Consider the following 141,283-nt stretch of genomic DNA (forward strand, 5'->3'; position numbering starts at 1 on the left):
TACTTGATTGATTTACCAAAAATGGAACTTTCGTAGTTGGAGTAATTTATTACTATCTTCTTTCTCAATACAAAAGTACTCATTTCATTTGACCATCTCTTTTCACAATTTCACACAACAAACTGAACAAAGTTAGCACAGTTTTAAGATTTCATAAGAAAAATAAAAAATAAAATAAAGAAATTAAAAAAGAAATGAAGAGAAATGACAAAAAGTTACGATCACAGTGGGATTCGAACCCACGACCTTTAGATTCGGAGTCTAACGCGATATCCACTCCGCTATGTGATCATCTTGCCAGAAATATAGGTTAAAAATAAACAAAAACAGGAACGGCGACTTCTGGCATTTTCCAGATGAAATAGACAATCAACAAATATCCCAAAAAGAAGACAAAACAAACAAGGGGAAACAAGAATAAAAACACGAGCAATAGTTTTTCCACCAAAATTAAAGCAAAAAAAATGCAGGTCCGATAGAAAAAATTTAAACAAAAAATACCTTCTTTTCTGCCAAGTGCGATCAGACGGGAAATGTACAATAAAAGAAAATTGTAAGAATTTCGATATCCACAAAGTTACGTTGGTTGCAAAGGGGAGATCCCGCTCCAGAGAAAAAGAATAGAACTGGATCGCCATCGAATTAGGGTTTCGTGTATCCCCAATTTAAAAGTCAGAACGGCTTCAACTAATAGCAGGAGCGTTCAATTCATTAGTCATTACGACACACTAATCTTTTTATTCCAATTTAACCCTTGGCCATTTTTTTATTTTATGTATCGACGAGAAAGCCCATGTTCACTACCTTTGGTTTGGGCCTTCTGTGGTTGGGCTGGCTAGCTCCATTATTTCAGATAATCACTACTTTTTTTAACTAGATTTCTGGGTATGACTCTCACCTAGGCAAGTTGACATTTTTTTAATCTATCATATGCAGTAGGAGTACATAGATTTTTCAGCAAAATTTTCAGAAAATAACATACGTATAATTAGTTCATAGTTTTATACATTAGAATCTAAATTTAAATATTACTCTACTAACTTAATAATTATAAAGTAAGGAGTTCTATTTCTCAGACAAAACATATTTAGAGGTTCTTATAGTAGGAGTACATTTTATATATTGGGTCCTCCTATAAATTTTCGTTTCATTAGTAGCTTACTAATGCATTTTGTTTAATTAGATTCTTATACTCATGCATTTTGATTTAAAATGTTTTTTGATTAGATCTTTAATTAATCGACTTAAGAATTGAATTAAATTTTTTGGGGTATTTTAATTTATTTATTTTTCTTTTTCTCCTCTTAGTTATTTAGAAAATAATTCATTTGTACTATCGACTTAAGAATCATTAGAAAAAATGAATTTTTTTTAAGTTAATAGCTAACAATATCAATAAATTTTTTTATTTTCTAATGATTCTTGAGTAGATATCGTGATTGAATTAGTTTCAAAATAAATAAGCAAAAAGAAAAAAAATAAATAAATTTAAGTAATACAAAAAAATTAATGAAATTGTGAAATCCGTTAAGTATTGAATCAAAATGCATAAATATAAAGAATTAATGAAATAAAAAATTATAAAATGGCCTAATAAAATAAAAAATTATTTTAGTATAAAGACCTCTAGACGTATTTCACCTTTTGTTTTTGTAGAGTATATTGGTATATATCATGATAGTAGTATCAACGTCAATCCTCTCTCGTATAGTATCTCAGATGTGAGTAATTTGTAACTAACTAAATTCATTTACAAATTTCAATTTTTGGTGCCATCCCATCCAAACATTATTTAACATCCCTATTCTTTCTTTTTTCACATTCATATAATTGGTTTTATAGGATGCATTTTATTATTTTGCATGACGATATAACAAAATTAACCATTTAGATTGAAGTGTGGAGAATCTCCACTGGAGATCTTCGAAATAAACCGAAGGATTTCGGTGGCCCAAAAACCTGTGGCGTTCATTTGGTACTCATGATCGCACAATTTTATGCAGAAGCAACACTACAGTCGACATTTAATTATTTCTTCTACATGAATTTAATTTTTCATTTATTAAAGAGTAAATGTCAAAACTGATCCTGAATATATGTTCATTTTATGATTTTTGGTCATATGCTTTATCTTTTGAATTTTTGCATCCTGAACATTTCAACTCGGATCACAATTGGTCCTACACTAACAATTCCCTCAATTTTTAAACGATTTTGACCGATTTTTAAACGGTTTTAACACGAATGGGACTGTTAAAATCATCAAAATCGGTCAAAATCGGGTTTAAACCGTTTAAAATTGACGGAATTGTTAGTGTAGGGCCAACTGTGATCCGAGTTGAAATGTTCAGGATGCAAAAATTCAAAAGATAAAGTATATGACCAAAATCATAAAATGAGCATATGTTCAGAATCAGTTTTGGCATTTACTCTTTATTAAAATGAATGTTTTTGCATGTGTTTGTTCAATGCATCTTCCTGGAAACTTCCTCAATGCAAATTGACAGTTGCATTGAGTTGGATGATAGGGAAACATCCATGCTCTCGTCTCGATCCATGTATATAATATTTTTTAGTTTACTATTCAATACAGTTCTGGTTTTAAGAAATAAGAAAAGGAATTTGTATCTAAAATCACTAATTGGATTAAATTTGATTTTCTTATAAATATTAAAATTGATCTATAGATTCATACATTTTTATGTTATAGTGATTCTATAACATATCGTGTGCTGCTGATAATATATAATATGGGGAGTATGTATCTACATTGATTCTATGATCATCAGCAAAGATAATTTATACTACTACAAATTAATCATGGGATGGACTGCACTATCTATTCTACACTATTTTTATAAATTTGTTTACATGAACAACAGTTCAACTCTACCACTCAGAGTTCCTGATAGACCTCTTACCATATACACGTAACAATGCATCTATATTATAGATATTCCTAGTAGGATGTTGCACACCAAATCAAAGGGAATGAAACACTTTTTTGGAGAAATACGACACTGATGTTGTATGCAAACAGTATCATGATCAGTGCTAGAAGACTATAAGACCATTTTAGAAAAAAATTTATCAGATTTAGCATAGACAACAGCTTCCTAGCACATAGTATGCCATGCAGACATATAGATGGGTCCAGGAGGTAAATTCAATTTTCACCTAGTTGGACAGTGGGAAATTAAGGTCAAAATGAGAAAAAAATAAATAAATAAATTCTGGGCTTCAAAATGAGAAATCATGCAATGGTTCTCAGCCCAAAAAACGAAAAGAGAAAAGAATGAAAAGCATAACAAAGAAATGTTACTAAGAAACATAAAGTTAGCAAAAATTTATAATGTTCCATGACAGAATTGAAAACCTGCACATTGGAAAATGCGCAGTAAGCTATAATTTTAAGACATATCATTCATAATGAAAGCTATTCAGTGTGAAAAAATCCAGAATACACAGGTGGAAAGGGAGCAAGAACATACCATCGCTAATATTGTCAGTACCTATATCCATTCTGCTGCCTTCGTACATCGTTTCCTTCATTCTCCACAATGTGGGAGTCGTCATTTCCAGCTCTTCGATCCTCACCGCCAACACTTGCCTTGCTGTTAGCATGCTCTGCTTCTTCCTTCTCCCTATTCCACTCTGCAATTTTAGCACGCCTCTCTTCACTTCCTTCCCTTACAGGACTACGATTCCTCCTGCCACCTGGACTTCGGCTTCTACCCCTCCTACTTCTTGGACTTGTGCTCTTGCGCCTCCTGCTTCGACTTCCATGGTGATCACGGTCATCATGCGTTCTGCTGTGACTCCGACTCCCATGTGAGCGGTCATCATAACTACGGTGCCGATAGGGACTCCTGCTCCTGCTACGGCTGCGTCTGCTCCTACGCTTCCCAAATAATTGGTGCCTCAACTCCCTGTAACAAGATGTACTAATTATAATAATGCTCAAACATTCATAAGTTGGCAAGAAAATGTTCAAACCTACATAAGTTTGCTTTAGTAAAAACAATTAAATCAGCACCTGCTAATTCTTTTCAGACGCATGAAGTTACAGTAGCCACCTCGGTTGCATGCATCCTCCTCATACTGCCTACAGGTAGCTTCCCGAAAATCAGTCACTGGGGAGAAATCAACAATAATTGAAGAATCCCACAATTAAGTCGGAGGAATCATATCATTCATAATAGTCCTACAACACCAAATTAAAAAGAATAGTAAATACAGTTACATGTCCAATGTTATCAATCTCATATGGCGGCTTATGGCGCTTCGCCTAAAAACCGCCACAGGGATATGGCGTGTTAGTATGACGGTCAATAATTAAATAAATAAATATATATAATTCAAAAATTAGAAAATAATAAAAATATAATATCTAAAACTCTTAAAACAATTAATAAAGCATAAAATACAACTCTAACCTCCGTGTTTCTTGCAAAATGCCCCATTCCTAAATGCAGTACACACGCAATGTTCTCAAATGGCAGATATGGCGGAGCTATGGCGTTTCCACCACCAAACGCCATGCCATAGCACCATGGCGCCGCCATATCCGCTATTTGATAACATTGTACATGTCCATGTATCACAACAAAAAGTGCTACACATAGAACTGTCGGCATAACAGCGAAGACATGCATAATTGAGCTTAATAAACCAAAATGTTGTTCTTGAACCACACAACCCTACAACAGTAAGAAACAATATCATAGAGCATACATCTGTTTGTTGATAACATAAGACAATGACAAACATGATTCACTATCACTATGGCCTCATTTCTTTTTGTTTTACAGGCAAATGAATATAAATTTATCCATCTGCCATGGCAGATATTTGACTACATTGATAGGTAAACTGCCATGCCACATTGTGGTGTAGCGCTTGGCTGGAAAACCGCCATAGCCATTAGATATTGGACAACATTGATTTGATCATATCAACATTTTATTCGTTAGAATATATACACACCAACTCAACCATCCTCTATACAAGCCATGACAATGGTACATATTGGAAAGCAGAAGCGTTGGGCTGTGCTGGGCTTTGTGTGGAGGCGGGAACAACGGTCGCCGTGCCTGCAGGCGCCAATTTTGAAGTAGAAGGGGCAGTTAACCCTGTCCTTCTCTGTACCAAAAATTGACGCCAAGTGCTCCGCCATTTGAAGGTGAACCAGAAAGCTTGCTTATTAATTTGGGTTTCAAAAGAAGCAATGGGGAAGCTATTTATTATGAACGACTACTATTATCTGGAGACTTCTAATCAGGATTCAGAACAAAGGATTTATTTAGATAATTATACAGATTAATGATTTTCTAACTTCGTTTCATTTGATTGCTATGGACTATGCCGTCAAGTGATAATGTGGCATACTTTAATTAATCAAGTAGGAGTATTTGTGCAATTAAGTACTAATAGAGATATTTTTCTGAGAAATTAATTCGAGATATCTTTTGACAAATTTACTAGAGATATTTTATTATATTAATACTCAGTAGCTTAACTTACTTACTAGTAGATTAATTTATCAAGCAGATTACAGAAAAAAGTAGCCAGTCGATTAAACAAGCAGATTGGGCCTTTTCATAGGCAGCCCATTATTACGGGCTCATGTATAGTGGCCCATACTGTCCTACGCTACATTCCAATGGCACTATTGCGATTATTAAAGAAAGGCTCAGCTACATGTGTTGATGTACGGGCTATTGCGATTATTTCTAATTGGCATTATCTATTTATTTAATTTTTAATCTAATTTAGATGCGGCGAAAATATAATTACAGTGATCTTTTTCAGCCTGATATACTCCTTTAAACATGACATTTTTAGTATGCAAGTTAGTTAAAGTCACTTAATTTCTTGTACATTCTGGTAGAGTACATGAAAATATAAATCCCTCTGTATTGTCAAATGGTAAATTACATATTTAAGTAGACCTCGTTTTACATGTTTTTGTCTACTTTCTGGCGATTTAAGGTATTCTATTATTTTTTTTGCTAATGTTTCAACCTTTATAAATAGGGTATTGACTATTTATTTTAAATCTCAAGAATTAAAATCAATTAATCTAAAATTTCTTGAAATGAACAAACACGCACACGCTCAACTACATAAAAAATAAATATATCGTATTGTGTTGATTAGATCAAGAATTGCTCCACTAACTCCGTTAAATAATAATCCATTGAAATCATGAATGCATTTAGAGAAGTGCTAAATGGTCATAATATGGTCAGCCATAAAAATAAAAAATTAATAAAAGATAGTGTTTTTAATGTCATTTCGCTGAAATCAATGCTTCTAAAAAGTATCAATTTTATTTGTACAATTGTACCCTTAGTTATGAAATATAAATATGAAAAGACTAGAATTTATTCAATTGAATCATTCAATATTTATTAAGGTTACATGATAATTAATTTAATTCTTTCTTATATTTATAATACCAACGCATCGTGGTAATACTTTTATTTTTCATATTTACTTAAAATACTCTAAATGTTTGTATATTTAAAAATAAGTAAAATTGAGTTTTGATCAATATACTTATTTATATTAATAATCATGGGTTAATATTATAAACGACCACTAAACTACATAGCATGTATCAAATTAGTTCCTAAATCAATTTATTTCTTAAGGAGTACTAAACTTTATATTTCATTCCATTTAATGTTTTTATTTAAATTTCTTAATTACTTTATTTTAAATGGAAGTAAAATTCCGCATAACCTCTTCTATTTAAATTAAATTACTGAACTTTTTTATCAATTGAATCTAGTATAATATTCAGTTGCCACAAATTGAAGATTAAGAGGGCCGACTACAATTGCAATTTATTGAAAACTATACAATTACAACAACTTCATGATAAAAAAAAATATGCACTATAGGCAAAGTAACTACTACCCTCATCCATGTATGCCCAAGAACAAAGTAGTAATTCAAAATAAGGTAAAAAGTTTCTTAAATTTTTTTCCATGTTGATATTATGCGTTTTACATTATTTTTAATAAAGAATGGTGTGGTAGTTAAATATTTTATCAATTTCATTTAAACTGAAAAAATTCTAACATATTCTAATCTATATTAACAATAATAATATTAATTGCTATTATTATTAATTATATCTATGGGTGGGTAGATACAGTATACCTTACCGAAACCACCATACCGTATACCTTACCGTAAATTCGGTATGCGAAAAAATCATACCTTTATCTTACCAAAATTTTCGGTATACCTTATTTTCGGTATGGAGAATTTTCATACTGATATCGTACCTTATTTTTGGTATGCCGTACCAAAGTTCGGTATACCATACTTTTGCGGTATACCTTACTTTCAATATCAATGAAAATTGAATATTTGAGTTTTTAGAATACTATTTATATTTTATAGTAATTTAAATAATATACGGGGTATTAAATACTAGTTTTTTTATTCATATTATATTATATTTCACAATAAATTTTATAATTTAAAAATATATAAAATACTTATATATTATTATATTCATATTTTACGGTATATACCTTAAATTACGGTATATACCGAATTTCGGTATGCCGCGGTATACCGCGGTATATAAAAATTCATACATTTACCTTACCGAAATATTTCAGTAAGGTATCATACCGTACCGAAAATCACGGTATACCAAAAATTTGATATTTTCGATATTTTTCGGTACGATAAGGCCGGTATTTCGGCATTTTGGTATTTTTTCCCAGCCCTAATTATATCACAACTTATAATTGGAAAGTATATTAATATAATAAACTATTATGTATACTACATGCCTTATGTTATGTGAGCATTTTATGTATACATTATTCTCGTTCGATGCATATTTAATATTATTTATATGTATTTATATTTTTAGTTTGATTTTAATATATTAAAAAATATTATTAAAAAATTTAACAGTATAAAGTATGTTAACATAAAAACATATACTATATGTCAACTAAATTTGTGTTGAAATATTAATGTTATTATATTGATATTTTAATATGCAGAATTGATATGTTATCAGAGTTAACAATTTGGAATCTAGATCCAATATTTAATTAACAATTTGATAGTTCAATTAAATTTAGACTTTAGACCATGTTGAATTGAATAGCTGAATACTGTAGTGATCTAAGATTAAATTAGGATTTCTATTTTCAGTTAATCCCCTATTCAATAAGTTTTTGATCCAATTGAAAATATGATTGATCTTCGATTAATTAGATTCAATTGAAAAATTAAGAATCTTAATATATTTTTAATTCAGTTGTATAGTTGAGATTATAATTTATCTTCAATCCCGTTAAATAAAATTGATTTGATTGGAAGTAGTACTTGATTCGATTTATTTGATTCAACTGAATAATCAAATAATTTTCAGTTTATTTCGATTCATTTAAGGATCTTAATTTATAATACTTAATTCCATTGGAGATTAATTTTGATTTTGGATTTAAAGATATTTTTTTTTATTAATCTTAGTTTTATTTAAATAAATGAGAATCTCACCATATAAAAATATGAGTAACTAAAACTAGAATGTAATATCACAGTACAAATATTGTATGATATATAATTTATTCTAACGTATTGAAGATTGTGCCAAGTTTAAAGATTTATTACTATTAATATTCTTAGAAAAGATAATACTAGTAATTATTATGGAGAGAGAATGGTGTATATATAAATTGGAAAGTAAAAAACATTCATTATCTTTGAAATGGTGAGAAAAGGGCTGTTACGTAAAAACAAATTAGCACTAACTATTACTATTAATTTATTGCATTAATTTTTATAATTATTTACGAAAATGCCATTGTGTGGCTGGCCACATTATGGCTGCACAGCATTACCCATGCATTTATATGCATTTATTTTGTAGTACTCCCTCCTCTGTTTATCTATAATTGAGTCATTTTTCCATTTTAAAAAGTTTCCTCATAGTTTAGTCATTTCCCTATATAGTAACTATTTTCCATTTCTTACTTTACCCTTTCTTACTTTATTTTCTCTACTTTATTCACTTTCTACTTTATTCCCTCTACTTTTTTCTCTCTGTTACTTTTTATCTATTTATTTAACACATTCAATATCTCTTTCTTAAATTCCGTGCCAAAAAATTTTGCCTCAACTATGAAGAAACGGAGGGAGTAATAACTGTTTATATGCACTATATCTAACTAATACAGTATTTAAAAAATCTTACTCCGACTCCTTTATATTATTAGAGCATCTCCAAGCGAAGAATAAAATGGAGAGGTAAAGTTGGATATCTACCATATTTATCTTTTTTGCATGAAAAATCATTCTCCAATGGGAAAGGTATTTGAGAAGTTATTATACTTTTTCTCATTTTGAAGAGGTATCTTTACCTCTCCATCAATGAAGAGGTAAAATTTTATAATTACCATATTTGCCTTCTTTTTATGAAAAATCATATTCCAAGGGAGAAAGTATTTGAGAAGATATTATACTTTATAATTTTTAATACATTTTGTAGTATTATTTTATTTTTAAAAAATCATTTACCTGTACCTTTTTCCTTTGGAATGTGTTACTTTTTGAAAGGGTATATTTCACTTTTTGAGAAGGTAAATAGATGATATACCTCTTTCATTTACCTTTCTTTGTTGGAGATGCTCTTAGAGCACCTGCATCGGTGATTGATGCATCGAGCACCGCCGTGCCGATGAACATGTTGACGTGACAGCTTCTGATTGGCCAACGGAAATACTGTTGGCTATTTTCTTTTTTCTTTTTTTAAATTAAAAAAAATTTCAGATTCCCAAAGATATAACCGTTTTATTACCGTTTTTTTTGAAATTTTTTAATCTCAAAATCATCTATAAATACACACATTCATCATCCATTTTTCACATCAAATTATCTCCCACTCATATTTTTTCATACAACTCACCTACATTTTCCTCTCTCACTCAAACACTCTCTAAATTCAAAAATAGATATGAACGATATCATTGCGGAAGCGAAGCGCGAAGAACAAGAATACTATCAACAATATTGTGCCGCCTATGTCGCCGCCGCTGCCCCCGCCCCTCCTCCTCGACCAACGAGATCAAAACGCCGCTACATCCCTCGTGACCTGGATGGAGCCCACGAAGGCTCATTGCCGACTATTTTTCCGACGTGTCGCGGTTTTCGGAAGATTACTTTCGGTGCTGTTTTCGCATGTCAAAACAGTTGTTTATGCGTATTGTCAACACATTGTCCGCTCGTGTTGAATACTTCCAATCACGTAGAGACGCAACCGGTCGACAAAGTCTCTCAGCGTTGTAGAAGTGTACTTGTGCCATCCGACAACTTGCTACCGGGCAAACGGCTTACCTCTTAGACGAGTATTTGCATGTGAGTGAGTCAACTGGAATCCTATGCCTCAAAAATTTTTGCATCGGCGTTCGATCTAATTTCGGTGAGGAATTCCTTTGGGCACCCACCACCGAAGATTGTCAATGGTTGCTTCATCTTCACGAAATAGTCCACGGATTTCCTGATATGCTTGGCAGCATTGACTGCATGCATTGGAGGTGGAAGAATTGTCCGAATGCTTGGAGGGGGCAACACTTAAGCGGCCACAAAGGCAGCAGCCCAACGCTTATCCTTGAAGCGGTCGTCGACTACCGCCTATGGATTTGGCATGCATATTTTGGTGTTGTCGGATCTAACAACGACTTGAACGTGCTCTATTCTTCACCCTTCTTCAATGATGTTTTGAATGGTATAACACCGGTGATCGACTTCACCGTCAACGGAAATTCATACCACATGGGGTACTATCTCGCCGATGGTATCTACCCAAGGTGGCCGACTTTCGTGAAGACGCTCAACAATTCGCAAGACCCGAAACAGGTTCTTTATGCGCAGCGTCAAGAGGCTGCTCGGAAAGACGTCGAAAGAGCTTTTGGGGTCCTTCAAGCCCGATTCAACATTTTGAAGACCCTGGCTTGGCTGTGGTACTCAAAGAATATTGCCGATATCATGTACACTTGTATTATCTTTCACAACATGATTATAGCTAACGAAGGACCGAAGACGGCTAACTTTTGCGACGATAATGAAGCCGCAAGCTCCGCAAGGTCTCCCCACGCCGAGGTGTGCATACGGCGGTGCGCGATAGGATCGAAACAAGACATACAATGCGCGATACCAAAACCCACATTGAGCTACAAGAAGACCTAATCCAACACATTTGAGTGAAATTCAGCTACGAGTAGTGGGTTTTTTAAATTTTATGAATTTAATTATGTAATTTTTTAGTTTTAGGATTTTAATTTTGTAGTACTTTATAGTTTTTAGATTTTAATTATGTAATTTTTAATTTTTTAGTAATTTGTAATAGAATTTAAGGTATTTTTAATGCATTTTAATATTGTGAAAATGTTTTTATTTAAATTGAGTAATAGAATGGTGGGACCCTTGAGCATGCTCTTGCGGAAGAGCATTGATGTGGGTGTTGTGCTCTTGCGGAAGAGCAGGGAATAAAAGCGGGTCTGGGCCCACATCTATGCTCTTGCCAAAGAGCATGTATGCGGATGTTCTTATATACTTTCTTCGTTCCATAATAGTGGAGTCATTTTGTCATTTTGGTATGTTTCATAGTAATACATTTCAACAATTTAAAACTACATCAACGACGACCCCTCGGCTGCCATACTTCTTCAACAATATCGTTTTGGAATCGAACATGGGCTTGTTTTTTGTGCATGTAGGCAAATGCACGGACTCGATCGACTTCGTCATGGGGTATCCCCATGCGTACATTGCTAGTGGCCACGCCTGGCTTGGACCCGCAGCATCAGCATCATCATTGGCACAATCAGTCAGTGCTGGACCTTCATCTTCGACATATCCCGTGTTGATTCTCGTGTATATCCAGCAGAGCCTGACAATCTTCGGGGGTAGGCTTCCGAAGATACCTATCCCCGAATATCTCCCTAACGCCCTGACAAAAATACTTTAGACACTCTTGGGCAGTCGTCTTGCCGATGTGGAGGTACTCGTGTACCAGCCGCATCCTCCCGCACCCTGAAATACCTGTATCGACGCTCCAAAGCGCCCACGATACGCAGAAAGAGCGGACGATGCATCCTAAACCGTCGCCGAAATAGGTTCTCCCCAAACCGTGGCTCCAGTGCAAAGTAATCCGCGTACAGCCTATGGTGGGCAGCGAGGTGGTCTCCGGGTACTATAGTGCGACGATGGATGGGTCGAGGCACCGCCGGCGCCGAGGCCGCTTGCTCCTCCCTCTCCGCGGCCTCCCGCACACGTGCATGAATCGGTCGCATCATGTGTTCATAATGCCCATCACCACCACTACCACTACCACTACCACTACCGGCCATTACAGATATATAAAAAAATTAGAGAGAGAGAGAAACTTGTTAATACAAGTGGTGCGAATGAAATGAAGTTCAACGAGATGTATTTATAGAAATTAAAAAAAACATTTAATTCAATAAACGGGAATTACGCGCGGACGTCCGTGGGAGTCAACGCAATGGCGGACGTCCGCACGAAATTTCCCGCGGAACTACGAATTCCTCAACGGAATTCCGTATCCGTGCATGCCACGCACAATGACGGACGTCCGCCACAGAATTCCCGCACGCCGATGAGAATTCTACGACGACGTCTGCCACTGCTGATGCTCTAATGCAATATATGAGGACCCCGAGCTAATTTACAATCAATGAAGGCATTAATATTTGATTGATGCATAAGGTACTTAATTTTATCGTTTTGTCATGTTGTCACTTAATTATCTCTTGTTGCAATAGTGGAATAAAAATGACATATAAAACCGAGTGATATGTTTGTTGTGCTAATTATATAGCACAGTTGAGGGAGACATTTCATCAACTATTATTATTTGAAGGGAAGGGGTACGTATTGCCCCCCACCATGATAGATATAATTGAATACACGAAAATAACCATGGAAAAATACAATAACCTAGTTTCGTAGTAACATTTGTTCTTTCAAATATAAACTAATCATATCCGTCACCCGATTAACGGAATTTTGTCTTTCAACTAAGATAGGTATATTTTCCATAGTTGACGCAAATTACCAATTTATTGTGTATATATTTGTAACTAGCTATTAATTAGATAAGATTTAAAAACTCGGGCCATTGGTCTAAAAATCATATTCTAAGACATGGTTATATGGCGAGAAATATAAGTATAGCATAATTATCAATTACCATAGTATAATATTGTTATGATCACGTACTTAACTTAATATACTAAAAATATCGACATCTCACATAATATAAATAAGTTTTGGTAACGACGTAGAGTTATGGAAAAAAAGTGGAACTGATCAGCTGAATATTAACAAGCAAACATATTATTCAACTATTCATGAAAATAAATTATAACGTTCCATTTTTCAAGATCATTATTTAAATTATAACGTTCCATTTTTCAAGATCAATTGTTTTTTTAAATTATTAACTTTCAGAAAAGCTATTAGTAGTTTCATTTTTTTATATAAATTTTAGTGTATACTTCATAAATTAAAGCCATATTCACATTCATAATTTTTCCTGCTAAAGTTATAAAAAGTTATGAATAATCTGTGTGAAAGAAATAATTGAGTTACACCTTTTTTTATGGATAAATGAATTTAAATTTAAAGGTCGCACCAAGGATCATTTGGCCAACTCACACACGTATAATTGAGTTACATCTTATACTGGATTAAGGTAATTGAGTTACATCTTATACTGGATTAAGGTATTAAGTTAATTCATCTTCCCAATTATTAGGATTTGATTGTTGTTCTTAATTGATCGATGTATCTCTATCCCAAAATATTCATTAATAAAAAAATATACAATTTAAAATTATAGAAAATAAAATTGGGTAGTATGGCTTAAAAACTTTACGTCAAAAATCAGTTTCCCAAAATTGAATAGAAAAGCAAACAGGAGACCCCATATTACGAGCAAAGTTGTGGTCATATACTCATACATGATCAAAAAACAAAAGCATATTTCTGCTAAAAATCCAAAATGCCGACAGATTAGTAGGTGAGCTGTTCTATTCATATATATATATGGATTGCTCAACGAATACAATTTGGGTAGTCATGTGACTGATTCATAATATTTGTCATTATTGCCTACATACAACAGATTACCAAAAATCAAAAGACAAATTAGTTCTTAAACAAGTACTACTACTACTATGATGAGAATAAAAAAACTACAGTTAAGTAGAGATGAAGACAATGAAATACAGTTGAGAACCTCAGTGAAATCTATACTAATCTAAAGTGACAGTTTAATGAAAAGACTATTTTGCCCTTTTTGGCGGGAAAATACAAAGCTAATTAGTTTACCCTTTTGGTCATTTGTGCAGATCATTTGTGCAGAACTAAAGAGGCCTTCCAAGAAAAAGTGGTCTTCCCAAAGAATTTGGCTTAGGAGAGAAGCTCTGTAGCATTATCTATAAAAAAAGCACCATTGATACAAAATCTTAAGCTGTAGAGGTGGAGATCCAACTGCCAGAAACGGCAGCCTTTGAAATAAGCGACAACAATCTCGGAATCGAGCAGAGGAGCAGCAGCAGCTGAAGATTCAGATGAAGAAGCTCTCAGCCTTTGGGTGTCAGCAGAGTCGGTGCGGCCTGATACCATACGGCGGACGACGGAGGTAAGGAGAGGAATGCGGCGGCGATGGAGGTGAGCAGCCGGCGGCGCGGTGGGCCTTGAGGAGGACATTGTCGGAGGGGGATTCGAGCTCCATTTTAATTCAAGATCGAATTTTTTAGTGGCCCTTTTCCGAAATTAAGGGAAAATGTTACTGAAGGTTGAGATTGATAGATGAGCTAAAAAGAGGTGCTACAACAATGGCGTCGAGCGTGAGATAGGAGAAAGAGAGAAGGGGCGCCACTTCAGGATGAGGGTGTATTAATTCATGTATTTCATTATATTTGGGCTTTATTTTGGGTATTAATGTACTACTTGGGATTTTATTGAGATTTAAATATATATTTAATATTTTAAAGTTTAATAAATAGCATAGTAATAGATACTAATTTGATATTCTTTTTAATCAAGTAGAGTTCAATTTGGGTGTTTTGCTCGATTATGTCTTAAGTAGGTTATAATTTTAAAAATTAAATTCTTTTTAATGAAATAAATAAATTTAACATTAATTTATTAAATATTTTTTATAACCCTTCAGTATATTAAAATTATCATATGCAATATAAATTAAATTTATTATTTATTTTCAATATTTATATATATATATATATATACAGTTAAATTTAGTATACATAATTCTAATTGAGTTGATTTTATTTTATCTATTATAAATCTCATTATATACTACTCCTATATATTTAGTCTTTGGCCCAACATGCATGCACGATATAGTACATTTGGTACTTACTATTATAATATTTGTTACAATTTAAGTATTTTTTTATTGAGACATTTGTTTTTTTATAGGTTATTATTAAGATAGTACTGTATTATATAATTTTATAAAATTTTATTATAATTTTATTTTGGAGGAAAGAAAAACAAATTCTCTAAACTTGCATAGTACATATATTCAAGAAATGTTAAAATTTTAATTAAGTAAAATTGATAGTGTTTGGGTGATGATATTCATAGGATGAGATTGTGACAAAATAATTTGCGTGAGATAAGATATTGTTGTTTATAACTTTGATTTCAATTTATCTTTTATGCTTTTTAAAATATTATGTTTTTGTATATTACTCTCTTCGTTGAATAAAAATATGGGCATATGATATGCCGCGGAAATTAAGATAAAATTTGTAAGTAAGAGAGGAGGGGAAGAATAGTTGAAGTAATGTTTTAATGGGATTATTAGTTGTAAAGAACTTGGTGTATACTGGTAATAAATTGGGATAACTTTTCATAAATGAAAATGCCTATATTTTTATGGGATGAACGAAAATAAAAAGTGAACATATTTTTTGGGACGAAGGGAGTATTAAAGTTTGATAAAAAAATATCTTAAACTTGTCATTGTTGCTCACTATTCTCATCGTTGCAATATGGGAAAATTATTTTTAAAAAGTTTGAAAAACTACTACTATCTCATACTATCAACCAAGCAATTCGGTTTAAACTAAAAAAACTACTTCCTCCGTTCCGGCTAAGATGACACATTCCTTGGCCGGCACGAGATTTTAGTAGTTATTGGTTAATATGTTTAATTGGACAGAGAAAATGTGAGTGTAAATATTAAAATAGAGAGAGAAAGAGATGAATATTTTAATAGAAATGAAAAAAAGTGGTTGGGTGTATTAATTAGAGAGAGAAAGTTTCCAAAAAAAGAAATATGTCATCTTAATTGGAACAAACTAAAAAAGAAAATGTGTCATCTTAAGTGGGACGGAGGGAGTACTACTATGTCCATTTCGTCAATTTAGATACTTTATACTACTCCTGATTCTAAATTCTTTTAAAGATCAAACTCTACAACCATTCAATAAGAAGCAATACCTTCTCTAATTTGTTTTCATTTTTTTGATTTCTAATTAGCTCTACAAGTTTATTGGTAGTAAGGCTATTCCATGTAAAAAAGTTGCATTGGCCCACAGGATATTTAATTAAAGAAAGAAATAGGTAAAAAAAATAAGAGAGAAATAAAATTAGAGTACTACGTAGAGTACTATGTGTTTAAAATTCTAACATCCTACTGCTTTTTATATGATAGTGGTTGCGTTTAACCACAACAACCCCGTTATGTTATAGTATAACACAACATAGGATCCTCCCTCATCTTATACATGTGTTTTTATTGAATGTGTCTTTGTTAGTATCTCATAAAATGTCTATTAAATTTAGATGTTTAGGTAGTGTTTTTTTGTCATTTTCTCACTTATAATTTGAAACTCTTATGTCCCGTGCCTAGCACGGGTGTTAACACTAGTTCCTTTAAAATGATCCCTTCTTAAAAGTTTTTTACAAAACTGATTGAAGAATGTACGTACAAGAAGATGATTTTACGCTTTTGTACGATCATATATAGTATTAAAATACTTTTATGTATTCAATTTTTTGTATATTGTAGAAATATTTTTATGAACTACTGTAATAAGTTTTTTATGTATTGTTCAATCAATTAAGTTTTCCACGTAATAGGAAATATAAAAAGAAAAAGATAATTCCCAGATATTCACACTACTTGAGATGGCCAAACAAAAACTATATACTATGACTCGAGAGTGAACCAACTTTCAAACTGCAATGACAATAAAACCACTGTAATTCTAACAAAAAACACAAAGAAAAAGAAGGAATATCTAATCTAATCGACTTGGTGGGATATATCTTGGTATAACTAAATGAATATAGTTTCCTTTTCCGCAGCCTGCAAATCAAATAAACCAAAGACTGCAATCTTGTGTACATTTCACCCTTCTTTGTAAAGCAGTGAGTAGTAGAGCTAAGAAGTGGGAACGATGGTGCCAACGTAGCCAAATCCAACGATGGTGAAAGTGATGACTTGAAGAAACAGGTATATGAAGTAGTTGTTCTTCCCGTAGAGGAAATCGTAGCAACCACACACGAACAGAAACACTGCGAATCCCAGCTCGTGCACTTGTACTCTGTCTCCCAACAGCTTCCTCAGAGATATCTTGCTCAAACCACTCTTCTTACCTTTGTTGTTGAGCTTATCTCCGAGTTTCTCTGTCACCACCCACTCGTTCACTCTCTTCGCCTCAAAAAGCCCGATCAATGCTGCCTTGGTCCTGTGGAAGGACATCACATTCTCAAACAGCACCCAATAGAACAGCAGATGGAACGACCTTGGAGTTCCCACCGAGTTGAGGGCAGTAATGATGCAAGGAAGGTAAATGGCTCCCCATTTCGGGACGTATACTTCAGGCACCAAAATGGAGAGAGGCAGAACCACACAGTAGAAGAAGAATGTGAAGAAGTGCGCGATGATCTTCCTCACGAAGAAGAAGCTGTAGATCACGTAGAATTTCTTGTACAACGTTACTTTCTGCCATCCAAGAGTATATTCACAAATAAAATTCACATTACAATTAAGCATTAGCAAAGCACTCCTAATTAAGAAGAAAAGAACCTTGTTTGTAGCAATTCCCATCATCATTTTCCTAAACAGATTAGCTGGTCCACAAGACCATCTATGCTGCTGGAACCTGAAGGCCTTAAAAGTACTCGGAAGTTCGCTATATACCTACAACAACAACAGACATGAGTTTCCTTTCTCTTCATGTTGTGTTACATAAATTTTCAAAACAGAGTTTTAATAAAATTAGGACATGATAATTAGACCTGGAGATCACCAAGGTAAAGAAATTTCCAGCCTTTGAGACCAGCACGGACAGCAAGATCCATGTCTTCCACTGTCGTTCTGTCATTCCATCCTCCGGCCTCGTTGATTGCTGCAATCCTCCATATTCCACCAGTTCCTATAACATATTTCAATTTCATCATAGAGATTAATATTTGATGAAATGATAATTTTGATAAAAAGAAAAGCTTGCGTGGGTTATTACCATTGAAGCCAAAAAATGCATGAGTGGCTGAACCTACTTCTTGCTCAACTGAGAAATGATAATCTAATGACATTTCTTGCATTCTTGTCAGCAAGCACTCATTTGAATTCACTGCATGTAACCAAATATACATAAACCTTTACTTATTCCATCAACAAACTGTAACACTATTTGTTAGTATATCATTTGATAAAGAAGTACTACCTCCGTCCCACATCAAGTGCCTCATTTAGTGTGGGGATGAGTTTTAAGAAATAGTAAAAAAATGGATTGAATAAGTTAATGAATTATGAGTTCCATATATATATATATATATTAAATTTATAATAAAATGTGAGTAGAATTGATCATTGGAGTGTGAGGGTCTACTTGCTATTGACGGACTTAGTATTTAAATCAAGAACAAAAAAATCATCTTGTTACTTTTCTGGCAACACGTGATAAGAAACTTGCTATTACGTCACAATGTCAGAACCTAGAATTACCACCTGGAGTTTTTTTACTTAAAAACTTTTTTACCTTAATTTATAATTATAACCGTCGGTCGGAGGTTGAGATTAAATGGTTATACTACTACACAGATAGAAAATGACATCTCTACCCTTGATGGTGTTGATAATCGGCTGTCAGCTGTTCCATAAAAAGACAAACTTACCCCCCATATCTAGCGCTTTCATGCCGTTTAATCCGGGATTTACGATTAGTTCTCGTCATTCAGTTATTTGAGTGACGAAAGATTATCAAAATTTTGCATCACACATATTTTTTAATTAATAAAACTTAGTCGATTTAAGAAATTACCAACTTAATATGGTGGTTGTTTTGCTACAAAGTAAAAAAAAAGATAATTAGGAGGATGGCAAATTAATAGGAGTAGTCCATAATCTAGATTTAATGGGCCCCTAAATGCCCCCCAAACCATGCAGCAAATTCTCCAATAAGTCAATGCAAACGACCTGCGTATTTACGCTTATACCCCCACCTTCAAAATTAGGTACGTATAGAGAAATATGAAAACAACAACCGACACTTTCGTATGTAGAGAAATTATGAATTGTGTTAACTAAATTTAGTCCAACTCAAACATTTTTAAAAGTTTATTAATAAGGTAAGAAAAAACAATTGAGGCTTACCGAATCTCCAGCGGGCTTGTACAAGTGCAATATCGGGATTGTGAATGAGAAAGGGGACCGATCGTCTGAGAAAATCGGGTTCGGGTCGGAAATCGGCGTCGAAGATGACGACATAATCGCATTGCTTGACATAGTCGTGTTTCAATCCTTCCTTGAGCGCCCCAGCCTTGTAGCCTCCTCTTGACTCTCTAATTTGGTATCTTATGTTAACGCCTTTGCTTGCCCACCTTAAGCATTCCTTTTCAATCATGTCCTAACCAGTAACCACCAATATAAATCAAATTAAAGGCAATCATAATGTAATTACGAGCGAAATTAAAGAATGAAATAACTAAATTTGAGTAATTTGGAATCGGACAATTTATTAGTACTATTAAAAGAAAGGGGGAAGGAATATATAGAAATTAGTGTGCAGTGAAGTATGAATACCGAAAAGACAGGTTAAATTTACAAGATGAAGGCACGTTATATTGGTGCATTGGGATGGAAACAAACGACAAGGAGACTAAAATTTCAACTCACTTGCAATAATAAAAACATTTGTGATGAGTCCGCGAATTTTTGATGGTGATGAATGCAGGAAAATGCAGATCACGACACAGAGAATTTACGTGGTTCGATTTACTGAGGTAAATCTACGTCCACGGGAAGAAAAGAGGGCAGAGTTGTATTGCTTGATCTGTTTTTTACAGCTTACAATACAGACTTGCTATTTGATCTTTTATCTCTAGAGAGCTTAACAGAACTTTTTTTTATCTATCTGATCTAGGTTCTATTTATACATTGAACCAAGATTGTGGCATGCAGCACCATTTACTAGGCAGTGGATGTCGTGGAGATCGTGGCGATCTTGCATGGGTCCACTATCCTGCATGAGTTAAAGACTGCTTGACACCACTAAATAGATCGTGGGTGTAGTGGAGATGGAAATCCTGCATGAGTCCACTATCTCCTAGTTCGGTCGAATACTGAGACCGAACTGCTGAATTATTGCCGAGCAGCTTTTGCCGATCTGAGAGTAGAGCTTGATGCCGACCTGAGAGCAGAGTTTGATTGGTTGGCTTTTACTGAGCTGTAGGCTGGGGCCGAACTCTTTGGTTGTGCCGAACTGAACTCTGATACTCTTTAGTCATGCCGAACTGATACTCTTTCTTGGGCTTTAGGCTGATGGGCTTTACTGCTGTTGGGCTTGTTTAGTACGTACTCCATCACTACCCCCCCCGAAAAGCGAAGTGAATCACTTCGGCATTCTGGATAAAGGTACGGGTAAGTTGATGTTTGTCTTCGGTCTGATGAAGTGAACTCTTCTTTGACCGGACTTGGTTTGTGTCCTAATTTGGCGAGTTTTATCGCTCGGATCGGACTTTCCGTTGTCCTAATTTGGGGATCGGACTTTCCCTTGTCCTAATTCGGCGAGTTTTATCGCGTGGATCGGACTTTCCCTTGTCCTAATTCAGGCAAGTTTTATCGCGTGAATCGGACTTTTGTTGCAGTTCGTTTCAGACGAAGTGCTTTGATTTTTAAGCCGAATTGTGGTCTTGTATCCTCTTTAGAAGCTTGGACTTCACAATCGTTGGCTTATTGCAGTTCGTTTCAGACGAAGTGCTTGTTTAAGCTGAATTGTGGTCTTGTATCCTCTTTAGAAGCTTTGACTCACAATCGTTGGCTTGTTGCAGCTCGTTTTAGACGAACTGCTTGTTTAAGCTGAATTGTGGTCTTGTATCCTCTTTAGAAGCTTTGACTCACAATCGTTGGCTTGTATATGTTCTAAGAAGGGGATCAGCCTTCGAAGAACAAGATACCTCAGTAACATTTGTAAGAGACGACACGCACAGAGACAGACAAAACACACAGACAAAACGCACAGAGACAAACAAAGACCAAGCAAACCAAATAAAGCACATTGACCGAACAGGACTCAAGACTGACTGACCGGACTGTCTCTTACAAATGGAACTTCTTGAGGTTGGAAATGTGCCATGTTCGGGGTACCTGTTCTCCTGATATGTGAGCCAATTTGTAAGACCCTTTGCCGAGGACTTCTGACACCCGATACGGACCTTCCCATGTGGGTTCGAGCTTGCCCAGCTTTTCTGCTCGGCTTACTTCGTTGTTTCTCAAGACGAGATCTCCCACTTGAAATTGCAGCTTCTTCACCCTTTGGTTGTAATACCGGGCTACTTGCTCCTTGTACTTGGCTGCTTTTATGCATGCCAATTCTCTTCTTTCTTCGGCAAGATCTAGCTCGGCTCTCAGTCCGTCGTCATTCATTTCTGCTGAGAAGTTTAGAGTTCGGGGACTGGGTATGCCGATCTCTACCGGAATCACGGCTTCAGTGCCGTACACAAGACTGTACGGAGTTTCACCGTTGGAGGTTGTGGGTGTAGTTCGGTAGGACCATAGGACTTGAGGGAGATTTTCTACCCATTGTCCTTTGGCTTGTTCTAACCGAGCTTTTAACCCTTTCACCAGGATACGATTTGTTACCTCCGTTTGTCCGTTTGCTTGTGAATGAGAGACTGAAGTGAACCGCTGTTGAATATTCAGCTCTTGGCACCAATTCTTGAACGTCTTGTCGGTGAACTGAGTCTCGTTATCCGAGATGAGGATGTGGGGTATGCCAAATCGGCACACTATGTTCTTCCAGACGAAGTCCAATGCCTTTGAGCTCGTTATCGTAGCTAATGGTTCAGCCTCCACCCACTTCGTGAAGTAGTCCACGGCAACGATAAGGAATTTCATTTGCCGAGGAGCTTGAGGAAGTGGTCCCACTATGTCTATGCCCCATTGCATGAAAGGCCAAGGGCTTTGCATAGGAGGTCTTTCTTCTTTTGTGCTAAGAGAGTAATGGAATTCCAATTTAATGAAGGAGAATAGATTCATTCTAATTGAGGGAGTGACGCATAATGATTGTGCGTCGTTCTTAATGAAACGCATAACCATTATGCGTCGTTAAGTAATGACGCATAAGGATTATGCGTCGCTTAACGACGCATAAGGGTTGTGCGTCGCTCATGAACGACGCACATTGGTTATGCGTCGTTAAGGCGGCTTTTATCTGCCTCCAGTCACACGCAGATCACAGAACGCACCTTCATACACTTTCAATTCCTCTATCTCGGCGATTTCCGGCGTTTTCTGGCAATTTCCGGCGATTTCTCCATAAGATCCGGTAATTTGTTCATCAATTTAGCTACATTCATCATTATTCATGTTTATTGTGCTTTCATTTGTTAGTTTTACCCAATTTATACAAATTAGGGCTTGTAGGAAAATGTCCATAATTGTCGTTGGTTTATATGTTTTTTATGCAGAAATCATGCAAGTATTTGTGAGTTTGTATTGGGGTGGTAGAGTAGTTCAACTACCACATATGGGTATTGGTTATGACCCACCTCGTGCGAGGAGCTCCATTATATTAAATTCATGTGTTTCCTATTATGAGTTGGTAGCAATGATTTGTGATGCGATGGGAATAGATATGAACCAACACACAATTGAATTATTATGGAGACAATGTATAGTCTATGGTTCCGGTATGAGTTATACATGTTCTGTGATTCGCAATGATGATAGTGTAATGTTTATGTTCAACAATGCTCAAAATTCAAGTGGGTGTATTGAATTATTTGTTGAGTATTCACCTGTGAGGAGTGAAGAAATCCCACCAGTTGTTGATTATGGTATTGGAGCATCTGCGAGGTTTGAACAAATGAGTTTTGAGTGTGGTATTGGATCATCTGCGAGGGTGGACCAAATGAATGAGCAGAGAGATGTTGTAGATGTTGTAGATGTTGTAGATGTTGCTGATGTTGGTGTTGGATTGAATGATGAGGTAGATGATGCAGATGATCTTGATGAGCCAAGGCCACTATCCGAGACAGAGCCAGACCCCGATCTCAGTGATGGTGATGGTGCTGATGATGTCGGTGCTAGTTCTGATGATGAGATAGTACCATGTAAACCTGTTATGCAAGGTGAACAACCACTTCCGGAATACAATCCTAATGGGTTTAGATTCTTTCGTGAATTACCAAGTCGTCCTTCTGGAGTATCGGATGATGTGGGAGGTAATGAACACAGCCTTTTGTATTGGAATGAGAATGAGCCGCATCGGATTGTGTTGGGAACAAAATTTGATTCCAAGCTACACGTGAAAACTGCTATAACTATGTGGAGTTTATGGAATGAAAAACAGTTTAAGGTTGTCGAGAGCAAATTAAGAAGGTGGCATGCTGTATGCAAATTTCCAGCAGGAACGACAGTCACAGGGGCAGGCATCATCAGCACCACCGATGCTGAAAAGGCGAGGGAATGTAAGTGGGAGGTTTCAGTTACACAAAGGTCGCATGACGATATGTGGGAAGTTAGGAAGTGGAAGAATCGACATACCTGTATAGGCCATCGTGCTAATAGAGATCATGCTAACTTTTCAGCCCCAATGATAGCTCTGTTGATTCGACATCATGTGCGACAATGTGCCGATTTCAAGGTCTTCTCAATAATAGCTGATATTCAAGACAGATTTGGTGTGTTAATCAGTTATAAGAAGGCGTGGTATGCAAAGAGAAAGGCTATAGAGTTTGTATACGGTGGATGGGAGGAGTCGTTTAGGCAGTTGCCAAGCTACATGTTTGAACTCCAGTCACAGAATATGGGCACAATTGTTGAGTGGAAGCATAACGATCTGTTGAGTCAGAGGCGTACAATGGTGTTCAACTATGTTTTCTGGGCATTTGGGCCTGCAATACATGCGTTCCAGAAGGCCGCACCGGTGTTAACAGTGGACGGGACTCACCTTCGAGGAAGATTTAAAGGTAAGTTGCTTGTTGCTTGTGGTTTTGATGCTAACAAGACATGCTTGCCTATTGCATATGCTGTGGTGGATGAAGAAACCAATGACAGTTGGTCGTGGTTTTTGGATCATGTCAGAACTCATGTAGTGAAATACGAGAGGGAGGTGTGCATTATATCAGATAGGCATAAAGGACTCTTGAATGCAATGGATTCTGAAATCATGACTAGGGCCCCGCAGATACACCACAAATTTTGTTTGCTTCATGTGAGGGCAAATGTGTTGAAGAAGCACAAGGGCCCCAATGTGAAGGCCATTATATGGAAGTTGGGGGTCAGTTCTCAGGAACGTAAATTTGCCAGAAGACGTCGAGCACTATATGATGTCAACAGTGGTGCGGTTCGAATGCTGAATAGGATTACAAAAGAATGTTGGTCACTGTGCTACGATGGTGGACTTAGGTGGGGGGTGGCCACCACAAACATGTCGGAGTGCTACAATAACGTCTTGAGGGGTGTGAGAGAGTTGCCGATTAGAGCGTTGGTTGATTTGACATTTTGGAGGACGGTAAAATGGTGGGCGGAGAAGAAGACAACAATAGAACACACCGAAGGTGAATTAACCCCATGGGCGAGGGACAGACTTGCTAAGAATGACTCAAAGGGGCGAAAACATTACATCACTGTCATTGACCGAGATCTAGGGAAGTACCATGTCCGAACTCGAGGAAGAATCGTACAAGGAGTGTCAAAGGGCAACAATGTTCAAATAGTCAGGTATTTGGAATCGAGTTGCAGTTGTGGTAAGTGGCAGATGTGGAGAATCCCTTGTTCGCATGCTTGTGCGGTTGCTAGAGACAGAGGTCATGTTATGATTGACCTGATAGATGAGAAGTACTACCTAGGTACATGGAGATCACAGTACTATAGTGAAGTTTCATTTGATGCACCAAGACATGAAGAGTATTGGGTTGCACCTTCATGGAAATTGTGCATCACCCCTCAGCAGTTGATTCCTAGAACGCGTGGCCGAGTTAGAAGAAGGAGGATACTTAATCAAATGGATGTCCAGGAGGAGGATGAACCGAGAGCTCCCCGCCGCTGCAGAAATTGCGGGATAGAGGGGCATGACCGAAGAAATTGCTCGGCCGGTGCCGTTCAGTAAAGTCGTGGTATGTTATGTTTATGTATAAACTACTATGTTTATGTATCTGTGTTTGAGGCTGATGTAATAGGTACTATGTGTATGTGTCAACATATGTGAGATGTTAGTCGACAATTTTTCAAAAATGTTAAAAATCACAAGTTTGTGGACTCAGTGTGCTACGAAAATCGCCCGGTGACGCATAATCGTTATGCGTCACTAAGTTTCTGGACTCAAAAATCACAATCCGACTTCAAAATCGTCATTCGATTGCTCAAAATCGCCCGCCCGGGCGTTTTATAAACGCAAAATCGCCCGCTCGGGCGAAGTTTCTGGAATCTACAGTGTGTTTCTTCATTCACTCGGTGACGCATAACTGTTATGCGTCACTAACAAACGACGCATAATTATTATGCGTCACTAACAAACGACGCATAACAATTATGCGTCACCCAGAAACGACGCATAACTGTTATGCGTCACCGATTGAATGAAGAAACACACTGTAGATTCCAGAAAATTGTTCATACCTGTTATGCGTCAAAAATCATAATACTTGTTCATTCCACCATATCTAAAATGTTCATAACAACCGGTTTCAATAGACACAAAGAACGAATTACCGAAATTGTTCAAAAATTGCAGGATAGAAAATATGTGAGATGACAACCTGTTTCATCACATCAAAAATTGTTCAAAACAAATTACTTTCATACATTCCGAAAGAACGAATCACATTCGAAATCTATCTAGTTGAAGGCGTGAACTTTGTCGGAGCTTTCCCTTTGTTCTTCCTTGTTGACAATCCCCTTAATACATTGTGCATAGCCCTCCCAATCGCACTTGATGAACTCTTCATAGCTGGTCGTGAGGATCCCTCGGACGTTCGTCGGAATATTACTTCGTCTTCTTCTTCCCCGCCGACTTCTTCTTCTTCCCCGCCCTCTTCTTCTTCTTCTTCTTCTTCCCCGCCCTCTTCTTCCCCCACAGGATCAACAAATTGATAATTTTGAAAGTATGAATCACGCCCTGGTTGAGTTGCACCCCAATCAGACCCACCGCCAAAGAACGAATCACATGATGCCCGTGCTCCCCATTGCGAGGGCTCGTGGCTTGCACCACTCAACTGAGACCATCCTGGGGGATCGTGCTCCGGACTCAAGGGCTCTGGTACCGCATAATCAGGTTGCGGCGGTTGCTGCTGCGACAACCTATGCTGTCGTGTAATCCCGTGTCCTCCCGTCCGGACACCCGGCAGTCCATGACGAAGAGAAGTTGGTGGGCGTGGCGGCATGACCACATTTCGCCGTTGCGATGTTGGATACTCCATCACATCAGTATGGTCCGTCGTACGAAGCGCCTCAGCAGCCATTGCACGAATCTGCCGTAATCGAGGGTCTGTGTCGTGTTCAGAGGTCAAATGCCATATCCCCTGAATGGTCTCGACCTAGATAGCACAAATACAAAATCATTACAATCAATCTATACAAACTTCAAACTAAATACATTATAATATAAAAAAACATAACATACCAATTTCATCATAGAAGATGCTGACTCGTTCATCCCAACCGTTGACTGTGTCGCAGGTTGAACTAGGTACGACACTGTGATCCTATTGAACCACGCCATATAGCCCGGATGAATGCTACCATCCATGGTCATCGTGGCATGATCAAAATTTGCTTGGAACCTGTGGTGTCTCAAATCCCATTCTTCAATGTAGAATTTATGTACCTTAGCCCAATCGGCGCCCTTCCTCCCACGGCGGTGACTTTTAGACAGATGTCCGGCATTATGTAGCATCCTATCACAATACTGAGGAATACGCTGGTAGCGGTTGATTTGTCGGCAAACGCGTCCAGCCTCGTGTGCCTCGACAAATGACCAGCACACCAAATATGTGTCGCACAAGTAGGATGTGGTCGAATCAATGCAGTAATCGGGCAGGATACAATCTGTATATGGTGTCCACAGAAACTACAAAAACATAATATCATTCACACAATTAATTTCATACTAGATTAATTCATTAGCTAAGCTAAGAAAAATAAATTTCACCTGGCCCGGACGAATCAATGATAACTGATCACGATAATGAGCTACTGAATGTTGGGGCGCATTTCCAATTTCAGTAACTCCGTGCCACCTACACGGAATATTAATATCAAAAGTTACCCAAAAAAATACATAATTAAGTACGTTACTTAAAAAAAATATTACTTGGCTCCACACGGGGTATACGGCGTGTGCGTAGGCGATATCAAGAAGGCTGGCCTCAATGTAGGCATTCTTTCCCACGCCCACAGCTGCAAGAGAACCATAGGGCCACCCACATCTCTTCTCTGTCTGCCTACAGAAGCTTCGCACAAATAATGATACAGGTATGCTAAAGCAGCACTACCCCAACTGATATTAGCCACGTCTTCCGGATCGTCAAAGGCATTTATCCACATAAAGGGGACCTTGCACCCGGTAGTGTCCGGTAAAATAAGCCCCCCTAACAAGATTAGAGCATGTATACGTGCTCTTTGGACGTATGCATACTCATGCAGCCCATCACCCAACGGCATAGTCGCTTGGTTGATCAGAGACGTCATCAACAACCCATCGTGCTTCGTTTCTGTTTCTGCGTCAGGTATCCATCCCAACACATCTCTACACTTGCTGGGCCAATCTTCATATCCAATAGGGTAGTCACAGCCAGTGAAAACACGACCGGCTGCTCTCAAACCCCACAGGTTTTGCACATCCTGTAAGGTTACGGTTACCTCACCAACTGGAAGGTGGAAACAGTGGGTCTCAGGCCTCCATCGCTCGATCAATGCAGTTATTAGGTCATTGTCCATCCTTCTTGGCCTTCCACATTCAATCACACCTCTGAACCCCCAAACATCAAGCCAATGCATCACATCTTCATGTATTGGCAGTGCCCAAACCTTACTCTCCGTCCTACGAACTCTCAACACATTTGTTGTGCCATTCGCCAACAATGAGGCTGAAATATGTTCGTTTTGATGAAACAGTACGGATGGATCCTCAGGTCCATAACATAACTGTTGTTCAGAACTTGCAGATGCCATCTACTTCAAAACATTCACCCAACATATAATAGCATAAGATAACTAAAATTTTCACATTTTTGCACAAGAATATATCTATTTTCTGCACTTTGTGTATATAATTTCAATTGAACCACTTACTTCTACAATTGACCCTAAATTCATGTGAAACACACAAATACGCAACAAAACAACACAAATAAACAACACACTAACAGAAATCGTCCGTAAATTGAGCAATTTCATATAAACCCTAACTTTACTAAATTAGGGAAAACCTCCATAACTTCAGCAATTATTGATTTATGTAGCCAAATGGATGAATAATTACCGAAATATGTTTGGTATTTGGTTGAAATCTGTCGGAAAACGCCTCAAATCGCCGGAAATCGTCGCTGAAATCGCCCCTCCTTCGCTGCACGCTGCGTCGTCTGTCAATTACGAGCATTCTGCCCTCTTAATCCCGATTTAACGACGCACAAATAATATACGTCTTTACTGAAAGACGCACATATATTGTGCGTCTTTTAGCAACGACGCATAACAGTTATGCGTCGTTTATCGACGCATAATCTATATGCGTCGTTTTTTATAGACGCATATTATTTGTGCGTCTTTCAGTAAAGACGCATAACATTTGTGCGTTTCATTAATAACGACGCACAAATGTTATGCGTCACTCACTGTGCGGGAATTCATCTATTGCTCTTCATTAAATTGGAATTAAGTTAACATGCATTCACAAAAATAGAATTTTGCCTTTGCATAGTGTATAGATCGGTCTGCGGCATCCTTGGGACATTTGCATGAATTTGGCACTTCGTACACTTCTTGACGAGCTGCACTGCCTCTTGTACCATGGTTGGCCAATAATATCCCCATCTCAGAACTTTTTTAGCTAAAGCTCTGGCTTCGATGTGGCTACCGCACGATCCTTCATGAACTTCTCTGAGGATGTAGTCCGTCTCTTCTGGCCCTACGCACCGCAATAACGGCTGGAGGTAAGACTTTCTAAAGAGGACTCCTTCATGAAGTTCGTACCGAAGTGCTCGGCACGTGATCTTCCGAGCTTCTCTCTTATCCTCGGGCAATTGTCCTTGATCCAGATACTGCAAGATCGGCGTCATCCAGTTCGGCGAGCTGGATACTGAATGTACCTCGGCTTCATCAATGCTTCGATGCATTAATTCTTCCGCCTTTGAGCTCGGATCTGAGGCCAACTTACTTAAGGTATCTGCTCGGCTATTTTCCGCTCTGGGAATGCGGATTATCCGAAAATAGGAGAAACTTCGGCTGATGCTTTGCGCTTTGTCCAAATACTTCTTCATTCTCTCGTCACGAGCTTCACTTGTACCCAACATGTGATTTACTATGACTTGTGAATCACAATGGACTTTGAGAGATTTGACGAGCAGACTTTGCGCTAACTGGAGTCCGGCCAGGAGGGCTTCGTACTCGGCTTCATTATTAGTAGTGGGGAATAGGAACCGAAGTGAGTAGGTTACCTCGTGTCCGTCGGGAGCGACAAGTAAAATACCAGCTCCACTTCCCATCTTGTTTGAAGCTCCATCTACGAATCCGCTGGCGGCTCTACTTCGGATTCCAAGGGCTGTGCTAGTTCGGCATTGGCAGAATTTTTCTGTTCGGCAATGACAGGGATTGCTTGATCGAACTTGGCCTCTGCAAGAAAATCTGCCAAGGCTTGTCCCTTGATGGCTTTTCGAGGTAGGTACTCGATTGAGTGTTCTCCCAGCTCTATGGCCCATTTGGCGATTCTGCCTGATGCTTCTGGCTTGGTCAAAACTTGCCGAAGAGGCAGATCGGTTAAGACGCATACCTTGTGAGCATAGAAGTATGGCCGCAGTCTCCTTGCTGCATTTACTAACGCCAGAGCAATTTTTTCCAGAGGTTGATACCTTGTTTCTGGACCTCTTAATGCTCGGCTTGTAAAGTAGATGGGAAACTGCTTTAGGCCTTCTTCTCGTACAAGCACCGCGCTAATGGTTTGATCGGATGCCGCTAAGTATAAGAAAATCACTTCGGCATCTGTTGGAGCAGAGAGAATTGGAAGCTCGGCTAAATAACTTTTGAGCTCGTCAAAAGCCTTTTTCTGCTCTATGACTTCAGAGACGATTTAGTCTTCCCGGCAGGGAGAGCGTCAATAGTTAGGATTACTCCATCATATTGCGGCTCGTTGTCGTCTTCGGGATCCTGTTGCCTTTTCGGATCCTGAGGAGCGCAGTTCGCACCTCCCTGCTTTTTGTTCTTTTTCGGCTGCTTGCTTTGGTATTTTTTTAACGTCCCTGCTTTCACAAGGGCATCAATACCTGCAGCCAAATGTCGGCACTCCTCGGTATCGTGACCGTAGTCTTGATGGAAGGAGCAATATTGATCCTGAGGTCGGCGCGCGGCCGATTTCGTCGTCCGCCTTGGCTTTTCGAACATATCCGAATGCAGTTCGAAAATTTCCGCTCTTGACTTGTTCAATGGTACGAACTGAGCGGGCGGCTTCTCAGGATTGAGACGTGGCCCCAATCGGTCTTGCACCGGAGTCCTTTGAATCCTTTCGAAAGGAGTTCGGCGAGGATGTCCCTGATCGCCAAAAGGAGTTCGGCGAGGATGTCCCTGATCGCTATGATCGGGCTTCCTCCTGTCTCCTCGGGATGAGCTGTCTAAAGACCGTTTGCGACGGTCTGCCTCATCGGCACGGGAGAACTGGTCCGCAATGTCCCACATCTCTTGAGCTGTTTGCGGACTGCATTCCACGAGCTTTCTGTAGAGAGCTCCGGGCAGGATTCCATTTTGGAATGCCGAAATGACAAGTAGATCGTTGAGATCATCTACTTGTAGGCATTCCTTGTGGAATCTCGTCATGAAGTCGCTGATCTTTTCGTCGCAACCTTGACGTATAGAAAGCAGCTGAGCCGAAGTACTTCGGGCTTCCGCTTTCTGAAAGAACCTCCTGTGGAAAGCATCCATTAGATCTCGGTAGGATCTAATGCTGCCTTGAGGAAGGCTGTCGAACCACCTTCTGGCGTTCCCGATAAGCAGCTCGGGGAACAGCTTGCACATATGGACCTCATTGAGACCCTGGTTCGCCATGTTATACTGATAGCGTCCCAGGAAGTCATGAGGATCCACTAGCCCGTCATAAGTCATTGACGGTGTCCGGTAGTTCCGCGGCAAAGGAGTTCGGGTGATATCGTCCGAGAACGGAGTCTTTAATGCTCCGTACATGGCGAACCCGATATTTCTTCGGTACGGAGGAGATGGAGTTCTCCTGTGGTTCCGGTACCGAGGAGGAACAGGAACATGTCGGGGTAGAGGATTCTTTCTCCTGGAAGACACGTCACTACTGCGGTAGTGACTTTCATGTCTGGATGAGGAGGGAGAATCCGCCGTTGTCTTCTCCGGCTGTTGGCTCTTCTGCAGGAAGGTTAAGAACTCATCCTGCTTCTCAGCCAAGAACAGCTTGACAGCTTCATTTAAATCGGGCTGTTGGGAAGACTCGGTGCGATCTCTCCTGGAGTGGCTTGTTCCTTCTTCGTGAGAACCGGAGGTAGATGTCTCCCGAGGCCGTTTTTCAGACCTGCGAGCTGGACTAGCTTCCTCACGGTTGTCACGAACGGTATTACGGGTAGTATGTGATCTGGTATGCATTTTTTTGGGGTGGAAAAAAGGGTCAAAAATTCGCTTTATCACAAATTTGGTTCTCTGTTTCCCACAGACGGCGCCAGTGATGAGTCCGCAAATTTTTGATGGTGATGAATGCAGGAAAATGCAGATCACGACACAGAGAATTTACGTGGTTCGATTTACTGAGGTAAATCTACGTCCACGGGAAGAAAAGAGGGCAGAGTTGTATTGCTTGATCTGTTTTTTACAGCTTACAATACAGACTTGCTATTTGATCTTTTATCTCTAGAGAGCTTAACAGAACTTTTTTTTATCTATCTGATCTAGGTTCTATTTATACATTGAACCAAGATTGTGGCATGCAGCACCATTTACTAGGCAGTGGATGTCGTGGAGATCGTGGCGATCTTGCATGGGTCCACTATCCTGCATGAGTTAAAGACTGCTTGACACCACTAAATAGATCGTGGGTGTAGTGGAGATGGAAATCCTGCATGAGTCCACTATCTCCTAGTTCGGTCGAATACTGAGACCGAACTGCTGAATTATTGCCGAGCAGCTTTTGCCGATCTGAGAGTAGAGCTTGATGCCGACCTGAGAGCAGAGTTTGATTGGTTGGCTTTTACTGAGCTGTAGGCTGGGGCCGAACTCTTTGGTTGTGCCGAACTGAACTCTGATACTCTTTAGTCATGCCGAACTGATACTCTTTCTTGGGCTTTAGGCTGATGGGCTTTACTGCTGTTGGGCTTGTTTAGTACGTACTCCATCAATTTACAATAACAAATACTGTAGTAATACTACCTTGATAAGAAAGTCGGTGGAGTCGTCGAGAACTTGAATGACGAGCCTATCAGCAGGCCACGATAAATTAGAGGCAGCACCAATCGAAATCTTGTAGACCTGCGATGGATTTCATTTCATCATTTACCGTGAAAAAGGAGCTTAATTACTGATGATGAGAAAAGGGAGATACCTCTTTTTCGTTGAACATGGGGATCTGAACGAGGACCAGAGGGAAAGCGGCACTCCCCTCTTCCAAGTCGTCTTTCATGGGCTCCCATTTGTATCTCTTTTCAGGCTTCTTCCAGAAGAGCTTCACCAAAACGATGACCACACCCATGTAAAGCCTCTCCATGAAAACCATGATGGACATCGCCAGACAAATGTACACACATATCGTCAGCAACGGCACTATCAATGGCGCCTTTATCAACTCCCACAGCATCCCAATTTGCCCTCCAATGTCCGAAGAGTACCCCGGCAATGATTCCGCTATGAAGCTCTTTCCAGATATTTCACCCATTTTTAAAGCTGTGTTGTGTTTCTCACAGATCTCCTCTGTTTTTCGAGATCTTTGAGAAGGGACTGTTACTTCTCTCTCTCTCTCTCTCTCTCTCTCGTTGCAGGATGAGGCCAGCTAGTTTGTTGTGTTGCCTGAAAATAGACGAGAGAGAAACAAGCATGGCGGCATTGCGGCACTGTAGAGAGAGAGGGGGCAGAGTTGAGAAGAGTGGAGCAAGTTATGAGAGTCGGTGCGACTGAAAAATGAAGATAATTTTATAAGTAGTCTATATTTGGACTATTAATGTTGCTAATAAATTTTGGCCTTTTTTTATTACTCCATTTCCCTTTATTATTAGTTAGTTGATTGTAAAATTTAATTTTCCAATGACTTTTCTTAATTCTTGTATAGTAGTAGTATATTCCAATCAATCTGTATTCTTGGTATAGACTGAATATTAATAATTAATGAAAGCCTACTAAATTACTAGCATGTAAGGCTTGGTGGCAAAATATTTTTTTTCCCATTTTTTAATAAAATTTCCAAACTCAAAATAATGTTGTATTGAATATGATATTACAAATGTATTTTTACAGATATATTTACATGCTAAATCACATCAAATTCACGCACAGTTTATAAATAGCACAAAATTTTATTGATATTGTTTCATGTATGTACATATTGTTTGATAAACTAGTGATAGTTCAGAGTAAATTTGAGTATTGAGTTTATTTTATAATGGCTCTCTAATAGTATTAAGTTATTAATCACCATCCTTGTTTGAAAATTACTAAATTAAAGGTGAAGATGTAGAGAAGATAGAATAAAAGTAGTAGATATAAACAGAAAGAAAATTATTTTTGACAGCATACTATCCACGATATCTCACATGAGCCTCCTGTGTCTGAAATGATATTGAATTCTTTCCTTTTTCTAGTACTCCTACTTTCTTATTTTAAATTTTGCCCTTGAATTCTAGAGGAATATTCAAGTACTATTAAACAGTAAACACCTCAATAAAAATAGTTGGGGTTGACCCACCAACCGGAAAAGAGAAATTAATAAAATTGTCCCCAATAATTTTTGTGATGATAGTAAGGACCCATTTAATTAAGAGACCAAACCGGAGTAAAACTTCCGGTGGTCGGATCAAGATTCCGACGTCGGAGTTCCCCTACTCAAATAATTAACTTGATGCCAAATATGGGGTGTTCCCATGACTGTAGATTAATGATTTTAATATCAATAATTACTTGAAGTTATAGACTTATAGTGCTTTTTAGGGTGTTCTGAGGATGTTTATTTGTATAGTATTGTATCTTTGATGAAAATTTGTCAAGTTATGATTTGAGAATGTAGATATTAATGGGCAAGTATGTGTGTTGAAAATTTTAAGGTAAATGTTTAAATACTCCCACTGTTCCTCGTAGTTGAGTCATTTTTCTATTTCGAGAATTACCTCATGATTGATTCATTTCCATATATAATAATTTTTTTCTCTTTCTTACTTTACTCTCTCTACTTTATTCACATTTTACTTTATTCTCTCTACTTTTTTCTCTTTCTTAGTACTTTTTTATCTATTTATTACACTCAATATTCCTTTCTTAAACTCCGTGTCAAAAAGTTTCGCCTCAACTATGAGGGAACGGAGGGAGTAGTATTAATGTTACTAATGCTTTAAATGATATTTCAATATAATAGAATCAGATCAGAATCAGTCCAATTAAGTATTTCCTCCATCCTGCTAATAGTAGTTCCATTTTTTTCATTTTGGTCCGTCTGCGAATAGGAGTCCCGGTTCAAAATTACTATAAATGGTAAAGATGCTCACATTTCACTAACTCATTTCACTAACATGTCATTTAATAATAATATATATAAGTGAAACTCATATTCCACTAACTTTCTTTCACCTACTTTTTTTTAACATTTCTTAAAATTCGTGCTAGAATGAAATGAGACTCTTATTCGCGGACGGAGGGAATACTGTGTATTTAATTCTGGCTAGTTATTAGTTGCCATCCATTTATAGAAAGTTTTTGGTAAACAAGAAATATTCCAAAAAGGACAACCATACATTTTGAATCAATTGAATAAGGAGTCGTTTGGTTACTTAGATGGTTTCAATCAGATTAAATAAATCATGTCATGGCAGATGGGTTTTGGGCCTAGATGGGTTATGAAACCCACCGTTTGGTTAATAGAAGTCAGTGTAGGAAAATAAACTCATGTGACGTTTGGTTGCCATTTTTTAATTGAGTTAAGCAGGCTAAATGACACGTATGCTCCTCACTTATTAGACCTAATCAAATATATTTCCAAATCGTAGTAGTTCCAAAATTTATCGCGGGAGAAGGCTCTCACTTTGGCGCCTTCAGGAGAAAGCTCAACTTCGTCATCGCACGGAGTTCACTTCTCATCGCAGGTAGCTACTATCTCACTTCATACAGAGAAGAGGTATGTGGAAATTTAGGGGTGAGCAAAAAAACCGGAAACCGAATATCCGAACCGAACCAAACCGAAATTTTGAAATTCGGTTCGGTTATTTCGGTTTTTCGGTTCGGTTCGGTTCGGTTTTGAAAATACAAAAATTTCGGTTTTTCGGTTCGGTTCGGGCGAAGAAAAAACCGAAAAACCGAATAACCGAATTATATATATATATATTCTATTAATTTAATATATTATATTATATATAATATATAGTATATTATTTTAATAAATTCTACTATATTATATATATTATATGTATTATTAATTTTATATTATATATAAATATTCTATTAGTATATATAAAATAAAATAAAATACACATATATATATTAATATTATATTTATTTTTTCAGGTTTTTCGGTTTTTTCGGTTTTGTTCGGGTTTTCGGTTTTTTAAGTTCGGTTTTCAGTTTTTCGGTTTCAGTTTTTCGGTTTTTCGGGTTCGGTTCGGTTTGGATTTTGAACTAAATTCGGTTTTTCGGTTTTGGTTCGGTTTTGACAAAAAACCGAACCGAAACCCGAATGCACACCCCTATGTGGAATATTTTCAAATTTACAATGGTGCAGAGATGGTGTATTTTTTTTTTGTGCCCTGATATTTTTGTGGCTTGGTAGGAAAGTTTTCATCGAGATATCCTTGTTATTGTCTGTTGGTGGCCTTCTGTTGTATATTAATTTCTTGTCACCCAATGTATAGAAACAATCTGTATTATGCACACAAGTTCATGTCCCAACTGGTGTTTCTTCTATGGAGTATTTTACTGATTCTATTTGATAAATTATTTGTCATTTAATTTTCCAGAAACTATGGCAGACTATCGACAATTTTCACCTTCAGTTCCTTCGGCTAATTTAAGCCAAGGCACTTAAGGTCAGTCTGTTGTCATCCATCCCCGCTCACCTCCACATTCCCCACTAATTTTTGTGACAGTCCGGTTAACAAATTTACTCGAACAAGTGTTATATATTTATTCTCCTATTATAGGAAGCAACCAATATCGAAGAACCAGCTACCGCAAGTGTAACAGAGCAAGGCGGAGTTGGTCAGACCGTGAAGATGTTGCTCTTATTGGTGCACTGAAGGAGTTGGTGGCTCAAAGATGGAAATCTGATAATGGATTCCGTTCAGGGTATCAGAAGAAGCTCGACCATTGGTTGAAGACGGACTTCCCCAACACTGATCTAAAGGTTAGCCCGGAAATCACTTCTAAGATATCGGCATGGAAGAAGAACTACTACTCATTTGCCCAGATCCTCGAGAGGAGCGGTGTTGGTTTTAACGAACATGGTGATTTCAAAATTCATTGTGATGACGACCAATGGGATCAGATCATTAGAGTAAGGACATCCTCTACCTATCTTTGTTAATCTAATTTTTCGATGCAATCCACTTATGGCTCTAATTATACCATATTGTACTAATACATGCTCACTGAAACTTTGATGTAGCAAGATAAGAATGCAAGGTGCATGCGATGGAAGTCTTGGCCATATTGGTATGATTGGAAATACATCTTTGTGAAGGACAGGGCTTCAGGTGGAGATTCTGAGGGTGTGTCTGAGGCCGACAAGAACTTTGTGCAAGAAGAACTCACTGGTAATGCAGAGGGGTACGGTGATTATCATGTGTTTTTGGATAAGATACTATCTGATGAACCATTACACCCGACAGTAGCAACTGAGCCTGGAGAAGGAAGTACTTCCCGAAGCCAAAAGGAAAATCCTCCACCAAAAAAATGCAGCCGTAAGCGCAAGGGAAGTGATGAGGGTGATGGCTTGCTAAAACTTCTAAGTAAGCTCCATGCCGAGACCAATTCTCAGGATACACTATCCTCACGCATTGGATATGACATGGACCTCGGCAAAGCAAAACAAGAGATCTTTCGTCACCTTGACAACATGCCGGAGCTATAAGATGCACAAAAATATGATGTATGTGACATCATCGGGAAGGAAAACTCACGCTTGGAGATCTTTATGGATTTGCCCGATGCCAAAAAACCAGGCTATGTGATACGAGTCATGGAGAACGAACACCTCATCTGATGTCTAGTCTGATCTTTTTTAGCGATGCATTGCGTTATTTGGATATCGTTTTGGCTTCATCTCGACAGTCATGGAGACATTTTGGCTATGACTTTTTTGACAGCATTGCTTCTATATATATGAACTTAAAACTCTATGTAGCTACAATATTTGATATGTTTATTAAGATGGTTGATGTCTGACTATGTGCTTATACATACGCACAACTATTATGTGATAAATGAATTGCTTGTTAATATAATAGATGTTGCATTTTGAATTGCTGGCAACAAAGATTTCTAATAGATATTAGTTCATTAGCTATTTTACATCACCTTACAAAATATAGTGATAATATTCACTTCATCACCAAACTTTGACATAATAGACACTACAACAGCGACAGAAATGATGCACCAATGCTCACACATTTGTGAAGGTTAAGCATACAATAACAGAGTCTTTCATGAAAGTCTTAAGAAAAATCCAAGTAAACCCCAAAACGTAATGGTTTCATGAAGCAACATCAGTCAAAAGAGGAACCAGGCATAACATTAGACCACCAAATCAAAGTTCAAAGGTAACATAGAATTGCACCTCATCAACGTCGATTAACTGAAAGGTGCAACGCATCCCTGCTCGAACACGGTTATTGGTCATGAATCGCTTCCACCCACGTTTAGTGCGAATCTTGCCATTCTTGTTGCGGAGCACCATCTGCCAAGTCTGATCCTCCACTGTAAAATATGCCCCAATGCATGCCGATGATATCATAGAAAGATGTTTCTTACAGAAACCCGATGGAAATTTCTGCAACTGAAAATATTATGGAATGACAATTTGAGGTTAGAAATCAGTGAATTGGGTTTCTAACGAATATATTGATCTTGCAAATGATAATAACAATTGATAGAATAAAACTAAAATGTATATTAACAGAGAACTGTGATAAAAATGAAGTAGTTGATTTGTATTATGACTTGAAAATGAAGAAATCAATTGATTTGATTTCTAAGAAGTAGTAAAGAATACTAATATCAGTACTGGGAGATTATTACATTATTAAGTGTAATTTTAGTCTATTTTGGAGTTAAATTTTTCCATTCTAATCAAGCTTTATAGTTAATAGTTGGCATTAGATGTAGATATTTGTTATATGATGTGATTGAGTATAAAAGGAAATATGAAGTCTCTTACTAATGAGTGCTCATACTTGGTCTTCTTGAGCATCACACTAAACTGTGGAATCACTCCCATCCCCAATACCTCATGCGTTGGGTTATGTACCGCTCCAGAGTCGTCCGACAACTCATCTTCGAAGGACTCGTAGTCGTCTGAGGTGTCCAAATCAGGCTCTACCTTGGCTGGTCCTTCCCATGAGGGATCCCACACTACATGGAGATTATAAGAAGATTTCGACATAACTTTATATAATTAATTACAAGAAATCTTCTAATGCGTAGTAAACGTTAGAAACCCACCATTACAATCGTCTCGGTGAGGGCAACCATTCTTAGAGTCGTAGCGCATCACGTGGAATTCTCCGGCTCCAATATGAGTAAACGTTAGGGCGTCCCCGTGTGATATATAATTATCTTTCACAAATTCCTCCCATCCAGACATGAAGTAACAACCATTGGCAAATTCTATCATCGTCACTACCCACCGTTTTCCATTTTCCATGGAGAGTGTGCAATGGAGTGGGAGGTCATTCCCATACTCTCTCACCCACTGTGCTGGAAGGCGATGCAGTTGCAAAAATGAAGTTTGATATTTGAGCATATATCTACACTTGCAGAGAAGAGAAAATTGCATTCTTACAATGCTTTCGCAGTTTCAAAATCTTGAGAACCGCTTCAAGAAACTGGGCAATCGACAGTAATCCGCACACCGAACACTATTCCCAAAAGTGCAACGTAAGGAAAATTTATACTATAAGCTTAGCCTAAGGAAACAAATCAACGTCGAATCATGAAGTGTTTGAAACTTACTTAGGAAGAGAAGTAGCGCTTGTTGTTGCCATCGTCAGAGTGCTCATTTGTCTCCCTGTTTGATATTTTGCAGTCCGCACGGAAATGGGAAAAACATATGTGACTGAGGGTATATTTTAGTATTTGTTAGATTATGAACCTACTCAATTTTGTTAGGTAGAGTGTGATAAATGCTCATAACATTACCATTTATGATCAATTCTGATAATCCACTTTCAAATAACACATCCATTTATGATAGACGTACAGAGTCTGATGCTTTTAATGGAGGTTGTGATGTGCGGTGCCGATCGGGTTAGCGGTAGGAAAAAGTCATTCACATATTAACTGCCTTTAATGAAGTTAAAAATAAATATGGTGGTTGTTCCACCCGCATCAACCAATTTAAGCTCTTTTAAAATACCCCTAAACCAACAACAATTGAAAATAACTTCGCTTCACTCTCTAAATTATCAGGTCCCTCTTCTTGTTTAAAAAAAACTTACGTTTCAAAAGATGGGTGTGTCAATCCCCCTCCAAGACAAGTTCTTTTTCAAGGGGTTATGGACCCCGAGTGTGGACGATGTTATCCTCTCAACTACCTGATGCACTATTTATTAGCACTAAAAATACCTACAAGCATACAGGGTAGATCTAGTATAGCTAAAGGTCAGTACCGGATATCGAACACAGGGAATAAGATTGCAACTGACTACCATATACTAAGCGTCATATACTATCCAGAGACACGTGATTTTTTGGTTGATTAATTAAACTAGATTGAAAGAAATAAATAAAAAAATGGAAAACATAAAAAGAAATAATACAAAGCAGGCTTAAGAATGTAGAATTTTAGGATCCAAAAACACAATCGACTTCCTTGAATTACGGTCTCCAGAGCTATTAAGTCGATCACAATTATAGATTAAACCCCCTCCCGAGGTGAGAAACCTGTAGATTAGGTGATAGGATTGAAGTCCCCTTCTAACCCTTAAACCCCTAACTCCTAAAAGCATATAAGATCAAAGACCTCACTCAAAACCTCAACTCTCCCGAGTTCTATTGAATTAAGGTGTGAATTATCCCTTTTTCCAAGTCAATTATTTTGTCTTCCGAGTACTCTAATCAACTCTAACATGTATTCAAGAGGTAGCTAATCAATTGAACATAGAAAGCACCAGATAAATCAAATAACTGCAAGAGCTTACAAGGAAAAACAATTGAATATCTTCACCAAAAATTCCACAATTAATGTTCTACTCATAGACAAGTAAAAACTACAATTAAAGAACGAGACATGAAAGAAATTGATAAAACCCAAGGTTGAATCTTCAATCTTCAGTCTTCTCTTGCCTGGATCTGCAGAGCTCCGCTCCAATGGAAGATGGATGAATATAAGGGTGGAATATGAAATGGAAGAAGTGTAGAGATGGAGAAGGATTGGAGGCTCTGAGATGAAGATTATGAATTAGGTTTAGAGGTATTTATAGGCTGGAAAAGGTTTATTTTTGATAATTTTCGTGCCCTACAAGAAATAGGAGAGATTTGGCTTCATAATATAATAATTTCTTTTATTCCGTAAATTTCCGCCTAATTTCCGCCAGATTTTGACTGCACTGCGCGATGTTTGTAAAATGACCATAACTTTCTCCACGGAACTCCGATTTAGATGTTTAAGGTATCCACGCGAAGGTCTTTCGAAGACGAAGAGACTGGTATCTAGTAGGCACTAATTGGACTTCAAAATCGCTTCCAGAATGGGCTCGAACAGAGGCTGCTGCACTTTGCCCTTTTTTTCACCTTTTTCTATCTTTTTCTATCATTTATCAACAAACACGTCAAAAATACCAAATGTATAACATATGCAATTTAATAACATAATTTTCATGATTGACATTTAAAACAAGTTAAATCTAGTCCTTAAAAACATGCAAAATATGTGTTTGTCACTACCGTCAGGATGAAATCTGTCCACGGATGGAATGGGAAGCAAGTACCGGCGGAGGTTTTCTTCGAAGCAAGCCACGCCGTTCAAACGAAATTGGGTTGTCAGCTCACTCCTGATGATATCAAAGAGCGAATGCAGTTCTTCGAGTTGCGATATCGCACATTCAAGGCTATGGTGGCGACTTACAGGGTAACATGGGAAGTGAAAGACCACTTCATTCAGGCTGATGAAGCTGTGTGGAAAAAAATCTTTAAGGTGAGTCCTACTTTGACTCTTTGCCATCCTTTTAGCAACATTTTGCATGCTTACATACTATATATTTACTTTTATAGCATCATCCGTTCGCCGCTGCTTACTTCCACTGTGACGAACTTGATTTCTCTCGTCTCGCTATTGTATTTGGCATGGAGGACGTCAAGGTTGAAGAAGTGACAAATGTGATCGTTATCTCTGACTCCACTGAAATTCTGCCTCTACTGTTTGTGCCTACCATCACCACGCCCACTGATCCTGACGAAGTGAACTCACCTCTTATCACTGTGATCGGTTCGGTGCGTCGCAAGCTATTCGACGAAGAAGGCGATTCTCGCGACCGTGAGTCCAACAATGGCCATCTCCCACCTTATTATTCTCACCCGACCAGTGTGAAACTTGATTCGAAGTTGGGAAACCCAAAGCTTGGTAACCTCGTCAAACAGCTAACTCCTCCAGCATGCTCGCCAAATGCGTACTCATCGGCTTCTTGGAGCCCATTTGGTGGGTATAGGAAGCACTGACTTGGAGCTATGCAGCCCATGCATAGCCCTCCTTTTGCACTTCTAGGTATATATTTCCCGAAATGTACGCCACCCTTTTTGTGTTACTATATCTACGAGGTTGGCAATGTAAGGAAGTTATGTTAATCTTAGGAATATATGGGAGATTATGAATTGTAATGTGCTATTATGCTTATGTTAATGTGAATTATTAAAAAATTCCATGGTGAAGCACTTAGTAATTAAATATTGCCCAACTGAACACCAACCCTTCAAAAACTAATGTTTCCTTGTTAGATTTTTATCTATTCATAATTTTTGTATCCTATTCACTTATCCACTGTACAAACATTACATGAAAATTTTCATGAAAAACATACAAATACAACCAACCAAAATGGGTCTATAACATCAAATCCTACACATAACTACAAAAGTGTTTACAAAAGAGACCTATTTGACAACAAATACATTGATAGATAGGTTTTTCGGTAATGCTCTAGCTGAGCCAACAACCTATCGAGACAATAACCTAAAGCAAGTTCCCAATAATAGAATAAACAACATTACTCCAAAGAAAGCTAAAATGATGTTCATCTTCGCCTCGGCCCGGCAACGACCGCATGATCTACAACCTACTTCACTTGGAGTCACACTTGTATTTTTGGATGTCATCATGTTGCTAACAGTTTTCTTTGGACGATATTCCTGATTCAAGACAAAATCTGGTATACGGCCCCCATCTTTTTGGCTATGGAAGTCATCACACCACAAAAAGGATCCAGAATGTTTCATGTCTGCCGGAGATTTGTAAAAAAATCAGCCACTGTGTTTTACCTTTTTCCCTGCACATAATAAGTCATTTTCCCACGCCCACAAGTGCATTCTGGTATTAGTTCACCATTTTCAGATGATGTCGACATTGCCTCGCTGCATAACAAAATCAAATGGTCAGAAACACGCACAATCAAATACCAAAAAACAGTACCAAGTGAAACAAGAAAAATATCACATGATTAATTATCTCTATGTAACTAGATTTATAACTATCTAATGTCAAAATGCACACATTCAACCACATGGACTGTGCCATGTCTTCCTGCATTTGAGTCCAATCAGTGATTGGTTCAACTTGTTCGACAAATTCCATGTGATCGTAGTCATTGTTATCTGCCTCCCCATTTGTCTCAATATCAAGTGCATCTTCAACTGGATCATGTGTCATTTCACCTCGTATAAAATTATGCAAGAGAAAACATGCCATGATCATCCTAATCTGAGTTTTTATCGGGTAAAAACTAGCACTCCGTAGCACACCCCATCGCATTTTGAGAACAACGAAAGCACGTTCGATAATGTTACGTGCTTTACTGTGCCTTAGGTTGAACAACTCGCGTGCGTTCTGTGGTTTTTGTGTGCCTTCTCCCCATTCGTTTAAATGGTAACGAATGCCTTTAAATGGAGTCAGAAAACCTTCCGCGTTTGCATATCCATTGTCATATAGAAAGTAATTTCCTAGATCAAGACGTACAACCGTATTCTCATTAGTGTACAACAACATAATATTATTAAAAGGCATAACCTATATACATAATTTCTAAGAATTTATATGTATAACAACCTTTTGGCACCTTTAAACCATCTTCCCTAGTCACTGCATCTCAAAGCACCCTAGCATCACCGGCTGAGCCCTCCCAACCAGGTAAAAAAAATACATAAACCTCATTTTGCGGTCATAAGCTGCAAGGGTATTAGTTGCGATTTGACCTTTTCTATTGCGATAACGTGGCTTATCAGGGTTACTGACAAGAATGTTGATATACGTTCCGTCTAAAGCTCCAATACATCCATATGAATCATTATAAGACAGGAAACCAAGGTTTTGGAATGAGAGAAATAATTAAGTCTAACCCGGAAGCAATCTGATATAAACAAAGTATTCTTAAAATGAACAAAGTACCTTAAAATGTTTCCACCTTGTGTCGCCATTGTCATCCGTGACAGGTTCCGGTTTAGGTAAGAGAATTTTGTGTAGCCTTATAACAACTCTTAAAACTATGTGCACATAGTGTGATATAGTTTCACCAGACCGCTTGAAGTTGAAACATATTATACGATTTTTTTTGTGATGTGCAAGTATCCCTAGGAATATGGCAACCTGCTCCTCCACATATACATATCTACCATTTCGCAACCCCCCAACTTCCTTTAGAAGAAGACACAATCTCCCGAAGATATTCCTATCCATTCGAAGGTTGACTAAGCAGTCAATGTCGCTAACAGATACAAGTCTATTCATATGCCGGACTTGTGGTGGAATCCGATCTATAAGAGAGTAATGCCTAATCAAGTGCCGCCTATGACGTCTACGCATACGTCTACCGTGCCTCAAACAAAAATACAAGATTATGGTAGTTTGCATATGGAAAAGATTCATTATGTCTTCTACCATAAGGTAAATGGCTATAGAGGTAGATAACGGAGGTGCCATGAATGATAAACATACACAATCGATGCGTGATATTTTCTGCACAGAAAAAATGAAATAAAATTCATTGTTCTAAACACATTTGAGCTGAATCTTAACATCACAATCAGAGAAGCATGTCTACCATATATCTGACTGAACGAATTTTCTACATTTATCTATTCAAAGACCAAAGACTCATATAGCAAGGCAAACTAATCAACTCGGAGGACTAAGTTTGAGTTCATTATCACCCCAACACCTCAATACTTCATTTGACTTGAGAATAATCAGACAATTCATCCAATAAAAGTATAGAAAAAGGGAAATGATACAGAAATCATAGCAATATTCAAACCTATGGTAAGTTATTTATTGTAGGTGTATTGGAATGAAACCCAATGAACCCAATCAGCCGTGAAAATATGTCTGAGTGAAAAAAAAAGAAATCTCAATCAACCACACAACTGTTGTTTTATGCTCTGTATCAAAAGAGTATTTTTAGTTTGTTATTACCCGTCCTAACTAATCCCCACATCATAAAAGCGAATTTGTTGGGGAAAACATTGAATTCCTTCTCATTTAACAATCTATCAATTGGTATAAGGTAAGCAGCATATTAAAATTGGGTACAAAATATTCAAATTTGAAATGTCGGAGAGCGGCACTCCAATCAACCGGCGACCGGTTGAAAAGTATAACAAATTACCCAATTGAAAAAAAAAGCTTACCGTCAATTATGCCCAGCAGAGTGAGCCACTGCTCGCGCCAATGCTGTAGCTTCGTCCTTGCACCGCTGAATTTTTAGGCCGTGAGTTCTAGATCTTTGAAAGCTATTGCACTATGGTTCCTGAGCTGAAATTTGGGAGAAAAGGCAGAAGAGATAAGATGTGCAAGAGGGAAAAGGAATTAATTGTATAAGCTGACACACAAATCGAGGCCATCTAACTCAATCTGAGGGTGTTGAGGTAGATTCGAAACTGGGTAAAATTTGATGAATAGTGCGGGCCTTAGTTCTGAAACACGGGCTTTACAAAGCTATAATTTGACAACCAAACACCTAGTTTCACTAAGGTACCAACCTTACCTTGATGAAACAAAGCAACCAAGATTCAAGATTCAAGATTCAAGATTCAAGATTCATATTTAAACAATTGTAAGATACTAAGATCCTTAACTAGAACATGCTATGAAATTCATACGGCAAATGGGTTTAAACTTTAATATGGCCAATTAATATTAATATATAAAATTCATATCATGCTATGGTAAATTCCCTCCACAAATATGTCATGCAAGAAATGAATTTTCATAGACGTTGAGCTCCTCATTTTTTTTTTCTCTTTCTTAGCTTAGATATTATCTGTACTTTCGTGTAAATATATTCCAAGTAAAATATGCAATATGCATCATAAAATGAATGATCACAATATTAGTATAATTCAATTTTATTTACTGTCAATAGGAAGGGTGACACTTTATTTTCTCTGGAAAAGTCCTTAATTTCTTTTTTCTTTGGTCAAAAGTAGTTGTGAAGGTAGTGCAGAAAAATGTGAAATTTGTTTTATTGATTCTATTTTGTCTTGTATTACTGAAATACTAGCATATGATTTAAAAAAATAATACTCCCCCCATCCGTTAATATTTGTCACTAATTTCCTTTTTAGTCCGTCCATTAATATTTGTCACGCTTATTTTTTACTATTTTTTATAATAAACCCCACATTCCATTAACTCGTTACACTCACATTTTGAAGACTTTCATGACAATTAGCACATATTAAAATTCTAATACACTTATATTATACTCCATCCATCTAAAAATAAGCAAATTTGAGTTCTTTAACAAAATAATTAATTAAACCCATTGATGGCATTATAATTACATGACATTAATTTGATGGAAATTACAGTTATAAGCCAAACGTCTTTATATTTACTCTTTAAATTAAAATTGAATTTAGAAAAACGTCTACCCAAACGTCACATATGAAGGTTAAAAATAACATTATTTAATTAGTGTAAGTGATTTTTGGTGAGAATACTTGAAAAATAATTACTATAGTTGCAGCACTTGCAGGCTCGGGCCAAGAGTTAGAAAGACCTCGGTCAATATACGATAATAGTAAAAACGAATTATGTTCTATTGATCATACATATGAAGGTTACAAATTTTATGTTTTCATACATAAATAATTTAAAAGGTGACAAATGACAATTGAGACAGATCAATAAAGGGCGGGTGTAGGTGATGTGTTGTATTGATCATACATAAGAGGTTTAAAACAAAATGAATCTGTTACTTTATTGATGAAAAGAAAGCAACGAATAGTAGTAATTAGCTAGGGAGTGGAGTGGGAAGGAAGGTGCCAATGTAGCCAAATCCGACGATTGTAAAAGTGATGACTTGAAGAAATAGGTAAACGAAATAGTTGTCTTTCCCATAGAGGAAATCGTAGCATCCACACACGAATAGAAACATGGCAATTCCAAGCTCCTGCATTTGTATTCTGTCTCCCACCACCAGCTTCCCCAGACTTAGAAGAGATCTCTTGCTCTGGCTCTTGCTCCCTTTGTTGTTCAGCTTATCGCCGAGCTTCTCCGTCACCACCCACTCGTTCGCTGTCTTCGCCTCCACCAGCCCGATCACCACCGCCTTGGTGCGGTGGAACGACATCACGTTCTCGAACAGCACCCAATAGAACAGGAGATGGAACGACCTCGGAGTTCCAACGGAGTGGAGAATGGTAATGATGGAAGGAAGGTAAATGGCTCCCCATTTGGGGACGTATACTTGAGGCACCAAAACAGAGAGAGGCAGAATCACACAGTAGAAGAAGAATGTGAAGAAGTGGACTATCACCTTTCGCACGAAGAAGAAGCTGTACATCACATGCAACTTCTTGTACAAGCTTATTTTCTGCCATCCAAATATATTTTTAGTATTCAGTTTTTTTAACATGGGGTATATTATAATCAACCACCATTAATAAATGAATAGCAAATCAACCTTGTTTGTTGCAATTCCCATAACCGTTTTCCTAAAGAGATTAGCCGGCCCACTCGACCACCGATGCTGCTGCAACCTGAAGGCTTTAAAAGTACTCGGAAGCTCGCTATATACCTACAACCACAACACACATCATTCATCACTCACTCTCCTCATTTAACTTAAGTTATTATTGAAAATTAATTACACCTGTAGATCACCAAGGTAGAGAAATTTCCAGCCTTTGAGACTCGCACGAACAGCATGATCCATGTCCTCCACCGTCGTTCTCTCGTTCCATCCTCCCGCGTCGTTGATTGCTGCAATCCTCCATATTCCACCGGTTCCTGTTTCATAACATAAGATTAATAAGTTAGATGAAACCACAATTAAAAGCTTGAATTTGTTACCGTTGAAGCCAAAAAATGCATGAGTAGCTGAGCCTGCTTCTTGCTCCACCACGAAATGATAATCAAATGACATTTCTTGCATTCTTGTCAGCAAGCACTCATCTGCATTAACTGCATGCATACCATGATACCACTAAAGTTCTGTTAATTAAGTGTTCATTAATAAGGAAAGAAGTAATAATATATACCGAATCTCCAACGGGCTTGTACAAGTGCAAGCTCGGGATTGTGAATCAGAAAAGGGACAGATCGTCGGAGAAAATCTGGCTCAGGTCGGAAATCAGAGTCGAAGATGGCCACGTATTCGCATTCCTTGACGTAGTCGTGTTCCAATCCTTGCTTTAGCAATCCAGCCTTGTACCCACCTTGCCTCTCTCTAATTTGGTATCTGATGTTAACCCCTTTGCTTCCCCACCGTAGACATTCCTTCTCAATCATGTCCTATCCGCCCATCAAAATGAATCATTTCTACACTAATATTTATGATTTACATCTTTGATCATCAAGTAATACCTAAAAGGCCATGAAAGCTTAAGTCCAAAAATTGTTCAATCCTTTTATTGTTAACATTAGTACTTATAACAGAATCGAAAAAGGCCATGAAAGATATATACCTTGATTACTAAATCAGTGGAGTCGTCGAGAACTTGAATGAGTAGCCTGTGAGAAGGCCATGAGAGATTAGACGCTGCACCAATTGAAATCTTGTAAACCTGTACATACCGTAAAACAAACTCGATTAAACATATTTCATCAGGTGTAGCATCTAACGAAAACGGACCTCTTTTTCATTGCACATGGGAATCTGAACAAGAACCATGGGGAAAGTGGCGTTGGTGTCTTCGGAATCATCTTTGATGGCCTCCCATTTGTATCTGTTTTGAGGCTTCATACCAAAAAGCTTGACCACAAGGATGACAGCGCCCATGTAAACCCGCTCGATGAAAACCATCGCAGACATGGACAAGCAAATGTATACACAGATTGTTAGCAGCGGCACTAGCATTAGCTCCCACATCACCCCTATGTCTGAAGAATAAGATTCTGGTAACAAAATCTTTCCATAAGTTTCACCCATTTTTTATACAGGGGAATGCTCTGTTTTCTGGTATCAAAACTTGTGGATGCTTTGTTGGTATGGTAAGCCCAGGGTGGAGAGATGGTGAGGAGAAATTGAGCACAGTGCTACTCACAAATGAAGTTTGTTTATATAGTCATACATAAAAGCATCCACAATAAGAATAGCCCAGCCATAGCCTAGCCACAAACTCCTCCTGTCACATCATTAGCACTAAAAATCCTCTTGTCACATCATCAAAACAAGCAAATAGCCCAGCAATAGCCTAGCCACATCACTCAAAATTATATAAAACAAATAATTAACAATCACACAAAATACGGAATTAAATTTACGACACAGATACAGGAAAATTCAATTATATTATTAAAATTAAAAAAGTACATTAATTAAAAAAATTACATTAATTTAAAAAAAAAGAAGGTACATTAAAAAAATTACAAAAAAAAGAAGGTACATTAAAAAAATTACATAATTAAAAAAAAAACTAACGTCGTGCAGTCCTCTGCGCCCACAACTCTTCAATTAAATCCTTTTGTAGTCGAATATGAGCATTCACTTGGCTCATGTCGGCATGTGCTTGGAGGCGGCCGGCTTCATCATGAGGTAACCCGCTTCGTACGTTGGGGGCGACCACGCCGTGGCTTGGACCTGCTTCACTATCGTCGTTCGCCCAACTAGTCAGTTGTACACCTTCATCTTCGACAATCATGTTGTGCATGATAATACAGGCGTACATTATATCGTCAATGCAGTCGACATGCCACAAACGCGTTGGACCCCTAATTGCCGCCCATCGAGACTGGAGCACACCAAATGCGCGTTCCGCAAAGTAGGCCTTCCTCTCATCGGATGCGCATCTGATCGTCTTCACAAAGACGGGCCACCTAGGGTATATCCCATCCGCCAAGTAGTAGCCCATATCATGCCGGTTGTCGTTAGCGACAAAACTAATGGTCGGACCGACGCCCTGGCACTGCTCGTTGAAAAGGGGCGACGAGTTGAGGACGTTGAGGTCGTTGTTCGACCCGGCTACCCCAAAATACGCATGCCAAATCCACAGCCGATAATCAGCTACGGCCTCGAGGATCATCGTGGGATTCTTTCCCTTGTAGCCGGTCGTGTAGAACCCTTTCCAGGCAGCAGGACAGTTCTTCCACTCCCAATGCATACAATCTATGCTGCCTAACATACCCGGGAACCCATGCTTCTCCCCGTGCATCTGCATCAACTCCTGGCAGTCTTCGGTGGTAGGGCTTCGAAGGTACTGATCACGAAATATTTCAATCACGCCTTGACAGAAATACTTCATACATTCAATGGCAGTCGTCTCACCGATGTGGAGGTACTCGTCCCACATGTCTGCCGCGCCTCTGTAGGCCAACTGCCTGATTGCCGCAGTGCACTTTTGAATAGGTGTGTGGCCGGGTCTGCCAGCCGCATCGTGCCTGAAGCGGAAATACAGATATCGACGCTCCAAAGCCTCAACAATACGCATAAACATGGCCCTGCTCATCCTAAAACGCCGCTTGAAAAGGTTGTCGTTAAACCGCGGCTCCGGTGCGAAGTAGTCTTCATATAGCCGATGATGTGCAGCTACGTGATCCCGCTCAATCACTGCTCGGCGGTGGACAACGGGTCGAGGTCGAGGTACCGCCGGCTGCAAGGCCCTCTGTAACAGTCGGTCTATCTCACGGGACGTATAGGCCTCCAACGCTTCGTTCATTCGCCGTTCGTACTCCTCAGCATCCCCACCACTACCACCCGCGCTACTCATTTCGCGTTGTTGCTCTTGTACAGAAACTAAGATAGAGAGAATACTCGTTAAAATAAGCGGTGCAAATGAAAATGACGTGCAAATCGAGTATATATAGTGTTTCGAAAATTAAATAAAAAAAACAATCCGCTCGCCGATCCGGAGCCTGCAATGGCGGCCAGCGGATCGGCGAGCACATCGGCCAGCGCTCGGAAATCGCCGTGCGCTCGCCGATTTTTTTGCCGAAATTCGGCTAGCCGGTTACAATGGTTCGGCGAGCGGACCGGCTAGCGCCGGTGATCTGCTAGCCGGTCCGCTCGCCGCCACTGTGGATGCTCTAATAAGGTATAGTAATTAATATCCCACCGACCCATAAAATTTGGCATATTTTGACTTAACAACAATTTTAAGAAATACTACTGCTATTATGGAAGATAGGATGAAAAAATTAGTGTAACGTGGATCTCCTACTTTATATAATATATGTAAGTAATAGTTTTATAACAATGCTTAGCTGGGTATTTAAAAACGTTGACCGTTAAAATTTGACAGATCTGTCAATTTTGTACTGATTGTAGTCCAAGTTGAAATGCTTGAGATGCAAAAATTCAAAACATAATGTCTGAGACTAGAATCGTAAAATAGTCATATGTTCAGGACCAATTTTGACATTTATGTAAGAAGTACATATTTTATACTCCTCCCTCCATTCCCGAATAAGAGACCATAATTGAGTGAGCATGGATTCTTAAAAATGTAAAGAAAAATGACAAAAAAAAGAGAAGTTAATTAATATAAGTCACAATTTTATAATAAAATGTGAATGTAATGAATTAATAAAATATAAAGCATTCTTTAGGATTTAGAGGGTAAAAAGAAAAGGATTTTTCTGATAGGACGATCCAAATAATAAAAAATAGATTCTTATTGAGTATCAAATTATTTTATTAAATATTAACAGTACAGTAAATATAATTGAATCAAAACACACAAAAGTTAATTCTATATAGTACATGATTGTTTTATAAACGATAGTAACCTCTTATAATTCATTTGGCATTAACAAATTCTAAGGACATGTTTGGTTGTTAGGATTCTGTCTGGGAAAGTAATCTGATTCCCTAAATTTTAAATTCATGTGTTTGTTTCGATTTTTAATTAAACTGTGAAAGTAATCAGAATCCCAAGAACAAGGAAAGTTAGTACAACTTTCTAAGATTCTGAATCCTAACTTTTTTTAGGTATTCTTTTTCCAGTTGTAGGATTCTTACATATTTAATTATTATTATTATTATTATTATTATTATTATTATTATTATTATTATTATTATTATTATTATTACAATGTTTTAAAAGTAATTTTAAATTACAAATCATACTTCATTTCAGAATAATAAATAACTATAATTAAAATGATCATAATTATAACTTTGTATTATAATATTTATATATAATTTTTAATATCATAATAATAATTAATAAATTATTAAATAATTAAAATATAATTATATAATATAAATTATATTGTAATAAATACTAATTATTAATTTATAAATTAATAATTAATAAAATCGTAGTGAAATTCTAAATTATAAAATTTATTTAAATTATAATATCCTTAAATATTATAATAGTAATAATTATTATTATTATTATTATTATTATTATTATTATAATCATTTATGATTATAATACTCCATGTAACTATAATTATACTTGTATTATTATATATTGTGATGGATGATTCATATTTAAACTATCCATCATAATAATAAATATATAATAATATAATTGTCATCATTTGTAATTAATAATTTATTAAAAAAATTTATTATTCTTTTTATAAATAAAATAATAATAAGTCTATCTTTAGTTTGGTGTTTAAATGAAATATAAAATTTAAAATCTTTGTATTCTCCAAACATAGGAAAGTAAAGTTATTATGAATCATATTCTAGAGATTCATTTTCCTAAGAATCATATTCCTTGCCAACTTTACTTTCCTGCCAACCAAACATGACCTAAATGATATCAACAATTCTAGCTTATAATTCTGTTTAACTAGTACTAGTATTTAATTAATGATTAATCAGTGTGTGACGGCCTCGCCAAAGTTTTTATGAATTTATCAAATGCCAAATTAAAAGGCTTTCACCGTATCAATAAATGATAGCACATTAATTCATAGGTGAGAAATTTTTGTTAGTGTACATTATCAAAATAAAGAATACAGTTAGTCGTAATTAATTAAGAATTGATCTCAAGTTATGAGGACTCAGTTTTCTGCACGTTTTGTTATTTTGAGAAACAGTCCTAATTAGAATTAGCTAAAAGGATCAAATCAAGGGTTAGTAATTGTAGCCTGGTTTAATTTCCTACATTACTTCGGAAAGGTACATGCTGCAGTTTTATACGGAATTGATAATTTTAGAGGTAAAAATGCCACTAGGTTCGAATTTTGCAGATAAGTATTTTATTGATTCGAGCATGTCATATTTAATTTTGCAAATGTATGCTCCAACTCTATGTCTACGAAGAGATCTTCAACTATTTAGGGGTGATAAATTGAGGGTTTAATTGTTATCCGGACAAACTGACTGATGGAAAAGATGGTGCCGACGCAGGACGAGGAAAGTGCAAGAGACGATGACTGGAGAAGATGAAGGATGCCGAAGATAGATGGAGGCAGACAGAAGAGGTTGAGGGAAAGGATAAGATGGTGTCGTATTGGAGGAGAAGAGAAGAGGAAGCAGACGTTTTAACCTAAATGATTCTAAATTATACCTAATGAATTTTTATTAGTAATGGACTTTTTAATTAGTTTGTCCAATTAATTAATTTAAACGAGTATTCGCTAATGAGAATATAACAAACATTTATCGATTTATATGATGGATTGGATTAATGTGATGAATTTACTTATTTAATAAATTAGATTTTTGATTAATCAAAAGTGTGTTATTCTGATTGTGCATTGTATGTGTGTGGCGACTACAAAGAGAGCAGAGAATAAGATAAGGAGGAGATTGGTGACGACGAACAGAGACTTTTTTTCCGATGAATAAGAAAAGGCGTGAGAAGTGATTTGTTCGATTATTGTAATATCGATATATCTTTTTTATTTAATTAAATTATTATTAATACCAAATATACAAACTGCAACTTGCAGAAATATATACAAATTACATTCGTTAAGTAATACTTCATTCATCTTTTAAAAATAGCAACTATTTTCATTTTTATCTTCCCTTCAAATTATGCACTTTATATTCTAGTAATTTTTTTCTCTATAATAAGTTATACATATTCTCTACTAATAATACTTTAATTACTTTTTTTATTTCTCTCTTATTTTAGTAATTATACTTTAAAACCATTTTCGTGTCAAAAATTATTATTTCAAAGGAAAAATGAGTGAAAGGGATCGGAAGTCCAATAATTAATTTAATTCAAGCTAAATACTTAATTAATCTCAGCATAAGATTAATTAAATCTAGCCTAGCCAACTTAAAAACCAGCCCACAAGGATGTAATTTTAGTTCAAAATGAATTAAACCTGACCCTAATAATTTAAATAAAGCAAGCCCATCAATGAGGGGCCCAACTATAACCTTAGCCCACCTCTTGGTCCGATTCGGTCCGTCCAATTAACCCAAACCAAACCAGAAAAAATATAAGAAAATCAGACAATAAAATTGAACCAAACAAAAAAACAGAAATTGTGTAGCAATATCACAAAACTGAAAATTTCAAAAATCAAATACTTACATGTGTTACATATTACTCCACCGGTCCTAACTAAGATGACACACTTTCCTTTTTAGTTTCTATTACCAAATAAGATGAAACATTTTTATTTTAAAAAACTCTATTTTCAATTAATACATCCAACGACGTTTTCTCTCTTCAATTAAAATATTCAACTCTCTTTCTTCATTTAATGCTTACACCTATATTTTATCTCTCCATTTAAACACATTAACCAATAATTTCTAAGATCACGTGCCGACTAAAAAATGTGTCAGGAAACAAATAAGATACTTGTTGCAACATGTGTCGAACTATGTGTAAAATATGTGTCCAACTACGATACTTCCTCACAATAAAGAAAAATGATACTCCCTCACAACAAGCGAGACATTAGGTAGGGCAAATACTCTAAGAAAAAATGTTTAATGAACTAAGTGAAAAGTGAATAAAATATGAATATAACATAGATAATTAAAGAGACAAAATAAAGTAAGATAGTGTAATCTTTGACCATTAATGTAATAAATTAGTATAATAAATTGTGATTAATAGAATTGAGTAAAAGCAAAAAATGATCATAAACTGCTTCTTGACAGTTGACACTTGACACAATGCTTAGTGGTAGACTACCATATTTATATTTTAAATATTTTTCTTTTTATAGTGATGTCAAAGTTATACAAATCTTTTAATTATCTAAAAATATATAGTCCCGCTTATCTTTATTTATGTGTTTGATATTATTATTTTCTTTTTTTCTTTTTTTATTAAAGAATGAACTATATAGATAGTTCTTGAACTTTACATGTTGTATATTTACGGACCCTAGAAAAAAATAATTTGTGAAGCCATTGAACTTTGATGTGTTTAGAATTTTTAATGTTTTTACTTTTTTGTTACCAAAATGCCCTTCAACGCACAAAAGTTATTTTTATACATTAATAGATATTCGTAGTACAAAACAGAGATTTTCGGATGGATTTGGGCACATAATTCCACCCGGCTGGGTGATTTTTGGCTGCATGTTAATTGCTCACCAAATTACACTATATACATAGGGAACATATCCAATGTAAGTTTATTTTAAATAAACTTTCATAATTGTGAGAATAGTAAGACTTTTTGTGAGTATCTATCCTCTCTTATGTGAAAATTCTATTTTGGTTACATTTATTGATTGATCAATTAATATGAAAGTACGGAGTATATTTTTTTTAATTGAGTGTTGTTATATATGTAGAGCCAATTTAGATAGATCATCTAATGTAAATAGTTATTAGCTAGAATGTCTTCAAATTTATTGAAGAGGATCCAAAGGTTGGGATTCCAAACTCAATAGACCTTCCTTTATTTTCCTTTTCTCAACTTATTTTTTCATTATTACTCATTTCTTTATGATTGAGCTTGGAACATGGATAAAAGATTCACATCACTATATATTATTATGTGAACAAATTAAAAGTAGTTAACCAAACTCCAAATCAGAGCATAGCAAAAGCATCCCATTTCCATGGGAGGTGCTCAACCAACTTCCGAAGAGGTTCATGACGGCAAACCTCCTCCTCTAGCCGCCGCTGCAGAAACGGAACTAGACGCCGGTGCACAATTTGTCCTCAAATCCAGAGGTGATCGATCACACAAATTTGGTAATTTCTGCAATATTTTGATCTTATCTTCATCCCTTTGCATCGATCACTGTGCATAACTCCAATATGTATGGCTTATAAATTATCCATATTTTCTTTTTAAATAAGGGTAAATTTGAGAGTTAAGATTGTGGGTTGAGATTGATTAGTTTTTTTTTTAATTTACAAATAATAATTGTAGGATCGTGGATTCACTGCGGGTACCATTTGTCGACGTCGATCGTAGCTCCGGCGTTGTTAAGCCTTCCATTTGCGTTTGGTTCATTGAGATGGACGGCTGGGATTTTATGTCTGCTGATCGGAGCGCTGGTGACATTCTACTCCTATAACTTGCTGTCTCTGGTGCTGGAACACAATGCTCAATTGGGCCACCGCCACCTCCGGTTTCGGGATATGGCCAATCACACATTAGGTATCTCTCTCTTTCTCTATCTGCAATCTTAATATATCTATTTAATTAATGCATGTATAGGTATGATTATAAAACTATATAATTCATGTGTTAGGTGTATACAATATTTAATCTGTGACATTAACCAATTTAGATGAGTTGATTGCAATAGTTTTACCGTGAACAACATGAGTATTTCTTACTTCAATTTGTCTCCCACATCCTTTATACTTTAGTCAATTTTAGTAGCTTACTTTCCACATTGAATGAATTCATCATTATACTCCTGCTCCCAATAGTTGAATCATTTTTTTTATTTTGAGAAGTTCCCTCGTAGTTAAGTCATTTCTATATATAGTAATGCTTTTTCTCATTATTACTTTATTCACTTTCTATTCTATCCTCTCTTACTTTTTTATCTATTTATTTAACATACTAAATATTTATTTCTTAAATTTCGTGCCGAAAAGTTTAGCATATTATGAGAGAACAGAGAAAATAGAAGGTTTACCGTTCCAGTCTGTATGGAGTAGGATGCCAACCAAATTTTAAAATTAAATTGGTTAATTGGTGATGACGAGTTATGGTGCTGATTCCCACTGATTTTTTCATAAATTAATATCTAAATTAAAATGTTATTATAGAATTTTATTCTCAGTCATAAATCAGGTATCTGCTGCCAAGTTTTTGTTTTATACACTATTATTACCATCAATATACATGGAGTCGCTTAAATATAAAATACTCTATCCGTCCCTGAAATTTTGTCACATTTTTTCATTTTCGCCCATCCCACAAAATTTGTCACATTTCACCTTTTACCATTTTTTGTAATAGGCCCCACATTCCACTAACTTATTCTCACTCACATTTTATTATAAAACCAATACTTCATCCGTCCCACTCAAGATGACCACATTCTTGAGTGGCATGAGATTTTAGGAAGTGTTATAAGATAGAATAAAGTAGAAAGGAAAAAAAAGTGGTTGAATATTTTAATGGGGAGAGAGGAGTGGGGAGGTTATTTTTAAAATGAAAAAGTGGTCATCTTTATTGGGACAAACAAAAAAGGAAATGTGGTCATCTTGAATTGGACATAGGGAGTACTTTAAAAGTAGGACCCACACCCTACCAACTTTTTTAACCTATTTTTCATTACATTTCTTAAAACTCGTACGCAGTCAAACTATGACAAAATTTGGGGATGGAGGGAGTATAAAATATAAATACAAATACAAATCCAATCAAATATATAGCCGACACTTAATTTTAGCTATTTCATTTTTGTTAGCAATTTAATAAGGCATATAATATTTGTGATGGAAAATAATGAGGAGAAACGTGGAGCAAGGATCTGTAACCGGAACCGAACCGTGAGGCTATTTCACGGTTCCGGTTCCGGTTCCGGTTCGGAACCGCCGGTTTTCCGGCGGTTTTGGAGGTTCCGGTTTTCGAACAGGAGGTTTTGCCGGTTCAATTATTATTATTATTTTTTTTAAATTTGAAATTTGGCTTTATACAATAAATCGAACAAGACAATGCATAATTCAAGCACAAATAAGACGAATAAGGAGAAAATGAAATAAATTTTATTGATTTTGAGTTGTAACGGACAACGATACATTACTATTTACAATACATAAGTATACAATACAACAATATACAACAATATAATATAATTTACAAGTGTCGTCGCCTCGTGGGACTCGGAAGGTAAATAAAAAAAACATGAAATGGGGGGGGGGGGGAAAGGAAAAATTGAAAAGGGCTTGGGATCAACTTAAACTTTTAAAGTTAAACTTTTCAAATTTAAGTTGAGTTGCCTACGTATCCACAATTTTATTAAGGAATCAAAGCCCACGTAGTTCTCTTACCTTAGGATCAACCCTTTTTTCTTGCAAAATGTTGCCCATTTTCTAAGCAAACACATATCAGCACGCCATATACACATTGCTGCATTTCTAATAGGGGCAATTTGATCTTCCAAAGCAATCAATGCATCTCGAACACACATAGTCAGAATATTATTCAAGCATGGAAAAAATTAGCACTAATAGATAGTTTGTTCTGATTTTTTCCATGCTAGATGCTTGAATAATGTTCTGACTATGTGTGTTCGAGATGCATTGATTGCTTTGGAAGATCAAATTGCCCCTATTAGAAATGCAGCAATGTGTATATGGCGTGCTGATATGTGTTTGCTTAGAAAATGAGCAACATTTTGCAAGAAAAAATGGTTGATTCCGAGAAGAATTGTACTTGAAGATCATTAAAATATATTCCCCATTTGATAAATATCTTATTGGTGAAAAAGTGGGTATCTTTGAGGCAGATGGTACTGGAACACAAATTTATATATGGAATTTGGATGAATGAGGATCAGATTATAGTTTAAAATGGGAAGCTGGGTTCATTGGCAGCCAGTTAACCGGCGGTTTGAAACATGGAAGAATTCGAATTTGAAATTTGAAAAAAAAAAATTTTGAATTTTCGGCAAAACCGGCGGTTTTTGGCCGAAAACCGCCGGAACCGCCGGTTTCCGGGCAAAACCTCCGGTTTCCGGGACAAAACCGCCGGTTCGGTCAACGAAACCGTCTGCAAAAGCTGCGTCATGTCGCCTCGTTTCTCGCGCCGCAACCGGAACCCCCTGAACCGGCGGTTAACCGCCGGTTTTCACGGTTAACCGCCGGTTCATGACCCAAAAACCGCCGGAACCGGCCGGTTTTCAGCTGAAAAGCTGCCGCCGGTCTGCCCCATCCACACGCCTTGAAATACGCGCCCGAACCGGCGGTTCCGCCGGTTAACTGCCGGTTCGGTGACGGTTCCGGTTCGAAATATCTTGAACCGGAACCGGAACCGGACCGCGACCCGAATTCCGACGGTTCCGGTTCGGAAAAATGGCCACGGTTCCGGTTCGGCGGTTAACTGCCGGAACCGGAACCGGTGGGCATGTCTATCTGTAGTCAGAGCCGTATATGATTGATTTTCAAAAATTTATTGCTGGTCTAAACTTACTTTTCCCCATAAGAGCATCTCCAATGGTGGAGGACATCCAATAGCCCTCGCATAGTCTTTCCACTGCCACATCATCAGTACTAAAATCCTCCTGCCACATCATCTGGACATGCAACTGGACATCCAATAACCCTCACATAGCCTTCTCATAGCCTATCCATATCACTAATAACAATTATATAATTTAATTTACAATCGTAGCAACATACGGAATTTAATTTACGAGACAAATACGGGAAAATTGAATAATACTATTAAAATTTTAAAAAGTACAATAATTTAAAAAAAAGTACATTAATTTTTTAAAAAGTACAAAAATTAAAAAGTACAATAAAAAAATTACATAAAAAATTAAAAAGTACAATAAAAAAATTACATAAAAAATTAAAAAGTACAATAAAAAAATTACATAAAAAATCACTGCATGCGAAGGGCGTTGGCGTACAAACTCGAAAATCGAGAGACGCAGACCTGATGCGGTCCCAGCACTTCCTGCACTCCTCCCCGGTGCGCGGTCTCCCTTTAGGGCAAAATGCCCTATAGGCTGCGGCTATCTTGGCCCACAAGTTGACGATCCTCTGGTTGTTCGAAACGAGAGGATCATCGCATACACTCACCCACGCCTTGGCCAGCGCAACGTTCTCCGCGTCCGTCCACTTCCTCCGGACCCGGCTATCCTCATCCGGCTGCGACGACTCGCCGACCTTCTTGGCCTTGCCCTTCTTCTTAGGGGAACTCCGACCCCGCCCTACTCCCCGGCTTTGAATGGGAGTTTCTGGATCCTCGTTAATATCAAAACCCAACTCCTCTAAGGAGAAGGTCTCATACTGCGTGTACTGTGCATCCGTTGGGGTCGATGTGTGCGAAGAACCGGTGGAAAAATCAAAAGACGGCCGATAGACGTTTTCCAAACCGGGCGTCCCCTGCGGCGGTTGCATCATCTGCTGCGCCGGTGACTGCATCCCGGGTGCCCACCCCGGCATCATCTGCATAGGGGGTTGCATCGGCGGTACCCCCTGCCAAGCCGGCACACTTCCCCCGGCGGCCATCGGTGGCATCATCTGCTGCCACGGGTACATGTTGTAGTACCCGGTCATCGGAGGCCAACCACCTACCACGGGATCCGGGGGAGTCTGAGACACTCTCCCGGGAGTCGGGGGAGTCTGAGACCAAGTCGTCACTGGAGTACCTTCGTAGTTGTTCTCCATTTCTCGTTGTTGATCTTGTACAGAAATTAAGATAGAGAGAGTACTCGTTAAAACAAGCGGTGCAAATGAAAATGACGTCCAAAGCGCATATATATAGTGTTTCAAAAAATTTAAAAAAAAAATTAAAAATCTGACGCCGATCCGGGGCCTACAATGGCGCCGTGAGGATCGGCGTCAACCCAAGAATAGGCGTGGGCACACCGATTTTGACGCCGATCGCAATGGTTCGGCGTCAGCACCGGCGTCCGCGAAAAATCGGCGTGCCGGTGCCTACGCCGCCATTGGAGATGCTCTAAAATGTTTTATCTTATGAGTCTCTATTTTAATTCTATGTCTATGTATTATATGGAAAGATCGTATACTAAATTGTTTTATTTGGAAGTTTTAACCTTAAATATTTGGGGCTGTTCTAAATTGTTTATATTTGGAAATTTGAAAATTTGGAAGTTTTAAGTTTTAACCTTAAATATTTGGGCCCGTTCCAAATGATTTATAGACTAAAGTTCATTTTTAGTCTTAAATATATGGTCATTTTATAATTTTGATTCAAAATATTATCTTTTGGATCTTTGAATCTCGAACAAATTAAACGGCCCGAAAATAGTCCTTTTTTATATTTAGAAGTTTTCTTGTGAGTTTAATTTTGGCATTATAGAGAGGGGTTCAAATACATTGTCACATGTTGAGTTTTTGAAAAAGATAGACAAACTCGACATGTAACAAATATTATCTCTTGTTTGTATGTCTTTTCAAAAACTCGACATGTAAAATGTATATGGGCCTATCCCTACAATGCCAAAATTAAATTATATTACATGATTAACCATCTCATCCTAGATTCCCATGACTAACCTAATCCTAGACAACCCTAATTTTGGTTATTCCCTATTATATCTAACTTATAGGAGTATCACTTTGTCATCAAATCGAAAGTCAGCTTGAGGTTTATATTTGTCATAAGACTATACTAACTCAATTATACTATTCCTATAAGATAGGGATTTGCAGTTGAAATGGCGATAGAGGCGATCATCTGAATGAAAAAAATAAAATAAAAAAGTAGTCCATATCTTTTTGAAGATGAAAAAGAGATGTGAATTGATTATGATTGGGTCGAGTGCTAACAGGAGCAAGGTGGGGCAAATATTACGTTGGACCAAATCAATTTCTGGTGTGCTATGGTGCTGTGGTTGGGTGTACGCTTTTGGTGCATCAAGGTAATTTCCCACTCTTCCACATTAATCTACTTTTCATATATTATCGCATTAATTTAGAAAAGTTAAATGAACTATACCCATCATGATACTTATTTTTGCAGTCTATATTAATAAAATATTCACTTTATGTTTTGAGTTAGAGGATGTTATCATATTGGAATATTCTTTTTCAACAGGTTTATATAAGAGACAATTTGATATGAGCATATTCCTAGGATTATCTCTATATTTATTTTATTTAGTTAGTTATTGATTTATCATATCTTTTCATATTTATTAGGATTATTTTCTTGTTCTTTAAGTTAGGGTATCCACTATTATAAATAGTGGACATTGTTATTAATTTGGATCATTCAAGAAATATCAAATTATCTTATTATCCTTCTATTTTATTTTCACGCTTTTATTTCAATTCCGTATTGTTCTTGGTTTGATCGACGGGCAAAGCTCCCGCGACTACCTTTTATCCCTCCGACGATTGCAATCGCAACACCGGAATCTTGTTAAGAGAAATCATCTCTTAACAATTGGTGCTTTCATTTCGTGTTCATTCTCCATCTTCATCCATGAATCCCAATGAGGAAATCATTTTATCTTCACTATGTGACCGGCTAATGGCTTTCTGCAACTGATTAAACAAGAGATTGGACAAGCTTGATGAACAACAACACGCCCATCATCAATACGACCTCCCTCAGCCTGTGCAGCCATTCCATCCCTACCCGCAACCACCACTGCCCTACACGTTGCCGCAGGCAAACCCAAATTCTTGTTGGGACCCAACATGGGCGCACCTGCCCACTGCGCCGCTGCAATATCCGGCACTGTGGCAAACAACGGTTGAACCCTACTTCGATAACCAGCCACAACCCTATTTCCACAACACTGGCCCATACAGGCAGCCGACGTCCCAGACCTACATCGATCCATGGCAGCAGGAGCAGCTCGTCTACAGACCGCCTCCGCCTCCGCAACACTACTTCCACACTCAGCCGCCGCCGTCACACGACTACCACCAGCCACCACAACTTTCCTCCCAGCAGCCCTACCCCACCAAAATTACCCGAAGGTGCCTCCTCCAAAAACCTACCGGCCGCCGCCACCGTCGCCGTTGATTCCTGATTGTGATCGAGTTGAGGAAGGCTTTGTTGATTCTACCAAGAAGATCCCCTATTCTTCTGTTGGTTTTGGTGGAGTTGAAAAGGTTGAGAAGATAGAGAAGTCCAGTCCGGATTCCGCACACAAAGAGAAACCGGTTCAAGGTTGCATCGAGATTCAGTGCTCGCGACAATTGAATGCTTCTCGAATCAAGATTCTCCAAGTCCAGATTGGTTTGGGTAGTTCCATTGTGGACAACGCATCGCTGAAATTATTGAGTGATTCATCTCATGTCAGGGTTGTCGCAAGTATGAATTATCGATCAACATCACTCGACGCCGATGCACGATTGATCCCTCCGCAAAACAACACGCCGTGTTTGGGCCTTCATGGACGCCTTGACAAGCTCCAAATTGATCGATTACTTAATCGAGTTCAAATTGAGGAGGAAGAGGCATGTTGGATGGCGAAAGAGATGATGGATCGAAGCTCCTATGCGTCATGGACTTTGATAATTCTCCACTTGGTTATATTTCAACTATATGGAAAAACAGGGAATAGAGAGGGTGCATAGGGGACTTGCCTGAGTCAAATGGATATTTATATGTTGAGTCCAATGGTGGAATGAATCAACATAGCACATCGATTGGGATTGTTGTGGCTATGACTGCCTACACCAATGCAATTCTAGTCCATTTTGTGAAGCCGGTGGAGCACGGTTCTTGCTAAGCTGCTTGACGAGAGGATCATAGACGTTCGCCATGCTTCGTGGTTTCCACCTTGAGGACAAGGTGACTTTTAACCGTGAGGGAGTTGATACGAGCATATTCCTAGGATTATCCCCATATCTATATTATTTTGTTAGTTATTGATTTACCATATCTTTTCATATTTATTAAGATTATTTTCTTGTTCCTTAAGTTAGGGTATCCACTATTATAAATAGTGAACATTGTTATTAATTTGGATCATTCAAGAAATATCAAATTATCTTATTATCCTTCTATTTTATTTTCACGTTTTTATTTCAATTCCGTATTGTTCTTGGTTTGATCACAGGCAAAGCTCCCGCGACTACCTTTTATCCCTCCGACGATTGCAATCGCGACGCCCGGAATCTTGTTAAGAGAAATCATCTCTTAACACAATTACTTTTCTAGATTATGTGAAGATTGATTTTTTAACTGAGCTGGCCTAGAATTGCATTGTAGTAAAACGAATCTATATATATTTATTACCATAAAACCAAAATGCAAGAAGAGACATTCTGTATAGTGTACATAGGATTTTTTGCACCTAGTAATTGGGATTAATCTTGATTTTTTCAGGCTATATACTTGCTGTCAAAACCCGAAGGAAACATGAAACTCTACAAATTTGTGATAATATTTGGTGGGCTAATGCTAATTTTAGCTCAAATCCCATCTTTTCATTCGTTGAGACATGTCAACTTGGTTTCTTTGGTACTATCCCTCACCTACAGTGCATGTGCTACTGCTGGTTCTGTATATATTGGTGAGTGTTACTATTTCACTTCCATTTCAATCATCACATTATTTTTTATTTGGAATTCTTACTGTGATTAGCTGATCAATTATCCAAGGGACCTCATCTAAGGGACCAAGAAAAGATTACTCTTTAAACATCGACCACGAAACTCGAATTTTTGGTATCTTCAATGCAATGGCCATTATCGCAACCACTTATGGCAATGGGATCATCCCATAGATACAGGTCATATATATATAATCAAGGATTGTGTTTCAAAAATGAAATACTGGGCCTAACAACGCGCAACACTTGTAGGCGACACTAGCGCCTCCGGTGAAGGGGAAGATGTTCAAGGGGCTATGCATTTGCTACGCAGTCGTATTGACAACTTTTTTAAGTGTTTCGATTTCTGGATATTGGGCATTTGGCAACCTAGCTCAAGGCCTAGTTCTCACCAACTTCATAGAAGACGGCAAACCGCAGTTGCCCAAATGGTTCATTTTGATGACCAATGCCTTCACAATTCTGCAGTGGTGAGATCACACACTCCTGTACTTAATTTGCGCACACACATTACATAAGAAATTCTAAAGCTGCATGTGTGCAGGTGTACTTGCAACCAACAAACGAGATTCTTGAACGCACATTCGCAGATGCCAAGAAGGGGGAGTTCTCTGCAAGCAACATGGTTCCGAGGCTGATCTCGAGGTCGCTCTATGTGGCTGTGGCAACCACCATCGCTGCAATGCTCCCATTTTTTGGGGACATCAACGCACTCATTGGCGCGTTTGGCTTCATGCCTCTTGACTTTGTGCTTCCTTTCGTGTTGTTCAACGCAACGTTCAAACCATCGAAAAGGGGGCTTACCTTTTGGGTGAATACTTCCATTGCTGTGGTGTTCTCAGAATAGGGGTTGTAGCGGCAGTGGCAGCGGTGAGGCAGATCATTCTCGATGCCAAAACCTACCGATTGTTTGCCAATGTCTGATCACATGTTTTCTAACTTGGGTGTTATATATAGCGCGTTAATATCAATTATTGCTACTCGATCGTGATCTTGATTCAATTCAACAAAATGCATGGTTAATAACAAGATTTTATCGAGAACGATTATCCATCTAACCAAGTCAAATATAGAAGCTGACTTTTCCACAACATTTGGAGAAGCTTAGAGCTTCTGTCTTATCAATCATGATCATTTTCCGTAAATTGATTTACACCCACAAACCTCTCAACTTGGATAAGAATACAAATCTAGTTAGTTTCAATAATACAGTAGTACAATAAAACCCCAAGACATATGGTATGCATCAAGATAAACAAAATTTGAACTGCAAATCTCAATCAAAATCATTTGGTGTTAAAAGCTAGGCACTAGGCAACTTCCTTGGGAAAAATGAGTGCTCACAAAAGCCAATTCCCAGTGTTACAATGGTGGATTTCCCTTGTGTTCAAATTGCCATCAATTTCCACAATCCAGAAATTCAACAAGGCGCACTTTGGCACCTATTTCTTCAGATCGTTATACTGTTTCATTAATCAACTTACATGAACTACTCCATTTCACCATCTACCATATTCAAGATAAATACAACATGCAACGTTACTCCATCATATAACTATTGTAGAACAGTAAAATATAGATATAAGCGGAAAAGTAAATAGACATAGTAGAGAAAGTAGTAGTGTATTTGGTGTATTTTATTACTCAACACATGCCACATATATAGAGTACAAAACACTAAGCTAGGCTATGTCACATCACCGATGTGTGACGGAATACTAATATTCTTAACACACCCCCTCAAGCGGGAACATCTATATTGTGTCCAGCTTGGTACAAAGTTCTCAAAAATGTTTTTCCTCAAACATCGGCAGCAATAGTAGTAGCCGAAACTATAGGGCAGTAGTAGTTGCAGCTGTTGCATAAGTTGTAGCAGCAGCTATAGAGCAGTTGTAGCAGCAGTAGTAGCAGATGCAGAGCAGTAGCAGCAGATGCAGAGCAGTAGCAGCAGATGCAGAGCAGATGCATGGTAGTTAGTGTCAGTTGTAGCAGAGTAGCAGCTGGACAGTAGTTGCAACTGTAGCAGATGCAGGGTAGTAGTATCAGCTGTAGCAGAGTAGCAGCTGTAGGGCAGTTATTGCAACTGTTGCAGAAGCTGTAGGGCAGTTGTTGCAACTATAGATGAAGTAGCAGATGCAGGGCAGTGACAGTTGTAGCAGAGTAGCAACTGTAGAGCAGAAGTAGTAGATGCAGCGTAGTAGTGACAGTTGTAGCAGAGTAGCAACTGTAGAGTAGAAGTAGTAGATGCAGGGTAGTAGTGACAGTTGTAGCAGAGTAGCTGTAGAGGTGTAGAGGAGTAGAATAATAGAACACTCATAATTTCGGGTAGAGTAAATCAGAGTAGGAACGGAAGCGCAGGCAGTGGAAGAAACCCTAATTTCATTTTTTTTTGTGGAAACCTTAATTTTCTAGAGACGGATTCGAATCCGCTCTGATACCATGTAGAACAGTAAAATATAGAGACAAGCGGAAAAGTAAATAGACATAGTAGAGAAAGTAGTAGTGTATTTGGTGTATTTTATTACTCAACACAGGCCACATATATATAGTACAAAACACTAAGCTAGGCTATGTCACATCACCGATGTGGGACATAATACTAATATTCTTAACAACTATCAATGAAAGAAGGTTATAAGTAAATACTTCACAACATAACTTTATTTCTCCTGTTCCATTGAATAATTGAATATTCACCTGTTTTATGATGACAAATCTTCACCTTTGGAGCTCCTCACTGAAAGCAGTGATTGTTTGATTGTTCTTCAGAGAGCATAAGCCATTTTGTAACAACTCCACCAAAGATTGGAACAATTATTCCACATGCTTCAATTTCTCACTAGCTTCCAATGAATCCCAAAGGTCTTCGAGGGAACATGATATTGCTCGTAATATTATTCCTCAGCGAACCAGAATCCAGTCATATAATGGGGAATCCGCAGGAGAGGTTCCTTGGGAAATTGACACTGTTAGATGCATCATTCAAAAGCTAGTCTTAAGTGAAGAGCATTTTCAGTTCCTCTATTCGTGCAGTTCGCACTTCTTGGTCAGTTAGAGCACCAGATATCATTCTCTGCTTCCTAGCCTGCACTGCTTCCATTCTCTCCTCAACGGTATCCTGCCACATGATGATATTCACATTAGCATAACTTGCCCCACAACCAACACCAGCTTCAAGACACTCAGATATCAAGATTCAGTCTGAAACACATACTAGAGATCCCCATCAACAGCAAATTGTGCAGTAAAATACCTTCACAATAAATCGTTTGATTACGACTTTATTACTTTGTCCAATGCGATGAATCCGCATTACTGCTTGTTCTTCAACTGCTGGATTCCACCATGGATCCTATACAAAGTAAATTATATGCAAGCAAATATAAAAATGTCCTTATATGGATAGTAGCTACTAGCTTTAGAGGCAAATTAATGCAATAATGCATTAGATCTTACAGCTTATACCATAGATATAGAACATAGGGAAAACATTTTTACATATTTGTCAAAAACTGAATAGGAATCCTAATATGCCTGAACCCTTACCATGACAAATGCATTAGATGCTGCAGTGAGATTAATTCCGACTCCACCAGCCTTCAGTGACATGAGTAACACCTGTGAGAAAACAAACGTAAACATGATGATGGTGAGGATCTCAGCCCTTTAACTTGAGGGTAAAAGAAAATACCACAAAAAATTAAACAAAATCAAAGAATAGACGGCACACCTTAATGTTATCATCCTCAGAAAACTGTTTTATTACTTTTTCTCTCTGTTGTTGGTTCAGGGTTCCATCTAGTCGAAGGAATGTAATATTACTCCTATGGATAACATAAACAAATCAATCTATAATCAAACCAAGAGAATAACATGGATGAATGTAACTGATAAAAAGGATAAAGGACATTACAGTAAAATGAAATCCTAGTAAGAGGCTCCAGTCATAAAAGTTGCTTTCAAAATGCAGGGCCATTAAGTCAGTTATGCACTGCCTTGGTATCTTATATTCATTTCGTGTCCATTTTACAGATAATTTGATTCTTAGATTCCCCTGCCAAGGCGAGGGGAAGAAGAGATTATACAATTAGCTGAACATGTTCAGAAGTAATTGTGGATGTTGGGACTGCTTTGAGAGAGCAAGGCGATAAAGAAAAATGAATAAATCTAACTCATTTGAGGTTATCTGATATTAGAAGGCTCAGTCATAGGTCTGCATAAAGGTATTGATTTACCAACACACCTCTTTTTGAGACATTGTGGCTTTTGGTGACCCTGGTAACAATAACGAAAAAGGAATCCATAAAAACTTAGGATCCGAAACCATGATAAAATACTACCCTCATGACCGCTTTCATCCTCTAAGACTAAGCTAACATTCACTTAAGAGTTAAGATGCTACTTGCTAGCATGCCAAGCAACCTTCTTTTGAAAAGACTAATCACCCTTTTGCTCATCCCCTAGGAAAGAGAAGTTCCATTTCCCAGTAAATAAAGAGTACTACTGACTTGGCAGCATATGAAATAGCTGCGCTTACGACTCCAACACCAATGGCAGAGGAATTCTATCAATGTGAATCAATAAATCACAGGAAAATTTGGTCTTCGGATGAAAGGGGAAAATCATAATACGAGATGGGACATTAACAGGCTGAGCGCTGAGCAAAAATCATTATTTAGATATAAAAAGTGGAATGTGAGAAAGGGGGTTGAAGCAATACCGAGAAAGAGGAATTTGCAATAGATCCAAAAAGGCAGTCCATTGACTGAAGACAATGCTTTTTGAGCCTGCAGATTCCAGATTTCCTAATTCACCAATAAGAGCAGAAACTTTGGAAGATTCCACCCAGTTTTTTTCAACATCAACCTGGAACCGACTATCAGTTGGGGCAGTAATCAGCTCCTGCTTGCTAACTGTCTTCCTGTAAAAAGTCAAAGATACACATCAGTTTTTATAAGATGTTGACTACGTAGCTCTCCTATATTCACTGCTTTGTATTTTTACGTTCTCACTACATAGGATTAGTTAAGCAAGACAATGTATTGCTACCTACACACTGGACAAAGGCCAGACATAGAGCCTCTCCAGCTTGACAATAGACACTCTCGGCACAGTCGATGAGCACAAGGTGTCAATACTGCATCTTCAAAAGCTTCCAAACATATAGGACATTCTCCTTCATCCCCTTTGCGTAACTCCTCCACAACTTCCTGAATATAGGCACGTGAAGGTATATCTTTAGTTTGTCCATTCACGTTGTCCTGCCCATCCTTCAAGAACCGCCTTGCCAGTTTATTCAAATCAGAGTACTCTTGAGTGTCGCCTCGGCTGACAGATGATCAATAAAATCACAGCGTAAGTTAACTGAAACTGACCAGTTTATGCATGTGAGGGTGTATCAAAATGTATCAGGAAATAGGTACCAATATTAATTATGCAAGTAATAGCATGGACTTGTGCATGTGTACATGCATGAATACTGCCCACAAAAGTAAATGTAAGTCCATTATAAATGACTACATTGATGATATGCATCTCAAATACACCAGATACTATAATACAAAGAACCTCCAGAAGCAAGTGGCATAAGCCTAAGCCATATGCAGTATTAATATTAAGAAAGTTTGAATAGCTTATTTTCCAGCCAGTTCATTGCCAAGTACCAAAAAAATTTGGTCAGACCGTCAAACCAACAAAGTGTTTCCCAAAATAAGGTTAGTTTTCTAAAAAAACGGATTGAGGACTATATCAAGATTTAAAAGATTTAAAACTTTAAAATGCGGAGCTTTCCAATTTTATTTCTCAGAGGCTTGTAGGTGACACGGTTTTTGTATACTAAGTACATACTCCTCCGCCACCTATTTGCCACCTTTTGACCGGAACGGGTTTAATAATCTGGTTGACTTAGTTGCTGAAAAGTGTCGTGAGTGAAATAAGGGTCCCACTTAGTTGGTAGGTGTGTTGTGAGTGGGTTTTGTGATGGGTCCAACCAACAAAGCCATTCTTTTGCATATAATAAGATATAGAAGAATAGGTGTATATCACTACAAATGGACATGAAAAATCATTTTTGTACGCATTGAAAAGGAAACTGTTGCAAATAAGTGGTGGACAGAGGGAGTATGAAGAATCTAGGGATGACTGACATGAAAAAAAGTGGCCAGCTTGACTGTAAAATCCCAGGATAGCCATAAAATATCTTCACCTCATGACAAGGAATGGATGATCACAGCATTGACGAAGACGTAAAAGCAATTCCAGTATAGAAGCATAGTTGTGAAGAACCCGGCCTTGCTCCACAAATTGGTTAAACTTTACCTATTGATGCATAAAAAAAGTATAAGTCAAGCAGCAATACCAAATGTGACTTTGAGTTTGAGACATAAGAGACTTGTACCTTTGATTTTTTAAACAATGCTTCATAAAAATCTTTTTCGGCTTCAGTCAGATTGCAATATACTACTTGAATATCCGCAGGTGGCAAAACTAAAATTGGCCTGCAGACCAATCAAATTTTTAAAAAATCCCAAGCTGTACAAGAAAAGAAGAAACAACTAAAATACAATAACTTCAGGAAACCCACCTGCCTTCTCTATCTGTGCTAGACTTGGTTCTTCTTAACATAATTGACTTTAGGATAGATTGAACCAACTTTAATCCCCTCCCATCACCCTCCTCAAAAGGTTTCTGCACAAGCTTATTCCACCTAGAATTGAACGGGGAGTGTGATTATCACCATGGTACGTTATCGAGAATTCACCAGTAACTCATACGCAAAAGAATACAGCTTAACAATAATAACCACATCATAAGGTCATCAACCTAGTAACATGTGAAGCAGTTCAAAGATTGAGGCACTAAATGAGTAAGAGTGGGAAGAATGCTTAGCTTAGTTTATAACATAAGAAAAATAATAGGGGTATAAACCAATTAGTTCTGGTTCCCAGAACAAGGGATTTAAGATATAGTCCACATGAGACCAATTAAAACTGGCCACTTTAGAGTTGAAATGGCCCAATGAGCAGAGAGGTAGCACTTCTCATAAAAACTTTATTCAACTTCCAGAAATCCCTACCTTCTACAAACGCATGATGCATTATTGGGTTACAGGACCATCAAAAATACATAGAAAGAAACGATTCAGATAACAGACGGGAAACAGGGCATATATGATCTGATTTAACTGGAAAGTTCAATGAAACACACAGTCAAATAGTGACTGATTAGGGGCAGACACATTTACAACTTTAAGATTGTTAAAAAACTTATTAAAACATAAAAACCTACCAAGCCCAGCTTCCCCAAGGTTCAATCTTCAAAAATCGAAGTAGACTATAGACATCCTCCAAGCTGTTCTGTTACAAGGAGATACAGCCTGGTACATTAGTAGATTGCACAGGTAAGGAAATTGATACAAGTATCTCTATTGAATAAACTAGAGGCCTAGTGCAGAAAAAATTATCTACATCAAGACATCAAAGATACTCCAGACCGATGAAGATCACAACTTCTAGAAAATAAATTGACAAACAGATAGCATAAAACTGAAAACATTAGTTAAAGAAGTTCCAAATGACATGCCAGGAAGTTTCATTGTTGGAAACTTGAGTAAAAAGAACTCAAGTGGTGTAAGCCGTAAGGAACAAAGGAAGAAAAACATATAAAGGAATTGTAGATGTTGATATGATAATACACTGACGTTATTCACTGAGCATGTAGAGGTACCAAAGAGCAATAATAATCATTAACCTGGATAGGTGTTCCAGTTAGACACCATCTACGATCGGCAGCAAGGGCAGCGGCAGCAATTGAAATTTGGCTTTTGGGTGATTTTATAGTATGTGCCTCATCAAGCGCCACTCTGAACCATCGAACCGAATATAATCCTCCATTCTCTTCAGCACCCTATGAAATGAAATTAAAATCAAAGAAAAGAAAAGAAAAGGTATCCCATACATACTGTGGGGGTACATAAAAACAATTTTTCAAGAAACTATACACAATCAAGGACGAAGAGGGGTGGGGGAAATCTTCCTGGGCTAAATCCTATTATTCAAGCAATGTAGAGTACCTCTACTGAAAACTCAGAAGCCAGTACTCCGTATGTAGTTAATACAACATCACTTTGTGCAAGAACTTTTGCATCCTTTGATCTACTTTGCCCATAATGAACGTATAGTGACAAAGTCCCAGGCTGCGCATGAGTTTCAATTTCTGTCTAAGAAAGAAAAAAGCAATCTAATCAACATAAGCTTTGTATTTAAACAAATCAGATGGCTAATACTGTTTCACTTTAACCCCAGAACATATCACTTAATACCAACAAGTGAGGCACATACCTTCCACTGGCCAATAAGTGTCATTGGGCATATAATGAGATTGCCACCACCAACAAGCGGGGCTCTTTTCTTCATAAGCTTCTCAAAACCAGTAAATTTTGAAGATTTTTTCTGAGGTATTGGTGATTTATCGGAACTCAAGTTTGCTTCACAATTGTCATTGGGAGACTGACTGGTAGATGAACAACTCAGCGACCCATCTCTTTCGGAATTCGTGAGAAGGAGAGAGAGAGTCATTATAGTTTTCCCAAGTCCCATAGAATCTGCCAAAATCTAGAATTGTATGCTCTGTTCAGATATGTCTGTTCCAACAAAAGGAAATGCAGGTATGAATAAAATAGAACAAGTAATAGTATCAACATACTCCTCCTCTAGCCATTTGAAGCGTGCTAGGGAATTCAACTGTTGCATCACCTGAAAAGGCATTAATGTATATGACCAAACCCCTCCTACAAACAAATAAAACCAACTGGCAATTAAAATCCAACTATTTAATTGGTAATACTGAGCATATTGCAACTTAATATTATAACATACTTGTCACCAAGTTGATAAGCATCCCAACATGGGTGCATAGTTGTTGCAGCCTCATCCCCACGGTGTCCCCTCTCAAGTTGGATCATCCAACTGAGAGCCTGCTTCTGGTAAGGGCGAAGCTCACATAGTAGAGTACTAGGAGGCTCCATTTCCTAAGACATCTTGAATTAAATTATGCAAAGCCTAAGGAGAGCACCACAAAGAGACAACAGAGATCATTGAATGCCCTTACCTCTATTTCAGAGCTGTCAGTTACACCTACAATATTGTCAAGGTCATTCTCAGAAACCGATTCTTCATTTTCATCATTATTTTCATTCCCAGAAGATGCACTCTTGAATTTATTTATATGTGAGATTAACGGAGGCAAAAAAGAGCTTTCCTGTTCAATTGAAACTAGCGCTATAAATACTCACTTCATCATACATAAGTATCTGGTAGAGTTGCTTATAGTACGGTTAGTACCTCAGAATCGAAAGGCCTCTTCCTTGTATACAGATCTCCAGGAGTAAATTCTGCCTAAACCAATGTAAAGGTCAGATTCCAGGAGGAGCTGACATTACATATACACATTTGTTCGCAAAACACGACTACTTCGTTCTAGGGTAAAATTAATACATTATATTATTAAAATTTATATAAAAAAAACAAATAAAACTGTCATTTATTTGAGGATAAGAAAATTCACCTTCTTGAAAGGAATAAGTCCCAACAATTTAAACAAAGTCGGAAGGGGGTGAAGAATTGATTCATCGACTGAATTACTGGCTGCCTTAAGTGACATATGTTGGCTCTTTTGGAACATGGAACTGTTTATGTAAATGCTACACAACCATTAAAGAAAGTGAGCTAATTATTTTGCAGTGTAAATGTAATTGAATAGCAATGGCAACAAGCACACGGTTTAAGTAGTTCATAGAAAATGTGAGTTGGATACAAACTCCCGACACAATCACCAACTTACCTAATCGACAAAACAACAGAATCCATGATTCCCAGCACAGGAGGAGCAGACTTGCAACATCCCTTAACGCAAACCTTCTTATCCCTTACAAGAGGTAAAAGACACCGGCCCCATTCATTTGGAATACGACCAATCTGCGCCATTCAATCAATATTGTGTCAAATGACAAGTGATATGACATGCTTATCATCAAGATAGCTACTGAACCCTTCTCTTTATTAAATATTAATATTATATAGACATAAGATATTTTCCAAATTTTAGCAAAATCACACTTTCAAGCATGTGGATATACTAAATGATCTTAGTCGCCACATTATGATAGACCATATTGTAATAGACTTTAAGATAGAAGCATCTCTTTTATAGTATATTTTTAAGAAGAAGACTCAACATTACCTCTCCACAAGCGCTGGTAGAAAACCTTATAATCTCAGAGCACGTCGCCACCTGGCGGCCTCGCCCACCCCCAATCTTCCCAGGTGAGGGCGCTATCAACTTTTTCTGAGCAGGGAATGTAAAATTCACCTCGTCGCCAGGCTTCAAGGCCCTCCCTTTACAAGTGGACAACCCAGCGACCTCAGCGCTTCCAACAAACCACCACTCACTCCCCGTTTCTTCTAACTTTGCTCTATCAGTATAACCATTCCCCCCACACTGGTTGCTTCCACTTAAATTCACGTTCGATCTCGAAGCAGAATCAGAATTATCTAACCGACTAACATTCTGCTTTACGATAGAGTCGACAACAACCGGAGGCTCCGAATTAAGAGTGCTGTCGGACTTCTTGGGGAAATCAGGCTTCCGGAAACTCTTTGGCGTGTCGAAGATGATATTAATCGCGGCGGTTGGGTCATTGTTGGCCAAGTGGAGGGCTCGAATTATGTCCATGTCGGTAAATTCGCCGCCGACGATCGACCGAACAGTGGAGATGATTTCTTCAGTGGCCTTGTTTCCCATCACGAGCGACAGCAATTGGAATAGAAAATGGAGAAATCAAACATGTAATTTAAACTTGAGTGGCTGTGCAATTGATTAGAAGTAGGGATTGAACCACGCAGAGACCGATTTTGGGTTTAAAAATTTAGAAATTTACGAACCCTAGAATTTTATTGCTTTTAAAAAATAAATGAGTCCAAGTGGCGGGTCGATTGAAATTTAGATAGGTAGTTTGCGAGGTACGCCACCGTTCCCGCCAAATTATTTAATTGCTAGCAAGTCCCTCCCTCCCTCCACAGCTAAATGAATAATCTCTTTTATATCATACAGCAAATTACTCTCTCTAAGTCACCAAATTTGAGCCCCTTTTTTCATAACTTCAATTCAATTATCTCATAATCTTAAATTGGGAGAAATTTTGTATATTTGCATGTGGATATTACGGGAACAAAACGTTCAGCTACTTAAATGATATCGTTTAATACACCTAGTCAATCATGTTTTAATTTTTACACATGTACGTATCATATTAATAAATTCACACGGTAGCATACTGGAAATTTTCATTATCGCCAATTGGAAAACAGTAATTGTGATATAATTAGTCATTTTCAAAAATTAATTAACCAAAGAGAGAGATAATTTTTATAGTAATATTCACTTTACGGTATTAAATGCGCCAATACTCGCATATTTAGTACAAGAAAAAGTTTGCGAGTTTTTGAATTTTAATTTTGTCACCAAATGGAAAAATATAGAACAATCAGAAATTAAATGTTCTGTTACATGAATGAGTAAATTGCATCATTGTTTCATCGGCCCGATGGATAGTCCTCTGAGATCCCAATATTCCAGAGAAATTCGTTTCGATAAAAATAAAGTTGTACCAATAATAACACTATAAACACAGAATGAATCAAGAATTTGTCAATATCTATACTTGTAACTGTATACAAAACTTCATAAGATACAAACTATACATTATACATTCAGCTTTTGTGAATGCTGTGAAAACCGAGGAAAAAACTCTAGTAGATACGATCCTGTACATCATCTAAAGCTATGTTTTGCTACATTATTACAGAAAAAACTACGGTCATACTTATCTGCTAGAATATTTTCCCCAGACCCATTCACCATCTAAAGCTATGTTTTGCTACAGTTAAAGAAGCTTCTTTACCTTCTCCAGCTATGGCACTGGACAAGGGCAAACACCATCGCACCAGGCATGGACAAGCACCAATATCTTCTCACCGTTTGCTTCACACGTACTGCAAGAGAAGGAAACCTAGCATTGCCACCACCTTGTGCTTGACTAGCCTCTATTCCCGTGGTTGCCCGCTCGCTGCAGAAAAGCAGCCGCGTCCAGCTTTGTAAGAGAATGAATCGAGAAATACGAACTTCTACTAAAAAGAATGCTCAAAACAGGGAGGAACTTTTTCTATGTCTAGGATTCTGAATGGATGGTTGCGCCTGTTCGACTGATTCTCTTGGAGTTGGTGTCCCACTCTTGACGACGTCTTGTTGGGCATCTGAAGCCTGAGAAAGTAGATTGCATCCAGTCTCTCGAGGAACAAGGCTTGGAGAGCTAAGGTAACTGGTTGAATTGGTTTCATTTTTCATCTCTTCCTTGATTTTACTGAACTCTTCTTCCATTTCACCAACTCTCGACCTCATCCGTTCCATATCTACTTTTAGCACCTGGTTCTCGCGAGCAACTGTAACCCATCCATCTTGACGGACCCTTTGCCCCGCTGCTTCGTTAGGAACGGCCAGAGAAGCTGTAGGCGCACTTTCAGCATCGAGAGCATTTAGGCAGCCAGCTAAGGCCGTCCGCAGCTGCATCTGTTCAAAGAACAGGACCTGTAGTACGACTCTGAGTGGGAGCCTCTCGTTTTGAGATGCGTGTGCACAAGCATCAATTGAGAGTTTCTGAAAATCAATAATGTTGCAAAGCTGCTCCCTCTCTTTATCTGAAAGCCAGGGATGTGCCTGCAGTTCCTATCATTTTTCAAGAAATACAAAAAAAAAAGATAATCTTCTTGTGTTGCAGTAGAAAAATAATTCCAAATCACAATATCTTAAAAGTAGAATGCAAATACAAAAGAGATCATAGAATCATGTCCAACTACAATAAAAAGATCATGGTACAGAAAATCAAAATCCTATTCTATGGTCTTTAAAATGTTTAAATCGTCGAAAGAAACTCACGACCCAGTTTCATGGGGGGCAGCATAACACCTTAATAAACGAACGATCTAGTCATCCAAGTGAAACAAGAAAAGACTTTCAGAAATGCTAATATACCAATCAACAAGATATGTGAACAGGTAAACAAGAACAGATGAGATTTCTGACATTAATGAACACAAAGAAAACACAGAACAATGCCAAGGAGGTCATTCAGAATCAAACCTTAAAGTATATATCCAGTGCTCGGTATAGCCCATCGTGCAAAGATCTTGAAGATTCTGGCAACGCTTCTGCCAGTCCATGTAATTTTCCAGGTTTCAGGTTTACATCAGAAGCAACCTCTGCTGCATAATTATCTACCAATTTAGCAACTCTCTTGAAACTCCCGGATAACGGTGATGTGTCAAGGTCAGTAGATAATGGAGATATTGAAGCTACACTAGGCTCCGACGATACAAAATGACGAATCATCCTTTGAACACAATCGGTGTTGTACAAAGTATCAGAATCAGAATAATTAGGTATCAGTAGACCATCCAGGGTTGCCAAATCGAGCTGCACGCCTATTCTCCTTTCCAGAGAATCCCGGTATGTATTGTTAACTCCCAAGATCAATGCAACACGTAAAAGTCCCAGCAGAAAACGGCAAAAAGATTTTTCTTTCTTCTCTGGCAGAAGTTTGATAACACTGCGCAAAAGAGCAACTCGATTAACATTGGCAGGCGTCATGCTGAAACTAGCAACTGTCCTCGACAAACTACTCTGTCCTTCCTGCCATCGGCGGCCCAGTCCTGGAAGATACCTTTTACAATAGTACATTATGGCACGTGCTAAGTTGTCCAGACTTATACCTTTGGCTTCCATAGTCTGAATCAACCTCTCAAATAACTCGACACAGAGATACGATACATCCTCAAACCACCAGTCAGATTCATTACTATGGATCTTTGCACCAGTATTTATCCCATTCCACAGAATGCTCCCTCCAGGGCTCTGTAGGCTACCATACATCATCATAGGCCATCCGAACAACGAGTGATCCGTACAGATCATTACAGACAATGCGTTGATACATTTACTTATAATTTGAAGTTTGTCAGCCCTTGGGATAACTAGTTCACAGCTTTGGAGAGCCAAAACGCAATCCTTCCAGTCTTTTAGGATATGCTTATGAAAATAACTTTTCGATTTGGACAATAAATTTTCTTCATCATAAACATCAGTCATCGAAAGATAATCTGCAGCACAATACAGAATTACTATGTTTTTGGGTGTGAACTCTAGCCGCCCACCATAGCAGAATTTTACTACTATGAAAAACGTGTCCGCACCACCATCAGACTCTTCAAAGATAGTTGCTATCTTCCCACACCTAGAAATAAGAGGAAACTGGGGCACATACACTTCTATTAGAGTCCAAATATAATATGGGCACAGAAGAGAAAGGTAATTCGAAGTCTAGGCTGCCAAAATGCTACACAAAATGCTAAAAGAAATACACAGATGTTTTTAATAATCTTAGTTAGTAGTACTGTATAAGATTCTAGCATACAAACAAACAGAAAATATACTTAGTTTTCATTGCACGTCCAATGCCAACATATACGTAAGATACTTGTGAATGACTTCATCCACCACCACTGTTATATCACTTTGCAAACTTGAACTGCTGAACCTGATAGAAAAAGAAATCAAACTGAGAAATTTTCCCATCAAATAGCATGTTCTTAGAGAGAGAATATGACACACAAGCTAATACAAGACTTATGTGATACAAATGAAAATGCAAGGCTAAGAACAACATATGTTATTATACTTGCCAGAGCCTTCAGCATTTCACTAATGTATGTAGCAGCACTGATTCACAACCTGGATTGCAATACCAGATCTGACGTGAATTAAACGGCTCAAGATCTGGGTCAGTTAAATTTTAGTACTAAAGCAATTTACAAATTCAATCATTGACAGTAGTTTCAGCAAAGTTTCACAAAACTTATGGATAAACAGGTGAAGGTAATCAATTTATGAAAGAAACTAAAGCTCTAGACTGAGAGGTCCTTCTTAACCTGATATAATGGTTTATAGAGGAAGACCTGATTTGGTGATTAACTCATATAGGATCAATACTACCCACATGCACCTTTTAGCCATAACACTCACTCAAACTGCATACAAACTAGCCTACGCCTACCCCCTCCATATGACATATAGACATATCATTATTCAGCATGCCTGTGTCCAATTGCCACTAGAATCATACTATTATCCGAATAACTACAAGAAAGACTCAACATCTTCATATATTTATACTCAAACCAAGTAAACCTGAATCACATACTAGTTTCTAGTGAGGAACGTATACGGGTATGATCAAAACACACTAAACTGTACATCGTAAGAGTTACAAAGGATGAAATTGACATAGTGCATACAATCTTGTAGTAAGACCATTTGTTATCAGTGCCCCTTCCAAAAATCATAGAGATTAACCACAAGAACATTGCCACAATGCCATTGAATCAGTTGTGACTACCCACTTACTTTTAGAGCCAAAATCTCAACAAAGTTAACAAGAACCTTATTTAGGGTCCACCATTACCTTAACCAGTGGGTAATAGCTGAAAGAGGCACAGAGCGATTGATTTAAAATGTGTCTGAACCTTTGCTACTTAGCATATCCACAGAGATGTTATGGATGTTTGGTCAGAGAAGGATAGAGAGCGAAAACTTGTGATTCTTTTGACAGTCAATAAAGTTGGTGCTATGATTTAGTTAATAGTGATTGGTAATAGTATAAAATAAAATAAGAATCGAAGGTTAACTAACTTGAGTTCATGCACGCTAATAACAATACAAAGAGAGCTATTGATCTCCCTCTGCCTGGGTGATTAGAAGCTTTCAGTGATCAAGGGAAAAACAATCGGATAGAGAAAGAGAAAGAGAGGGTTACCAGTCATCTCCTTGGCGATGGAATCCGGAAGTTCTCCCAGGAGCCATCAGTCGGAGAAGGCTCTTCAATAAAACTCCTCCTTTTCTTCTATCGAATTGAATTCAAATTCATTCTCCCCCTTCAAATAATAAATGCAGAGGGCTCCCATCATTTCAATTTTGAGTTCACTTGAGAAACATGAGAGACCCTGATAATTTCACAGCTCAGCAAACCATTAATTAAGCACACATCCATAAATAATAAACCCTACCAAAAGTGCAGGCCACCAACCTATCACAAGTCACAACCACAGATTGATAATTGATTGATCCCCGGTTTTTAAAAAGACAAAAATGGAAAATAAGAAGACCCCGGTCTAATTTGAGGCATTATCATGCTAAAACAAGCAGCAATTATAACTCATAAAGACTCCACCTTTATAGCCCCGTTGTCTGTGTTTTGGTTCATATGTAACATACTTTACTCCTAAAGACAGATCCCGAGAAGACAAGAATCAGTTTGTCTCAAGATTCGCAGTTGTACAGTTGTGATATATTACGTGGGTTAGAGAGCAAATAAAACAAAGAGAAGACGAAAGCAATCATATATTGACAGTTGTGTGACATGAGCCGATGCTATCGACTCGAAGAGAAATAGATTGAGGAAAGTGGCGTTTCTTACTTGAAATACACTCATTCAACTCACATTCTTCGTTTTTCAATGCTTAATTTTTAACACAAAATCTGGGTTTAGACTCCCATTCTATCGCCTATGGCTTTTGATCAATGAAATTCAGACATAGCCCACGTAATAGAATTTTGGCATTTCTCAAGTTGTTTAACTTGATGAATATATTTGATCTCTACTAATAACTACTGTATACTAGTATTTCCCTACACACAGTCATACATCATCAATAAAGCTATTGTAGTTTTATTTTTTTTCAAATTGGAATTAAACTATAATACAATTATATCTTCGGAAATATCTCGCATATCTCTATTATTATATTATCATCATATCTTTTCCATATATTTATTATCTTCTTCACCAAGTTAGGTTATTCGTATTATTCTCATTATTCAATCAATGAAATCATAATTATTGTCTTTTATCTTTATTTAGTTTTCAATTTAAAATTTTTGATTGTCGACAAAGCACGGTTTCTCTGCGATTTTTTTTATTTTTTTCACTTGATAAGGTTTTTCCATTATCAACTGGTGCTTTCATCGCGACCGCACCATGACTTCCAACGATGAAATCTATCTATCTTACCTATGTGATCAGATAGTGGTTGCCTGCAACAGATTACACAAGAAGCTGGACAAGTATGACGAGTTTCTCTCGTCGTATACAACTCCGGCGATTTCCTACCACGAACAACCTCCTTCTTGGCCAGTTGCAACTGCTGTCACGTAGCCGCGTCCTCCACCTGACCCGCCCAACGGACAATCGTGGAATTACGTCCAACCCGATTACCAACAATCGTACCACAGCCTGCCCCGACAACCGACTTGCTAGGATCCACTGGCTCAGCGTCAGGCGCTCTCAGCCGCGCCCCCGAGTTACCCGATCGATGGTTATCAACCCGTCTTGCTTCAGCAGCACAATCTCCCAACCGTTAATTCTGCTAGCCTTTCGTCGATCGCATACCAGCAGCCACATTACACTAGGCTTCAACATATCACTTGCTCAGATCCACCTATCCAGCAACAGTTGCTCGGATTTCAGCTATATGATCAGCCCCCAGCTCGCCCGCCTTCGTGTTGGGAACCACTACTTACAGCGACCACCGCCGCAAATCCACCCCACCAAAACTACCAGCCGGTTGAACAGCAGCCCTACACTGGCGGACCTGATCTAGCACCGCTATATGGAGCGTCGACTTACGGATTGCCTGGAGCACAACCACAGAAGCAGGCCCCCGATTCAGCCCGCTGTCCAGTCGCCCTACACCGAGCAGCCCACTACTGGCTATTGCCCAGTGACGAGTCACCACTGCTCAGCAGCACCGCTGCCGGCTGTTGTTGTCCCACCATACAGAGGCGGCCCAATGGAGGCCATCGTCGTATCCGATGAAGCCGTTGTAGTGGAGGAAGTCCAAGATAAGTGCAGCAGTGAAGTCATGCTCTTCAACCGCAAGTCCTATGTCGGAGATGAGATGCTAATGGTTGCCCCACCCCCACTCTCTCTCTGCCGTGCATCCCCGATATCGTTGGAGAGGAAGAAGCATTGGTAGACGATGAAGAGGAGTATTGTTCTACCAATGAAGTGCAGAAGATGGTCGCATCACTCAATGTTGCTCGAGTGTCATCCCAAGATGTTGTTGATGATTGTTGGGATAAGAAAAGGAGGGGCTTACACCTGCGAGGTTGGTATTGAGATGTTTGTCGACCTGAACGTAACAACCGTGAATGTTGTGGTTGCGCATACTACGGCCATTGCATAAAAGATTTCTGATTTGACAAATGTTGCATTGGCTTATGAATCTGTATGGGCTACTGGATCTGATGTTGCTGCTTCAGTAAAGATCATCTCTGGAAGAGCTGTGAATGGCGTTGCCTTGGATGAGTGGACAGGCATAAACTTGACTAGGGAATATGGAAGGGAGTTCATGAAGTGTTCTAGGAGCAGCTTGTTCTTAAAATCTTTTGGTTGGAACAAATTCGTATCTATTTTGATCCTGGAGGGGATAGTTTGCCCAAGCTTCGGTTAGTGACACTCTTTGCCGTGTCATGGATCCCACTCTTTGCTGTGTCATGGTGTGTGTCATGGTGGATTTCAATGTGAGGGAGTTGATATGGTTATATCTTCAGAAATATCTCTCATATCTTTATTATTAGATTATCATATCTTTTCCATACCTTTATTATCTTGTTCACCAATTTAGGTTATTCGTAGGAGTATTACATCTATCTCTCAGAGCATCTCCAATAGCACTGGACGTCAAATAGCCATCAAATAGCCTTCACACTGCCACATCATCAGCACTACAATTCTCCTGCCACATCAGCTTGCCACATCAATTGGACATCAAATAGCCCTCACATAGGCTTCACACTACCTATCCACATCACTAATAACAATTATATAATTTAATTTACACTCGTATCAACATACGGAATTTAATTTACGAGACAAATACGGAAAATTCGAATAATAATATTAAAATTTAAAAAGTACATTAATTTTTTAAAAAAAGTACAATAATTAAACAAATTACATTTAAAAAATTACATAAATTTGCATAAAAACTAACGCCTTGCAATCCTCCTCGCCCACAACTCTTCAACTAAATCCTTTTGCAGTCGAATATGAGCCTCCGTCTCACGCATGTCGGCATGTGCTTGGAGGAGGGCTTCTTCATCGTGCGGTACCCCACCTCGTACATTGGCGGTGGTGACGCCGTGGCTTGGACCTGCTTCATTATCGTCGGTGGCCCAATCAGTCAGTTGTACACCTTCATCTTCGACGATCATGTTGTGCATGATAATACAGGCGTACATTATATCAGCAAAGCAGTCGACATGCCAAAAACGCGTTGGTCCCTTAACTGCAGCCCATCGAGCTTGAAGCACACCAAATGCGCGCTCCACGTCCTTTCGCGCCGACTCCTGCCGCGTCGCAAAGTAGGCCTTCTTCGGATCTGATGCGCACCAGATCGTCTTCACAAAGACGGGCCACCTAGGGTATATCCCATCCGCCAAGTAATAGCCCATATCATGCTGGTTGCCGTTGGCGACAAAACTGATGGCCGGACCGACGCCCTGGCACTGCTCGTTGAAAAGGGACGACGAGTTGAGGACGTTTAGGTCGTTGTTCGAACCGGCTATCCCAAAATACGCATGCGAAATCCACAACCGGTAATCAGCCACGGCCTCGAGGATCATCGTGGGATTTTTTCCCTTGTAGCCGGTCGTGTAAAACCCCTTCCAGGCAGCGGGACAGTTCTTCCATTCCCAATGCATACAATCTATGCTGCCTAGCATTCCCGGGAACCCGTGCTGATCCCCGTGCATCCGCAGCAGATTCTGGCAATCTTCGGGGGTAGGCTTTCGGAGATACTGATCACCGAATACTTCGATCACGCCCTGGCAGAAAATACTTCATACATTCGATGGCAGTCGTCTCACCGATGTGGAGGTATTCGTCCCACATGTCTGCCGCGGTGCCGTAGGCCAACTGCCTGATTGCCGCAGTGCACTTTTGAATAGGGGTGTGGCCGGGTCTGCCAGCCGCATCGTGCCTGAAGCGGAAATACAGATATCGCTGCTCCAATGCGTTAACAATACGCATAAATAAGTCCCGCCTCATCCTAAAACGACGCCTGAAATGGTTGGCGTCAAAACGCGGCTCCTCTGCGAAGTAATCTGTGAACAGGCGCTGATGTGCAGCTTCATGATCACGATGCACCACTTGTCGACGTTGGACAACTGGTCGTGGGCGAGGTGCCGCCGGCTGCATATAACTCTGCATCCATCGATCAACCTCACGGCTCGTATAGGCATCTAGCTCTTCGTTCATCATACGCTCGTACTCATCCGCATCCCCACCACTACCACCGGCATTACTCATTTCTTAAATTGATCTTGAACAGAAAGTAAGGTAGAGAGAATACTCGTTAAAACAAGTGGTGCGAATGAAAATGAGGTTCAACGCGCGTATATATAGTGTTTTCGAAAAACAAAAAAAAAATTTAAATCCGACGCCGGTTTGGCGCCGATCCGGGACGCACAATGGCGCCCGTGAGGATCGGCGTCGGAACCGGCGTCAGTGCGGGAATCGGCATGGCGACTCCGATTTTGACGCCGATTTCGCCCACGCCGGTTCCAATGGTTCGGTGTCAAACCGGCGTGGGCGAAAAATCGGCGTGGCGGTGGTGACGCCGGTTATTGGAGATGCTCTCATATATCTATTATTATATTATCATATATTTTCCATACCTTTATTATCTTGTTCACCAAGTTAGGTTATTCGAGCATTACACCTATTGTTATTCTCATTATTCAATCAATGAAATCATAATTATTGTCTTTTATCTTTATTTAGTTTTTCGTTTAGAATTTCCGATTGTCGAAAGAGCACGGTTTCTCTACGTTTAGAATCATAAAGAAAGTCGCAGAGAAACCGTGCTCTGTCGACAATCGAAAATTCTAAACGAAACACTAAATAAAGATAAAAGACAATAATTATGATTTCATTGATTGAATAAAGAGCATAACAATAGGTATTTCGAAATATGGGTCTCAATTCGTTGACCTTTTGAGATGACATTAAATTTGTTGACTTTTCGAAATATAAGATTCGAGGCGTGCGGATTTTTCAGAATAAGATATTTTCATTTTTTTCATTTTTTTTCTTATTATTTCTCTTTCAATATTTATCGATTTCCCAAATTACCACCTTTACATTTAAACTCAAATTCAGAAAAGCAATCACGCCTATAGATATGTTTATGCATTCCAACAATATAAGCAAGTGGTCTCCAGTATTTTTCCACCTATTCCAGTTCTAGAGGACTTTGATTGTGATAACCGAACATGTTCCATATACTCAAATTTCAACGAATTGAATAGTGAAATTTCGGAATAAGGGTTTAAATTCACCGACCTTTCGTAATTTGGGATCGAGGCATACGTATTTTTCGTAACAAGGAATTTATGATATTTTAGCTTATTTATGTGTTTTTTTTATATTATTTCCCCCTAACCATTTATCAATTGTCTAAATTACCCTCTTCAAATTTTTACCTAAAAATGATATCTAAACATCTTCCCACTACTGTGTCAGTTTTTATACAGTGTTGTTTCTTTTTCTCATTTCACATCAATTAATTCATTTCTAGTTAAATTCGAATAACTCTTTTGTGTCGTGAATCAAAATATTTTTGAAATAAAACTATCAACAACAAACACATGTATTTTACTTGATCAAATTTATCTCTAGCTTCACATCATATAAAATTATTATTTATGTCCCATTAAATATCTCATATTTCATTTTTAATTCCTGAACAAATGTCACATATCACTTTACTATTTGTTTTAATGGATCTCATATTTTATTAACTCAATATAAAACTAGTAGGTGAAAGTATGCCTCACAATCCACTAATTTTTTCCACTCAATTTCCTTTACAAAGTCAAATAATTTTTTAAGACTTGCACCGATCAGATATGAGAAAATAATGGGGACCAACTTAATATTTATTTATTAAAATTTGAGTTTAAAAAACTTGGATCTTTAAACATTATAAACTCTACGTTTGAATTTATCAAACCTAATAATACATTTTTATTTAATGAAAATGAAATGAGCTCGTTTATTTTCGCTTAGGATTTATATTTAGTTTATTGTGAAGAAATATGACAAAGGATTAAAGTAGCCAAAACTTCCCTCACGTTTGTTGTGAAAATCACATAGATCTTTGACGTTACATCTGAAGGATCATTCAATTCTTAAAAATTTGAAGGGATAATTTAGACAATTGATAAATAGTTATAGGGAAATAATATTAAAAAAGCACACAAATAAGCTAAAATATCAGAAATCCCTTATTACGAAAAATACGCATGCATCGATCCCAAATTACGAAAGGTCAGCGAATTAAATCCCTAATTACGAAAGGTCAGCGAATTTAAACCCCTATTCTGAAATTTCTCAATTGAATCAGCAGTAATATGAAGTTTTTCTACCATGAAAACACATATAAATAGTAATATTAAACCATATTAACTTCTGCTTCTATGTTTCACACCAAAATCACTGCTGGAGAGTTTTCAGATACAAGTTCTTACTATATTTCACGTAAAAAAATCAACTGCCCAAAGGTTCATACTCACAATATTAAGGCAAAAAACATTCAGCGTGCACAGCATTAAATCATCTTTATTTCCTACAAATACATCCCCAACCAGATTTGAACCAAGTTCATCTTGCAACAACCAATTAGCCGTATTAAACAAACTACCACCAACAAATCAAATCAAATCAAATCAAATCAAATCAAATAAGACAATCAACTTCAGCAGACGTACATTTGAAAATTTTTATCGGATTGATCAACTTCAGCAGACATTGATTCTGAATTTAGGTCTAAATTTGAAAAGGGTAATTTGGTCATAAATATTGAAAAAGAAATAATAAGAAAAAAAAATGAAAAAATGCAAAAATCCCTTATTCTGAAAAATTCACATGCCTCGATCCCATATTTTGAAAGGTCGGCGAATTTAATGTCAAATCCGGCCTGAGGCCCGTATTCTGAAATCTCTCTATTTATAATACTCCTACAAATAACCTAACTTGGTGAACAAGATAATGAAGATATGGAAAAGATATGATAATATAATAATAGAGATATATGAGATATTTCTGAAGATATAATCGTATCATACTCCCTCCATCCGCCTTTAGGAGTTCCTTTTTATTTGGTGGATTTTAAGAAATATTAAGAAAAGTTAGTGGAATACGGGTAGTAGTATATAAATTATTTATAAATAAATATTTTTTAGACGGAGGGAGTAAAACATAAGTAAGTCTAAGTTTTTTTTTCTTAGCACATGGAGTACTATTACGAAAGAACAATAGAGGGAACAACCTGAATAATAGAAATGATCAAATTTGTTCTTTGATACAAAAGATGTAAAAAAGAAAAAAAAAATCCAAAATTAAAAGGTATTCCTCTCTGTCCCACAATAAAAGTTGCATTTTGTCAATTTAGTCCGTCACACTTTATTTTTACCATAAATAGTAAGACCATCTCCAACCATACTCCAAAAATGAGTTTTGATTTGGAAATCTTCTCCAATCATACACCAAACTCAAACTCATTTCTGATGTTTTTGGTGAAACAACACCAAATATGGTGTTACTATAAAAATTTTGTGAGACAAAAACTAAAAAATGGTGTAAATTTTGAATATGGTGTAAATGGTTGGAGTAAAAAAACTTTTTTGTGTGACGTATACTCAAAAATGAGTTTGAGTTTGAGTTTGGTGAAAATGGTTGGAGATGGTCTAAGTAGGTCTCACATTACACTACTCACTTCAGTCACATTTTATTATAAAATCAATATAAAAAAGTGGGTCTCATATTTCACTAACTTTTCCAACTCATTATTCTTTACATTTCTTAAAATTCGTGACTACAATAAGAGTGACTCCTATTATGGGACGAAGGGAGTATTTAAAACGAATTAAAATATTTGTAGAATGATCTTTTATTTTCATAAAACAGTGTAAGTAGATATCAAATTTGCGGTTGATTTATATATGTATTAGGTATGGTACATCGCTCCAAAAACGTCGTTTCACAAAAGAATAAATTAGTAAGGCCATCCACAATAGGAATAGCCCAGCCATAGCCTAACCACTACCACATCATCAGCACTAAAAATCCTCCTGCCACATCATAAATAGCCCAGCCATAGCCTAGCCACATCATAAATAGCCCAGCCACATCAATAGCCACATCACTAATAACAATTATATAAAATGACATAATTAACAATCACACAATATACGGAATTTAATTTACGAGACATATACGGGAAACATTAATAATACGATTAAAAATTTAAAAAGTACAATAATTTAAAAATATTACAATAATTAAAAAAAAGTACAATAATTCACTCCTCGTCGCCGCCGTCGTCTCCTCCGTCGCTGTCGCCACCATCGCCTCCGCCTCCGTCGCCGTCGCCTCTACTCCCGACAGCTTCTCTCCGTGCCGCATCCAAATCCTCCTGCATGCTCAGGAGCAATGTTTGAAGCAAACTCTTCTCCACGGGGTCCACCGCCGCCCGCCATTCGGCCATCGTCTTGACCATCTGAGCGCGCGTTTGTTGACGCGCGAAGAATTTGAGATCCGCTGTGGATTGGCCAAGGGGGGATGCCGACTGGACCTCCTGTGAACCCCCGGCGACCCCCATCGCCTCCCGTTGAGCCCGCCTGTGCCCAACCTGGCGAGTACGGCGAGCAAACGAACGAGGGGTCGGGACCTCCCGGGCCGTCTCAGGGAGGTCGTGGGAACCACCGCTACTGCCGCTGAAATCACCGGAATAGTTCAGCCGTTGCTTCTTCGGCCAGCCAGAGTCGACACCTACTCGGAACTTCTCGGAGTCGTTAAGCACAAGATAGCAGTTCCAGTAGGTGAAGTCCTTGTACACCCCCTTCAGGGGGAAGGCTTTCTCCGCTATCCTCCTGCAGTCGTCCTCAGTTTGCCCACTGCTCATCATGCGGAGGGCGTTGGTGTACAAGCCCGAAAATCGGGAGACCGCAACCCTGATTCGGTCCCACGCCTTCCGGCAATCCTCCCCATTGCGTGGCCTCCCCTCCGGGCAAAACCTCTGGTAGGCTGCTGCTATCTTGCCCCACAAGTTAACGATCCTCTGGTTGTTCGAAACGAGAGGATCGTCGCAAACACTCACCCACGCCTTGGACAGCGCGACGTTCTCCGCGTCCGTCCACCTCCTCCGTACCGTGTTGTCGTCCTCACCCGGCTGCGAGGACTCGCCGACCCTTTTCCCCTTGCCTTTCTTCTTTGGGGCGCCCCGACCCCGCCCTGCGCCCCCCGTTTGAACGGGAGCATCCGGAATACCGGAAAGATCTATCCCCAAGTCTTCGAAGGAGAAAGTGTCAAACTGGGCCGGAGGCGCAGCCTCCGTTGGCGTCGATGTGTGCGACGAACCAGTCGAAAAATCAACACTGGGGCGATAGACGTCCCCTGGCGTCCCATGTGTCGCCGGTACCCCCCCGGGCATCATCTGCATTCCGGGTGCCCACCCCAGCATCTGGACACTGGGTGCCCACCCCGACATCACCGGAAACGCCCCCGGCGGACTCCCCCCCGCTGGTATCCCGGGCATCATCTGCTGCCACGGGTACATGTTGTAGTATGGGTGCATCTGACTCGGGTGCATCTGACTCCATCCACCTCCCACGGGGATCGGGGGAGTTTGAGATCCGCTACTCCCTGAAGTAGGCTCGTTGTTGAGATCCATTTACCGTTGTTGATCTTGTACAGAAATTTAGATAGAGAGAGTACTCGTTAATACAAGTGGTGCGAATGAAAATGACAGGCAAGTCGCATATATATAGTGTTTCGGAATAAAAAAAAATTTAAAAATTCGAGCTAGGCGGTGCGCTAGGCGATCCGGACACTGCAATAGCGCCTATCGGATCGCCTAGCGCCGCGGAACCGCCGAGCGCTAGGCGGCTGCAATAGTTCGCCTAGCGCACCGCCTAGCGCCGGCGCTCGGCTAGGCGGTGCGCTAGGCGCTATTGTGGATGCTCTAAAGCAGCCGTGGCTCCAACTGCCCCCACCCAAATACAAGTTTCGCAAGTATCTTAAATCTACAGCTCAAACCATTACAATCCAGTCAGTATAAACACCAAAGTCCAAAACCAATTAAGTGTAGGTTAATCCAATTATATAATACTATAATGCGTTCATAGTTGCCCACCATTGACTTAATCAAACTACATACTAAGAAAGAATATTGGAAAGTGAATCGTGCCAATCAATGCAAATAAAAAATATGCCTCTTTCTTTGTCTATCTCCTCAGGTATAAGAAGGACTTCAATTTTCAATTCTCAGACAACTTTGTGCACATACATGATACATATATTCATCTTCATTGTTTCCAAAATCCAAAGCCAACCAGTCAACCTCTCTCTCTCTCATCATTTATTAGGATCAGGAAGAGAAGCGGCAACATCCATATAGACATCAACACTCATCCATGGCAACTGAGAATGTATGGCTCCCTTTTTAAGTCACCATTCTGATGAAGAATAATACTCCATTATGCTGACTGATTTGGTTAATGTTTGCAGCTGACTATAATGACATTAAATGTTGATCTCCACTGCCCATACTGCTACAAGAAGCTAAGGAAAATTCTTAGCCATATTCCCCGTGAGTCTCTCACCAAATCCCTTGCTTCACTCCCCATATATTTATTCTAGTATTAGGAATATATATAGTACACATCGTTTCAAATATTTCAGATTATAGCTAAATAACTATATAGTAATTATTAAGGAATTTAGTATGAAATTATTAGATTTTTATTATCCTTAAGTTAACACCTTTTTTAATAGGTATAGATGTAGTTGATGCAAATGTCTTTCTAAGATAATTCTTTCTGCTAAAACAGAAGTTATAGATCGAGTGTATGATATGAACCGATATTAGGAATAAAGAATCACATTGCTGGGACCGATATTTTATTTCAAAGTGAGTATGTATTTGAAGGGAAAAAAATACTAATACATGATTATGTTAGGGAATGGTAACGTCTCAATAAAAAAAAGTACTATTCCAAATTGAAATAGTATCTGCTAAATGCTAATGCACTAATATTGCAATATCAAACTAATATTGATTTTAAGTTAATAGTGCAAAGAATGGACTGAAAGGAAATTAATGATACATGGATTAACAGACAGAATACATATCTTCAAATTCTAAAGAGTATATTACGAACAAACAGATTACTGTATTTTTCTTAGAGGAAGACTAATTTTGTAATAAATGTAGTAGTAAGAAAAACAAAAAGATCAAGGAATAAGGACAAACATGTCCAATGAAACCTAAAATCTAAACAATAACAATATCAAAATTCGAGTGAAGGATCATGCTTTAGTGATATCCATATCCGGCAGTGGTAAAAATAGCAATATTAATTAATGTTAAAAGTCATAAAAGTAACAAGACACAACATCCTCCCTCCTCCCTTGTAGGCCTTAAAGGAAAATATTCTTGTAGATTCCCCCTGTATGATTTACTCGAATATGATACACTACTCACCCCAAAGTACATCAAACGTAACAAACCAACCCTATCTCCACATCCAACGTTTTAAGCTCTCATTTTTAGTACTCAGACAAATTAGACAAGAAACCATACAATATGATCACTCGGAAACAAGATACGAACGAAGCAGCAAATCTCATTTCATACTTCTTAACTTGCCACTGGCTTTGAAGTAGCCTTCTTTACAGCTTCTGCGTATGTTCGATGTTGATATGTAAGAGTCGACTCGAGCAAGTCCCAAAGCGATGTCTTTGGGTTCCAACCTGAGAGATATACAGATAAAAGGTTAGGACAAGGGCATCTCTAACTTGAATTGAGTTTTCCTAAAACAACAGTTCTCTACCAAGTTGTCTGTTGATTATGGTCATGTCAGGAATTCTCTTGTCACTATCATCGTATCCTTCACCATAAAATTCTTTGGAGCTTATATCAATCGTAGGTGTACTCAGTGAAGGTTCTTTACTAACCTTTGAGTAAACCTGCATGCAAGCATTAAACAGTAGATTTTCAGAAAATTATCCAAACGTTACGCACTGGAAAAAAAAAAGACAAGTGCACAAGAGGAAAGGCTCGACAGTTCAAAAACAAGTTGAATTTACCTGAGTCATCATTTCAGCAAGCTGCCTGACTGTAACTTCATTGTTAGGATTGCCAACGTTAAATATCTGACCATTAGCCCTGGATGGGTTTTCCTGAAAATTCACTTAATTTAACAAATTTGCACATAATGATGTACTAATACACAGAATTTGGAAGGCATAACTAAGACATACAATCATCAAGAGGACAGCTTCAATGGCATCTTTGATGTAAACAAAAGTTCTCTGTGATTCACCACCATCGACAAGCTTCAGCGGTTCACGCCTTAAGAGATTCTGGGCAGACGAAAAACCAGCAATATGGAAAATGAGTCGAGTTCATAACAGTATATAATAGACAGAAAAGTCAAAAGAAAAACAGTATTAGTACATTGCTAAAGCAGGCAAGAACTCTAGGAACACCCTCACTTGGGCCATCGATCCCTGGTATAAAGTCCATCCTGGGTCCAATCCAGTTGAAGGGCCTCACAATTGTAAACTCAAGACCATTTTCCGCTCCCTCGGCTGTAGCACAAGAATATAAGAATACAACAAATATGAAGCTTCATATTTTACTTAGGTCCCACAAAAAATAAACACACAGCTCACCATATATCAGCCTTTCAACTAACTGCTTTGCACATGCATATGACCATCTCTGTTTCTCAATGGGGCCAAAGATGCAAGGGGAGGAATCTTCCGATAGAACATAGTAAGCAGGATCCTGATGCATCATGCAAGAAGATGGTGAATATTCAAAAAATCCAAAAAGAAAAAGTAAATGTTCCCCTTGTTTGTAACTTGGTGAATCACAATACAAGAAGCAACTGTATAGATATAACTGGATATAATAGTAAACAATCAAATGAGAAATGAGCTTACATGTGCATCTAGCTAAACAATGGTAATAGATTCAAAGCAAACGCTCACCTGCCGCAGTGGGCTATCTTTGGGTAAAAAGCAACCAATTGTTTTCCCATAAACTTCACAAGTGGAGAAATGAATAAGGCGCTTTCCATTTTCCGAGCAGTATTTAATCTAAAACCAGAGCAATCAATCAATTTCAAACTAACAAGATTCATTTGGTTAAAGGTTTTTTTGACAAATTAGAAAAACAAAAGTGCAAATCAGTTATGACACGCAAAGACTTACCACGGGGAGAGCATCAATGAAGTTGCTGTAGATCGTGTCAAGCGGGCGCGTATTGTAGTCTGCTGGAGTGCATATAGCAGCAAGATTTATGATCTAAGGTCAAAAATTAGAATTAACACATGGATTATATCTATTTAAACAATCAGCGAAGCTGAAAATCAGGAAAGAAATACAGTAATAGATGGAGTAAATAAAAATCTATCGAGATCTTAGTAGACCACTCTAGATTTACTCCAGCAGCAGCACCTCATTTCTTCAATTAATTACGATTATCAGATATATTCCTTCATTGGAAGCAAATTCCAGTGCAATTCACTATCTTCAACAAAAGAAGAAAAAGAAAAGGAACTTGAACAACAGGAGATGCAAGATCCTACTTAAGCACAGGCTAAAACTAAACCTCGAGAACATAAACACATAAAACTGGAGAGAAACAAAAATTACAAGATCCGCCATCCGAATGAGGCCTTCGAGGCGAGAATCGTTCTTAATGTTGAGGCGGTGGAACTGGATGCGATCTGCCCAGGGCAGCGACGACGGCTCGAGGAGGTGTTTGATCTTGTCGCTGTAGACATCCACCGCTAGAACCTGGTGCGGCGTCTCGGCCATCAGCTTCTCGCAGAGGTGCGAGCCGATGAAGCCTCCGGCGCCGATCATGCATATGGTGATCGGCTTTATCGGATTCCCGTCGAGATCTACTCTGGCGCTCGCCATTATTTACAGCGACAGTTTCTTCGGTGCTGATCGAGATGAATTGGATGATTGTTAATAGGTTTAAGCGGAAATGTTTAATGTATTTGGGTGGATTCGGAAGAGATGTGGTATTTAAAGGTGGGAACGGAGGGAGGTGGCGTTTTGTGTTGCCGTTAGATACTATCGACCACTCTCACTGTCACTCTCACTCTCACTCTCACTCTCCCTGCTACTATTCAACTGCTATGCAACAAAAATTTGGTAAGCTCGATCATTTGATAAAGAGCATCATACTATAAATTAAATTGTGATTTATGGAGTATCAACTTATCAGTTGCTACCTATTGAATAAATTGGTAGACCTTCATTTGGAATGGTTCTTTCCTTTGGCCCATGTGATGCTGAATTGGGCTTGGCCCAACACTAAGTCTCACACTCCAGATGCAGCCACATGTACTCTCACCCGGATCAAGGCTCTCAGTCGTTGGATTGTGATGTGTGCTTGTTATGTGAGAGGTGAGTCCATTCATTTCTTCATTCCATTCATTTCTTCATTCAGTCATTTTCTGTCTCTCTCTCTCGAAACACTCCAATGCTCTCTCTGTCTCTCTCTCTTTCTGCTTTCTTCTCCGACGGTTCTCCGGCGATTTCTTTGTGATTTCTCACGGTTGAAAGGGTCATAGACCTTGCTACAGTAGCAGAGAAGGCAACCACTTCGGTTGCTGGTGTTGGTTGAGAACTAGGGTTTCTGATTTGGAGGGTTTCTGTGTGAGACTGTTCTCGGACGGTTTAGATCTGGGGTTTTGGGGTCGGTTAGAGCTGGAATCTGGAGTATGAGGTTAATCACCAATTGATTCTGCTGTGCTCCTTTGGATCTGAGTTCTTGAGAATAGGCTAGTGCTATTGGCGAGTGTCTGAGCCGAAGCATTGATTTCTTTTGTGTTCTTTACTTGTATCTTGTGTTTCTTTGTAACCGTGTTAGATCCAAGAGGATCTATTCCTTGTGTTACTAACCTGTTTGCTAAGTGTACAGGTAGAAGAAGTTAGAGCTACAAGCGAGGACAATCTTAGTCTAGTTGTAATAGCTAGATTGTAAATCTGTATTCAAGATTCATTGTAACTTTGAATTGTAATATCAGTCGCATGGTTGGAGTTTGACTGAGCTCCCTAATGAAGAACAAAGAGGTCTTGGTAAATTGTGAATTCGATCTATGTCTGATCCCTACAATGGTATCAGAGCCACGGAGGGACTAGATCGGCAGGCCAAGTCGCTTAAGGAGGTGGGCAAGTGGAATCCTCCTTCGAGAGGGGATTCACTCTGGTAAATTGGCTGAAACCCGGGTATTTTATTTCTGTTGTAGTACCATTTATAGGCTTGGGATATTTGTTGCTGGTAGATAGCCTTTGGCAAGGGCTTAGGATACTTCTGTGCTTTTATCTGTGTACTTGCTTCTGCTGGTTCTTGTTTTGCTCTGTGTTTGCTTCTTGATCTCTCATTACTTGGCCACCAAGCTCATATACTGCCAAGTGACCCCCTGCGCCCTCCACTAGCGAGTGATTGCGAGCTGGGATAGCCTTGGAAAGTATTGCTCGTGACAGTCAAGAATTTGGGATCTGATCATCTGTGTATTTGGTTGCTTGAAGTATTCCTGGTGTCTTTTGCCTATGACTGTCTGTTCTAAGGTGTGTAAGGCCCTGTGTGTTTGTCTGGCTACCTGTGTTATTGCAAAAATTGTTTCAAAAATGGCCCAGCCTGTTGGCCTAATCCCCTTCAATGGGAAAAATGATTTTATGATCTGGAAACATAAAATGACATGTGTTTTGATTCAACAAAAAGTGTTTAAGGTTGTGGATGGATCCTTACCTGATGATACTGCTCAGGATAAAATTGATGAGATGAATGAGTTGGCTAGAGCCACTATTGTGTTAAATCTGTCTGATTCTGTGATTAGGAAGGTTGATCATATAGAATCTGCTTCTGAGATGTGGAAAAAACTTGATTCTCTGTATACTGAAACTTCTATGTCTTCTAGAATGTATCTGCTTGAAAATTTTTTCAAATTTAAGCTTGATTTATCTAAAGACATTGATGATAACATTGATAGATTTCAGAAGCTTATGCAAGATATTAAAAGATCTAGTGATAAAACCATAAATGAATACACAAGTATAGCTCTAATGAATGCCATACCTGATTCCTATAGTGATGTTAAAGCTGCCATTAAGTATGGCAGGGATGCAGTACCTCTTGATTTAATTGTGAGCTCCTTAAAGTCTAAAGAATTGGAATTAAGGGAAAGGGCTGCAGATAAGAGTGCTTTTAATAAGGCCCTAAATGTTAGAGGTAGATCTCAAACTAGAAGGGGTAAAGACTTTAATAATGGATCAGGTTCCAACTCAAAGTCTAGGAAAAAGTATAGATCTAGATCCAATAGCAGGGATCCTAGATCTTTCAGAAAGTGTTTCAATTGTGGGGAAGTAGGGCACTATAAAAAGGAGTGCACTAAGCCTAAAAAGAAGAAAACCCCCAATAATGACACCCAGCTTGAAAACCTTGTCAATGTGGCCACTGATAATGACTGTGTTTTCATGGTACATGATCTTGTGTATGTCAATGCCTCACCTGTGTGCCCCTTTACTTCAAATGATTGGCTCTGTGATTCAGGATGCACTTATCATGTTAGTCCTTTTAAGGAAGTCTTTTCTGAGCTAAAAACAGTTACAAATACTTATGTGTCAATGGCTGATGATAAAAAAATGTGAAATTCATGGTATTGGCACAGTGTGTTTAAAGTTTGAGAATGGTTTTGTGCTCAGCCTGAAAAATGTCAGATATGCTCCTAATCTTTGCTATAATTTGATGTCTTGCACTGCCTTAGAAGCTGCTGATATGGGGGGGAAAATGGGGGGAGGGGTGCATGAAAATTTGCAGAGGATCAATGTGTCTCTTTAAGTCCAAAAAGAAATGTGGCTTATATGTTTGTACTGCTGAGCCTCTTACATGTGCTGGTGCCTATGCTAATGTGGTTAAAAGTGATAAAACTATGTTGTGGCATGATAGACTAGGGCACATGAGTGAAAAAGGTTTGAATATTCTGAAAAGGCATGCAATTATGTCTTATTCTGATGTGCATGGTAGCTTACCTTTCTGTGATACATGTGTGTTGGGTAAACAACATAGGTTCTCTTTTCCTTCTCCTGTGCCTACTAATGTGAGCAAGTGTGTTCTGGAATATTTGCACATGGATGTTTGGGGCCCTGCCTCAATCTCTTCTCACTCTGGTTGTGTGTATTTTCTGTCTATCACTGATGATTTCTCTAGGAAAGTGTGGTGCTTTCTCATGAAACATAAGTATGATGTCTTTGAGAAACTGAAAAACTGGAAAGTCTTGATAGAAACTCAGACTAGTAAGAAGATTAAAGCTATCATAACTGATAATGGCCTGGAATTTTGTAACAAACAGATTGATGAATTATGTGCTGCATATGGTATTAAAAGACATAGAACTGTCCCTTATACACCCCAACAAAATGGGGTGGCTGAAAGGATGAATAGGACTTTGCTTGAAAAAGTGAGATGCATGCTTAGTAAATCTGGTTTATCAAAGAAATTTTGGAGTGAAGCTTTGTTGACTGCTGCTTATTTGATCAATAGGTCTCACTCTGTGCCTCTTAAAGGACAATGTCCTGAGTATGTGTTTACTGGAAATACGATATCTCTTTCTCACCTAAGGGTGTTTGGTTGTGCTGCTTTTGTGCATAACAAGACTGACAAACTTGAGCCTAGATCTAGGAAAGGTGTTTTCCTTGGATATCCTGAGGGTGTTAAGGGTTATAGGGTCTGGCTAAGGGATGAACCTGGGTTTAAGGTCATAATTAGCAGGGATGTGATCTTTAATGAAGCTGAATTCCCTTGCTTAAGGTTGACGGTTGACCCAACTTCACAATCTGTGGACAATGAACCTCTTATGGAGGTGGAGTCCACAGTACCACTCACTGAAGTGGAGAATCAGAATGATACTCCAAGTGAGGTGGAATAGCCTTTCTGGAATACTTATCCAGTCTTTACACCTGATGAGACACCCAATGAGGGAAATCTCAATGATATTGTGCCTCAAAATGTGGATATTAATGTGGATAACAATGAGATGCATGCTAGTCCTTTAATGAATAATTATCCTGTCCAAAATACTATACATAGTCCTTCAGGTGTGCAAAATGCTATTGATGATACTGCTTGCGCAATTATGTGTTAGCTAGAGATAGAGCTAGAAGACAGAATGTGTCAAAACCTACTAGATTTGTTGGCTTGATTGCTCTTATTAATTTGGCTTTTAATGTGCATGAGTCTAATGGGGATGAACCCCAATCCTATAAGCAAGCAACTAAATCTAAATTTTGGAATCAGTGGCATAAAGCCATGTTAGAGGAGATGCACTCTCTTAAGATTAAGCTTACCTAGATACTTGTTCCTTTGCCTCCTGGAGCATCTGTGGTTGATTGCATGTGGTTATACAAACTGAAAAATGAGGTGGAGGGTCTTAGGTACAAGGCCAGATTAGTTGCTAAGGGCTTTACTCAACAAGAGGGGGCAGATTACACTGAAATTTTTGCTCATGTTGTTAAATTCACTATTGTTAGATTAATGCTTGCCTTGTGTGCTCATTTTAATTGGGAATTAAAACAGATGGATGTTAAAACTGCTTTTTTGCATGGTGATTTAGATAAACCTATCTACATGAAACAACCTGAAGGCTTTATTGATCCCAAGTTTCCCAATCATGTGTGTTTACTGAAAAAGGCCCTATATGGTTTGAAACAGTCTCCTAGGCAATGGAATATTAAGTTTAACAGTTGCATGCATAAATTGGGTTTTGTAAGAAGCACTTTTGATGCATGCTTGTATGTTAAGGACCTTGATTCTTCTGTTCCTGTGTTCTTGTTGCTGTATATTGATGACATGCTTATAATGGGACCATGTTTGAAAACCATAAAATCTGTTCAGTCTTCCTTAAGTGAGAATTTTGACATGAAAGACTTAGGTGATGCTCAGAAGATCTTAGGGATAAATATTTTCAGAGATAGAAAGGTTGCTACCCTTGTGTTGCATACCCTTGTGTACAAAATTCTCAAGAAGTTTAATATGTTTGATGCAAAACCTGCTTCAGTACCTTTAGCTGCTCATTTTGTGTTGAGTAAAGATCAATGTCCTCAAACCAAGTCAGATATTGATGCCATGAAAAAGATTCCCTATGCTAATGCTATTGGCTCAATGATGTACTTGATGGTAAGCACTAGGCCTGACATTGCTTATGCTGTGTCATGCCTTAGTAGGTATATGTCGAATCCTGGCTCTGTGCACTGGGAAGCTTTGAAATGGCTTCTGAGATATCTTAAGCATACTGCAAAATATGGTTTGTATTATTCTAAGTGTGAAGATGGTGTTTCTTTAACTGGTTTTGTGGATTCTAACTATGCTAATGACAGGGATAAGAGGAAGTCAACTACCTCCTATGTGTTTACTGTCTGCAAGTCTTGTAATAGTTGGAAGTCTCAATTGCAGCATATAGTGGCCTTGTCCACTACTGAGTCAGAGTACATTGCTATCATAGAAGCAATGAAGAAGCTGTCTGGTTAAAGGGAGTTCTCTCTGAACTTAAATTTCTAAAGTTATCTCCCTCTGTGTTTTCTGATTCTCAGTCTGCTATTCAGTTATGTAAAAACCCTGTTTTTCATGATAGAACTAAACACATTGATGTAAGGTTCCATTACATTAGGGACATAGTAGAAAAGGGTGAAGTGTTTCTTCAAAAGGTGCATATTGATAAAAACCCTGCTGATATGGGTACAAAACCTTTGCCTGCTGAAAAACTCATCTTCTGCATTAAGTTTCTGCATTTTGACTTAGGATAGATGCATGTCCCGGGGATAAAAGTCCTCAGTCATTTTACTTGCATTGGTAAAGTAGGTATATGGCTTGAGGCAGGAAGTCCTCCTAGACTAATGGGTTTAACCCTCTGGTGTCTGGAGGCAGCTTGGTGATTCCCTAAATGCCAGTGAACCTTGTTTGTTCTTTGAGGCTGAGGGGGGATTGCCTTGCAGGCTGTGATGAGTTTCACTTTAGCTTATAGTACAGGCTGGTTTCTCAGAATGAAGTCCAAGGTGGAGTATGTTGAATAAATTGGTGGACCTTCATTTGGACTGGTTCTTTCCTTTGGCCCATGTGATGCTGAATTGGGCTTGGCCCAAAACTAAGTCTCACACTCTAGATGCAGCCACGTGTACTCTCACCCGGATCAAGGCTCTCAGTCGTTGGATTGTGATGTGTGCTTGTTATGTGAGAGGTGAGTCCATTCATTTCTTCATTCATTCATTTTTTCACTCTCTCTCTCTCTCTCTCGAAACACTCCAATGCTCTCTCTGTCTCTCTCTCTTTCTGCTTTCTTCTCCGACGGTTCTCCGGCGATTTCTTTGTGATTTCTCACGGTTGAAAGGGTCATAGACCTTGCTATAGTAGCAGAGAAGGCAACCACTTCTGTTGGTGGTGTTGGTTGAGAACTAGGGTTTCTGATTTGGAGGGTTTCTGTGTGAGACTGTTCTCGGACGGTTTAGATCTGGGGTTTTGGGGTCGGTTAGAGCTGGAATATGGAGTGTGAGGTTAATCACCAGTTGATTCTGCTGTGCTCCTTTGGATCTGAGTTCTTGAGAATAAGCTAGTGCTATTGGCGAGTGTCTGAGCCGAAGCATTGATTTCTTTTGTGTTCTTTACTTGTATCTTGTATTTCTTGTGTAACTGTGTTAGATCCAAGAGGATCTATTCCTTGTGTTACTAACCTGTTTGCTAAGTGTACAGGTAGAAGAAGTTAGAGCTACAAGCGAGGACAACCTTAGTCTAGTTGTAATAGCTAGATTGTAAATCTGTATTCAAGATTCATTGTAACTTTGAATTGTAATATCAGTCGCATGGTTGGAGTTTGACTGAGCTCCCTAATGAAGAACAAAGAGGCCTTGGTAAATTGTGAATCCGATCTATGTCTGATCCATACACTACCTTTAAATATTGAAAGGGGTTACATTGATTGCATATCAATGCGGTAAATCATTGTCGGATATGATCTACTAGTATTGTGTATTTAACTTTCGATGACGCTGATTAGATTAAGGCCATGTTTGGTTGACGAAAAAGTAAAGTTCAAGGAAAATAATTCTTGGGAAAATGATTCCTAATAACTTTACTTTCCTGTTTTTGAAAAATATCAAGATTTTAAATTTTTTATTTGATTTAAACACCAACCTAAAAACGTAATTAATATTTTTTTTATTTATAAAAAAATAATAATATAATTTTTAATAAATTATTAATTATAAATGAGAATAATTATATTATTATATTTATTATTACTATGGATTGTTTAAATATGGATCGTCCATCATAATTATAATAATATAATTGTAATTCTAGTTACATGGACTATTATAATCATAAATAATTATATTAATAAATATTATTATTATTATTATTATTAATTTTATTATAACATTTACGGATATTATAGTTAAATAAATTTTATAATTTAAAATTTCATTATGATTTTATTTATTAATTATTAATTTATTAAATAATAAATAATATTTATTATTATATAATTATTTTTAAATTATTTAATTAATTATTATTATTATGATAATAACAATTATATAAATATTAAAATAATATAGTTATAATTATGATAATTTTAATTATAGTTATTTATTATATTGAAATTAAGTAGTATGATTTATAATTTTAAATTAGTTTTAAAACATTGAAATTAATAATAATAATAATAATAATAATATATTACATTAAATATGTAAGAATCCTAAACTTGGGAAAAAGAATACCTAAGAAAAGTTATGATTCAGATTCCTGAAAAGTTGTACTAACTTTCCTTGTGCTCGAGAATTTTATTATTTTCCCAGTTTGATTAAAACCGAATCAAACACAAGAATTTAAAATTTGAGGAATCAGATTACTTTCCCAGAGAGAATCCTGACAACCAAACATAGATGTATACCGGCTTTTATAAGATTGCAAAACAACATTATCTTATTCGAGTTGAATTTTCTTTTGAGATTAAATTTTTTTAACCTAATACTATTAAATATGAAACCCAATATTCGATTTGAACCAAAATGAATTAATTTTTTTTTCAGTTTAGTCGGTTTTAAGTATAGGAAATTTTGATTTTTGGTTTGGTTTGGATGTATAAAAAAAATCTAAACTATTTTTTAAAATATTACTCCATAATATACTATTAATATGTAATTAATTAAGTACTCCCTCTAAGCAAAAAGTTCAATTTAACAATGTGCAAAACAATTTTTTACATCATTTTTCACCGTTGAAATATAGTACTATGTAACATACAATTTTCATTCTTTAATTTGGTTCAAATTTTATTATTCGGTTTTAACTTTTTGGGTTTCGATTTATTCGGATTTTGATTTAATTCAATTTTATATTTAGAGAAAATTGAACTTTTGGTTCGATTTAGTTTTGGCAATAAAACTGAATTCAAAATTGTTTCATTTTGTATTTTGTTTTCAAATGTTAATATTAGTGGACTGCTAATTGTTTAATTTTGTATTTTGGGGTCATACAAATATACAATCGTCGCTGGTATTGGTGTATATAACAAATTGAAAGTTTTAACTGCACTACTAATTTGAAAAAAACTTAAGAGAGGGAAGAAGAGAAGGAAAGAAGAAGAAGATGGATTATAATTTAGGAGCATTAAAACTGATGTGCGCGCAACTGAAAAACGCCCGCCAAACGCCGTCACAGAACGCCTTCAGTCTCGGCGGCATCCTCTTCCAACGCGCTTGGATTCAGGTTTAATTTTATGGTGCAGCTCCATTTACATTTGCAATGCCAAATCCTAAATCAGCTGATTTTCAGGGGGTTTTAGTCTCCGTACCTTCGGCATCCGAGGATGGTGAGAGCGGCCGGTTCCTTCTAGACGACGGCACCGGTGTCATTGAACTATTGCTCTCCCGCGACCGCCAATGGGAATCTGGTCTGCTTTATTCATTTTCATTTTTAATTTTGCTTTACTCTCTTATAAATAAATCATGAATTTGCTTCTTTGCTGCGTGTTTGTTTCTATTAGGGATGTACCTAATGGTGATTGGAGCGTATAATGTCCGCGCAGGTGATCTTCCATTTATTAAGGTAAAAATTTAACTCTCCATTTTTACTTTTTTCTTTACTGAGTAGCTAGTTTAGTTCGTTTGCCGTTTCTTCAAAATCAATTGGTATTGCTACAATTGATAATATGTAAATATGCTTTTGAAAGTAACTGCTGTAGATGATGAAATTGGCTTTGTTCCAGCTTATAATTGTTGGACTTTGTTGCAAATTCTGGTTGAAAATTAGCGTTCTTTGTTTCTGATCCATACAATCTAGATTTCGGTCAAGTAAAAATATGCGTAGAGGGTCAATGGGTGCAGTGGTAGGTTGTTAATTTCGGACCTAAAAAGCTAATGCTTGGTAAGCTCTACTTATCTCTTTAAATTAGTTTTGGTTGCAATGCTGTCCCAGTGAACTGAGGGAGGGATAATGCTATCACACTAATACATTGTGATAATATTATCCCTTACTGGAGGGAAGATTAGCAATACGAATGTGTTAAATCCTTTTTAATAGATAAGATGAAAAACAAGGGACGAATTTAAAGGGTGAATATACTCGTGTCCGGCTGTCCCCCATTTACCTCAAAGCAAACGTAACCTTGGTATATTTTTTTGCAATGTATGTTATCCTACTATAGGGTTAGTATCTGCCTCACTGCATTCGCACCCTTAAACGAGGGCAGTGCATATTTGATGAACAACCATGTTTCTTGATGCTCATTGTAATTCATTTCTTGAAAGAGCTTTGAACTTTGGGCTAATAAATGTGATATGGCCGGTTTCACAGGTTCACAAAATTGTTGATCTTTCACCATTTCCAGATAGGGAATCAATGTGGTATCTGGAAGTCATTGAAGCTTTCAAACTCTTTTATGAACCATTATTTCAAGAATGATGCCAGAGTAGGAGAGATATTGACCCCTTCTTTGTTGTCAGTGTATGCTATTGTATATTCCATTTTTCACCTGGGTTTTGATCCATGTCTGTGCTTCATCTGAGAAGGGAGTTTTGAATGTGAACCTAAAATTCATCTCAGTTTTATATGGAAGAATTTGCTTCATTTAAAGGCGCCTTAAAGATGATTATTTATTTTGCTATATCGACTAAGTATGATATAATAGTCACAATGAAGCTGTTTGAATTAGTGGATTTTATCATAACTTGTACTCATTCTGCATATAATTGAATAAAACTAACTTGTTCGTCTGCATACCAGTTTATACATCATTAACTTACACTACCATTTTTGAATTCCACATGAGTTTACCACTACTACTCTATAGACATGTGAGAAAATGAGAACATCAGGTAGCAGCAATGATGGGCAACAAGCCATTGTAGCGGAGAAATGCATAAGGTCTAGGTTCACAACCTCAAAACTCCAGGAAGACTTGATAGAGTTGGTGTGCGCATTGAAGGGTGTTATGATTTTTAGAAGAGATAAATGATCCAATATTATTGGGGTGATGCACATAATAAATGTGTCAAAACTGTAAGCCATTGTGATAGGAATAGGATGAGTCCTCCACATCATATTATAGAGTATAGACTCATCAAGTACACCTGGAAGAGGTTTAGTGTAGTTCCAAATCCACAGCAGCATAATGCAGCCACACACTTTAAGCTGATTGCCGGATACTAGGCCTTCATATTGTTTGGTTAGTATATGCTGAAATGCGTGGCCAAAATCATGGAATACCACCTCAAGCTCATTGATTCACTGGTTAATCAACATGACAAGAGAAAATGTGAGCTTTAAAATGGAATCTGAAGCTTCTGAACTATAGTCATGAGACTTGGCTTGTCCCTTGTTGCAAACAATATTTGTGATTGGTAAGCGGGAAGAGAGTATGGATCAAAGTAAAAGTAGGCAATGGGAGCACTTGATAAATCTCTAAGTTTGTAGAAGCTGACATCTTTGATTCCCAAAGCCTTTTACTAATATCCCGTTGATTCAATCATTTGCCTCTTTAGCACCTTGCCCTCTGGCATAGACTCATAGCTCTTCCAAGTCTACAGAATTTTATCAAACTAATCAGGAAAGCGCTTGCTGCGTAACTAGACATGCTGAATCTCACTCACTGCGTAGCTTCTCTATAAGATCCTTGGGTAATACAGTTGAGTCCATTTATAAAAATAACTAACAATTTGTATTTGCCATAAATAAAATTTCGTTTCACGTTTCCTTTATAAAAATAACTACTCCATATTCTCATGATAGATTAATACCATGATAGATTGATAGTCAAGTAAATTGTTGAAAATGGTGATTCGAAATGAATATTTAAACCAAATTTCTTAGCCTTTCTAATTGAAGATGATCAAAACGTAATAGTAGTACTAAATTTAATCAATTGATGTGGCTGGAATAGGCATTACTGATTTGATAATATTACTAGTATTGTTTTATCTTTTATAGTATTACTTGTTTATCAGTATTATTATGCGTAAGAAAGAAAACATGAAATATACAGAGAGGTTTTAATTGGTCCAAATTTGTTGTAGCTTCAGAGACACAGAAGTTTAAACGTGGTAACGGACAAAACGACAAGGCCCCGCGCTACTCATTTCTCGACCACAGCCAACAACAAAATCATTTCAAACCACCACTTACATCGTCTCTCGCTCTCACTCCCATTCCCCACCTACACATACACAACTACTGATATCGTCAATCTAGAATTCACTTGTTGGATTTTGATGTAGCTATTTATTCGGATGTAGCCTCAGAATCTTGACTACGCTTCTATAGTTCTATTCATCTCTCTCTACATTCTACAACAATGCCTTCTCCAATTCTCCTGCAATTGCCCCCTCAATTCCGCCTTATCTTCACTGGAATTTCGCTATCGCAGTCCAAGCAAGATTTTTCGCGCAAATTGTTCTCGTGTCAGCCGCGGAGGAGCTGTGATCCCCTGCGCAACGCCGGAGCTAAGGAAGTTGAGACTATTAAGTGTTTCGCCGAGGAGAGAGAAAGTTCAGGTGAAGCTGTATTCGATAAGGACGGGGAGGAGGTCAATATTGGTCAGGATTTCCCAAACGGTGCTGCTGTTCCGCAGAGGATCCCGGATTCTCTCTCACTTGGGATTCGCGAGCCAGTGTATGAGGTCATTTATACAGCCGCTTTCTTTTTGATATGCGAATTTGGTTTTTGATTGGATGATAAGACAACAACATACATTTTGGGTGGATCACAATAATTGATTCAAGCTAAATGCTAGTAGTATGTAGTTTTTCTTCTCAATATTATTGTCAAGGAAGTCTACCAAACCTGAATTTCATTCAAAGGAAGGACCTGTTTTCTGCTCTTTCTTCACTCATTTCCCTTCAACAGGTCGTGGAAGTTAAGTCTATTGGGATCGTATCCACACGGAAAATTAATCGGAGACACTTGTTAAAATCAAGTGGTGAGTACAAGTTTCTTTCATGGTAACCTAATTTGCTAAATAAGCAATAAGAGAAAGAGAGAACCTATGCATGTCTATTCACTATTAAGATTGTTGTTACTTGTTACTAAAATAACCACTTGTGGACTCTTTCTGATAAACTCTGTTTCTCTTCTCTGACATATTTTTCAGGTCTCCGACCTCGAGATGTTAGAACCGTTGATCCATCGTTGTGGTTAACAAATACAATGCCTTCAATATTGGTATGAAACTACTATCGCTATTGTTCATATTGTGTAGTTACCTATGATAAGACCTCAGTTCAGATTGTTAGCTATGCGGTCTAAATTTCAAATATTAAACATAATTTGCATTGTCACAAAACTAGATCTTCCTACCTCACTTATATATAAAGTTCTGTGTGTTAATTCACTTCAGAATTAGAAAACTGTAATTTCAATGAAAAAAATCATATAGGTGCTGGTTCTCATTTTTCCCGTACTTTTCAATAGAATGGTTAAACATATGTTTCAGGTTTCATCATGGAAAACCCTTTTAAAATTTTCAAATCAAGTGGTTCATAATGATTGCACGTCTAATTTCTAACTCAACAAGGTACGGGAATATGCAATTTTGCTGAACTTGGGATCTTTACGTGCGATTGCAATGCAAGAACGTGTTTATATATTCAACTATAACCGGTATTCTCCTTCCTCTATCAACTTTTCTTGTCAATTCTTTATAAGTTCTCACATAATCTCAGCGAACCAAAATGTACTTCTTGGTAACTTACAGGAGAGCAGGAAAAGCTTTTATTGATGCGTTGTTACCCCGCTTAAACCCGAAGAACATGCATGGAGGGCCCTCAATGCCATTTGTGCTTGAGGTAGATTTCTTCATGAATCATTTCAACAAGTATTAACTTCGGTGTTGCTTTTTTGAATCAGAGCACTTTTGCAAATAAAAATTTTCTCCATGAGTAAATCCCGGCGTGTGGATTACAGTCATTCTCACACACATTCTTTGCAATGGTTTAGAGGTTCGAGTTGGTTCAGTGCAACCAACTGTAGGTACTATCACAGTTCCAGATCCTCAAGAAACTCATAGTTTGAATCCCATGAAGAGTCATTTCTGTAAAGGAATTATTGGCTTGTTTGATGCTTCTTAGGGAATTGTTGACCTGTCAATAGTTTTCTCTCTTGGGGGGCTATGGTTGAATCATGGCACTGAAGAACCTTTTGAAAACTTGTATTCCTTCTTGCACATTAAAAGCCATAAAGATTTTTAACATGTCTAGGCACTTAGTCCTACAAGTAGCTCGGTCCTGGTCATCATTACATATAACAAAATGCTTCGATGATAGCTTTTTGCTGAAATAACCTGACATTTGTTCACTGCGATACGTGCAGGTAGTTGAGGCAGCACTATATTCTCGAATACAACGCATGGAACAGAGACTATTGGATTTAGAACCACGTGTAAGTAAGATAAATAGTACGGAGTAACTGAATATTTTCTGGTAATTTCTGCTCCTTCTATGTTGAAACCTTAGGTTGTTTTGTTTTTATCTTCTTAAAATATGTGTATAAACTTAAATAGTTTCATTACAAAGCCTGGGTGACATGATAATTTTTACTTTTGAACATCATCCAACAAATGTTACACGATGCCTGCTTTCTGTTCCCAATTTCCTGGATAAAGAATACCTAAACCTTTATTAACAGGTTGGTGCTTGGAACCTCTATTTCGTCATACTAGTTTTGAGCTACAGCAGTTCTGATTCATATGTGCATTTCAGAAGGCATCAGAAAGCAATGCTTTCTACCGCCAGGTCCAACATAGATATGTATTTGAACAGTTTTACAAAAACAAAATGTATATATCTTGCTATATATAGCAGAATATTCCAAGCTCACTTGCAGTATAATTGTATATACAGCTATTGTGTGATTGTCAGTCATTTCCTGTAACCAAGACTCTTCTTGCAGGTCCAAGGTTTGCTTGAGGTTCTTCCTAATCGATTGACTGCCAACATACTGGAAGAACTTCGAATCAGCAAACAAACACTAGTATAGTTTTCAACTTTGTTCTGGCTATCTTGGTATTGGCTAAAATGTAGTACTATTATTTATCAACTCATAACTAGCTACTCACGTACTGTTTTTATGACTAAAGGTAGAATTGGGCTCAAAGGCCGGGGCTTTGAAGCAAATGTTACTTGATATCCTTGAGGACACCCATGAAATACGGAGAATATGTATCATGGGAAGAAACTGCACTCTGACAAAAACTGATGATATGGAATGCTCTGTTCCCTTAGAGAAGGAGATAGCCGAGGGTAAGTCTCGTCAAGTTAGATTCATTGAAATATAAATTACATCTAAAGTTTACACACATCACTTGAAATTGTACAACATGTGATCGAATTATTGGTCCTTGGGTTTCTCAGAAGAGGAGGAAGAGATTGAAATGCTCTTGGAAAATTATCTTCAAAGGTAATTCCTTGACATAATCAGTTCATTGGAATAGAAGGGGGTTACATTTGTGGTTCCTATTATGACAGTATAGGGGATCTATTCATACATGAAGGTTTTTTTTTTGTTTTCTGTTAGTGCAACACATGATCTTTGAGATATTGTGTTCAAGAATGTTCTATTATTGTACTCGCCATACAAAACACTCCCTTGTTGTTGTCATAGTCATAGCTAAACCTTAATGGGGAAAGAAGAGTCTGTTTTCCTTGACTATATACTTCTTTACCTCCTGACTGCATGTATTCTGCTGAGCAACCTCAGAGGTGATATGCTAAGTTTTTGTCATTTGCAAATTGGTGAGTGGGTTTTTGTAAAAGTTGGGGCTGTAGCAAGCAGTTCAGTTATATTTTAGTAGTTAGCAGACTAAATTATTTCATGTGATGGCAGATGTGAATCTTGTCATGGTCAAGCAGAGAGGCTTCTTGATTCAGCAAAGGAAATGGAAGATTCAATTGCCGTTAACCTGAGGTTTGTTATTTGCAATTGCTATTTTTTCTTCATTTTTTTGTATTTGTTATCATTACCATGCCAACACTAATGGTTCTTCTTGTAACTGCCTTAACTGTATTGTTATCAGTTCTCGGAGACTTGAGGTAAGTCGAGTAGAACTTCTCCTTCAGGTGGGGGCATTATGTGTGGGAGTTGGTGCCCTATTTGCAGGTATTGGCCGATGAGAGTTATCTTAGTTATGCATCATCTTGGTACTACTCATGGGCATTTAATAAAAAATTTGTCGAAAATGGTTTTCTTTTAGTTTGCAAAATGATGTCTAACGCTGGAGGCTTATGATCAATTGGAGTTTCTCCTTGAAATACTACAATTAAGTTCCTTACATAAGCACGTCATATATAATTGTTGGTATGGCCAATGAACAAGTGAAAAGAACATGACATCTGTATCGAGTACAATGCCCTTTAAAAGGTGAAAACTGAAATCAAGTAGCTTATTACAAACAAAAACTCAGTTGAAGATACATTTGTTGGATGCTAGTTTTGGTTATTGTCATAACATTACACCAAACGTGGCAGGTATATTTGGCATGAACTTGAGATCGCATCTTGAGGAACGTGTGGTATGATCAACTTGTTCTCCCTTAGTATCATCCTCACTCAGGCACTATCATATGGATTTCATCTGGTGAAAACTTGTTTTGCAGTTCGCCTTTTGGCTAACAACATCAGCGATTTTTGTGGGTGCTCTGCTTGGATTCTTTATCATGTATGCATACCTCAGGCAAAAGAAGATCTTGTAAACATCAGATAAATGTCATAATCGGCACCAAATGCAATTTCGGTTGTGGACATAAATACAGGATTATATATGAAGGTGTTGGTATATATATACAGTTAAAAGAGCCCCTGCGGTAGTCAGTTGCTTATGACATGTGATGCTGCATCATCTGAGTGTGAACCGACTGGAGGCTTTATCAGTATGTAACATTATCATGTGAAGCACGAGACTAGTGAACAAGAGAATTCATAATAATGCATTGTTGTAGGTGGTGGTGGTGAGTGGGTACCTAATTCATTGCTTACTCATATCCCAGGGTAGATATTTACCTCTTAGCTAAATAATGATTATTAGTGCTGATTGCGACATTATGTTTGTAAGAAGCTTAGGATGAGTACTGCTATCTCATTTCTACATATCTTCTATTTTCATAACTTTAACCTACTTTCATCAACTCTCCAATTATTTTTTTTTATTTTTTTTTTACTTTTTTGTGACTTGTAATGAAGATGCTAGTTATATTGCTATATTTTGTTTAGTGCCTAGCAGCTTGCAAATCACATAGAAGAGATTTAATTGTAATAAGATAACTTTGAACAACACCTGAGCAACATAGTTAAACAAGGGGCTAATTTATCTTGATCATTACTCGCATAGAAATAATTTGACTATTACAATCAAAGTTAAAAAATCACATGAAAATATGAGAGCTCAACTCTTTTTTTTATGAATCAATAAATTTTATAACTAAAAGAAATTTACAATCAAAATAGCCAACTAGCCGAGGCTAGCGAGCCATGGAGGGGGAAGTAATACAATACAAGTGAACTTGGGCATACCCAAGGGCTCGTACTAAGCCAGATTACAATCGCAAACCCGAAAAACCGTAGTTTAAGTAGTGGATCCTAGCCAGCCTAATGGCTTAGACAAACGTCCTTGCCATGTATTTTACACAGAAACATAGGCATACCCTGGTCTATCCCGAAACCACAACCAAAGACCCTCCAGCGGTGGAGGGCGGGCATCATTAAAACCTCTTGGGGCAAAACCCAAATGGGAAAAATCCCCAAGTGGAAAAAGAGTAGCCAGAATGGGGAAAAAGGGGGAGGTGATCGTTTGAAGATACACTGAGGTTCTCGAGCCAAAGAAGTCTAAGGGTGGCACTCGACACACGTGATTGGCGTGGGTGTGGTACGAAGCAAAGTTTATCATTATTATTAATCGTTATACCGACCGACTTGGAAAACTAGGGACCCAAATGCATGGGCGACCGAGACACCAAAGTTCTGAGCCGATGGGGTGCTCAGCTGGGACTTGTTCTCAGCCCCCGTGTAGGCAAGTAAGGCGCATAATATGTGGTCCCATAACGAAACCGATGGGCTTGGAAAACTAGGGGCATTTGTGCATGGGCGACCGGGGTCACATAAAAGTTGTTGGGGTAAGGGCAGACTATTCTGATTCAATTGCGGAGCGATATCTGGATGTAACCTCCCAATTAATTGCCCCTTAGCATCTGCCAATCATATTGTAACAAATGGCACAACGCATGCAGTAGTCCCATAACAGATCAACACAACCATCCTACCACGGGCTATTCCCCGTTGGTAGTGGCGAACACACCAAACCAAGGAAAATCCGTTGGTGCCATTTTACAATGCGATAATGTCGGTCAGGTGTATAACTCTTCTCGTACGGCATGAGGTGCTACTATACATCATCTCCTCTATTTTTCATTACCCAAAGAAATGATTTGCAGTTGCAGAGAAATTGAGGTTCTAATGACTAACAGTAGTATTAATAGGTCGGTCATATGATCGCCCTAGTTATGGACATAATCGAATACTTGTACGGTCGAACCAAGGACAAGCAGCAAAAACGCGTGCCTCTCATCCTTGTCCCTCTTCTTATCAGAGATACCATTTTCTACTTCCTTGGGTTGAGAGATCGAAGGGGCTAGTTGGCGAGGGCTTCCACTTATCCATGGATGGTTAAGACATTGGGCGGCTGACAGCCTTTTCTCAGGCACAAAATCTAGTAAGGAAATCAGCCACGGAACTCATATTTCTCCATAAGCACCAAACTCTCAATCTTCTAATATGTCTCAAATCTCCAAATCTAGCGTCCGCCTAAGGCAACCTATTTTTTTATCGCCTAGGAAAACAAGAATTTCGAGTAAATACATGGCCAAGGTTCAAAAAATTGACTGAACATATTGTGATGTAGATTTTATAACTTTTAGTTTTGGGCCAGTGGTTGGTGGGACAAGTTCCATCATCAGGGCCAAATGATCCTACAAGTAGGGGACAATATATAATTAATCATCTTCACCAATAACAACAGATGTTGATTGGGATTATGAAAATCGATTTCAGAGATTGGGGTATCATTATCAACAAAAGACAAAGGAAGAAAACTAAGCACAAAAAGAAAATAGAGTTGAAACCAAGGAGTTGAAAGCCACTTAACAACAGAGTTGTGTGCAATTGACAACAAAGAAAAACATGCGAATGTTAAATCTGAACCAATGCAGGCAGCTTCGGAGAAGTTAAACAGAGTTCCGCAACTAATCATGACATGAAACAGAACACGAATATAGGGAAAACAGACAGAAAGCTACAGGCAACGGATTTACATCGCCGGTCTGAAAAAGGGATATAAAATAATATGAAAACATACCTCATCACGATCAAAGTTTCACCAGTATGTGGGTCAAAACGAATATGATTTTATATGCTAATTTCATAGTAGTTCATGGAAAAACCAAAAAAATTGTGATGTTTAGAACCGTTTGCCGTAAAAAAGGCACCATGCAGAATAAGGAATAATATTATAATAAGCAAACTTACAAAATTATTTGCTGAATTCGCCAATACTCCTTATTCATTAATTTGTGGGTTGTCAAATACTACTAATTAAAACCTGAAACTACTAATATGAAGTGTGTGGATGTGTGAATATGGCTGAATTTAAGTATGCGTATCATGATCCATGATAACGTACCCATAAAGTTGAACCACTATCATAGAATATGGATGGCACCTCGTATGCTCTATTACATGAGATACATTACTTTAATATTTTAAGGACACAAATTCATATCGAATAAGCATATTACTCCACTTTATTCATCAACTGGGAAATTTTGAACTTAATTCAAATTCTACTATAAGTGTAGGAATTAAGTACATTTTGACTCCACGATTGTCCATATTTTATGCCTTCAGATCGGCATAATATTTTGTTAGCCATCCTTCCATAATCTTAACCTCTGTTTTCCTTTGCGTCACCAGCCATTCTGGATCACTCTCTTTTCCACCAACTATATCCAAACAATGTGAACCTGCAAAATATATTCACCAACTGATCCTCATATCTTAATTCTCCAATCTCAATATCAATCTCTCATCTACATTATTCCCCCTCTTACTTTATTTTCTTTTTACTTTAACTATTTATTGTCATTTTCACAAAACACTTACGGAAAATAAATGTGTCATTTAGGCAGGGACGGAGGAAGTATTTAAAAAGACATACCATTACGCGTAGTCACTGCAAGGATACTTTCAGACAAGTCTTCTAGCACCCTGTGAAAGATATACATCAGAATAAGTTCAAATATATACTACTACTGAATAAAATGTTAAGATAATGATTGCAAGGTATTTATCGTCAGACTAATTTCTGATACGAAACCATTAAAATTAATAGTAACATTAATATGCTCCATAACAAAAAAATTAGGTGATTTACCCTCCAGTACTGTATGGATCTCTTAGGCCATTTGAGAAAATAATGTTGCTCCCAAACCGCTTAAGTACCAATTTAATATCCTGTACACAAATTTAGCTGGAATTAATATACAGATAATCTGCAAATCAACAAACCGACTAGTATCCTCTTGCCGATATTACAATTAGAAAATTAGTTAGAAAAAGTTACAGATGATATCCTAAATTATTGGTTATTGTCTAATAAAACAATCTTGAATCTTGATAATTACAAGAAAATGTATAAATTATCTAATGGTTTTTAGTTTAAAATATATTTATTCAGTGAGCAGTATTTTAGGATATAAATCTATAATTTATTTCTTATAATAAAAATGAAACAAGTCACAATCTCACATGGCCCCCGTAATAAGTAGTGACCAAATGAGGTCGAGGTGATACACCAAACATTTGTTTGCAGCCTTTAATATAGTCAGCTAAATCATATGGATCAGCTTCAAACATTGTGTCGTTTGCTATCCCAATCGGTATCACCAATTCGCTACATGTCTACAAAAAAAAAGTAAAACAATATTCAAATCACTAATTAATAGTATTATCATTCAAATTAACTAACTCACTTGCCATCTCCAGCCGACGCTAGTTTGAGTGTTGCGGGTAGTCATATTATAACAACTTCTTTTCCCACGAAAAGACGCCATGCCCGCGAAAATCCGGCCGATAACGTCGCTTCCCTTTTGAGCTCCGTCGATCCCTCTACACACCTCCGTCACTGGATATTTTGGCGGCGCGTTGTATTGTGCTGCCTCCGAGTACATGCCTTCTAAGTAATACTTCAACTCCAATTTACTCTTCAAACTCCTGAAATTACATCACTTTCTACCATTATTTCTTTTATCACTACTTATATATATATGTATATTAATGTGTTAGTTAATTTAATTACGAGCATGTCTTGAATCTTCGACTAAGAATGGAGAGGCCTCCTTCTTTTGATGCAATTCTGTCGATTTCAGACCATGATTTTCTAATAGTTTCATAACACTTGTGGCTAACCTCCTGCATTAAATAAAGAATTAAAATTATTTTGAACACTTGTATATTAATTTTTACTATGATATAAGTATATTTATACCTTGAAGTCCTTGGATACAAGCGAGAAATATGCATCTGGTGAGGTGATGTTCTCAAAGTAAAGAATAGGAGCTGATGAAGCTAGAGCACCCACAGCAATGTGTGGATATTTAAGTCTAAACCACGATGCTAGCACTGAAATTTCATAAAAAAATTTATACTAATATTAATTGCATCAAGGAAATTTTAACTATTATGGAGAAAAATTATACTACTACTCACTTCCACCATATGAGCCTCCAACAACAATAACGGGAGAATTACGTGCAGAATATTTTTTCTTGACGTGTAGCACAATTTCTGCATAATCAGCTATTGCTTGAGCTGAATTGAAATATCCTCGCGTTGTTTCATTTTTCATGGCCTCCTCCATCGTTCCAAATGGGATCGATTCCCCATAATATCGATGCTAAAAATAAACCAATACGAAGTTCACACACAATTCTAATTTAATGGTATATACCAATTAATAAAAGAATGAATTGTGTGTAGAGTAATATATATTGACCTCAATGTAGAGAGACATGGATTTGAAACGAGGAGCAATATCAGAGAGGAAGTGGATTCCAGATAAGTCTAGATCAAGTTGTTCCTCAGCTCCGAAGAAGGCGAAAATGGGGGAGTTGGTATGAGGGCCGCCCCAATATTTGGTGCTGACGACGTATCTTTGGTTGAAAGTTGCAAAGCTCTGAGGTGCGAAGTTGAAATGATCAAGTGTTTGCCGGTAATAATATGTCTTCAAATCCTCTGAATTTTTTGCCGACACACTACTCAATGCTTCTGTGTTGTATGGGGAGAGTCTTGGGATTTTGTGTGGAGATATTGTTGAAACATTTTGGAGAAGAACAAGGACAAACAGAAGGTAATATTGGATTAAAACTCTTGTGAATGCTTTCATTCTCAAAACCTTTCTTCTTTCATTTTTTCAATCTCAATTCATGCTACTATTTATAGACAATCATATGTGTCTATAATTAAGCTGATTGAGTACAGTAATTAATTACTAGTGAACTTTTTCATTTGTTTTACTCATTTCATAAACACGAATGGTTTCATATTCTGGACGTCCACACGGTGTGGGAGCACCGACGGCGACAGTTGGTGTTAATTATTTAATACTACAGTAATACTTATTCTTAAACAAAAGATGATTAAGTTTCGATTTTAATTAAATTACTGATTAATTAGAGCTTTGAGGTGTATTGGTACCCAGTTAGTATAAATCGTTAATCCAGGACTAAGACTCGATACTAACTACTCTCTCCATACACCAATAAACTTCTCATTTTGCCACTTTTATCCGTCCACCAATAAACTTCACATTTGTTTTTTACTACTTTTGATAATGAACCCTACATTCACTAATTTTATTTGACTCACATTTTATTATTTTTTTTATAATGAACCCCACATTCCACTAACTTTATCTCACTCACATTTTATTATAAAACTAATCATTATATAAAAGTAGGATCCACCTTCTACTAACATTTTCAACTAATTTTCTCTTCCGTCCCATTTAAGATGTCCGTTTTTCCTTTTTTGTTTATCCTACTCAAGATGTCAATTTTTTATATTTGGAAATAAATCTCTCTATCATCTCTTCTCATTAAAATATTCAACTAGTATTTTTTTCTATCTATTTACTCCACCAAACAACCTTATCCTAAAATCACGTACCACAAAAAATGTGGACATCATGAAAGAGACTGAGGAAGCATTAAATTTCTTAAAATTCATATAAGATCAAAACTTTCTTTTGTATTAGTGGAAAGAGGGAGTAAGAGCATCCCCATCCGTGCTCTTGCCAACGAGCACGGATGTGGGCCCAGACCCACTTTTACTCCCTGTCCTTAGGCAAAAGCACAACACTCACATCCGTGCTCTTCCGCAAGGACAAGCTCAAGGGTTCCACCATTCTAATATTCAATTTAAATAAAAACATTTCCACAATATTAAAATGCATTAAAATTACCCGGAATACTATTACAAATTAAAAATAATAATAAAAAGCACATAATTAAAATTCTAAAAATTGAAAATTCATAATTAAAATCCTAAAAACTAAAAATTACATAATTAAACTCCTAAAAAATAAAAATTACATAATTAAAATCCTAAAAAATAAAAATTACATAATTAAAGGCTAAAAATACCCCTGTGGAAGACTATTCATCCGGCTTTACCCCCAATGTTCTTTGGAGACCCCGTATCATTGCCACATGCGATCGAAGTTGCTCGGGGGTCATTTGAAACTATCATTTTATCCCCTCAAACTATCATTTTATGATGCAAAAGTATCATTTATCATCCAAAAAATCTAAAACTATCATTATTAAACAAAAGTATCATTTTATCATTTGAAACTATCATTTTATCCCCTCAAACTATCATTTTATGATGCAAAAGTATCATTTATCATCCAAAAAATCTAAAACTATCATTATTAAACAAAAGTATCATTTTATCATTTGAAACTATCATTTTATCCCCTCAAACTATCATTTTATGATGCAAAAGTATCATTTATCATCCAAAAAATCTAAAACTATCATTATTAAACAAAAGTAAAAATTACAAGAAATAAAAATTGAATAGTTTTAATGAACAAATAAAATTTGCTACAGAAGATGAGGAAGCGGAGCGGGAGGCGGCGGTTCCTCGTCCAATCCATCCTCGGCGGACAATCCCACGTGACCATGCCGGTGCTCACCAGCAGCTGATGGATGATTACTTTGTTGATAACCCCCGTTATCCGCCAGAGATTTTCTGTCGACGTTTCAGAATGTCTCAACGACTCTTCACCCATATAGCGACGTCATTGGCGGGGCGGTACAGGTACTTCACCCTCCGACGTAATGCCAACGGCCGAATCGGACTGTCGACATTTCAGAAGTGCACCACTGCAATTAGGCAGCTTGCCTATGCCGGGCCGGCTGACATGTTCGATGAATACCTACAGATGGGTGAGACGACAAGCCTAACGATTTTGAAGTAGTTTTGCAGGGGCATCTAGGACATCTTCGGGCCAGAGTATCTACGAAAGCCAACCGTCTCGGGCTGCCAGATACTGCTAGGAATGCACGGGATTGTGCACGGTTTTCCTGGATGATAGGCATCATCGATTGCATGCATTGGGAGTGGAGGAACTGCCCACCGGCTTGGAAAGGGCAGTTCACTACTGGATTCAAAGGCAGACACCCCTCGGCCCTCGATGATCCTAGAAGCCGTTGCTGACTATCAGTTGCCAATCTGGCATGCGTATTTCGGTGTCACATGGTCGAACAACGACATCAACGTTCTGCAGTCGTCGCATCTGTTCAATGACGAGTGTCGGGCTGAGGGTCCGGAGGTCAGATTCGTGGCCAACGACACGCAGTACAACATGGCCTACTAATTGGCAGATGAGATATACCCTCGTTGACCTGTATTTGTCAAGACAATTCACCATCCGGTTGGTCCGAAGAAATCCTATTTCGCGCGAAATCAAGAGGCTGCTAGGAAGAATGTTAAGCTAGCTTTTGGTGTGCTCCAAGCGCGATGGGCCATTATACAGTGCCCGACACGAGTTTGGCATGAAAATGATGTCACCGATATCATGTATGCATGTATCATATTGCATAACACACACACACACACACACACACACACACACACACACATATATATATATATATATATATATATATATATATATATATATTAATAAAAAAACACCCAATTTGGGCGGGGGGTTTAGGCAGACCCTTGCATAACATGATAATAGATGATGAAGGATTTGCTGCAGAGCGCTGGGCATCTGACGAGGGTGCTAGTTCAAGTTACGGTGTTGCTATCGCGCCGATACCAGCGGCGGATCCAGGTGGGGTCGCGTGGGGTCGGCCGACCCCACCGGCGGTCCACCGAACACTGCCGGAAAATATCATCTTCGACCTTTGACCTGGTGCAGTTTCGTCTCCGACCCCACGACAGCTTCAACCAGGGGCGGACACACGTTTAAGGAGGGGCAGAAATTGTATGTAACAAAGGGCTGAACAATCTATAAATAAAAAAGTGCAGAGCATGAAATATATTAATGGCCGCCGAGACTGGGAGGAAGAAGATGATTTTCCTAAAAAAGTGCTCCACTAAGTACTAAAACAATTACTATTATTATATTCTAACTTTCCTTGTAAAATGTGTCCAAATAATAAAATGTCAGTTTATTGCTATTGATTACATCGCAATGACTTTTTAAAATTGTACGACTTGTTTGAAATTTATGGATTTCTTTAAAACTTTTACTTTATTTAGCAAAATATTAACTTAATTTCTTAGTTTCCCATTAATAATATCAACAAATTCTAAATTTTCTTCTCCAATGTAACTTTTCCTTTTTCTTTGCAAATAATTCAAGCAAACTCAAAATTTGTTTTTATAGTGACTTTAAACCATAAGTTAATTTTTCTCTTTTTTTTCTTTTAAATTTAATTATGCAAAAACTTTTTTCAGTATATTTATTATTTATTACCAAAATTTCTCTACCCCTTATGAAAAATTGTCTAATTTTTTATTTTGGTATATCAGCAAAATTAGTGACGTTTATATTAATTGAAACATTTTTACCAATTTTTCTCTTATTCGATTGTACTTTACTTATTCGAGTGAAAAGAATAAAGTATTTGAGAAAATAAAGTAAGAGATGAGATTTTTTGCTTTAAAGGGAATGACTCAGTTATGGTGGGACATCCCAAAAAATGAAAGTAACTCATTTATAATAGAGGGAGTATTTATTATTATTATTATTATTATTATTATTATTATTATTATTATTATTATTATTATTATTATTATTATTATTATTATATTCGACCCCACGGATTCCATGTTCTGGATCCGCCCATGGCCGATACAGATGAGTGTATCACGTAGTAATTAATACTTGATCCAACGGTTCACCGATATGCGGGGGGAAACAACACATACGACACTGCATGTTGATTTGGTTGAAGAGATCTGGGCACGTAGGGGAGGGGGCACATCCGGCGTTTGATGCGGTGTTGTCTTTGTGATGTCGATAATTTTTGTTGTATAATTTTCATCTTTTTATAATACAATGAAGATTTGGTTTTATTTTTTTAATTAAATTATGTGTTTTTTCTAGTTATTATCGTCAGTAAATTTTTATTTGAAGTGAAAAAGTATAACAACAATTGATAAAATAATGTGATTTGTGGCTGTGGACAAGTCCACTATAGGGCTGGATAACTTTTTTGTGGCTGTGCCACAAGCCATGTCCACTCTATAGTGGACACTCTAAAAAGGTGCAAAGTGCATTTTCTAGAAACCAAATTTGAAGTTCACTCTTAAGCGTACTCCCTTCATCCTATAGAAATAGGCTGGATTTTCTGTACTCCCTTCATCCTATAGAAATAGGCTGGATTTCCTTTTTTGTCTATTACGTACCAATAATTCATATCCTTTATCGAAATATTCACCTTATTTTAGATTATTATTTACGGCTACCACCATCATCTACTTTACTATTTCAATTACTTCACTATCCCCAAATGGCCTACGAGGCTATCATTTATGAGTCATATATATCTTTTTAGGCACTATAATTAACACTAATAACCACTACGAAGCACTTCACGTACACTATTTGTAGGTCACCTAGTTTTCTCTTTTTCTTATTTTTAATTTTTTTACTTATATATATTAATTACATTAATTTTTGAATAAATGAAAAATACTTATTTTATTAAAATAACTAAAAATATGAAAATGTTGGAGGGAAATTGAAGAAGCAGGCAGATAATAGTGATATGAATGAAGTCGGACGAGAGTGCTTATTTGTAGATGAGCGTGGGACTAAAATATACGTAGCAAAAATCATGCAATAGATATGCTTAAAAAGGTAGGAAAAAAAATTTAATTTTTGATCAAATTTTCATTTTCATTTATTTTTATAAGTACTCTGGATATAGTTTTAGCACACTCATTCGGCGTACAATGCAAGCACCTCAATAATGGGCAAAGGAGTGTGTCCTGGACATTGGCGTGTGCCGTAAAGTGCTTATACATTCTGTAGTGTGGAAACACGACATATAGTGTAGTTTAATGACAGACAGATGGAGTAATTGCGAATATGACCAGCGTTACGACACTTTGCTTTGCATAGTTATTAAGACAAAATTAGGATATTTTAGAAAAGAATTCTGCTTATAGTAAAACTGAAATGATGTAACAAAAATAGTAGTATTATATAAATGGTCTCCAACTTTTTTGTGGCACTCATTTTCTGATGTTTACTAAAAGCTTTAATTTTTTTTATAATTATCTCGTTGGTCCAATTTGATATTCATGCGCATGTGCATGTACTAAAAGAAGCTTCTCTTTTATGTCTAATTACCTAATCTTATAATTAAAGCAAACTCATATGTTTAATAATTAATTAGTATATAATGCCAAAAATGAGTTATATACTATATTTACTTAGTTTGCTCTCGATGGTGATGCTAAAAAGGAACATTTAATTATTTAATTATTATAACTCTTTCTAGCAAATTAAATTTGAGATTACTTTTATTAGTTCGATTTTTTAAATTATAGACAGCTGTTTACACTGCGTTTGTCTTAGTTTATGAGGAAATGCGAACTTTTTTTATCCAATGGTATTTGGAGTTTCTTATTTTCCGTTATTAATTAATTTATCTTAGTAAACGGAAAACTGAACTCTAGTTTTAATTGATAATGTTAAATAAGAAATCGGTAGAAGAAATCATATTCTTATTTAGTGTAATTGTGATACAGAGATTACAAGATTATATAGACTACAATATCTCTACATATGGTAAACCTAATTTACAAAAATTGATATTCTAAATATGGAACATTATATTTCCATATCAATTATATATAATCCTCTTGATATTATGCGATATTCTTTCAACACTCCACCTCAAGCTAGATAATGGAATTCCCGATACTTAGCTTGCACAGTACTTCTTGAAATGACTTCGAATTCACTGCCTTTGTCAAGATATCCGCCAGCTCATCTTCAGATTTGACATAAGGCATTTCCACCACTTTTGCTTCAATATTCTCCTTTATGAAGTGTTTGTCTACTTCCACATGTTTGGTTCATTCATGTTGCACGGGGTTTTCAGAGATACTAATGGTCGCCTTGTTGTCACAAAACAGTCTACAAGGAAGGACATGTTGAAGGTCCAATTCTGTCATCGGTCTTCGCAACCACAATATCTATGTCAGTCCACTTTTAATTCCTCTGAACTCTGCATATGTGCTAGAAAGTGCTACAACATTCTGCTTCTTGCTTCTCCACGTTACAAGGTTCCCTCTTACAAAGGTGAAATATCCGGCAGTTGATTTTCTATCATTGGGGTTCCCCGCCCAGTCAGCGTCGGTAAAACCATGTATTTCCATGTGTCCGTGCTTCTCAAACATAAGCCCATGTTCAGCCGTACCCTTCAAGTATCAGATGATTCTTAGGACTGCTTCCCATTGTTCTTGTTGCGGTGTATGCATGAATTGACTCGACACCCCTACTGCGTATGCAATATCTGGCCTTGTGTGGGATAGATAGATAAGTTTTCTGACCAGTCTCTGGTATCTCCCCCTGTCGGTCTGCCTCGCCTCTTCCTTCAGTCCATGATTTTGCACCATCGGAGTATCCACAGGTTTGCAGTCGACCATTCCGATTTCTGCCAATAGGTCGAGTACATACTTCTTTTGATTTATGAAGATCCCCTTTTTTACCTTAGCACTTCAATTCCCAAGAAGTACTTGAGGAGACCAAGATCCTTCATCTCGAATTCATGAAATAGGTTCTTCCTTAGCTCGGCTATTTCCTCTTCATCATCTCCGGTAATGATCATGTCGTTTACGTATATAATCAGACACGTGATCTTGCCGCCCCTTTTTCTTAATGAACAAAGTATGGTCCGAGTTACTCTGTTTGTACTCGTACTTTTTCATCACTTCTGTGAATCTTCCAAACCATGCTCTCGGAGATTGTTTCAGCCCGTGCAATGTCTTTTTGAGTTGGCATACTTCCCCATCTAAGAACTCTTCAGAGAATCCCGGTGGAGGCTCCATGTAAACTGGTTTCGGCAACTCTCCATGTAGGAATGCATTGGTCACATCGAACTGGTGAAGTGGCCAATCTTTATTGGCGGCAATTGAGAATAGCACTCTTACAGTGTTGATTTTAGCCATTGGTGAGAAGGTCTCATCGTAATCCACACCATATGTTTGGGTATATCCCTTCGCCACAAGACGCGCCTTATATCTTTCTATCCGGCCTTCTTTTTATCGTGAACACCCATCTGCGTCCAACTGCCTTCACCCCTTTAGGTAGTTTGCCTCGTACCCACGTATTGTTTTTCATTAATGCCTTCGTCTCAATAAACATGGCTTCCCTCCACTTCTTATATTTCATTGCTTCTTCGGCTGACTGTGGAATTTCCTCCTCTTCATACAGTGCAGCCTCGAAAGCTCGAGCTAGCTTGATCAGGTTCCCTTGCACAAAATTTGCAACTCCATAACGACTCTTCTTCCCAATCTTTTCTTGGGAGTATTTATTTGGTAGAACTCCTCTTGTACTCCGAGGAGAGAACACATACCTCCATGTGTCTCCATCAATTGTGTTGTCTTCCCCTTGAAGTCTGTATCAACGGGATCAGTGATAATTGGAATCTCAACTACACTTGGTTTACAGATTACCTCGGATATCGTCGAAGGAGGATCACAAGGAGGTGGGTGAGACGGCTCTTGTGGTGAGACTTGCTCGGTGGAAGTGACAACTGGATCTGTTGGTTCCTCAATCGAGGAGCTTGGAACTGGCACAACCCAACTTAGATAGTCCTCGAGACTACATGGGTCACTCTCACCCTGACCATTAAGGTGGGTGTGATAGAAAATTCGATTTCCAAAAAATTACAGTTCATGGTGGTAGTGATTTTTTTGGTGTTGGGATTAAAACATATGTATCCTTTTTGGTTCACCCCATACACCACAAATACACATTTGATTGCGCAAGGCGGGAGTTTCGTTCTTTTATGATTGGGTATATGGGTGTAAACAGTACAACCAAAGTCTTTCGGAGGAAGGTTCAAGTATTCGGGAATTTTGGCTTGTTTGGATAGTATATCAACGGGGGTTTTCATGTTCAGGATTTTGGTGGGGAGACGATTGATGAGATATATGGATGTAGCAAAGGTTATCAACAAAAATCACAAAATATCGATAACCATTCCCACCAATAAAAGGTGCAGGACCCCAAACATCAGTGTACCAAAGAAAACATAGATTGCATACGAGTATTCGTGGGTTTAAAAGTCTGCCTTTGGCTCTTGACCAAAACAAAAGTCTCACAAGAAAAATCAGAGGGAATTGAAAGGTTCGGATAAAGCAATTTAAAATAACCAGGAGAAGGGTGTCCTAGTCTTCGGTGCCAGAGCCAAGTTTCCTGTTTCATGGATCTGTGAGCCAGCATCGTACTCCCATGTTGAGCTATCTCATCCACATAGTTGAGCCCTTGCTTCTCAGTGCCACACCCAAGAATCCTCCTCGTCTGAATATCCTGCAGAATACAATAGTCGGGATGAATTAGGAGTGTGCAGCTTAACTCCTTTGTCACATGGCTTATAGACATCAATCTTTGAGATAAAGTAGGAACATATAAGCAATTCATGAGTCAGAGTGTAGGTGATATTTCAATCGTGCCAGATCCCACAACAGTAATCAATTCCACATTCGCAGTTTTAATAAATGATTTTGTAACTTCACCAAAGTCAAGAAAATCATTTATATAAGGAGTCATAGTATCGGTCGCCTGATAAGGCTCATTTCATGCATCGGTTTAGGGAAAAAATATACGCTACTTGATCGGTTTATCGCGCAAAGCAAGTGTTAAATGTGCAGGAATGCCGCTTGACCAAGGCAACAAGGCCAAACTGATCAAGCAAGTACAATAGGCGAAAAGAGGCCAGAAATCGGGGGAGTTGATCAAAGGGAGTAACCAAGCAGGCAAGGAGGAGACCACATGCTTCTAGAAGAAGGACACGCGAGGCAATGAGCTGGATGGTGCGCATCATTCTGTTAGCAAGGACAACGTTCTAGAAGGGGACACGTGCTGATATATGAGACGCAAGGACAGAGCTGAGTCATGAATCTGTTACTGAAAAGCGTCGTCATTCTAGAAGGAAAGCACGTAGCAATCGATGAGTCGCTCACACTCAGCGTGAGCGAATATTCCCTGCCAAGATCGTTATCCAGCTGGAGGTCGTGCCGAGCCTACAAATAGAGGATGTGCCACCACATAGAAAATATCGGATCCTTTACTTTCCGTCTTTAGTTTAGTTTAGCTTAGCTCTCTAGTTTAGTTCAGTTCTCTAGATAGTTTAGATAAAGTAATGCTTAGTTAGAAAGGGTGATCGAAGGAGCGCTGCGGAATACTTGATATCTGTCGGCGTATTCTTAAGTTTTCCGTCGAGGATCTCCTCGGTTTTACTTGCTTTCGTATTTTTCGAAGTGTTAGCTTAGTTTAAATTTCACGCTGTACTGTTCTGAGTTTAGTTTTAATCAAACTTGCTTTTATTTTCATCGTGGTGTTTACTGTTTCACGTAGTTAATTTTTCATTCTAGTCTGAAATTCACTTGACCCAGTAGTTAAAATTTCCTTGATCAAGTTAAAAAGTTAAATTCTGTCTAGAGTAAAATCAGTAGGAAAAAACACTCAAAGTTAAAGCGTGGCAGCAGCCAACCCCCTGTTCACTACTCACACACTTGATACACTAGCTTCTCTATGGGATCGACCCCGAACTTGCCGCTTTACTGTTAAAGTAGTGCAAAATTGAGAGTTTATAAATTACTTTGGTAGGAAACGAGTGAGAGCGAGATTGCATTGATCAAGTGGCAACGACATTTGCTAACTGATCCAACCGGTTCGGTTATCTTCCATATAACTTGATCCATACTCTATTCGCACCCATTCTCAAGGCTCTTCCATCGCCCCACAGTCAAATATCCAGCCCTTCGAATTTTTATCAGTTATATCAGAAACGTAAAATGCAGCGGAAATTTCTCGTAAGAGTGTAAACTGATTATTTGACTCAAAGCTGGGTAAATATCAGATTTCTGGAAAGGCAGGGGTTCATTTTTATTTTTCGGACAATCAGGAGGGTGAAATTTAAAGACATGGGGTCTGCTTTTATATTTCATAATTTTCTAGGGTAAAAACCGAGAAGTCCCAAACTTAAAATTAGAGCTTGGATTTAATCCAAACCCTTTACCTCCTTTCGTCGTGCCGCTTCTGTTCTCCGTCCACTCGGCAAAATTTCCGGTGCCCCTCACGTTGCCGCCGACCGGTGAAGCCTCAATTCGGTCGGTTCCCCATTGTTCCCAGCCTCAATTCGTCGTGGTCCTCCATCTCCATTCACCTCGACCGCCATTTTCGTTTGGGCTTGAGATGCCCTTGCTTTCTGCCTTTCCACCCACCAATCGGGGTATCCAACCCTCTTGAAACAGGTCTCCCAAGTGTGTTTCTGTTTCCCGCAATAGGAGCACCACAATTTTGATGTGTCGGGCTTGTTTCCCAGTCGGTTGGTGGCCGCGGAGCGCAGTGGTGGTGGGTCGTTGCGGTGTGGAGGTCGTTGGATCTGTGCGGCTAAGCCTTGTCCGATTTCTCCCCAAATGATGAATCGACATTGCCGTTGGCTTCGTCGGTGGGTGAGGGCGACGCCGGTGGCATGATTCGATCGAGTCGCCTCCGTCTTCCTCCACTAATGGGTGTGGATCTTACTTCAGAATCTCCCGTCGGATTCAATCATACTCCTGATTTAATCTTTTCAAGAATTTGATGAGTCGCTTGGAGTTTGAATAGGTTCGAAATTGATCAATCCCCTTGTCGCAATAGCTAACCGGTTGTTTCTGACATTGATCTATATTGATCCACAATCCGTGGATCTTTCTGTAGTATGTTTCCAGATCCATATTTCCTTGTTTGATGTTAATCGCCTTTTCTTCCCGGTCGTAGATGAGGTACAGATCTGCCTTGTTCTTGAAAATCAATGCGAGGTTATCCCATAGGGCGTTCGACGTCTGGTGGTGGGCGAAGTCAGCAATGATGTCGTTTTCGATGTTGTCGACAATCCACGAGAACACCACAAGGTCGTTCTCTTCCCATTAATCAAATCCCTTACTCCCCGGTTCTGGGGGATCGTTCCTCTGCCTCCTATCTTCACTACTTTGATCAACCTTGCCCATAAAGGGTAGTTTTTTCCATTAAACTTGAATGGCACTCTGATGCTTTTGCTGTTTCTCAGCTGCTCCAGATTGTCTTTTGTATCTTTTGTATCCACTGTATCTGACATATTTTGGTGTAGGTTCGGATTTTCTATGTTGGTTTTGGCTGGAAAAGGGTCGAGAATTGGTATTATTGGCTATGATTAAATTTTTCTGAGCCAAGATAGTCCTGCTCTAAGGACATGTTAGAAATCAGTAGAAGAAATATCTTCTTATTCAGTGTAATTGTGATACAGAGATTACAAGATTATATATGCTAGAATATCTCTACATGTGGTAAACCTAATTTACAATAATTGCTATTCTAAATTTGGCACATTATATTCTCATATCAATTGCATATAATCCTCCTGATATTATGCGATATTTTTCTAACAATACGAATGGTTATTAGTATTAATTATTTGGTTCTGGTCTTATCAAATTAGTTTGAAGCTAGACAATTTTAGTTCCAAATTATCATCGACTATTTACACTATTTTTGTACTTTGACTTGAAGAAAACATTATGTGGCGCACATTGCTAGACTACATATGGGGTTAGCTTTCTTCTTTATCCTTGTTTTGCTGGTTATGTGCTGCTGGAGTTAGTATTCAGATTCTCTCACTCTCTCCGCTTCCTGATATTGTGGTGTTAGCTTAGGGTAATGGCATTTTTAGCTTGGTGTGTGTGATGCTCCAAATTGTATTGATTTGTTGTTTTGTCTTCTTTTACTTGTTTTGTAACTCTATGCTCACCTCTTTGGCTCGAGCATTTTAATGCATTTATTGTACTTACGAAAAAAGGTATGTGTAGTGACCGACCTAAAATTTCGACTCTGGAGTCCCCATGCCCCAAATTACTAACAACTATAGATTATTTTGTGATATTTGTCTCACCGAAAGTAATTGTGACATGGATGGTGGTAGGAAGTCGAGATCTATAGACTAATAATGAACGACAAATAATAAAAGGGTGGTGACAATAACTAGAGATACATATACTGAAGTAACGTAAACATTGAAAGAGCCGACATTGTCACATATACTTATAAGATCAATTATACACATATTTGTTTTTCAAAACAATACTCCATCCGTCCCCAGAGAGTATGAACATTTGGTTCGGCACGAGTTTTAATGCATAATTTAAAAAGTAAGAGAGAGATAGAAAGAAAAAAGTTTTTAAAGTATTGTTAGTGGAGAATGAATTCCACGAGAAATGAGTTTCTAAAATTAGAAAGTTCATATTTTTCAAGGACAGACTAAAAAGGTAATAGTTCATAGGAGTACTTTTCAGGGATGGAGGGAGTAAGAGCATCCGCAATAGCGGACGACGCACGCCCTAGCGACCGGCTAGCGGCTCGGGCGTCACATTCGTCCGCTATTAGAGTCGGAAAAAGCGAGACGGACAAACGGGGTGGACGAGCGGTCGTCCGCGGTGTGATGGCGTTAGCCGATCGCTCGTCCGCTATTGTGCTGACGCGACCGGCGAGCGCTATTTTTTTATTTTTTTAAAATCAACTCTATATATACGGCCCATTGCACTTCATTTCATTTGCACAACTTGTATTAACGAGTTTCTCTTTCTCCACTCTCATTTCTATTGAAGATAAATGGATCACGACAGTGACTCTCCCACCATGAGCGAATCACAAACGCCGATTTTTTTTGTTGCATTATGTATTTTTTAAATTTAAATATGTATTTTTTAAAAAATAAAATGGTTTCAATTTCTCCGTATCCATGTCGAATTTTTAATTTTGTATTTGTGAATTTGTGTATTTGTTTTATTGGCTAGGGCGTCGGCTAGTCTTAGTGCTAGCCTATTACTAGGTTGTGGGATGTCCTAATGATATGGCAGGCTGTGAGATGTCCTAGTGACGTGGCATAATATATTTCAAAATGACTAATCATGAATAATACTGAAAACAAGCTAATTTGTGCTTTGTGTAATTTTTTTTTAATTTGATTATAACTAAGATATTTTTCTATTAAAAAGTAAGTGTGAAACAAGTTTTTATTAGAAAGTGCGTGTGAAACCAAAAAATAAAGGGTGCAAGTTATAATTAAAGCGCGTGTTTTTTTGAAAAAATGTGCAAATGTTATAGTTATAAAGTTTGACATAATAAAAAGTTGTGTTCGAGTGTGAAATGAGAAATAGAAAAATGTACTAACAGATGAATTACGAGTTCAAGGAGGTGCGTTAGCCGCCTGTACTAACAGATGAAAATATCCCGGGTGGTTGTGTGTGAAATTTATAGGAGTATACAGTGGAATAGTCTCTCGGTCTCACTCAAAATGTCAATTTTTCATATTTAGTTTGTCCCATTCAAGATGTTAATTTTTCATATTTAAAAATAAATTTGTTTCTCTTTTCTTCTCACTAAAATATTCAATTACAATGCCTTTTTTCCATGTATCATCTTAAATAAGACGGAAGGAGTAAAAACTACGATCGCTGGGGTGGGGTCCATTCATAGACAGGCCTCTGTGTAGGTTGGCCTCGGGGTATATGATTACATGTGTAATATTTTGGATCGATGAGATCAGGAAGATAGTGTATGTTTGAATCAGTAAATCAGTCATAAGACTTTTTGCCCAGATTAGAAATATTTTGGATTTGATAATTGGTAATTGGGGTCAAAGGAATGAGCACATATTTCCAAGTACCTAATTTTCAGCCATGTTAATAATGGAGTATTTTGTTAGTTTTGTAAAATCCGTAAATTTGCAATGTTATCAAGTCTTCAGCAAGTAATCGATTATCATTACGGGGTGATTTTTTAAACAATTTTCTACTTAATTTTAAAACAATTTTCTACTTAATTTTTAAAAAATTTACTCCAACATTTTAGAGCATATTCCACATCTCTCTCATTTGTGCAAGGATTGTAATGTAATGAAGTTCATACGTGGTGTATTTTTAGAGCTTTAAAGTCAATAGAAATTTGACACTCAAATTTAAAAATAAAACTCTAAAACTACAACTTAACTGCAAGAGTATAGCTGTAGTTGTAATACTTAGGGTGTCGAACTACATGGAAGCATACAATTATCTAATTCGAAAGCAGCAAGTAAATTTTGAAATTTTTGGATTGAGAAACTAAATTGAAACAAAAACAAGTGAAGAAATAAAACGACAATACAAAATATAACCAAGAAATTGAGAACATTGCTCCTAATATGCTTCAGATGTGAATTAACTTAACGGACCAATTAACCTATGGATTAAAGATTAATCTAATAAAAGTTGTAATAATCTCGTTCATTCTATTCACACTGAACATGTTCATAGATGCTTGAATTTAACCTTGCTGAACACTAAGATCAAGTTCGTACTCATCGGATTATCACTCCTACAGACGCATAGTAAGCTCTAACACAACTTCTAAGTTCCAACGTACATATGATTCATTTACAAAATCAATTAAACATTCCTACGGAAGCGTGGTAAATATCCAACAATTATTGTAACGACATGTAAATTAACTTATCCAAGATTCATATGCTGAACATGATACAAATCTCAAACTCTTTATCTACGTCTCCACCTTTTAACCAAGTTAAAGAGACATTGGCAAAAAGACAAGATTGAATAATAAATCAGGTCGGAATTATAATTCAATGTAAAAAGCATCGTAAAAAAAGATCATAAATTAATATTAATCCATAGATTCCAAAAGTAATTCACATCTTTCGCAAATTAGGAGCAACGTAAGAGTTTAGTTACACATCCAAAACCAATAAAGAAGAACCATAGAACTCATGAAATTGATGTGTAGATGGTAGCAAATCTCCTTCGGGATGATGGAAGTTGAATGATTGCACCTCTAATCTTCCTCTCTTCTGCCTCTTTCTCGGATAATTTTTCGTGCAAATCTATCTAAATGATCCTCCAAAAACTGTCTCCAAACTATTTGAAAACTGAATTCAGCAGTTGCTACGTCTTCGTACCTAGCCGGGTGAATTATTGGGCATGAAAATCACCCGGCCGGGTGGCTAATTTTGATGGCTTTTTGGACTCGCAACGCAGACTAGACAGTCTGTCAAATTGGGTAGTCTGTCAAATTGGGCAGTCTGCACGACTTTTTTCAATAATCTTGTTCTCAGTCCGAGCTTCGTTCCATGTCTCGTTTTCACCATCCATTCCACTTCCTACACCATAAAACATACTTTTGCGAGCATCAAACTATATAAATCACGTAAAGTAATGAGAATAAAGATATACTATTTGATTCACAACAATAAGCTTCCTAAAATTGAGTAATAAGATAAGATTTTTGGAGAAGATTAGATTTTGGAATTCATGTAGGATCCGTTCGGTAGGGGTTGTGGAATTGGAATTGGAGCCTTCAATTTGTCACACCTTAACTCATCTGACGTATATTCTTATAGTAAATAAATCCATAAATTAAAAATCTTTAACCCACATGTCAAATAAAACATTAATATCAAATACATTAAAAAAAAATTAACATTTATCTATATAATTGATATCTTGCTCCTAAAAAATACTAGTGGTTTATATAAGCCACAACTCAGTGTATAAATTTCACCTTTAATTTCACATTACAATTATCAAACAAATTCTCTAACCAACACATATAACCATAAGCATTAAATATCATAAACAATTTCACAACCATATGCATATGTCTCTCTGTCCAGTTTATTATTCTGTGACAAATCAAGTCTGGTATCTGCCCGAGATTTCCAATATGCCAATATGATTTGACCCGAAGGTCCCACTGTGATTGACTCGAAGGTCCCAATATGTATTGACCCGTAGGTCCCAATATGAATTGACCCGAAGGTCCCACTGTGATTGACCCGAAGGTCCCAATATGTCCACTGTGATTTCAGATCCACAGTAAGATCGTCACAGATCCTCTTTAGTCATATGATTCATATGAGCCCAATACCTTATGTAAAACATATTTGATATCCATATCATATTCCATCATTATATTTCAATATAATTTATAAAACATATCTATTGAACCAATCCAATTTACATAACATAATATTCCACCATCACTACCAAATAACACACAACCATATTAGGTTCGCACCATATAATTCAATTATTCACTCTAATTCTACACAAGTAAATCAACCATATAATAAATATAAATCCAAATATTCAATCCAATTTAACACATAACAATCAAGGACATAGTATTTGTAAAATTAAAAGTGGGGATTATACCTACCTAATTATAATAGGTATCCCAATCGAACTCCAGATTCCTTTTCCTATTCTGCAATCCTTGATCCAAGTTATTTTCTTTGTGCTTACTCGTTGAGCCTTCTTCTCAATTTTCTTTTTAACACTTTTCTCTCGCTCACGAAGCTTTTTCCTTATTTTTTTTCTATCCTTTCTTTTCGTATTTTCTTCCTTTTTTTCCTTTTCCTCTCTTTCTATTATCAAATAATACAAAGTAATTCTTACTACCTCAAAACTACACACGTCAGTTGCACATGAAATGAAAATTGCCATCTCACTTTCTTTTCTTACACCTGTCCTATTTCATCCACGTATAAACTACCATCTATGACACTTATTATTGAAAACAAACTATGCATATGTATAAATACATTAGTTATTAAAATATTGGACTAAAATCCAAACACATACCCATAGAGGTAATATGTACATATATATTTATTAACTTCATTCATTAACTCTATATTACATATGGTTAGTTTAATTCTATTATACTATCACATTTTTATTTAATAACATCACTTATAAAACCAAATAATAATTCATGTATAAAATGCCAAAATAATATATTCAATTATAAAATAATATATATTTTTGGTCAAGGATGTTACACAATTTCAAATCCAATGTTCGGTATCGCAAAATATTTGGATTTGGAATTGAATTCCAATTCCAATTCCAATTCCAATTCCAATTCCACTCAATTCCACAATTTGATTTCTATATCAAAAATAGAAAATTGGAATTTAATTGGATACATTCGCCCACTATATAAACAGAACACACATTGACACGCATACAAAAAACACACACACAGCCAACACAATCAAACACACACACACTGCAGTAACACACACAGTGACTACATGAACACTCACACACAGTTACACACGCACACTCTTACACTATATTTACACACACGCACACTCTCACTACACACACTTACACTTATACTGTTACACACACCGACACACACAATTACCCACACATACTGTTGGAAAAAGAAATCATAAATTAGCCGCCCATCATTCATTAGCCGCCCATCATTCATTACAGTGGAGTTCCTAGAATATATTTATGTGTGTAGAGTTCCTAGTTGTGGTAGAGTTCCAATATCCATTTATTGATGTACTCCAAGGGACTCAAATCTCCCTATAAATACTAGGGAGATGAGCATTTCAAACACACAAGAAAAACATACAATAAACTTATCTTTCTACCTCCTACTACTAAAATGCTTTACCAATCTTTCAATATTTCTCTCGATTACCATCTTTAAGATGGTATCAGAGCGGGATATATCAGTTTGGGACTCAGAACAATGTCATCATAGTCCCGATCATACCCTTCTCGGCCCTTTCTAAAAACCTGCAAAACCAACACAAATTCAAAATGTCAGATTCTGACACAGAAACCTCAAAACCAATCCCAACAGAAACCATGGCAGATTTTGCAGCACAATTTGCTGAATTCATGAAATTCATGAATAAATCTGGAAACAAGTCCGAAAACTCCACAAAACAGCCACAACTGCAGCTGGAGTCCTTAGGAGAGATCAACCTGAAGACCAAACTTAATGGGGATAATTATCCCCTTTGGGCCAATCTGATGGAGAGAGCAATAGGGGGGAAGGGACTGACATCTCACATCTCTGGAGGTTCAGATCCTCCCCCACCCGACGACCCCGGCTACTCAAAATGGCAGCAACGGGATCACTGCTGTTTCAATTGGATTATCAGCAATCTGGAAACCAGCCTTGTAAATGAAGTATCCCAATACAAGACAGCCAAAGACCTGTGGGAAGGTCTGGCTGTCACATATGGGAGTGGAGCAGATCCATTCCAAGTCCATGACCTACACAGACAAGCCATGTCAATGAAGCAAGGAGATATGACCCTGGAAGCCCTTTGGAATAAATTTCAAGATTTATGGATTTCAATTGATGCAAGAGATCCCAACCCCATGGACAGCCCTAAAAGCATCGACAAATACAACAAGCACATTCAAAGGCACAGACTCTATCAATTCGTTTGGGCACTGGATGAAAGGTATGACAAAATCAGACGAGAAATTCTAAATCAAGAACCCTTACCCACAGTCCGAAAAGCTTACGGAATGGTGAGAAGAGAAGCGGTCAATGACAAAGTTCTCAAACGAGAAGCTGACCAATCCGGAATCGCCACTGGACTTGGCGCCTTCGACCGAAGCCGAACACACCAGCCAACAACCAAATTTAGTGCAAATCGGAAATCAGAGGAGGATAAGAGCAAGTTAACCTGCACACACTGTGGAGGAAAACGACATACATTGGAGACATGCTTCCACATCCACGGTTACCCCGATTGGTGGCAAGAGATCAAGCGGACAAAGCAAGGTGGGAAGCGCGGCGGCGGCAATAGCGGAGGAAGGGCAGCGACGGCAGTAGGCGGTGATGACAGAGCCACCTACACCGACGGATCGACGGGCAACATCTGCGACAGAGCCACCTACACCTCCACGCCAACCCCTCCACCACCGTTCCAACAGAACCACCTACACCTCAACAGCGGCGGCGGCGGAACCAATAAAAATCCCACCGGGAACCCGTTCCCAAACAATACAGCCAAGGCCTCGATTGCTACCACCAAGAATTGGACAGAAGGTAAAATGAGGGCTCCAAAGGTAGGTGACGCAGGTGACCGGGGAGGGAGTAGAGCTCCGGCCAAAGGAGCCGCCTCACAGGAGGTGGCTAGGGTTGGAAGGGAGGCGGAAATCAAAATGGGGACGGCTAGGGTTGAATGGGGGAGGGGTTGTTTTAATTATTTACCCATTTTGCAAAAAAAACCCTCCAGTCTGTTCTTATCCCAAATACAACCCCATCCTAAAAATGCCTACCAAAACCCACCCCAGTCAAACCCGAGATTTCGAAATATGCCCCATTTGACCAAGAAATTTCAAAAGATACCCCAAACTGTTCAAAATTCCAGAAATACACCCCTGAATTTCGAATTTCAGCCGTCCATCCCATGTTCAAACTCATACCAAGCTCTAGCGTGCTCATCATCCTCAAACATAGGACCTAAAGACTACCACTGGATTTTTGATTGTGGGGCAACCGACACAATGTCTTTTGATGCGTCCGATTTCCTAGATATTTCCCAATCCACAAAGAATTTTGTTCAAACCGCTAGTGGGGAATTAGCACAAGTTGAGGGGGCGGGAACTATCACTATCTCACCAACCCTTCGCCTCTCAAACTGTCTTTATGTTCCGTCTTTGTCCCACAAACTTTTGTCTGTAAGTCATGTCACAAAAGATCTTAACTGCAAATTACTGATGCAGCCTCGTTTTTGCATGTTACAGGATATCAAGACGGGGATGATAGTTGGGCGTGGCACTGAGCGACATGGACTGTACTACGTGGATGAGATAGCCCAACAGAGTACTGCGATGCTAACTCACGGACTGAAAGACAGACAGATTTGGCTCTTGCATCGCCGGTTAGGGCACCCATCTATAGGATATCTCCATCTACTCTTTCCCGAGTTAGTTTCTTCTTCACATGTTTTGAATTGTGAAACTTGTGTTTTGGCAAAAAGTCATAGACATTCCTTCAGATTGAACAATACTAGAGAAAAATCACCGTTTGCCTTGGTCCACTCTGATGTGTGGGGTCCAGCCCCGGTTACTGGGGGACAAGGTTTTCGATATTTTTTGCTATTTATTGATGATTTTTCTCGTATGTCCTGGATTTATTTTTTGAAAACAAAATCAGAAGTTTTTTAGAAGTTCACAGAGTTCTATAGTCTTGTTCAAACCCAGTACAACTCCAAAATCCAAATCCTTAGGTCCGATAATGGGAGGGAATATGTGAACTCTAGAATGAAAACCTTCTTCATCGAAAAAGGCCTTGTCCACCAAACATCGTGTGCATATACACCAGAACAAAATGGGGTAGCCGAGCGAAAAAACCGATACATTCTGGAGATCACCCGTGCACTCCTAATCGAATCCCACATTCCTAAATCCTTTTGGCCAGAAGCTATTGCAACAGCCGTTTACCTCCTCAATCGTCTTCCAACAGGAATCCTAAACTTCAAAACCCCCCTAGAGGTCTTCTCTTCCCTACACTCGACACCTTCATCTCTCAACCTCGAACCCAAAATTTTCGGCTGCTCCGTATTTGTTCACATACCCAAACATGATCGTGACAAATTCTCGCCATGTGCAGTAAAATGTGTCTTCTTGGGTTATGGAAAAAATCAGAAAGGGTATAGATGTTATGACCCGTCAACAGATCGCATGTACGTAACTATGAACTGCGACTTTGTTGAGAGTGAGTACTTCTATAGCCAATCTAGTGGTCAGGGGGAGAGTGAGACAGAAAATCCAAGCAGTGACGCCCTAAATTGGCTACCTCTGTGGGGAGAAACCATTCAGGGGGAGGATATTCATGGGGAAAACAGCCAAACTACCATATCAGGCCAAAATCCTGTCATAGATATCGGTCCAACAGAGGAAGTTAGCAGTACCGCCGGGCAATCAAATCCACAGGAACATAACATGCCGCTTCAGGACGCTGCCAAGCTATCTGACCAGTCCTTGAATCCTGAGGTAAACGCTTCTGATCCCAATATTGGTACCCTACTTGAAACCACTGACAGTGGCAGGGAAAACAGAAGTGATATAAATGAGCCACCAACGGAACAAGGAACAGGGCACGGCAGATTGCCCCAAAGAAGTACAAGGGGCATCCCCCCTCGGAGATATTCGCCAGACTGGAAAGGGCACAAATCCAGATACAGTATTGCCAATCTCACCCAGGGACACCTTACCGAAATGGCTAGGGCGTTCGAAGTTGCACTTTATGAAGAAGAAGAGATTCCGCAGTCCTTCGAAGAGGCAAGGAAACACAAGCACTGGAGGGAAGCCATGAAGAAGGAGATTGATGCCTTGATAAAAAATGAAACGTGGGAAAAGTGTACTCTACCTCCGAGAAAGAAACCAGTAGGATGTCGGTGGATCTTCACCATAAAAAGGCGTGCAGATGGTTCAATCGAGAGATACAAGGCAAGATTGGTTGCTAAGGGATATACTCAGGTGTATGGAGTAGACTACGAAGAAACTTTCTCCCCTGTGGCCAAACTAAATACAGTAAGGGCACTTCTATCTGTAGCTGCATGTAAAGAATGGCCATTATACCAGTTTGATGTTACAAATGCCTTCCTTCATGGAGAACTTGAGAAAGACAAAGAAGTCTACATGGAGGTTCCCCCAGGTTTTTGTGAAGAATTTGGAAAAGGACAGGTGTGCAGACTGAGGAAGACCCTCTATGGGTTAAAGCAATCCCCCAGAGTGTGGTTTGGAAGATTCTGCCAGGCAATGTTCAAGCATGGCTTCAAACAGAGCCATTCAGATCACACGCTATTCCTAAAGAAGAGGAACGGTAAAATGACATGTCTAATAATCTATGTTGACGACATGATCATAACAGGAGATGATGCCGAGGAGATCCAAAATCTAAAAGAGAATCTTTTCAAGGAGTTTGAAATGAAGGACTTGGGAGCCTTAAAGTACTTCCTAGGAATTGAAGTGTTGAGATCCAAGCACGGAATATTCCTAAGACAGAAGAAGTATGTTCTTGACATGTTAGCAGAAACGGGCCTACTGGACTGCAAGCCTGCCGAAACGCCAATGGTACCCAACCATGGATTGAAGATTGTGGATGGAGCTAAACCTACAGACCAGGGAAGATATCAACGATTAGTAGGTAAACTTATCTATCTTTCTCATACTAGACCCGACATCACATATGCAGTCGGAGTTGTCAGTCAATTCATGCACCAGCCCCAGGAAGATCATATGGATGCTGTCATGAGAATTGTGAGATACTTAAAGGGAACAGCCAGCTATGGGGTATTCTTAGAGAAGATGAAAGATTTGGAAATTGATGGATACACTGATGCCGATTGGGCAAGCAATCCGGTGGATAGAAAATCTACCGGAGGATATTTTACCTTTGTTGGGGGCAACCTTGTCACTTGGAGAAGCAAGAAGCAAAAAGTTGTAGCTTTATCAAGTGCAGAAGCCGAATTTCGAGGAATCAGAAGTGGCCTAATGGAGATACTTTGGCTTAGGAGATTGTTAACAGAAATTGGCTTTCCACCCACTCGGAAGAGTCAGCTTTTTTGTGACAATAAAGCTGCAATTAGCATTTCAGAAAATCCCGTACAGCATGACAGGACCAAACACGTTGAGGTCGATCGTCACTTTATCAAAGAGAAACTTGAAAACGGCATCATCGAATTTCCCTTCGTCCGATCTGAGGAACAACTTGCAGACATACTAACCAAGGCATTGAGTCCGAAAGTCTTCAAAGAATTTCTGGGCAAGTTGAGTATCGGAGATACCGTTGCTCAACTTGAGGGGGAGTGTTGGAAAAAGAAATCATAAATTAGCCGCCCATCATTCATTAGCCGCCCATCATTCATTACAGTGGAGTTCCTAGAATATATTTATGTGTGTAGAGTTCCTAGTTGTGGTAGAGTTCCAATATCCATTTATTGATGTACTCCAAGGGACTCAAATCTCCCTATAAATACTAGGGAGATGAGCATTTCAAACACACAAGAAAAACATACAATAAACTTATCTTTCTACCTCCTACTACTAAAATGCTTTACCAATCTTTCAATATTTCTCTCGATTACCATCTTTAAGACATACAGTTACCACACACACAGTAACATACACACAGTCACTACACACACACTTACACTATATTTACACACACTCACAGTCACTACACACACACACACTTACACTTACACAGTTACCGTACACACACACCACCCACACACACTCACAGTCACTACACACACACTTACACTGCAGTAACACACATACATACACAGCCACACATATAGTTATACACACACACATGCACACTACACATACTACACACTCATGTGAGTGTGTTTATAATTTCTTTAAACTCAATTCCATATAAATTACATCATTTTTACTAGGCCTGTCAAATCGGGTACCCGTAGATACCCGATCCGAA

At 38.0% G+C, this 141,283-nt stretch overlaps 14 protein-coding genes, 3 long non-coding RNA genes, 1 other non-coding gene and 1 pseudogene across 33 annotated transcripts in view; 5 read left to right on the plus strand and 14 right to left on the minus strand.

Moving 5' to 3' along the window:
- Positions 1–707, minus strand: part of LOC121741474 — a 1,819-nt gene extending 1,112 nt beyond the window's left edge. Inside the window, exon 1 of the long non-coding RNA XR_006037880.1 lies at positions 502–707. This is a non-coding gene — a long non-coding RNA (uncharacterized LOC121741474). The remainder of the gene's footprint in view (positions 1–501) is intronic.
- Positions 219–291, minus strand: TRNAR-CCG. Its single transcript has one exon. It is a non-coding gene; the product is annotated as a tRNA-Arg (tRNA).
- Positions 708–3,441: 2,734 nt separating the features above from the next.
- On the minus strand, positions 3,442–4,182 carry LOC121804383 (splicing factor U2af small subunit A-like). Its single transcript, XM_042203896.1, has 2 exons — positions 4,037–4,182; positions 3,442–3,929 (listed from the first exon to the last, which is right to left on the minus strand). Exons 1-2 carry the CDS (start codon positions 4,057–4,059, stop codon positions 3,506–3,508), a joined length of 447 nt encoding a protein of 148 aa, XP_042059830.1. The 5' UTR covers positions 4,060–4,182; the 3' UTR covers positions 3,442–3,505.
- A 13,042-nt stretch (positions 4,183–17,224) lies between these two features.
- Positions 17,225–20,176, minus strand: LOC121741479 (glucomannan 4-beta-mannosyltransferase 2-like). 2 transcript variants are annotated; one of them, XM_042134247.1, is made up of 6 exons: positions 20,132–20,176; positions 19,703–19,955; positions 18,570–18,680; positions 18,346–18,482; positions 18,134–18,247; positions 17,225–18,049 (listed from the first exon to the last, which is right to left on the minus strand). In XM_042134247.1, exons 2-6 carry the CDS (start codon positions 19,950–19,952, stop codon positions 17,486–17,488), a joined length of 1,176 nt encoding a protein of 391 aa, XP_041990181.1. In that variant the 5' UTR covers positions 19,953–19,955; positions 20,132–20,176; the 3' UTR covers positions 17,225–17,485. The 2 variants fall into 2 exon arrangements, with proteins under 2 accessions (XP_041990181.1, XP_041990187.1); XM_042134253.1 differs by lacking the exon at positions 20,132–20,176 and adding an exon at positions 20,061–20,082.
- A 3,767-nt stretch (positions 20,177–23,943) lies between these two features.
- Positions 23,944–24,328, minus strand: LOC121741512. The gene is made up of 3 exons (XR_006037889.1): positions 24,294–24,328; positions 24,095–24,210; positions 23,944–24,000 (listed from the first exon to the last, which is right to left on the minus strand). It is a non-coding gene; the product is annotated as an uncharacterized LOC121741512 (long non-coding RNA).
- Positions 24,329–24,980: 652 nt separating this feature from the next.
- Positions 24,981–25,661, plus strand: LOC121783011. Its single transcript, XM_042181377.1, has one exon. It carries the CDS (start codon positions 24,981–24,983, stop codon positions 25,659–25,661), a length of 681 nt encoding a protein of 226 aa, XP_042037311.1.
- A 618-nt stretch (positions 25,662–26,279) lies between these two features.
- On the minus strand, positions 26,280–27,896 carry LOC121741493 (SKI/DACH domain-containing protein 1-like). Its single transcript, XM_042134264.1, has 4 exons — positions 27,864–27,896; positions 27,702–27,789; positions 27,174–27,620; positions 26,280–27,087 (listed from the first exon to the last, which is right to left on the minus strand). Exons 3-4 carry the CDS (start codon positions 27,444–27,446, stop codon positions 26,386–26,388), a joined length of 975 nt encoding a protein of 324 aa, XP_041990198.1. The 5' UTR covers positions 27,447–27,620; positions 27,702–27,789; positions 27,864–27,896; the 3' UTR covers positions 26,280–26,385.
- Positions 27,897–33,004: 5,108 nt separating this feature from the next.
- On the minus strand, positions 33,005–33,853 carry LOC121741500 (glucomannan 4-beta-mannosyltransferase 2-like). 2 transcript variants are annotated; one of them, XM_042134284.1, is made up of 3 exons: positions 33,312–33,853; positions 33,140–33,238; positions 33,054–33,076 (listed from the first exon to the last, which is right to left on the minus strand). In XM_042134284.1, exons 1-3 carry the CDS (start codon positions 33,639–33,641, stop codon positions 33,071–33,073), a joined length of 435 nt encoding a protein of 144 aa, XP_041990218.1. In that variant the 5' UTR covers positions 33,642–33,853; the 3' UTR covers positions 33,054–33,070. The 2 variants fall into 2 exon arrangements, with proteins under 2 accessions (XP_041990209.1, XP_041990218.1); XM_042134275.1 differs by having other exon boundaries at positions 33,005–33,238.
- Positions 33,854–38,430: 4,577 nt separating this feature from the next.
- On the minus strand, positions 38,431–40,301 carry LOC121798782 (B3 domain-containing protein REM20-like). Of its 4 annotated transcripts, none has more exons than XM_042197982.1 (5): positions 40,133–40,301; positions 39,963–40,038; positions 39,623–39,872; positions 39,339–39,532; positions 38,431–38,957 (listed from the first exon to the last, which is right to left on the minus strand). In XM_042197982.1, the coding sequence occupies exons 3-5, from the start codon at positions 39,822–39,824 to the stop codon at positions 38,709–38,711; spliced, it is 645 nt and encodes a 214-aa protein (XP_042053916.1). In that variant the 5' UTR covers positions 39,825–39,872; positions 39,963–40,038; positions 40,133–40,301; the 3' UTR covers positions 38,431–38,708. The 4 variants fall into 4 exon arrangements, with proteins under 4 accessions (XP_042053916.1, XP_042053908.1, XP_042053924.1 ...); XM_042197974.1 differs by having other exon boundaries at positions 39,623–39,877; XM_042197990.1 differs by having other exon boundaries at positions 39,355–39,532; positions 39,623–40,038.
- A 2,846-nt stretch (positions 40,302–43,147) lies between these two features.
- Positions 43,148–46,618, minus strand: LOC121741516. Of its 4 annotated transcripts, none has more exons than XR_006037892.1 (3): positions 46,013–46,618; positions 44,775–45,341; positions 43,148–43,744 (listed from the first exon to the last, which is right to left on the minus strand). XR_006037892.1 is itself a non-coding variant. In XM_042134304.1 (2 exons), the coding sequence occupies exons 1-2, from the start codon at positions 44,391–44,393 to the stop codon at positions 43,721–43,723; spliced, it is 534 nt and encodes a 177-aa protein (XP_041990238.1). In that variant the 5' UTR covers positions 44,394–44,767; the 3' UTR covers positions 43,148–43,720. The 4 variants fall into 4 exon arrangements, 1 of the variants encoding a protein (XP_041990238.1); XR_006037893.1 differs by lacking the exons at positions 44,775–45,341; positions 46,013–46,618 and adding exons at positions 43,884–44,329; positions 44,436–44,767; XR_006037891.1 differs by lacking the exon at positions 44,775–45,341.
- A 1,001-nt stretch (positions 46,619–47,619) lies between these two features.
- On the minus strand, positions 47,620–49,758 carry LOC121783899 (glucomannan 4-beta-mannosyltransferase 2-like). Its single transcript, XM_042182360.1, has 7 exons — positions 49,462–49,758; positions 49,295–49,393; positions 48,869–49,121; positions 48,681–48,791; positions 48,481–48,617; positions 48,292–48,405; positions 47,620–48,201 (listed from the first exon to the last, which is right to left on the minus strand). Exons 1-7 carry the CDS (start codon positions 49,756–49,758, stop codon positions 47,620–47,622), a joined length of 1,593 nt encoding a protein of 530 aa, XP_042038294.1.
- A 6,792-nt stretch (positions 49,759–56,550) lies between these two features.
- On the plus strand, positions 56,551–66,373 carry LOC121796948 (annotated as a pseudogene).
- A 1,517-nt stretch (positions 66,374–67,890) lies between these two features.
- LOC121741530 (DNA repair protein RAD5A-like) lies at positions 67,891–76,338 on the minus strand. 2 transcript variants are annotated; one of them, XM_042134324.1, is made up of 20 exons: positions 75,633–76,338; positions 75,234–75,367; positions 74,958–75,093; positions 74,735–74,788; positions 74,502–74,651; positions 74,270–74,421; positions 74,097–74,181; positions 73,733–74,005; positions 73,465–73,611; positions 73,143–73,298; positions 72,681–72,748; positions 71,977–72,099; positions 71,791–71,890; positions 71,599–71,711; positions 70,443–70,721; positions 70,114–70,314; positions 69,124–69,217; positions 68,940–69,011; positions 68,647–68,745; positions 67,891–68,511 (listed from the first exon to the last, which is right to left on the minus strand). In XM_042134324.1, the coding sequence occupies exons 1-20, from the start codon at positions 76,191–76,193 to the stop codon at positions 68,389–68,391; spliced, it is 3,120 nt and encodes a 1,039-aa protein (XP_041990258.1). In that variant the 5' UTR covers positions 76,194–76,338; the 3' UTR covers positions 67,891–68,388. The 2 variants fall into 2 exon arrangements, with proteins under 2 accessions (XP_041990258.1, XP_041990269.1); XM_042134335.1 differs by lacking the exons at positions 67,891–68,511; positions 68,647–68,745; positions 68,940–69,011; positions 69,124–69,217 and having other exon boundaries at positions 70,178–70,314; positions 70,447–70,721.
- A 746-nt stretch (positions 76,339–77,084) lies between these two features.
- LOC121741536 (BTB/POZ domain-containing protein At3g44820-like) lies at positions 77,085–82,084 on the minus strand. Of its 6 annotated transcripts, none has more exons than XM_042134380.1 (4): positions 81,316–82,084; positions 79,988–80,040; positions 78,588–79,771; positions 77,085–78,164 (listed from the first exon to the last, which is right to left on the minus strand). In XM_042134380.1, the coding sequence occupies exons 1-4, from the start codon at positions 81,360–81,362 to the stop codon at positions 77,592–77,594; spliced, it is 1,857 nt and encodes a 618-aa protein (XP_041990314.1). In that variant the 5' UTR covers positions 81,363–82,084; the 3' UTR covers positions 77,085–77,591. The 6 variants fall into 6 exon arrangements, 5 of the variants coding, with proteins under 5 accessions (XP_041990314.1, XP_041990308.1, XP_041990300.1 ...); XM_042134374.1 differs by having other exon boundaries at positions 77,085–78,173; positions 78,588–80,040; positions 81,316–81,502; positions 81,730–82,079; XM_042134366.1 differs by having other exon boundaries at positions 77,085–78,173; positions 78,588–80,040; positions 81,316–81,502; positions 81,586–82,079.
- A 10,877-nt stretch (positions 82,085–92,961) lies between these two features.
- Positions 92,962–95,808, minus strand: LOC121741561 (UDP-D-apiose/UDP-D-xylose synthase 2-like). Its single transcript, XM_042134394.1, has 9 exons — positions 95,287–95,808; positions 94,843–94,935; positions 94,621–94,728; positions 94,300–94,414; positions 94,082–94,215; positions 93,886–93,987; positions 93,712–93,804; positions 93,456–93,591; positions 92,962–93,375 (listed from the first exon to the last, which is right to left on the minus strand). The coding sequence occupies exons 1-9, from the start codon at positions 95,554–95,556 to the stop codon at positions 93,263–93,265; spliced, it is 1,164 nt and encodes a 387-aa protein (XP_041990328.1). The 5' UTR covers positions 95,557–95,808; the 3' UTR covers positions 92,962–93,262.
- An 8,428-nt stretch (positions 95,809–104,236) lies between these two features.
- Positions 104,237–105,806, plus strand: LOC121804453. The gene is made up of 4 exons (XM_042204008.1): positions 104,237–104,410; positions 104,477–104,594; positions 104,688–104,749; positions 105,497–105,806. The coding sequence occupies exons 1-4, from the start codon at positions 104,291–104,293 to the stop codon at positions 105,602–105,604; spliced, it is 408 nt and encodes a 135-aa protein (XP_042059942.1). The 5' UTR covers positions 104,237–104,290; the 3' UTR covers positions 105,605–105,806.
- A 1,466-nt stretch (positions 105,807–107,272) lies between these two features.
- On the plus strand, positions 107,273–112,309 carry LOC121741568 (magnesium transporter MRS2-11, chloroplastic-like). Of its 2 annotated transcripts, XR_006037900.1 has the most exons (14): positions 107,273–107,816; positions 108,044–108,116; positions 108,288–108,358; positions 108,711–108,796; positions 108,891–108,981; positions 109,505–109,573; positions 110,084–110,164; positions 110,271–110,433; positions 110,545–110,590; positions 111,017–111,097; positions 111,207–111,289; positions 111,384–111,550; positions 111,658–111,701; positions 111,786–111,882. XR_006037900.1 is itself a non-coding variant. In XM_042134402.1 (13 exons), exons 1-13 carry the CDS (start codon positions 107,493–107,495, stop codon positions 111,879–111,881), a joined length of 1,308 nt encoding a protein of 435 aa, XP_041990336.1. In that variant the 5' UTR covers positions 107,276–107,492; the 3' UTR covers positions 111,882–112,309. The 2 variants fall into 2 exon arrangements, 1 of the variants encoding a protein (XP_041990336.1); XM_042134402.1 differs by lacking the exon at positions 111,384–111,550 and having other exon boundaries at positions 107,276–107,816; positions 111,786–112,309.
- A 2,532-nt stretch (positions 112,310–114,841) lies between these two features.
- On the minus strand, positions 114,842–117,631 carry LOC121795562 (lysosomal Pro-X carboxypeptidase-like). The gene is made up of 9 exons (XM_042194096.1): positions 117,230–117,631; positions 116,944–117,130; positions 116,723–116,856; positions 116,534–116,646; positions 116,208–116,448; positions 115,984–116,136; positions 115,610–115,689; positions 115,394–115,443; positions 114,842–115,199 (listed from the first exon to the last, which is right to left on the minus strand). The coding sequence occupies exons 1-9, from the start codon at positions 117,617–117,619 to the stop codon at positions 115,072–115,074; spliced, it is 1,476 nt and encodes a 491-aa protein (XP_042050030.1). The 5' UTR covers positions 117,620–117,631; the 3' UTR covers positions 114,842–115,071.
- A 10,163-nt stretch (positions 117,632–127,794) lies between these two features.
- LOC121795910 lies at positions 127,795–129,189 on the plus strand. Its single transcript, XR_006049654.1, has 2 exons — positions 127,795–128,608; positions 128,762–129,189. It is a non-coding gene; the product is annotated as an uncharacterized LOC121795910 (long non-coding RNA).
- The last annotated feature ends 12,094 nt before the right edge of the window (positions 129,190–141,283 follow it).

This window comes from Salvia splendens, chromosome 1, assembly GCF_004379255.2.
Source record: "Salvia splendens isolate huo1 chromosome 1, SspV2, whole genome shotgun sequence".
In the NCBI taxonomy this organism is placed as follows: domain Eukaryota; kingdom Viridiplantae; phylum Streptophyta; class Magnoliopsida; order Lamiales; family Lamiaceae; genus Salvia; species Salvia splendens.

Bases quoted from the DNA above. Each gene is read 5' to 3' on its own strand.
- LOC121741568 (XM_042134402.1), top strand. From the start codon at position 107,493: ATGCCTTCTCCAATTCTCCTGCAATTGCCCCCTCAATTCCGCCTTATC. The intron at 110,434-110,544 runs GTAAGTCTCGTC...TGGGTTTCTCAG, and splicing joins AGAGAAGGAGATAGCCGAGG to AAGAGGAGGAAGAGATTGAA. The intron at 111,098-111,206 runs GTTTGTTATTTG...TATTGTTATCAG, and splicing joins TCAATTGCCGTTAACCTGAG to TTCTCGGAGACTTGAGGTAA.
- LOC121783899 (XM_042182360.1), bottom strand. From the start codon at position 49,758: ATGGGTGAAACTTATGGAAAGATTTTGTTACCAGAATCTTATTCTTCA. The intron at 49,122-49,294 runs GTATATATCTTT...ATGGGCGGATAG, and splicing joins CCACTGATTTAGTAATCAAG to GACATGATTGAGAAGGAATG. The intron at 48,618-48,680 runs GTAACAAATTCA...GTTATGAAACAG, and splicing joins TGCATTTTTTGGCTTCAACG to GAACCGGTGGAATATGGAGG.
- LOC121741516 (XM_042134304.1), bottom strand. From the start codon at position 44,393: ATGCCTTTTAATAATATTATGTTGTTGTACACTAATGAGAATACGGTT. The intron at 43,745-43,883 runs GTGTGCATTTTG...TTTGTTATGCAG, and splicing joins CACAGTCCATGTGGTTGAAT to CGAGGCAATGTCGACATCAT.
- LOC121795562 (XM_042194096.1), bottom strand. From the start codon at position 117,619: ATGAAAGCATTCACAAGAGTTTTAATCCAATATTACCTTCTGTTTGTC. The intron at 116,857-116,943 runs GTGAGTAGTAGT...ATGAAATTTCAG, and splicing joins TGGAGGCTCATATGGTGGAA to TGCTAGCATCGTGGTTTAGA. The intron at 115,444-115,609 runs GTAAATCACCTA...TATCTTTCACAG, and splicing joins GATCCATACAGTACTGGAGG to GGTGCTAGAAGACTTGTCTG.
- LOC121741500 (XM_042134275.1), bottom strand. From the start codon at position 33,641: ATGGGTGAAATATCTGGAAAGAGCTTCATAGCGGAATCATTGCCGGGG. The intron at 33,239-33,311 runs GTATCTCCCTTT...AATCCATCGCAG, and splicing joins CCATGTTCAACGAAAAAGAG to GTCTACAAGATTTCGATTGG.
- LOC121804383 (XM_042203896.1), bottom strand. From the start codon at position 4,059: ATGCGTCTGAAAAGAATTAGCAG. The intron at 3,930-4,036 runs GTGCTGATTTAA...ATCTTGTTACAG, and splicing joins CGTCTGAAAAGAATTAGCAG to GGAGTTGAGGCACCAATTAT.
- LOC121741536 (XM_042134380.1), bottom strand. From the start codon at position 81,362: ATGGCTCCTGGGAGAACTTCCGGATTCCATCGCCAAGGAGATGACTG. The intron at 79,772-79,987 runs TTCACAAGTATC...GGACTCTAATAG, and splicing joins AGTGGTGGTGGATGAAGTCA to AAGTGTATGTGCCCCAGTTT. The intron at 78,165-78,587 runs GTTTGATTCTGA...TAGGAACTGCAG, and splicing joins CACTGGATATATACTTTAAG to GCACATCCCTGGCTTTCAGA.
- LOC121783011 (XM_042181377.1), top strand. From the start codon at position 24,981: ATGTCGGAGTGCTACAATAACGTCTTGAGGGGTGTGAGAGAGTTGCCG.
- LOC121741530 (XM_042134324.1), bottom strand. From the start codon at position 76,193: ATGGGAAACAAGGCCACTGAAGAAATCATCTCCACTGTTCGGTCGATC. The intron at 69,012-69,123 runs GTGTGCCGTCTA...GTTTTCTCACAG, and splicing joins CTGAGGATGATAACATTAAG to GTGTTACTCATGTCACTGAA. The intron at 68,746-68,939 runs GTAAGGGTTCAG...TACTTTGTATAG, and splicing joins CATCTAATGCATTTGTCATG to GATCCATGGTGGAATCCAGC.
- LOC121804453 (XM_042204008.1), top strand. From the start codon at position 104,291: ATGGATTATAATTTAGGAGCATTAAAACTGATGTGCGCGCAACTGAAA. The intron at 104,595-104,687 runs GTCTGCTTTATT...TGTTTCTATTAG, and splicing joins CGACCGCCAATGGGAATCTG to GGATGTACCTAATGGTGATT. The intron at 104,750-105,496 runs GTAAAAATTTAA...CCGGTTTCACAG, and splicing joins GTGATCTTCCATTTATTAAG to GTTCACAAAATTGTTGATCT.
- LOC121741561 (XM_042134394.1), bottom strand. From the start codon at position 95,556: ATGGCGAGCGCCAGAGTAGATCTCGACGGGAATCCGATAAAGCCGATC. The intron at 93,805-93,885 runs GTATGTCTTAGT...GTGAATTTTCAG, and splicing joins AAGCTGTCCTCTTGATGATT to GAAAACCCATCCAGGGCTAA. The intron at 93,592-93,711 runs GTAAATTCAACT...GCTTGCATGCAG, and splicing joins TTGCTGAAATGATGACTCAG to GTTTACTCAAAGGTTAGTAA.
- LOC121741493 (XM_042134264.1), bottom strand. From the start codon at position 27,446: ATGCTACATAATGCCGGACATCTGTCTAAAAGTCACCGCCGTGGGAGG. The intron at 27,088-27,173 runs GTATGTTATGTT...TGTGCTATCTAG, and splicing joins CATCTTCTATGATGAAATTG to GTCGAGACCATTCAGGGGAT.
- LOC121741479 (XM_042134247.1), bottom strand. From the start codon at position 19,952: ATGATTGAAAAGGAATGCTTAAGGTGGGCAAGCAAAGGCGTTAACATA. The intron at 18,681-19,702 runs GTAAGCCTCAAT...GGTTACATGCAG, and splicing joins ACAAGCCCGCTGGAGATTCG to TGAATTCAAATGAGTGCTTG. The intron at 18,248-18,345 runs GTCTAATTATCA...TTGTTGTTGTAG, and splicing joins TTTACCTTGGTGATCTCCAG to GTATATAGCGAACTTCCGAG.
- LOC121798782 (XM_042197964.1), bottom strand. From the start codon at position 39,956: ATGCAATTTTCTCTTCTCTGCAAGTGTAGATATATGCTCAAATATCAA. The intron at 39,533-39,622 runs GTGGGTTTCTAA...ATCTCCATGTAG, and splicing joins TCACCGAGACGATTGTAATG to TGTGGGATCCCTCATGGGAA. The intron at 38,958-39,338 runs GTAAGAGACTTC...TAATATTTTCAG, and splicing joins CCAAGTATGAGCACTCATTA to TTGCAGAAATTTCCATCGGG.